Source organism: Talpa europaea, assembly GCF_964194135.1.
Source record: "Talpa europaea genome assembly, chromosome: 9".
In the NCBI taxonomy this organism is placed as follows: Eukaryota; Metazoa; Chordata; class Mammalia; order Eulipotyphla; family Talpidae; genus Talpa; species Talpa europaea.
The window spans coordinates 28,499,456-28,619,273 of NC_140076.1; the positions used below are offsets into that span (position 1 = coordinate 28,499,456).

At 42.6% G+C, this 119,818-nt stretch overlaps 3 protein-coding genes across 8 annotated transcripts; 1 reads left to right on the forward strand and 2 right to left on the reverse strand.

Moving 5' to 3' along the window:
* Positions 1-1,093: 1,093 nt before the first annotated feature.
* LOC311176955 (phosphatidylinositol 3-kinase regulatory subunit gamma) lies at positions 1,094-96,255 on the reverse strand (the record flags this gene model as incomplete). Of its 4 annotated transcripts, none has more annotated exons than XM_084242615.1 (10): positions 1,094-1,292; positions 6,562-6,732; positions 7,151-7,225; positions 11,749-11,925; positions 14,732-14,874; positions 18,318-18,443; positions 18,857-19,037; positions 30,485-30,583; positions 32,866-32,974; positions 96,018-96,255. In XM_084242615.1, 10 exons carry the CDS (start codon positions 96,253-96,255, stop codon positions 1,094-1,096), a joined length of 1,518 nt encoding a protein of 505 aa, XP_084098741.1. The 4 variants fall into 4 exon arrangements, with proteins under 4 accessions (XP_084098741.1, XP_084098742.1, XP_084098744.1 ...); XM_084242616.1 differs by lacking the exon at positions 96,018-96,255 and adding an exon at positions 63,506-63,611; XM_084242618.1 differs by lacking the exons at positions 11,749-11,925; positions 96,018-96,255 and adding an exon at positions 63,506-63,611.
* A 4,625-nt stretch (positions 96,256-100,880) lies between these two features.
* TSPAN1 (tetraspanin 1) lies at positions 100,881-105,011 on the forward strand (the record flags this gene model as incomplete). Its single annotated transcript, XM_084242303.1, has 7 exons — positions 100,881-100,937; positions 103,675-103,878; positions 104,100-104,174; positions 104,291-104,389; positions 104,465-104,617; positions 104,706-104,789; positions 104,964-105,011. 7 exons carry the CDS (start codon positions 100,881-100,883, stop codon positions 105,009-105,011), a joined length of 720 nt encoding a protein of 239 aa, XP_084098429.1.
* A 3,522-nt stretch (positions 105,012-108,533) lies between these two features.
* POMGNT1 (protein O-linked mannose N-acetylglucosaminyltransferase 1 (beta 1,2-)) lies at positions 108,534-117,353 on the reverse strand (the record flags this gene model as incomplete). 3 transcript variants are annotated; one of them, XM_084242043.1, is made up of 22 exons in its annotated part: positions 108,534-108,621; positions 108,720-108,829; positions 109,075-109,210; positions 110,008-110,052; positions 110,240-110,304; positions 111,352-111,477; positions 111,561-111,689; positions 111,773-111,845; positions 112,173-112,231; positions 112,443-112,484; positions 112,575-112,658; positions 112,834-112,909; positions 113,128-113,198; positions 113,554-113,681; positions 113,834-113,932; positions 114,123-114,240; positions 115,053-115,166; positions 115,255-115,320; positions 116,264-116,382; positions 116,520-116,634; positions 116,860-116,922; positions 117,234-117,353. In XM_084242043.1, the coding sequence occupies 22 exons, from the start codon at positions 117,351-117,353 to the stop codon at positions 108,534-108,536; spliced, it is 2,046 nt and encodes a 681-aa protein (XP_084098169.1). The 3 variants fall into 3 exon arrangements, with proteins under 3 accessions (XP_084098169.1, XP_084098170.1, XP_084098171.1); XM_084242044.1 differs by lacking the exon at positions 116,860-116,922; XM_084242045.1 differs by lacking the exons at positions 113,834-113,932; positions 116,860-116,922.
* Positions 117,354-119,818: the final 2,465 nt, after the last annotated feature.

A 119,818-nucleotide genomic window follows, 5' to 3' on the forward strand; every position in this document is an offset into this window, starting at 1 on the left:
CCCTGAGCCCTACCCAGCAAAGGATGGGAGATGAAGGGAAATTAAACCATGTTTACTGCTTCTGCAAGGTCTTTAAATTTGAGGAAGCACATATAAGAATGTTGTTCTATATCAATATTTGGTATATCAAGCCATCTAAAAGCACGGAATTGCACCTTTTCTTTACTCATACAAACAAGTTACAAAAGTTTCAAACAACAGCTCCTCCTGTAGGCTAAGGAAACACCACACAAGCACCAACTTCATTTTATGATTCAAAGCTCACCATGCCCACAAAACAAAACAAAACAACACAACACTATTTCTCATCTCTGAGAAACAAGGGAAGGGCCAGAGTTACAGTGACCAATTTTTGTGTTTGTTAAAACTAACAAATTCTAGGTTTCCTTTCAGTTTCAAGTTTTGGTACAGAAGTGTGCATTCAGATACTAGTGCCGCCTTCTTAGTTCAGCAACAAATGCTGTTTTGCTGGGGTCAATTTGGTTTCTAAACATGATGCTTTTTTTTAAGAGGGAGGAGCTACTGAGATGCTGACACTCAACTGAAGGTGTTTTACCCTTGACTAAGATTCTTTAAATGAAATTCCAAACCTCCCGATTTTCCTTTGGTTGTCTTTTTCACCAAATGCTTTCTACCACAGAACCAAAACAGTCATCTTTGGGGGAGGAAGAGAGATGGCCAGATCACAAGAGAACTGGCAGAGTCATCCTCCTGCCACATGCTCAAGAATCTAAGACCAAAAAAAGACACTGACTCTATAGAGGCTTCCAGATACAATCTACCACCCCCGTCAAGCCTAATGTGATCTGTTGAGGATGCTTGGTTAAACAAAACAAGCTCCCAGTGAAACTTTCCAAAAAAACAACATCTGCTTCCAGCTTCGTATGTCAGTGCAGCGGCACAGCTGAGTCCCAGAGAACCTCAGGCCCTTTATGCCCCCATCCTGGCCAGCTGCTGCTCGGCCTCTTCACTTCACATTCACAGAATCACTTCTTGTGCAAAACAAGCAGTCTACGTAGAAAGAATGCCCTCATTGTCTAATAAAAACTGTAGAAAAAAATGCTAGAGAGCCACCTCTCTTCCCATTCCCCCTTTATCTGCAGAGCGAGGGCATCTGTGCATGGACAGGGTAGGCAAGCCTGACGTTGAGGGAGTCATTGTGCTGAACGAGAGAGGTCTGCTGGTAGTGGAGCACCAGCTCCTTCAGTGAGCTGTACAGGTTGTAGGGCTCTGCAAAGCCGTATCCCCGAGCAGTGCTGTAGATCACACAGTGCTTCACTTCCCCATCAGCCCTGCAACGACACAACCACCACAAGGAATTAAGACAGATAATGATAAAGGGAACCCAAATGGCCAGAAGTCTGGGAGCAACTGTCACACAAAGGAGAAGTGTTTTGTCAAGCAAAGTCTGCAAAATGTGACATTCATGTGTGTCCCTTTACCCCATTTTAGACAGCGATATCCTTCACCTCCCACCAAGACCTGGTGGAGCTGAAATGGATTAAATCATGAACTCTGGATATTCATTAGCAAGAATACACTAGAGAGGGACAGAACAAATCAACTTTTCTTAAGTGTATAAATCAATGGTTTTTGGAATATTCACAAGATTGTATAATGATCATCATCTAATTCCAGAATATTTTCATGAGATAAACCATGTATCCATAAGCAAACACTGGTAACGCTACCCCCAGACACTGGTAACCACTAAACTACTTTCGGTCTTCTGTTCTGGACATTTTCTATAAATGGAATCATACAGTATGTAGACTTTTGTATCAACTTCTTTCACTTAATACACCATACTCAAAGTTCTTCCATGTTGTAGCATGTATTAGAGCTTCATTTCTTTTTATGGCTGAATAATATTCCATTGTAAGGATATCCCACATTTTGTTTACTCATCAGTGGATAGACACTTAAGTTGTTTCCACTCCTTGTCTATTAGGAATAATGCTGCTCTGAACATTCATGTACAAGTTTTTATATGGGCATGTGTTTGTTTTTTCAAAGATTTTATTTATGCATACAAGATCTGGGGTGTAGGCCAGAGGTGTGGGGGTGAGAGGATTCACCAGAGACAGAGTGGGGAGACAGGCAGACCTACTGAAATACACTTTAACCGCTGTGCCACCAGGGAGGCCCCTTGGCATGTGTTTTCACGTGAATAAATACCTAGGAGAGGAACTGTTGATAACGGTAATTCTGTTTAACTTTTTGAGGAAATATCAAGTTGTTTTCCAAAGTGGTTGCATTAATTTATATTTTCACCAGCAGTGTATGAGGATTCCAACTTTTCCACATCCTTGCCAACATTATTTACTGTTTTTTTTAATCATAGACATCTTAGTGGTACCTCATTGTGGTTCTGATTTGTAGTTCCCTAATGACTAAAGATGCTTATTGACCATATATCTCTCTTCATTTTAGAAATGTCTATTCAAATCCTTTCCTTATTTTTATTATTTATTTATTTATTTATATAAGCACTGGGTACAGTCAGAAGTGCGGGAGGGTGAGAGAATTCACCAGAGCCAGAGCAGGGAGCAGAGCAGGCAGAAGGACCGAAGTACACTGCTGAGGGGAGCAGCGGGTGGCAGGAGAGGTCTGCGCGCCATGTGGGACCCTCCTCCGGTGGCCATGTGGGACCCTCCTCCGGTGGCCGGGGAGCAGCCGGGGATCAAACCAGCGCTGCAGAGGCTGTGGGCAGCTTCGCAACCCAGCGCTCAACCGCTGCGCCACCGGGGAGGCCCCCTTTCCTTATTTTTAAAATAGGGTAATTGTCTTTATTGTCCACAGTTCTTTATATATTAAACATCAGTTGCTTGACAGATATATGACTTGCAAATATTGTCAGATACTTTTTACGTACTAATAATCATGCTTTTTCTCTCCTTTAATATGGTGTATTATTTTTTAATTTTTTTTATGATGAACCACCCCTGCATTCCTAGAAAGAATCCTCTTTCTTAGTCTTGGAATATAAATCCTTCTTGATGTCACTGGAGTTGCTTTACTAGCATTTTGTTGCCTATATTCACGAGGGATATTGGGCCACAGTTTTCTTGTGATATCTCTGTCTTGTTTTGGTATGTCTTTTTAGGACAAATTGGAAAGTGTTCTCTCCTATTTTTTGGAAGAGTTTGTGAAGGACCTATATTAATTCTTTTAAAATATTTGATAGAATTCACTGGTGAAGCCACCTGGGCCTGGGCTTTTCTTTATGGGCTTTTTTTTTTTAAATTAGTGATTCAGTTTCTTATAGTTCTATTCAGATTTTGATTTTTTAATCCATTGGTTATTTAGGAGTATGTTGTTTTTTGATTTTCCTAAATTTCCTTCTGTTTTTGACTCCTAATTTCTTTCCATTGTGGTCAGAGAGCATATCATGATTTCAACACTTTTAAATTCATTGAGACTTGTTTTATGGCCTCATTTGTAGTCTATCCTAGGTAATGTTTTATGTGTGATTGAGAAGAATATGTATTATTCTATCCAAGTGATAACAAGGCCTGCTTAGCTAGCCCTCCTTAGCTTCTGAGATCAGATGTTTGATCAAGGTCATATGGCCATTGACAAGAATGTGTATTCTGCTCTTGTTAAGGGGAATGTTCTAGAGGTGTTTGTTAAGAGGTCTAGTTATTTATAGTGTTGGTCAAGTCTTCTATTTCTTGTTCTATCTGGTTTTCTATCCCTAATCAAATTTTTTATCCAAATGACAACAATAAAGATCACAAGTATGCACTCCCTAACCTAACAGAATTTTTTTTTAAAGATTTATTTATTTATATAAACACTGGGTACAGTCAGAGGCGCGAGAGGGTGATCTCGAGAATTCGCCAGAGCGGAGAGCAGAACAGGCAGACTGATGAAGTACACTGCTGAGGGGAGCAGCGGGCGGCAGGAGAGGTCTGCACGCCATGTGGGACCCTCGTCCGGTGGCCGGGGATTGAACCGGCGTTGCAGAGGCTGCAGGCAGCTTCGCAACCCAGCGCTCAACCACTGCGCCACTGGGGAGGCCCCCTAACAGAATATTATACACTCCTGTTTTGCAGGACTCTTGGCCTAAGAATGCTGTGGAGTTAAGCATTCTTTAACAGAAATTAAAATAGAAAAAATAGGAATCAAAAACAGAAGTTGATACTCTACTACTTGAACATTTTAATTTTGCTATTAGCATCTCCTGAAAAACTGAACTTATTCATGCTCCTCCTTCAGCAAATGTTCTAAGTATATTGAGAGATCACTGGACATAGGAGTTTTATGACTAGAGTAGCTGACAAACAAGTTGAAGTCTGTAATGTCAGACTCTTTGCTTCCAGCCATTCCTCAATGTAAACTTACTATATGATTACAGAAGGTTTTCACAGGCAAGGGAAATCTACACCACTGTGAACTTGAGTCTGGTCAAGTCAATGGTTAATGGAAGGAAAACAAGAACACAGTTCCTCCAAGATATTTAAGCTGCAACTTGGTTTCTCAAGGATTAGCCAATCTGCTGGGCAGTTCTTTCTACCAGTGAAGCCCTTAACCCACAGACTGCCACCCAATAACCTGGGTAAGGGAGAAGGATGAATGAACTGAGCTTATTCCTTCCTCCTTTTTATTCTTAAAAGATCCCAAATCCGGGCTTCCCCGGTGGCACAGCAGGTTGAGGCTGCGCTGTGAAGCTGCCCGCAGCCTCTGCAGTGCTGCAGTGCCCAGCTGGCCAGGGAGATTCCCACATGGTGCCGCAGACCTCTCCTGTCTCGCCCACTGCTCCCCTCAGCAGTGTATTTTGGTCCTTCTGCCTGTTCTGCTCCCTGCTCTGGCTCTGGTGAATCCTCTCATCCTCCCATGCCTCTGGCCTGTACCCAAGTGCTTGTATAAATAAGTAAATCTTTAAAAAAAAAAAAAAAAAAATCCCAAATCCTACAAGAAACATCCTTTCCTGCCATTTCCACTCAGATAATTTAAGCAGCATAGGTCTGAGAGAAATTAAATGTTTCAAGTATTTCTATCATTGGTTAACAATAATGCAATGCACTTTTCAAATCTTGCCCTATTTTCTTCTAGTAGTTACCCCATTATTCATCCTTTGATAGCCTAACTCAAAAGCCACTTCATTCACAAAACCCCCAACCCTCTCTTTCCCCGCCAGAATTTACAATTCTTCATGTGCAAAGCCTAGTAATGACACCTATTTTACAGTGATTCTATTTACTTGGGTACTGTGAAACAAAGAAAGCATCATGCAACAGGAAAATGTGAACTCTGAAACCAGGTAAATTCCAACTCAAACTCTGCCTCCATGACTGAAGTAGGCCATTAAGGATAAGTAATCACATAAAGCCCTGAGCACTTGTTAATATGAATGTCTTCCATCTATTCTTACCACCTTGCCCTCTGAGGACAAAATCATTTTGTCATCTTTACTTGCATTCTGTCATATTCATCATTAGCACCAGTATCATAATAAAATTAGAAAATGTTTACTCATTATGTGTCAGTACTGATCAAAACACATTACAGTATATATTAACTCAATACTTAAAAACCCTCAAGTAAATATTATTATCCTTATTTTATAGATAAGGAAACTGGGCAGAGAAAGGTAAAATAAAATATATCTGGCACCAAAGCTTGCTCTCATAATCATTGTACTATACCTCCACTCTAAGTGGGGTGTTTGTTAATGGAGGCGTTTGCCTTCTTAAAAGGAATATATACAACACAGGTAAAGTATGACTGGGCATGATTAGTTGTCCCCAGAACTTCATTTTCTATTAAGAGAAAAATAAGCTTTTCCAAACTAAGTCTTAAAATCAACTTACAGAAAATACATTTTCTATCATCCAAACAGAATATTATTTAAGTACAAATTTTAGAAAAGTTTTTCTTCTGAAGTAAAAAAATTGCTATTTAATCAAGCCTTCCTTGATCAGACCGTGAAGACTAAGATATGCAAGAGACTATTAAAGAATTAAGGGATCTTTTCAATTGAAGATCTCACATTACTTTTCACAAATACCTGAAAGCCAACAGCAATGTTGCAGGGTCTAAACTGCTTACCCATTTAAATTTAAATCCCCCAAATAACTTCAGATAGCACTTCACTTCTCCAAAGGTAACTCTTTTCTTTATAAAAATGTATAGCCATGGGGGCCTCCCCGGTGGCGCAGCGGTTGAGCGCTGGGTTGCGAAGCTGCCCACGGCCTCTGCAGCACTGGTTCCATCCCAGGCTGCTCCCCAGCCACCAGAGGAGGGTCCCACATGGCATGCAGACCTCTCCTGCCTCCCGCTGCTCCCCTCAGCAGTGTACTTCGGTCCTTCTGCCTGCTCTGCTCCCGGCTCTGGCTCTGGTGAATTCTCTCACCCTCCAGCGCATCTGACTGTGCCCAGTGCTTGTATAAATAAATAAATAAATCTTAAAAAAAAAAAAAAACTGTAAAAAAAAAAATGTATAGCCATGGGTCATTATTATATTTTAACTAATTTGATCTGAATTTTATGAGGGGTTGATTTTCTATCAGTGAGTGGAGAAGTTTTCAAAAGGCCATGTCCCCAGAGAAGACTTACACAACAGAGCAAGCATAGCATCCTTTCTTGCTACTTTCCCGAATTAAAAATGCACCGTCAGGTTTCCCATAAAGCAAGTCCTCTGCTTGTACTCGATTGATATCCTCAACAAACCAAGTTTTCTCATCATAATGGGGCAAGTTTTCATCTTCCTCATTGATGAAATAGGTCCTTAAAAAAATTAAAATATTTAATAATCAGGTAACATCTCTAAAAGCAAATTCACAAAACTATCTTCTAATCTTTAAGCACAAAATGACAAAGTAAAATGTAAGTAGTTGCATGATTTTTTAACAACTTCGTTACTATGGTGCTGAAAGCACACAATTCACATGTCTCATTTGATAAGTTGACACATGAATGTCTGAAGGAACAGTGCTTATGCATTCAGGTTTCATGTTGGGCAGGTCTCTGAATTCAAGCACCTAGAGAGTATTCTTCAGGCAATTCAATTCAAAAGAGATGCAAAGTTCTTGAATCAATGTCCTCAAGTGATATAAGAACCAGCACTTAACATATTATATAAAGAAAGTCCATGTCTTATATTAGGAACAAAGCCCTCTGATAGAAAGGTACACAGAGAACTTACTCATCAGCATCCTCATTCTTGATTCCAAGCCAGGCATTCAGGCGCTTCTGTCTTACTCCTTTGTGATTGAGCCATCTGCCGGAAGGAAGACAGTACTGTAAGTATCTGCAAACACTGCCTGGGCAAATTAGACATGTTCAAGTCAGCCAAACTCCCAGAGTCCAAGAACCTCTTATTTTTCCCAGCCCCACTAAGAGTGGCCTGAGATTTACCCATGTTAGTCTATATTACTTTTCCTTCAACTTTCTGCAAAAAGCAGAAGTACAAAGAGCTAATTGAAATTAGGTACTTCTCTCACTTCATTTTCCTTTTCCAGGTTACACTACCACAAGTATATAACTTGTGCTCAAACATGTGGGACATTTGTTTATGAAATCATTGGCTAGGTGAGCATGGCATCATATTTACAATCTCTGCTAAGCCAGAGGACCCATTTCCTGTATGGCCTATTGCATTGAGTTTAAAATTCTAAAACAGAATTTCAAAGTCTGTTTTTGTACCTAAGTCAGTCACAAGAAATTCAGAATGGTAATCTGAGTAATTTCATCACTAGGTAAAGCACAGTATCTTAAAATGTATCAACATTTTACATATAAAATGATATAAACCATTACATTTAGTTCCACTGAGATGAATGACAGTCTAAAATTTGAGTAACGCATACAAACTTTCATTCATCACCATCCCCCAAGCAAGGCTTCTGATCATTCAGGTCTCAAATAGACATTTCCTCAAGGAGGACAACCCTAATTGTCCCAACTAAGGCAGGTCCCCATTTACTCTCTAGACTTTAGCTTATTCTATCACCTTCACAGCAGTTGCCTGATATTCATTATATTTCCACTTGTTTGTCTTTCTCACTAAAATGTAAGCTACTTTAAAGAAAGGAGCGTGTCCTGTTCACAGCTCTATTGTGAATAAGGTAAACAGTGCCAGCACACAGTCAATATTCAATAAACAGTCAATAAATATTTGCAGATGGGCCGCTTTTAACAAAATCTCCACGATCCTCTTGTATCTATCTGACTTTGAGGACACTAGACAACTTGGCATCACACCTAATTTTGAAGTTCTTTTAGAAAGATTTCATTGCCTTTTCAGTAATGCTTGCCCTTCAGTTAACCAGATTTTCATTTTTTTATGCTTAGTGATAGTGAAGCTGGAAAGCAACACGTGATCTTGATAAAATTTATTTAGTACAAACTGCCTTCTACACCATCACGTCTCTTAGCAAAATATTATCTTCTAAATTTCTTATCATCCAAAAATTTCCATCCTTTTTATTGTTGTCACTGTTACATATCTTTGTTGAAGAGATTACAAATTTAAAAACTTACAGTGACTACAGTAGTAAAAAGTTCAGGATAATGACTCTAACTGAAACAAAATACGTAGCACACTATGTAATCTATGGGAGTAGTATTTTTCTTGTTTATTTTTTTTATAATGAGATCACTAAGGTATAAACATGCTGGTCCAAAACCACACAACTAGTAACAAAACGAGAGAGTGTATGTTGGGTCCTTGAATGCTTTGCCTTAGATTTCTTCTTTAATGTCCTGCTTTTACATGTGATTTAAGCATTACTCAACCCCTTCTGGTTGTATAATTCTTCTAATGTAATTCTCTATATTTTGGAAGATTATTATGTACAAAAATTGCACTGATTTTGTGACTACAGGCATGCCACTTGATTGATTAAACTGTAAGAATAAAATTTTTATTTTACTGTGCAATGGACTTGTTCATCCAACACCAGGAAATGCCCTCTTATTTAAAATGTTCATTTGTTTCAATAGATCATTTCCTTAAGATTTTGCTCCTGTGAAAATGTAGTTTATCCCTGATAATCTTTCTGAACTGATGCTGACTTATTGAACTGTTACATATACATTCTCTGTGCTTTCTATTAACAGAAAGGAGCAAAGCTTCCTATTCTGATGGGTATTCTTAGATATAATCTTATTCTATACTTTTCTGAGGTGAAAGAATGAACACTTCTATCCTGTGGCAGATCTGGAAACACTCCCAATATTAAAACCCCTAATACAGGTAGAAATTCCAAAGTCAAGTGTCAATTGACAATGAGTAGGCATAGTAGACTTTTTTAGATACCTGGAAATGGGATGCTGCTATAACAAATACCTAAAAAATGCAGAAGCAGATTTGGAATTAGGCAATGGGTAGAAGTCGGAAAAAAGTTTTCTTAAAGAAAGGATCTTTCCTTTATTAGAAAGATAAGCATTCTGAGTAAATGGCTTGAAATGAACAAACTGTGCCACATTTTCAACTAATTTCTTTTAATCACAGACCTCTTTAAGTTGAACCTCCCTTTTTGCTACAAGAAATCTTAGTATATCCAGGAAAGACCAGAAGAAAAAGAATTTTGGGGGCCACTCTCCATGGTATCTGCCCTTCTGACACAGCCAACTTTTACAATCTCCCAAAAATCCATTTCAAATACTATTGTATAATTTCTGAGTCCTTCAACATCTATTAACAATGCCAGAAACTGACATTTAAAAATGATTTGGGGCCTCCCTGGTGGCGCAAAGGGTTAACACGCAACCTATGAAGCTATCTGCAGCCCCTGCAGCATGATTTCGATCCCCAGCCAGGGAGCTACCCACATGACACAGCAGGCTCTCCTGACTTGCCCGCTGCTCCCCTTAGCAGTGTAGTTTAATCTGCCTGTTCTGTTCCCCACTTGGTCTCTGGTGAATCCTCTCACCCCCCACACTTCTGGCCTGTACCCCAGTTCTTGTATGCATAAAATAAATCTTAAAAAAAAATAAAAATGATTTTGAAAAAGAACAATTCCAATAAATATGTTAATTCATATTTAACTTATTGTAGTTGAATAATGCTTAGATCACATGTAAAAGCAGTACATTGTAGAAGAAAAATCTGAGGCAAAGCATTCAAGGACCTAACATCCAATCTCTTGTTCTGTTACTAGTTGTGTGGTTTTGGACCAGCCTCTCTTTGTACCTTAGTGTTCTCATCTTTAAAAAAATAAATAAAAATAAACAAGAAAAATACTACTCCCATACATTACACTGAAGATCTCTTAAGAACAAAAGAAAAGGGCCTCCCCGGTGGTGCAGCGGTTGAGCGCTGGGTTGCAAAGCTGCCCGCAGCCTCTGCAGCACTAGTTCGATCCCCAGCACCGGTTCGATCCCCGCCTGCTCCCCGGCCAACGGAGGAGGGTCCCACGTGGCGCGCAGACCTCTCCTGCAGCCCGCTGCTCCCCTCGATAGTGTACTTCGGTCCTTCTGCCTGCTCTGCTCCCCGTTCTGGCTCTGGTGAATTCTCTCACCCTCCCATGCGTCTGACTATACCCAGTGCTTGTATAAATAAATAAATCTTTAAAAAAAAAAAGCTTTAAAAAAAAGAATGAAAGAAAAAATATAGTTGGTATTAGCATATCTTTACCTATTCCACTAGCAAGTAGGAAAAAATATGCAAATATACAATTTGCATATTTACATTTATGTAAATTGATGTAAATGAGCCGTGTTTCTAATGGTCTAACTATAATTACCCTTATAACCCAACTACTATCCTTTAAGAGGGAAGAGTTTGTTTTTCAATCCAAGAAAGGATTAAGCTAAGCAGTCTCTGAAGAGGGGGATTGGAAAAGGTACTTTGAAACTGGAGCAGTAGTCCTAGAGAATTTATGCCTCTCTAGTTGAGATTATTTCCCCTTCAAAAAAAATTACCCTAAATTTCCCTCTACTGAAACTCACCTGTTCTAATCTATAGCTCACATCATGTCTCTTCTCCCTTACTCACACAAAGAAATCCTAAAGTCTATGGAAAACTCAGGTCTTTGCTCTGTCTTCTCCTGCTAGGAGTTTGAACTGATTTGTGTTACAAGCACAAAAGCATAAACACATTTCCTAACAGTCTATTCATTACCCAGAACTAAAATCTAAAATATCTTCCTTTCTTATGGATTTGCTCCTTCTATGAAACAATCATTTATTCGTGTAAAAATCTAATCCAAACAACTTATTCTGATAACATAGCCTTCAATTTGTATTTGAATAATACCTCTATATTTAGTCAAATCAAATACTTTTCCCTAATAGTTAAGAGTTGGGTTTTACTCCTCAGGTCAAATTATCTTTCATGCCTGCTATAACACATTTCTATTATTTAAATACAGGATTTCTTTTCTTAAATATAAAAACCCTTAATAGATTGTTCTGTATATGTATTTGTAATCCCCCATTATTAGTTTCCTTCTCTCCGTCCCAAAGGGTAATTTCTATTTCTATGGTTCTACCATATAACCAACGATTCTGGTTTTTGTGTTTCAGGCAAACATTAAACTGTACTTTTTAAGCTATATCACTTTGCTCATACCACAGCCACTTTCTGAGATTTCCAAAGCATCTGAATAGATTTGAGTCCCTCATCTGGTTAGCCATACCCACTGACTTTTGGTAAACTCTGGTACTCTCTACTACTAACAAACAGGATTGCCTTTTTAAGTTCTTAAATTGAAATCTCTTCCTCTACCTCTAATGTCTTCAATACTGTTAGTGATCTGGAACTGGTATTTCCCTCCCACACAGACCCAGACTACTTACACAAGATGCTGATCTCGGATTTTGCGCAGCTGGATCAGGTCAGGTTTGATACTATTCATTTTTTTATCTATTTCCCGGTTATCCAAAGCTTGTTTCTTCAAATCCTGCTCTAGGCGCATTTTGCTATCATGAATCTCACCCAGACGTGACTTCAATTTGTCATAATTCATCATAATTCTGTGAAAATATTTGACATATTTAAGCTAAAATAGGAACTAAGCAGAAGCATTCTATAGTGTGAGTATATTCTAAGTATCTTAAGTGTGGTGAACATCTGTTGGTTTTGCCTGGCCCTGTATCCATTCCCATTCTCTGGTAATAGCACCCCTGATGTTTGCTGTTGGTAAGGGTTCCCTGCCCCCATCTCAGATTCTTGGGTTGACATCCACACAATCACAATGAAAATATTCTATTCCATCCCATCCCTATCCTCAGGTCACAGTGACTGGATCAGAAATGAAACAATAATAATAATACCTGAACTGATCTAGTGAGAGTAAATTCTAGGACTTTTTCTAGAACTCTTGTAAACAAATTCTCTCCACTGTGATTGCTAAATTATGAATATGTCATTCCAGGGCCATGAATGAACAAATAAAGCTGTTTGTATAATATTTAACAGGTAGTACAATATAGCAGTTAAAAGCTATAGATTTGTAGTCAACCTGTCTCAAGTCTAAATCTCTGTCCTGCCACTTACTGTGTGGGTAGTTAAGTTTTAACTTAACTATGGGTAAAGTTTTAAGTTCTCTGTGCCTTCATTTCCTAATCTGCTAAAATAGGTACCTACAGTAGTACCTCACTTAGTTATTATAATTAAATATGGTAACACAGGTAAAAGACTAGAACAGTGCCTGGCATCCTCATAAACATTTGGTAGGTGATAGCTACAAGCCTTTCAGTTTTACCCTAAAACCTTTTAGGTAACAACTATCCACATTATTCATTTGTCACTCAATAACAATGATTTTATGTTACTATTATCATATGCTACTTTATCTACCTTTGCAACTAAACTATAAGTTTTTTCCTATTCATTAATAATAATTGCCATCTGGGCCTCCCCGGTGGCGCAGCAGTTGAGCGCTGGGTTGCGAAGCTGCCTGCAGCCTCTGCAGCGCCGGTTCGATCCCCGGCTGTTCCCCGGCCACCAGAGGAGGGTCCCACATGGCGTGCAGACCTCTCCTGCCACCCGCTGCTCCCCTTAGCAGTGTGCTTCGGTCCTTCTGCCTGCTTTGCTCCCCGCTCTGGCTCTGGTGAATTCTCTCACCCTCCCACACTTCTGACTGTACCCAGTGCTTGTATAAATAAATAAATAATTCTTTAAAAAATAAAAATAAAATAATAATTGCTATCTGGACCTCCCTGGTGGCACAAGGGGTTAAGATGCAACCTGTGAAACTGTCTGCAACCGCTGCAACACGAGTTCGATCCCCAGCCCCAGAGCTACCCACATGGAACAGCAGACCTCTCCTGACTCGCCCGCTGCTCCCCTCAGCAGTATTATTTCAGTCAGTCTGCCTGTTCTGTTCCCCACTCTGTCTCTGGTGAATCCTCTCACCCCCCCCCACACTTCTGGCCTGTACCCCAGTTCTTGTATGCATAAATAAATAAATATTTAAATAATAATAATAATTGCCATCTATTGAGACATCTGAAGACTAACTGCCATTTGTTGATACCATGTACCAAGTGTATGAGTGTACACACATATGAATAGGTAAATCCCTTAATTGTCTCAGCACTTCAACAAGATATTACCCATAATTTAAGAAACTCCAAAATCACACAGCTACTAAGTGGTAAATATGGAATTCAAGCCTAAGGTTTTAACCACTAGACTACATTGTCTCACAGCACTTAACCCTATACTTATGCACATAACTTAGAGCTAATATGAGAAATAATTTTGCTTTTCCCTGGCATAATTAATTTTTCTTTATTATCCACTTTTTCACTCCTCAAAACAGTTACCTGACTCAGTCTTCTAAAACTCCCTAAATTTGCTTTGATCCAGGCTTCCAATTCCTTTGAGTTGCCAGATTCAAGACTTTTCGTACTGATCACTTTCTCTGAGTAAACTTATTCTTAGCATCTACCCTCAACTATACACTTAATCTTCCCAAATCCTTTCTGTACCTTGAATTCCAAATCCAAATAACCAGCTGCCTGTCTCCTGGACAACTCCTTTTGGGTTTTCACAGGAACCTCAAACTCATTGGCTCCAATGTTGAACTCTCATCATGTACTTCCTATTTTGGTAAATAATTCATCTTTTAATCACTCATATCAGAAATCTAGGAGTAAATGCTGACTTCTCCCATGACTATCATGTGGTTAGGCATTAAGTCCTCAGTTTCCTATAAACTCCTTTTCCTGTCCTGTCATTGCTCTGGTTCAGGGCCTCATCATCTTTTTGCCTGATAACCACAAAGACTGCAGTGACCTGCAACAGTCAGGGTGATTCTTCCTGTCCATGGTCTTGTTCTACTCAATTTATTCTATCAAGTTGATTTTCAGTTCAACAAATATTCAGTGAGCATCCATTATGTGTTGTCAGGCACCATAATAGGTGCTGGAACTAGCAGGGAAAATAAGCCACAGTCTTTACTCTCAACAAACTCATAGTTTTAGTGGGTATGACATTCAGTAAATGTTACAGTAGGGATCAAGACAAGATGCTGTAGAGGTATAGACCAAAAAACCCCAAACCACTTTAGAGAATCAGGAGTGATTTTCTTGGAAAAGTCATATCTAAGCTGAGTCCTAAGTGATGAGTAGGAGTTAACAATTTAGGAGGATGGGGTGGGGGGAATGCAGAAGAGAGGAGGTTCAGTTTGGTGCCGTTTGCAGAAACAGTTAAGTGGTTCCATGCGGCATGACTATGAAGTTTGAGGAGATAAAAGCAGACAAAACAGAGATCATAAGGGAAGGAAAGAAATCTTGTCTCACTGGTGCACCTGGAGTTATTAGGTAGATTTACCGTTCAATTTCTTTTTCATTCCCCTCTCTGCGAAATCGCTCAATATATTCTTTGCTATGTTGTTCCTGTGTGTGACACTGCTCTTCAAATATTTTAATTGTTTCATTAAAAGCTTCAATTGCAGTTCTCTTCATCTGTATTTCCTATAGGAGAGGAAAAAGAAAGACAAATCTTATTATCTATTTTTGTAACCTTGATCTTAAAACAAACCATAATTGTAGTTACAATTCCATTTCAGACTGAATTAAAAGGCTAAAACCTTTACTGAATTCCTACCTCTATTACTTAATACAGAATACATTTGAACCCAAAAGAAAAGAAAAATACCTATTATCTGAAATATAGCTGAGAACCACTGGAAGACCACTTAGTTTGCTAAGAAATTTACCCTGAAAGCCTTGAAAACAAAGATAAACTCTGCCTTTATACCTACTGAAGTGCTGATCCCAAAAAGTGCTGAGGGAGCAGATGTAGCAGAAGAGTCCATGCACCAATGTGCAAAACTTATTTCTAGAACAATCCTGTAAAGTCTATTTATTCTTACTTTCATTTCTAAAGGATGCAGTTTTCCAAACAGATTCATCAGTAGATTAATCTGATCAGAAGCAGACAGCAGAAGAGGAAGAGTACCTGCTAAAATCAGATACACAAAGACCGCTAAGATGAAAAACCAAAAACTCCAGCAGGGTAAATCCAGCAGGGTAAGCCATTCAGCACCAGGATAAACAGTCCCATATATTTTGATGAGATATGAGACTATTAGTAAGAGAGTAGTATTTGAATCACAGTTTCCCTAAAATCTTCAGAGGTTAAATGTTATTCATTTTACTTTAGAAAGCCAAGATATACATATAAAGTTCTAGAAAGATTACTATCCTGAATGTTTACCACTTAAAAAGTTTTAGTCCTGATAGTATATAATTCTTCAACTACCCAGTACCGATTAATTTCAACAAATGATTATTGAGAATCCACTATCTGAAAAGTACCATGTGGTGATAAAGAGACTCATAAAATAGGGAGACTGCCCTTCAGGATTCAATATACACATGTGAAATAGATTCTAAACTATGATAAGGTTTGTTTTCATATCATGGTGAGGCAATCAAGGGGACCAAATTACTTACTGCTTTACAGAGGAGGCAACGTATGAACTAGGTCATAAAGACTGGGGCAGGGGAAGAAAATGGGAGATGTTCAGCAATCATTAATTGCTCAAAAGGGTGAGAACATAAAAGGATTAGCAGATAAGGGAGGCTAGAACTTTGTGATATTCCATATAGTTGAGGTTACATCATGTATATCAGATAGGATTATAAATTTATTGGAATGCCAATATCTAAATATTTAGCTATGGTTAGAGGACACAGTCAAGATGGCAACAATGTCTGGACTGGGTGCAGAGAAAGTACTTCCACTGGACAGCATCAATGGTGCTGCAGATGACAGTTCATGATGTTATAAATCGAGGTAAGAATGAGGACCTGGAAAGAGATGAGAAGGTGTTTCTGCGTGGGGAAGAAGTTGCTCAGTACGGTGGCATATATAAGGTTAGTCGAGAACCATGGAAGAAATATTCTCCATATCTGACGATCTCCCATATCTGAGATGGGCTTTGCTAGAATTGTTAAGTGCGGTTATGGCTGGGTTGTGAGGTCAGCAATGCTGGTGCTGAATGAGCAAAAGAGGGAGTAGTAGGAAGCAAACTAAGAAATACAAAAGGAGCTTAGATCATATAACATCCTATAGGCTACTGTTAGGGCTTTAGTTTTTACTGCATAAGATGGTGAGACACAAGAGGGTTTTGAGTAGAATTATATCTATCTTGTGTTTTAAAAAGTTCATTATAGCTGTTGGACTGAGATGAGACCATTCAAAGTGGGAGGGGTAAAAGTAGAAAGAACAGTTGGAAGACTATATTTATTTTTATTTTTATATAGCACTATATCAACAACTCTACCAGCCTTTGCCAGTGCACATGGAAAGTTTACCAAGATAAGGCAAGTGCTATGTCATCAGTCAATAAATTTCAAAAGAGTATATAATCTTAAAGAATATGTTAACCTACTACAACAAAAGTAAACCACAAATAAATAATATATCTGTGAAAGTCCCAAATATTTAGAAATTAAACAATGCATGTGCCAAAGAATAAATCACAAGGGAAACAAGATGATAATTTAAGCCAAATAATAAAAATACAGTATAACAAGACTTGTAAGATGTATTTTTAGTGTTACTTAGAAGGAAATTTGGGCCTCCCTGGTGGCGCTGGCAGTTAAGCGCCACACTGTGAAGCTGTCTGCAGCCTCTGCAGCGCGGGTTCAATCCCAGCCAGCCGGCGAGAATCCCACATGGCGAAGCAGACCTCTCCTGTCTTGCCCACTGCCCCCCTCAGCAGTGCATTTCGTCAGTCTGCCTGCTCTGTTCCCCACTCTGTCTCTGGTGAATCCTCTCACGCTCCCACGCATCTGGCCTATACCCTGGTTCTTGTATAAAAATAAAAATAAATCTTTAAAAAAATTTTAAAAATTTAAAATAAGAGGGAAATTTATGTTTTTCAATGGTTATATTAGAAATGTTTTAAAACTAATGAACAAAATTTCCATCTTAAGAAGCTATAAGATGAATAATTTGAAAGAAAGCAAGAGAAAGATTATAAAAACCCATGAAATACAAAAAAAACACTAGACAAAATTATTATCTACTAGAAAGGACTCAGGTTACTTTTACACTGAGAATTCACTTTAAATTTAATAGAATGAACTAATGTTACTGTAGTGTGGATTAATCAACATACACTAACGCAACTAATAAGGTGTTTAATGTATAATCTATGTTTCAAAAGAAGTACAGGAGATATCCAGTTACATATATTTTCCTTTTTTTTGAATATTTATTTTTCATGTAGAGGAACTGGGGTGTAAGCCAGAGGCTGGGGGGCAGGATTCACCAGAGACAGAGTGGGAAGCAGCACAGGTGGATTTACTGAAACACACTGCTAAGGGGTGCAGCAGGCGAGACAGCAAAGGTCCATTGCACCCCCCGGCGGGATCAATGGTGATAGCACTGAGATTTAACCCCTAGGCCATTAGGGAGGCCCCAACATGTATTTTCTTGGTCACTAATTCAAATACTTAAGTATATCCGTAACCAGTAAAAATGATTTATGAATGAGAAAGAGATTTATATGACCCAAGTCTCAAAAAGGCTGTTTAAAACATTAAGATAGGGCCTCCCTGGTGGCGTAGGGGGTTAAGTCTCAGTGCTATCACTGCTATAGTCTGAGTTCGATCCCCAGCCAGGGAACTAACCTACATATGGCACAGCAGACCTTTCCTGGCTTGCCAGCTGCTCTCCTCAGCAGTGTATTAAAGTGGATCTGTCTGTTCTCTCCCTACTCTGTCTCTGCTGAACCCTCTTACCCCCACACTTCTGGCCTGCACCCCAGTTCTTCTATGCAAAATAAATTAATAAAAATCTTTGAAACATTAAGATAGCTAAAGATTGATAGACAAATTATATAAAATCCAGTATAACTATAAAATTGCATACTTACTGGCCTACCCAACAAAAATATACTAACCTGGGATGTTCTGGTATATTCTTCATATAGCCTATCATACTCTTTGCTCTTTTCCTGATATTGACAGTGGTACTCTTGCAATTTTTTGCCTACTGCATCAATGTTATCTTCTTTTACCAACTGATCCTTTAATAAAAAACAGAAAAAATAAAGAAAATTAACAATTTGACTCATGAATTTTTCCACATGTATTTATTTTGAAATTATCTTTCTACTGTAGCTTTGAGCCACCGTATTAAGCATACAAAAGTACTAAATCTTTTTTATTAACACTAAGATCAATCTTTAGATAACATCAAAATAGTTACTTTATAAATTAAGAAATGAAGTATAAATAGGAAATATAAACAGAAATATTTTCATATAAGCTTAATAAATACATGCAATGAGCTGTTAAGGAACAGTTAGCCCAAAGTCCAAAAACATGTTAAACCTTAAGAACTTTTAAAATAGAAACATTTATTTTTTAACTGATAAGCTTGGTAAATTAGAATCAAATGATGTCGTTAAACAATGACTTGCTAAAGAGCTAATCATACCTGTTGGTATCTGGATACAGGGTACATCAACTTCACATCAAGTTTGGGATTGTACTGAGCAAGTGATTCATGATGATAGTGGTTAATGAGCTCCACCACAGAATTAAATGTCAGAGGATCAGAAAAGCCATATTTACCATCTCGATGATAGATCTTTATTAACTTATTATTGCCTCCTTTCCTGTGAACAACAAGACAACAACTGTAGATTTCCCCCCAAACTCTACTGAAGTATTGCTTTCATACTGAGATCTGAAAGCCTGGTATCATATTAATAAGCAAGTTTTACCAAGTTAATGAGGATAGAAGGGGTGAGAAGGCCTATATAGTTGTGCGTGTAAACATATATATATATATATATAATTTAAAACTATTTCTTTTGTCTATAAAATAAATATCTTGGTTTCTGAAGGTCTTGCCAGCTGACCTGCAGTACCAACAAATTTAGCAAAAGTAATCACTTAAGAAAAATAACTTATAGAAGTAAACTGTGTCTTTTGTTTTCTGAATAGATTTTCTAATTTGAATTTTACCAATTTTTTTCAGGAAGAATAAAGGCAACCTCTCTGGGAACATAGTGTAGGTAAGTCATCACGTGTGTTCGAAAGGAAGCAAAAGCCATCTCTCTACGAAGGGGGATGAGAAACATTTGTCTCTAAACAAATCACCTAGACACTCAAGGTTTTATTGTTAATATATAATTAATTCCTTGAATGATTTATAACTGAGTAATGTAGCACCTGACAATATTTTGTCTTTTATATTTGCTTGTAATTCTTGGAAGCAACTTTCTTTATGCCATCACAATATGTAAGTGAGTCAACTGTTTTATAAAGTATAGCCATTTATATTAGATGGATATAATCTTATGTTTGAATAGTTTAGAATATTTTTGATTATTGAGTCATATAGAGAGGTTCCTTTAAAAATAATTTATAACCAAAGCTTAAAATGGCAACATTTTTTTTAAATAATAAATTTTATTTTTATATTCCCCCATACAATTGCAAACGCCCCATTCTGACCCCAATCCTTCCCCTCCCGCCCAAAATGGCAACATTTTTTAAGTCCCTTAAAGTATAATCTAAAACCAGCAGATTGATTCATATCATAACAAAATATTGCATCATTCCCACTCAACTCTTTTTACAGCAGCATGAAGACTTAGCATGAAAAATACACCTTGCTACCTCTTTATACCATGCTGTCACTCATGAAAAAGGTGTGGAAGGTTAAACACAATAGGTCTGAATCTATGGATGGATTTAAATAACGCTTAGAAGGTCAGTATGTAGATGGATGAAGAACTTAAGTATATGGAATGGACTTAAGCAGAGTCCTAAACTAAGTGAGAGAGCTGACATAGCAATTATGTGGGGGAAAGTTTTTCAAGCAGAGAAAACAGCAAATGCAGAGTCCCTGAGGCAGAAGCACATTTAATATGTTCGAGGAACAGCAAGGACATCAGCGATGCTAGGGCTGAAAGAGCAAAAGGGAGTAGTAAAAAGCAAACTAAGAAATACAAAAGGAACTTAGCTCATATAACATCCTGTTGGCCACTGGTAAGGGCTTTGGTTTTTACTGCATAAGGTGGGGAAACAAGAGGGTTTTGAGCAGAATGATATCTATCTTGTGGTTTAAAAGTTCATTATAGCTTCTGGACTGAGAAGAGACCATGCAAAGTGGAGTAAAAGTAGAAAGATCGGATGGAAGATTAATTAAATAATCCAGGCAAGAGGTTACGGGCATCTTGGAAAAGAGGCATAGCAGTGGAGATAATAAGAGATCAGGGGATTCTGAATATGTTTTGAAGAGCTGGCAGGATGTGCTGATGGCTCGCATATGGGTATGAGAGAAAAAGACAAGATAAAGATGATTTAAGGTTTTTATCTTAAGCAATTAAAAGAACAGAATTCTTGGGCCTCCCTGGTGGCGCAGCGGTTGAGTGCTGGGTTAAGAAGCTGCCCGCGGCCTCTGTGGCGCTGGTTCGATCCCCGGCTGCTCCCCGGCCACCTGAGGAGGGTCCCACATGGCGCGCAGACCTCTCCTGCCGCCCGCTGCTCCCCTCAGCAGTGTACTTCGGTCCTTCTGCCTGCCCTGCTCCCCGCTCTGGCTCTGGTGAATTCTCTCACCCTCCCGCGCTTCTGACTGTACCCAGTGCATGTGTAAACAGAACAAACAAACAAAACAAATAAAGAAAGAAATAAACATGCCTCTATAAAAAAAAAAAAAAGAACAGAATTCTCACTTATTCACTTGATGAAATGAAGAAGGGTCTATAAAAGAATAAATTTAAAGGGGAAAATCATTTTGATTTTAGACATGTTGAGATGCTTAGCAAATATCCAAGTGAAGATGATGACCTACCAACCTACTTGAAGAGTCTAAAGTTCAGGAGAAAGGTTTGGGCAAGAAATCTAAAATCAGGAGTTGTCAGTCTACAGATGTTATTTAAAGATAAGTATAGCTGAATAAGAGGTGAGAACCAAGGTCTAAATTCTGGGACATACCAATGTTTACTGGTCAGGGGATAAGAATCAGCAAAGGAAATCAAGAAAGAACAATTAATGAAGTAAGAGAACTAAGAGCATGGTACCCTAAAAAACTATTTTTACACAAGCATTTCAACAAAAATGGAAGTAATCAATGGGTTCAAGATCTTGGGAACTGACAAAGAAGAGATCACTATGGGATCCTGACTAAATGGTTTCAGTGGAATGGTAAGGATGGGAGGCTAACTGGAATGGATTAAAGAGAATTAAAAAAAAAAAAAGAGGAAGAAGAAATGCCTATAGACAACTGTCTAGGGAAATAATGCTGCAAATGGGAGCAGAGAAATAGAGAAGTAACTGGAAAGAGATATAGGCCTGGATCTCAGTAGAGAAACAAAAACTGTTAAAAGAAAGGACAATCCCTGACCAGGGAGCTAACCCAAATATGGGGCAGTGGATCTCTCCTATATTGCCCGCTGTTCCCCTCACCAGTATATTTCCATAGATCCACCTGTTCTGCTCCCCACTCTGTTTCTGGCAGATCTTCTCATCCCCTGCACCTCAAGACTACATGCCAGTTCTTCTATGCAAAAATAAAGAAAGAAAAGAAAGGATAGATAGTGCCTAGATGATATCCCTGAGTGGATTAGAAGGATGGGTTGGGATACAGGACACAAGCAGAGAGGTAGAACCTGGACAAGAAAATGAATAATCATTCACTGGAATAGGAAAGAGGCAGAGTATTTACATTCAGATAAATATGTGGATAACCATGACATTTGGAACAAAAGGGAGTTAGATATCATCTCACTGTTTGCATGCGCTCAGGAAGCAACTTTTTAAAGTTGCTTTAAGGGCCTCCCCGGTGGCACAGCGGTTGAGCGCTGGGTTGCGAAGCTGCCCGCGGCCTCTGCAGTGCCGGTTCGATCCCTGGCTGCTCCCCGGCCACTGGACGAGGGTCCCGCATGGCGCGCAGACCTCTCCTGCCGCCCGCTGCTCCCCTCAGCAGTGTACTTCGGTCCTTCTGCCTGCTCTGCTCCCCTCTCTGGCGCTGGTGAATTCTTTCACCCTCCCACGCTTCTGACTGTGCCCAGTGCTTGAATAAATAAATAAATAAATAAATAAATCTTAAAGTTGCTTTAAGTTAAAGGGGGGAAGAAGAGTTGTTGATGTAAGAGGAAAAAAAAAAAAACATGAAATTGTCATCTAAGAAAGTGGAAGGGCAATGGTTTGTGGAAATGCAGTTAAGCTGGGCAGTACTAAAAGGCCCACTTATGATTAATAGTCAGAAATTTAAAGTATGACTGGTATGTGTGGTATATTTTTCTTCACATTTAACAGCGCAAGTATAGACAATAGATGAAAAGTTCAATTTAACAAGTGTTGGGATATACTTAGGTGGCTACTCAAGAGAAAGGAGCAAGTTTGTTGAGTATATATTCACAGGGGTAATTTAATAATGGATCAAGGACTCTAAAGCAGAGAAAAAGGAAAATGAAGACATGATGGAACTGACGAACAGTTAATTTTTAATTATAGTCTCTCTCTCTCTTACTATAATCTTTCTGAACAGAAGAATCATGCTATTCCTTTTGCTATCCTAGCACCTGTCCCAATGCCTAGCATACAGCATATTCCTAAAGATTTGTTAACTATCCAGATTTTCTTCAATGAATACTATTTACTGATTTTTTAAAGAATTATTTATTTATGCATACAAGAACTGGGGTACAGGCCAGAGGTGCAGGGGTGAGAGGATTCACCAGAGACAGAGTGGGGAACAGAACAGACAAACTGATTGAGATACACTGCTGAAGGGAGCAGCAGGTGAGACAGGAGACGTCTACTACGCCATGTGGGTCAGCTCATGCTGCTGTGGCTGCAGACAGCTTCAAAGTGCTGCGACTTGGGCCTCCCTGGTGATACAAGGGGTTAAGATGCAACCTATGGGGACCTCCCCGGTGGCGCAGAGGTTGAGTGCTGGGTTGTGAAGCTGCCCGCAGCCTCTGCAGCGCCAGTTCAATCCCCGGCTGCTCCCCGGCCACTGGAGGAGGGTCCCACATGGCGCGCAGACCTCTCCTGCCGCCCGCTGCTCCCCTCAGCAGTGTACTTCGGTCCTTCTGCCTGCTCTGCTCCCTGCTCTGGCTCTGGTGAATTCTCTCACCCTCCCGCGCTTCTGACTGTACCCAGTGCTTGTATAAATAAATAATTAAAAAAAAAAAAAAAAGATGCAACCTATGAAGCTATCCGCAGCCACTGCAGCATGAATTCGATCCCCGACCAGGGAGCAACCCACATGGCGCAGCAGACCTCTCCTGACTTGCCCGCTGCTCCTCTCTGCAATATATTTCAGTCAGTCTCCTGTTCTGCTCCCCATTCTGTCTCTGGTGAATCCTCTCATCCCCCACACCTCTGGCCTGTACCCCAGTTCTTGTATACATAAATAAATAAATCTTAAAAAAAAAAAAAGTGCTGCAACTTAACCCCTTGAGCCACCAGGGAGGCCCTATTTACTGATTTTTTTTTTAAAGATTTATTTATTTATGCATACAAGTACTGGGGTACAGGCCAGAGGTGTGTGTGTGGGGGAAGTGAGAGGATTCACCAGGGACAGAGTGGGGAACAGAACAGGCAGACTGAAATACACTGTTAAGGGGAGCAGTGTGCGAGTCAGGAGAGGTCTGCTGCGCCATGTGGGTTGCTCCCAGCCAGGGATCAAACTCGTGCTGCAGTGGCTGGTGATAGCTTCATAGGTTGTGTTTTAACCCCTTGCACCATTAGAGGGGCCCCCTAATTACTGATTTTTTAAATCATTATTGAATTGACTTACTTCTTCACCCACATACTCTCTAAAGTCTGATTTTATAATCATTCCTTTCATTTGAGGGTTGCCAATGACTTAGCAAATTCAATCCCTTCCCCCTCTGTCTACCTCAGGCTCCAAAATCAGTGTCCTTGCATCTTCTGTTCCCTCTCCCTGGAACACTTTTCTGGTTAGCTCTTTTTAATCTTTCTGTTTTCAGACATCACATCCTCAAGGAGACCCTCCTCAACTACCTTACATTTTCTTTCTTCACATTCCCTATCATAAAACCTTATGTATTCCCTAGACAGTACTTCATAACACTGATCTCATTTCTTTTTCAGATGTTTATTTTGTCTCCCTGCCTTCACTCATGACATGTTATCATTTCCTTTTCCTAGTACAGTTCTGAAAATATTGTAGGAACTCAAGAAATATTAAATGATAATTAAATCCTATCTAGATTATCATTAACTCTCAATTCATATAGCCTTCTAATGCTTTACTAGTGTCTATCCATATTTATTCTTTGTGTTCAAATAATCTAATCATATAACTTCCCTGCTGAAAAAAATGCAATGGTTTCCCCTAACAACCTATACTATTAAATACAAACTCCAAATTTCAGAATTCAAGGTCCTTTTCAACATGACCCTCTTTCAACCTTCTATCCCCTACCTTTTTCTTTTTTGCAGACTTTACCTTTAACCAAATGGGGCTGCATTTCAGAATGTTTCTACAGTTTTTGGCCTCCATATCTTTGTTCCTCTTGTTACCAAATCCTGCACCCTCCTCTCCCACTTTTTATATATCCAAACCTATTCCCTTCTTCAACATAAATTGCAATGCTATTTCTTCCTTGATATAGACAGCTTTCTATATCATCTCAATAAGCTATCCATTTTCCTCCTTTGAGCCCCCAAAGCACAGTTTGAACTTCTTGTGTCATTTCAGTTTAAGTCAAAGCACTTTTCTTATATACCCCTTGCCCTTACTAGACTATGTGTTCCTTAAGACAAAAGTTTTAACTCATACTTAGGTTCTTTGCAGTCACTAGTACTGAGCACTGTGAATTTCTTAAATTGAATTAAGGCTATCACTTTTCTGCATGGCAAAATCTATGAAGGTGCAGCTTGATTGTCATTTCCTCTGAGAAACTTTCTCATTATTTTTCACCTATTTATTCCTTCCTTCTTTCAGATACTTACTGAATATCTCTGTCATGTCAGACCTTGTACTAGATACATGAAAACTTTAAAACATTCTCATCAATGCCCAGGAAGTGTTACATAACAAATGTAGTACATACTTACAATAGAATATTAATCAGCTTTAAAAAGAAATTCTGACGTATGCTATAGTATAGATGAACCCCAGAAACAATATTCCACATGAAATCAGCCAGACACAAAAAGATAAATATTGTATGATTCTACTTACATGAGGCACCCAGAATAGTCAAATAGTCTTTCACAGAGACAGAAAGTAGAACAGTGATTACCAGGGATTGGAAGAAAGGAAGAAAAGGAAGAACTCTAATATAACACTTAGCATACTGCATGAGGTATAATACATATGTGTCTCAACTATCCATCATTACACATTTGAATTGTGAACTCTTAAGGGTAAAACCAAGTCTTTTTTTTTTTTTAAAAGATTTATTTATTTATTTATACAAGCACTGGGTACAGTCAGAAGTGCGGGAGGGTGAGAGAATTCACCAGAGCCAGAGCGGGGAGCATAGCAGGCAGAAGGACCGAAGAGTACACTGCCGAGGGGAGCAGTGGGCGGCAGGAGAGGTCTGCATGCCATGTGGGACCCTCCTCCGGAGGCTGGGGAGCAGCCGGGGATCGAACCAGCGCTGCAGAGGCTGCAGGCAGCTTCGCAACCCAGCGCTCAACCGCTGCGCCACCGGGGAGGCCCTAAAACCAAGTCTTATTCACGTACATGCCCCTGGTACTAGTACAAATTCCAGGACAAAGATAATCCTCTGAACTCTATAGTTGCACAATAATACTATAGGAAGGTATAGTATAGCATCAAAAGGAAGATACTAGCTTCCTACAACTGAAAGATCAAATGGAAAACCATCTGAAAAATGCTATCAGGAAATTCTCACATCTGGAGAAATCCAGCTGAACCATGGACTATTAAAGATCCCTGCCAGCTACAGATCACAGTGATCCTAGAGTAGGAGTCAGTGAGTAGAACCCCTGCTGGCCTTTGTTCCTAAAAAACATGGCAACTTCAAGTAAATTAACTAAGGATTTGGACTATTACATAACTTTGTTGATAAAGTAGCCTTGCGGTTTAAGGATTGACTCCCATTTTAAAAGGAGTTCTAGTGAGGGTAGAATGCTATCAAACAGCATCACATCCTACAGAGAAACCTTTTGTGAAAAGACAAGTCAATCTATGTGGCAAACTTCATTGTTGCCTTACTTTAAAAAATTGCAGGCACCTCCCCAACCTTCAACAACTACCAACCTCATTAGTCAACAGCCATCAACATCAAGACAATATCCTCCACCAGTAAAGACTACAACTTACTGAAGGCTCAGGTAATGATTAACATTTTTTAACAATAAAGTATTTCTTTAATTAAGGTATGTACATTTTTTAGCCATAATGCTATTGCACATTTAATAGACTGCCATATAGTTTAACTATAAACTTTATGTGCACTGGGAAACCAAAAAAATTTGTGTGACTCATTTTATTTCAATATTCACTTAATTGCTGTAGTCTGTAACCAAATCAGCAATATCTCCAAAGTGTGCATCTAGTCTAGACACTGCGATATAGCAATGATTGTTTACAAGTCTCTAATCTCAGAGAATTTATTCTAATGGTTTGAGATAGACAAGGTGGTAGAGGAGAAAATACTAAATAGTTAGTTTCCATGTAGAGAAGTAAATTGAGGCAACACTGAACGGCTACTGTTGATTGAGTGGTTAAAGAACACCTGAAGAGGTAAGCATACATGCAGCGATCTGAATGACAAAAAAGGAACCAATTATGCAAAGATCAGAAAGAATAAACAGCTATTGCGGAACAGCTGATGAAACAGCTATTACAATGGCTGTAAGGCAGGAATAACTTGTCTGAGATAAAGAATTGAGGGATTGAATGTAATGGGGAGAGTGGAAACAGATGAGGGAATAAGTAGACTGAGACCTACATCTTGAGGTCAAATAGAGTAAGTGAAATAAAATCCAAATTCTTTACCTTATGTGCAGTAGGGAAGATCTGAAGAGTTCTAAATAAAGGAGCAAGCAGACTCAGATCTTAAAATGATCTGGGTGCTGTGCAGAAAATGGTCAAGAGAGGTAGGGAAAATTAGAAGTTAGAAGACACTGCGAGGTCTGATAGAAGGTGACAACAAAGGAGCAAGCGAAACAGGGGAGGGAAGAGCACAGGGACTATGGTGATGGTTCAAGGTGATATGGTAGTATGGGGACTACACCTGAAGGGAGAAATCAAAAACTGTACAAAAGGGCCTCCCTGGTGGTGCAGTGGTTGAGCGCTGGGTTGCGAAGCTGCCCACGGTCTCTGCAGCGCCGGTTCCATCCCCAGCCACCGGGCGAGGGTCCCACATGGAGCGCAGACCTCTCCTACCGCCCGCTGCTCCCCTCAGCAGTGTACTTCGTCACTCTGCCTGTTCTCTCCACTCTGGTCTAGTGAATTCTCTCACCCTCCTGCGCCTCTGACTGTACCCAATGCTTGTATAAATAAATAAATAAATCTTAAAAAAAAAAAAAAGGAAAAAAAACTGTACGAAAAATAAACAATGTAAGAAAATAAAGTTTAATCAATTTTTTTTTAAAAAAAAGAGCAATCAAATGGTAGTGAATTAGATCTGGATGGTAGAGATGAGTGAAGAGATTTCAAATATAGATTTGGAGTAGAGTTAGTAGGACTTGTTTAGTGATGGATGGGATGTGGGGGTGAGAGAAATAGAGGAAAAGGATGTGTGGCTTGAGTAACTGTAGAGATGGTGATTCCATTTCAAAAAAAAAAAAGTAAAGACTAGAAGATAAACAGTTTGGATAGGGGTAGTTGGATGAGGATTCAAGAATTCCTCTTTGGCCTTGTTAAAATTAGCATGCCCCTAGTTATCCAAGTGACAAAGTCAAGCAGGCAACTGGCTGTATGCACCTGGAGTTCTAGAGGTCAGAGCTGGAGATGAGATTTATGAATCATTATCACTTAGATATTAAAGTCGCAGAATAGGGGCCTCCCCTCGTGGTGCAGGCAGTTGAGCGCAGCACTGTGAAGCTGTCCTCAGCGCCGGTTCGATCCTGGCTGGCTGGCGGGGGTCCCACATGGCGCCGCAGACCTCTCCTGTCTCGCCCACTGCTCCCCTCATTTTTTTGTCAGTCTGCCTGTTCTGTTCCCCACTCTGTCTCTGGTGAATCCTCTCACCCTCCTGCGCATCTGGCCTGTATCCCGATTCTTGTATGAAAAAATAAATAAATCTTTAAAAAAATAAATAAAGTCGCAGGATAGGACAAACTCATCTTGGAAGAATGAATACAGAAAAGAGAAGGAGGCCCAATCTGAACCCTGGACAAATTAACATTTAGATATTGAACAAAGAAACGTCCTAGAATTAAGAAGAGTGTGTTTTTTTTTAAAGATTTATTTATTTATGCATACAAGAACTGGGGTACAGTCCAGAGATGTGGGGGGAGGGATGAGAGGATTTATCAGAGACAGAGTGGGGAACAGAACAGGCAGATTGATTGAAGTACACTGCTGAGGGGAGCAGCAGGCAATACAGGAGAGGTCTGCGGCACCATGTGGGTTTCTTCCTGGCCCGCCGGGGATCAAACTTGTGCTGCAGAGGCTGCGGATTGCTTCATAGTGCGGTGCTTAACCCCTTGCACCACCAGGGAGGCCCCCAAGAAGAGTGTGGTTTTATAGAAATCAAAAAAATAAGTTGTTTCTAGGAAAAAGTGTCTATGACCAATGATGTTAATAGGTCGGGTAAGGTAAGAGAGAAGTGGTCATTAGTTTTAACAGTCTCTGTTGAGTGGCAGAGACAGAAGGCTGAATGACTAGAAACAGACAAAAAACTGTATTGAACGAATCAATGTAGAATGTATAAGTCCAAAGATATTAATTTTTAATATTTTTTAAAGATTTATTTTATTTATGTATACAAGAGCTGGGGTATACACCAGATGTGCAGGGGGTTGAGAGAATTCACCAGAGACAGAGTGGGGAGCAGAACAGGCGGATTATCTGAAATACACTGCTGAGGAGAGCTGCAGGCGAGACAGGAAAGGTCTGCTGCTCCCTGTAGGTAGCTCTGTAGTTGGGGATCAAACTCATGCTGCAGTGGCTGCTGATAACTTCACAGTACTGAGACTTAACTCCTTGTGCCACCAGGAGGCCCTTAATTTTTAATATCTTTAACAGAAACTGATATAATGACTCCAAATTTCTAGCATAAATGTGGAAAGACAGCAAAAAGCCAGATAAATCTGGATTGGAAAATATCCTCTGAAACTTACTAGCTATGTGTCTCTAGGCAAGTTTCTTAATTGGGTTAAGTTTCAGTTGCTTTCACTTAGAAAATGGAAATAATAAAAACTGTACCTCATAAGTTTATTGTGAGAAATAAATAAGATACTGCACAATGAGTTGTCATTGTTCATTATTATTATTTTCTTTAGATAATACCACTTTAAAATCACAAGATTTTATTATATTAGACTATTTAAATTGTTGAAATTAAATGTGGAAATCTCAAACAGCTTCCCTAATCTTTCTACATGTATGCCTCATCTCTGAAAATGTAAAAAGTAATCTACCACTTACGAGAATCTAATATGCCCATATAAACAGCATAACAGAATTGCTTTATCTTCTACAATCCTCATCAACCTAAGTTATGTTGAGTTTTACTTTCTGAAGTCTGCATTGAGAAAAACAATATATTAGATGGATATATATAATTATAGATACATATGGATATAATATATATAATGTAGAGTTATTATAGATTCCCACATATTAATAACCATAGGTTATATCCATAACCTCTCTGTTACTCATAAGGTCAACAGTATAACTTTAACTTCCTAACACACTTGGGGATTTTAGCCTTCTCATCTTATTGCTACATAAAAATAAAAATTGTTGTCAATTTTATACAAGACATTTAAATATTTAATACACAAAAAATAATTAACCAAACAACTCAAAACTATGTATCTAAATTAAGTAGATATGAAAAGATATCTTTAAAGATTTAAATAAAACACAAATATTTGTATACTGAAATATTATGCTAATAGAACACTAGCCATGATGAAAAATACTCACCGTAGTGTCAAAGTATAATCTCCTTGCATTTTTGTTGAGGCATCTCTGACCAAAAAGGTACCATCTGGCATGTCCCGTAATTTGTCATTTACCTCCTCCCTAAAGAACAGAATTATAGAAAAATGGAAATAAAGAAGTGTCCATTGTTCTTTTCACACATTGTGAGTAAAGCTACTTAGGAGATGAGTAATATCTAAGATTATAGAATCATGGGAGCCTGCAGAAGTCATATAGTTTCTACCCTAGGTATGTTTTTTTCTGTTTTGATAATGCATTCTAAGGAAGAAGTAATTGCTTTTCAAACTTCTAGATTTCAACTATATGCATTTTAAGGAATATAATGCATTCTAAGGAAGTATAATGCATTCTAAGGAAGAACTATTTGCTTTTCAAACTTCTAGATTTCAACTATCTATATGGGATAGTGCTCCTATTAAACTTTAGGGCATCCATAGGCAAATGTGAGTTTATAGTTTCAGGAAAAACTAGCAATTGTTTAGAAAGAAGGTTAAATTTAAGAAACAGTGGCAACTATGCCTGAGTAGAGAGGTAAAAATTTACTAAGTTTATAACCTTTCAATACAATGTTCTCTTTTTTTTTTTTTTTAAAGATTTATTTATTTTATTTATACAAGCACCGGGTACAGTCAGAAGTGCGGGAGGGTGAGAGAATTCACCAGAGCTAGAGTGGGGAGCAGAGCAGGCAGAAGGGGCCGAAGTACACTGCTGAGGGGAGCAGCGGGCAGCAGGAGAGGTCTGCGCACCATGTGGGACCCTCCTCCGGTGGCCGGGGAGCAGCTGGGGATCAAACCGGCGTCGCAGAGGGTGCGGGCAGCTTCTCAACCCAGCGCTCAACCGCTGAGCCACTGGGGAGGCCCTCAATACAATGTTCTCTTAATTTGAATTTATACTGCTGACAAATTCCTTCTGCAGAGTTGGCTTAGGACTTTAAGTAAAAACAACACAACACTCAAAGGAAATGTCAGGACATAAAAGATGTTGGAATTAAAGATATCTTAAACTATAAATTAGATGGTATTTAAATATAATAATCTTATCACACAATGCTAAAATATATTTTTCTGATCAATTTTAATATATTATCATCTTAAAAAATTAAACACAGAATTATCATAAATTAATAATGCTACTTCTGGGTACATACCCAAAAAAAGTGGAAGCAGGGACTCAGACAAATATTTATATAGCAATGTTCATAACAGCATTATTCACAATAGGCAAATTCTGAAAACAATCCAATGTTCATCAAAGTCAAATGTCCAGATGAATAAATAAATTAAAATTTTGTGTGTGTATATATATGTATATATACTCCATTATATATATTATACATATAATATATATAATGGAGTATTATTTAGCCTTAAATAGGAAAGACATTTTGACACATGCTGCAACATGGATAAACCCTGAAGACATTATGCTAAGTGAAATAAGCCATCACAAAAGGGAAAATACTGTTATGATTTTACTTATATGAGAGTTGTCCAATGCATAGAAATATAAAGTAGAATGGAGGTTGCCAGAAACTGGGAGAATATGAGGAAAGGGGAATTAGTGGATTAATGAATATTTAATGAGTACAGCTTCACTTTGGGAAGATGAAATAGTTCAGAGATGGCTAGCAGTATTATCTAAGTAACAAGGGGGAATATACTTTCTGCAATTGAACTGTATATACATTTAAAGATGGTTAAAATGATAAGAAAAAAAGGAAGTGCCAATTTGGTAATGGAGGAGAACAGACAAGAAAAAAGGAAGAACAAACATATTGAATATATCATCAACCTGGAACCTGAGCTGGCAGAAATAGATAGTCTTATAGGAACAAGAAAGCACAATATTAAAATTAAATATGTGTGTGTATCTCCTTCCCTAGATTCAAATTTTTCCAAAACCACATTTTACCCAAAAAAGCTATATGGCATAGAGTCCAGTTTCTCAAAATGATGCATGGGAAGGGTGCATCAAAATTGCCAAGGGATGTTGTTTAATAGATTCCTAGGTCCTACTCCAATTGATTATTGTGCATGCAAAAATTGTGGAACCATTATCTTAGAGAAGGGTAAGGAAAATTAAGTACCTATAATCTATCCTAAAACACATGTAACTATACTAAATGTTTACATTTCATTTATTCAGAAATTTATCCTCAGTATAGTATTAAAAGTCATAGCCACTCCCATTAATTTGAAGATTTCCTTTGTGGGAAGAAAAGCATTTAGAAACTTTTAGAATGTTCTCATATATTTTTATAATGGTAATCCTTAATGACAATTAGTGGGGCATTAAAATATTTTAACTACTAATTCTCAAAATATTTTAAAATATATATTCAATTATAGTAACATTCTAGTTACCTTGAAATATCCCCCCAATACCATTCTGCATCCTGAAGAGAAACAGAACTGTCCTTCATCCCATTTGTAATGGCTGGAGTCATTGGCTTAGGTGGCTTTGGTGGAAGAGCTAGAAAAGAAATTAGTATTATTTTATAGATGTAAATTATGTTTTCTAATTTGTAAATTGTAAATGTTTTCTAATATGTAAATTGTTTTCTAATTTCCTCAGTGAGGAACAGCTCATTAATCAATGTATATTAAGATTCAAATAATTATAAGTCAAATTGTTATTTTATGATAAATGTTAAACATCACACAAATGACCCCTTTTTGGAACTCTACCAACAACTGCCTGAAAAGTAAAAATTTCAAGTCATTTAAGCTTTTTTCCTTCTTATAAAATACTGATTTTTAATTCTGAAAAAATGTCTAAGAAAACTTCATTGTCTCTCAAAAGACAAGGTTAAGGCCACTCACAAACATTTTAGTCCAAAATTATTAAGAGGTCAGTATAGGTATGATAGCCAAGAGTTGGTGTCAGAACCCAAAGCAGATAAGGAAACACTATGACCATAGAGGAGGCAGCAGCTTGAGCAGGGTGAGGAGGGGATTCTCATGGGGACAGCCAGGCATGGGGTGCTGAAGCTAAGTAATAAGGGCTGTATAAGTAATATCACAGAGTAATGGATTCCAAGCCAATAAGGACACAGTCCTCAATGTGAGCACCCCAATGCAGTGGGCAAAACTAGTAAGGGTGAAAAGTGTTTCAACTTGGGCAGGAGATGGAAGGTGACAGGGGAAATGCAGTAATTAGCTGTAAGAAAGTACAGACATGAGTCAAACAAGTAATAACTATTAAAAATATTGAGGGCTAGTTTCTCATAGTCTAAAATGGAAGTTACAAACATGGAAAAGTTTCTTTTTGCTGATGCTATTCTGCTGCCATCAGGCTCTGTCCTGTCATCTCTTTGAGACCGAAATTGTAGAATGGTGATTCGGGAGTGATATTTGAGGTTGATATGGAGATTCCTAAGCAATCTATGACTATTAAGACCATACTAGAAGATTTGGAAATGTATGATGACAGAGATGATGACCCAAGACCATACTGGAAGACGTAGAAATGTATGATGAAGGAGATCATGATCCAGATGTTAATGCAGTTTTTTTACTAAGTTCACTCAATGGGAGGACACCCACTACAAGGATGACCCTCATCCTGAGGATGAGTACAAAGAAAAGTAAATAGATGACCACCTGCTTTACCAAGGAACACTTTTAAACTAATTCTGGCTACAAAATACTCAGACACCAAAGACTTGCTTGATGTTTCATACAAGATTATTGCCACTATCATCAAGGGGAAAACTGAGGAAATTTCTAAGACCTTCAATATAAAAATCACTTCACTGAGTAAGAGGTAGCCCAGGTACACAAAGAGAATCAGTAGTGTAAAGAGAAGTGAAATTCTGTGTCTGACTGTAAAACTATAAAGATTGTTCTAAATACCAGTTGCACTGCTCTATAATTATTAATGTTAACACAAATACAGCAGCAAATCAATTATATCAGCAGTTCATTCCATGTGTTTGAAATTAGATTCCAGACCTATGACTTGAGTTTCTTCTAGTACGATCAAAAGTTTGTTTTTTCTTTGTTTTCAATAAAAATGAACTACGGGTTCTCTAAAGAAAGTGACATTTTAGTTTTTTCCTGGTTTTGTAAAGCAGTTCTGCCTCGTTTATTGTTCAGTTAACTTTAATGGCCTTTTAAAAGTTATCATTGTAAATAAAAGCAACTTTCAAAAAGTTTTCTAAAATAAAAAATATATATGGAAAATAAGTGAAAAGAATGAACCATCTGGTTTGGACTGAATTGCAGCTATTGATGTGAACTAATACATTTCAATAAGTAGACAGATGTAAATGTACATATAAGAAATACAATTATTCCCTATCTCTGTGCCCTGAAAGGTCCTGGCATCTGCAGTACCACAATATGCACACCTAGGACCAAAGTCTTGGTTCTAATGTGATTCTCTATTAAAAGAAATGAAGGCTCTTTGGAGAAATGGTTGATTCCAGAGAAGTACCAAATTGACCTGGAACTGATGTTGTGCCAAATAGTTAGCGCTCCAAGAATGAGGGGCTATGACAAACGAACAATGAAGCTAAAGGGGCGCCCGCTACCAAATCAGGAACAATCAGAGCATTAATATAATAATAGTATGGAAATATAAGTCATTAAACAAAATAGGAATCTCTGTGTTTGTGCAGATAAAAATAACTTAATGAAAAACTGAAAGATTAATGAGAAAGAGGACTTATATAATCTCACAGGGCCTTCCCACAAAGTGCTTATTAATCACAAAAGCAAAAAGACTAATATAAGCCTAGCAAATGCCATCTTAATCAAGTAATCAAGGTTAATACTACTAATAATGGTGAAATCATGGGCCCCCAATAGGATGCATGAAGAAGGGCATAACAACACTTCTGATACTCATAACAAATACTCCCAAATAGAATCCAATCATTAGGAAATACCAGACAAAGTAAGACTGAGAGACAGCCTACAAATAACTTGTGCGATCTTCAATAATGTCAAGTGAAAGACTAAGGAACTCTTGCAGACTGAAGACTAAAGAATCATGACAATTAAGTGCAATGTGTGTTTCTGGATTGGATTCTTTTGTTTTACAGGACATCACTGAGACAATAAACAAAACTTGAATGGGATCTGAGGATGAGATAGTAGTAATACATCAATGTTAATTTTCTGATCTTGATGACTATATTGTGGCTATATTGGAGAATGTTCTTGTTTGTGAGAAATAAACGCACATGTTTTAACATAGGCATCATGCTGACAACTTACTCTCAATGGTTCAAAAAAATCTATACTTGCAACTTTTCTGTAAGTACTGTATTTGTACTGTACTTATAACTTTTCTGTAAGTTTGACATTGTTTCCATTTAATAAAAATTAACAACAACAAAAATCAGAGAAAACCCTGACAGAAAAGGGAACCAATGTATGTTTCTTAAAACAGAAAGTATTTCCAGTCAAATAATGTTCAACAGGGCATCAAGATAATAAGTGGAGAAAGAACAGTCTTTTTAATAAATGATGCTGGACCAACTGGCTATCTACATGTAAAAGAATGTATCTGGTTAGAACCAGATACATTCTGAAAGAGTTAGAAAGGGTTCTAACACCAAATGCAAAAATTAACTCAAAATGGATCAAAGACTTAAAAGAGCTAAAATTATAAAACTTCTAGAAGAAAACACAATTATACCTTCATGACCCTGGATTAGGCAATGGTTTCTTAAGATATGACACCAAAAGCATAAACTATGAAAGAAAATAAATTGAACTTCAGGGCCTCCCTGGTGGCGCAAGGGGTTAAGTCTCAGCACTAGGAAGCTACAGGCAGCCACTGCAGCATGAGGAGCTAACCCACATGGCACAGCAGACCTCTCCTGTCTCGCCCGCTGCTTTCCTCAGCAGTGTATTTCAGACAATTCTCCAGTTCTGCTCCCCACTCTGTCTCTGATGAATCCTCTCTCTCACACACACCCCCGCACCTCTGGTATACACCCTAGCTCTCGTATGCAAAAATAAATTGAACTTCATCAATTTTTTTTAAAAAATTGTGCTTTCCACTGTTTACAATAGCTAAGCTTTGGAAACAACCCAAATGCCCAAAAATAGATGACTGGATCAAGAAGATGTGGTACATATATACCATGGAATATTACTCAGCATTCAAAAAAGATAAACACATGCAATTTGCAGCAACATGGATGGCGCTGGAAGGGATCATGCTCAGCGAAATAAGCCAAAAAGAAAAAGAAAAATACCGGATGGTCTCACTCATAGCAGGAATCTATAAAACTTAAATAAGGGACCAGGAAAATGAATATAAGAAAGTGAAAATCAAAATCAACAAAAAATTATGAACCAGAGACACTTTTAGGGGGGCGGGAGGGGAGGGATTGGGGTCAGAATGGGGCGTTTGCAATTGTATGGGGGAATATAAAAATAAAATTTATTATTTAAAAAAAATTTAAAAAAAATTGTGCTTCTAAGGATACCATCAAGAATGTGAAAAGACAACTCACAGCATGGTAGAAAGTCTTTGTAAATCACATATCTGATTTTTTTTTAAATCTATAATACAGGGCCTCCCTGGTGGCTCAAGCGGTTAAGCAACGTGTGCGCTATGAAGCGATCCGCAGCCTCTGCAGCAGGAGTTCACTCCCCAGCCGGCCAGGGAGCAACCCATGTGGTGCAGCAGACCTCTCCTGTCTCACCCGCTGCTCCCCTCAGCAGTGTATTTCAGTCAGTCTGCCTGTTCTGTTCTCCACTCTGTCTCCACCCGCATCTCTGGCCTGGACCCCAACTCTTGTATACATAAATAAATAAATCTTTTTTTAACAAAATCTAAAATACACAAAAACCTCTTAAATTTAAAAAGATAAATGACCAAACTGAAAATGGGCAGAAGATCTGAATAGACATTAGACATTTCTCCAAAGATTATACAAATGGCAAATAAAGACATGAAAGATAGATACTCAATGTCATCAGTCATCAGGGAAATGAAAATCAAAACCACAATGAAATGCCATTTTATGCATTAGGTTGACTATAATCAGAAAATAACAAGTGTTGGTGAGGATGTGGAGAAACTGAAACTCATATATTGCTAGTAGTACTGTAAAATGATGTAACTGCTTGGAAAGCAGTCTGACAGTTCTTCAAAAGGTTAAACAGAGTCACAACCCAGCAATTCAATCCTAGCTATCTACTCAAAGGAATGAAACATACATCCACATAAAAACTTATAAATGAATGTCCATAGCAGTATCATTTATAATATCCAAAAAATGGGGAAAAAACAAATGTTCATCAAAAGAGGAATGAATAAATAAAATGTGGGATATGTCCATCTAATGGAGTATTCATCAGTAAAATTAAATATTCTATAACATGGGTGAACCAAGATACACTAAGCTAAGTGAAAGAAACCAATCACAAAATACATTATTATATGATTCCATTGTCCAGAATAGGCAAATCTATAGGGACAGAGAGTAGATTAATGGACGTCCAGGGCTGAGGCTTATAGGGAAAAAGGGAGTGGCAATTAATGTGTGCAAGGTTTATTTTTTGGATAATGAAATGTTCCAAAGTTGCTTGTAGTGACAGTTGCACAATGCTATGAATACACTAAAAACTACCAAATCTCATATTTTAAGTGGGTGAGTTGTGTGATATGTGAATTATACCATAATAAAACTATTGTTTACAAAAAATATACTGAACTTCTGAAATTATTACATAAGGGGAGAGTTTTTGTTTTTTTTTATAGAGGCATTTTTTTTTTTTATTTGTTTGTTTATACATGCACTGGGTACAGTCAGAAGCGCGGGAGGGTGAGAGAATTCACCAGAGCCAGAGTGGGGAGCAGAGCAGGCAGAAGGAATGAAGTACACTGCTGAGGGGAGCAGCGGGCAGCAGGAGAGGTCTGCGCGCCATGTGGGACCCTCCTCCGGTGGCCGGGGAGCAGCCGGGGATCGAACCGGCGCCGCTTAGGCCACGGGAAGATTCGCAACCCAGCGCTCAACCGCTGCGCCACCGGGGAGGCCAAGGGGAGAGTTTTTTATAATTCATACCCTTTTTCTAAATGGTTATTTATTTATACCTATCTTGTTTGAAAAGGATTTGAGGTGGCTTATGAAAGTAGCTACAGTTGGAAGTGTAATTTTGCAAAATTTAAAATGGTCCTACTTATCCACATACACGGATTAACAGTTTAAACTTGTGCTACACAAAGCACTGTGCTATAGCTATAAAAGATACGATATTCCCACCACTCAAAAGAACAAATCTACAGGGAATGACTCATTGAAACACCTAACCATAATATTCAACAAAATGAGGTAAATACTATAATAAAGATAAAAGCAAAGTGTAATGGAAACTCAGCAAAGCAACAATTGATCCTCTCCTGGGGAAACTTCAAGTTCAAACATGAAGCATCTCAAACCCAGTCCTCACGGATTGAAGTGCTATGATGAACAAGGCCTCCAAAGAACCTCCTTGGATAAGCAGGTGAGTTACACCCTAATCACCAAAGGGAGTCACAGTCTTGCTATTGTCTGCATCCCTTCCCTGGAGGAGCCCTATACTGAACTGAGTTGACCAGGCCACATGTAAAAGCTACTATTTATGGATAATGATAGTTCACTGATTACTCTACCACCAACAAACATATAATGACCATTTCACATCTATTACAGAGGGTTGCCCACAGCCTCCATGTATCCTGCCTTTCTTATCTGCAGAAATATAAGAATAAAGTGATTACAAAGAAGTTCCTACATAAAGTTGCTAAAGAATAAAATGAACTATACAATCTGAAATTAATGTAATATACCTGTTTCTATATTTTTTTCTATCATTTAATGCATATATTAAATATTTACTCCTGTGTCCTAGAAACTAGAAATATAGCAGTGAACTAGATCAATATAATCCCTATACTTAAGAACTTCATAGTCCAAAAGGATAAATTTAAAGATAATTCATTATTCCTAAAATCATGGGAATATTCAAATTTAGGTCTACCAAACCAACACTGTCTTCAAACTAAATGTTTTGCTTTCTTTGGTAACTGCTCTCCACCCCCATGTAAATCACAGAACTTAGTGAGCAAAGGTAAATAAAAATTTATCTTAACCTTCTAGTTACATGGAGAGAAGCAGATTTCTATCTATGTCATTTTCAAATTATATCATAAATAAAGGTAAAAAAATTCCTAATCACATGAATTTTAAATAAGTTAAGTAGAACACATTGAAAGAGAAAAGCTAATTAAGATATGTTAGTCAGGGCTTCCCCGGTGGCTGGCGCAGTGGTTGAGGGCTGGGCTGCGGGTCCCACATGGCATGCAGACATCTCCTGCTGCGCCTGCTGCTCCCCTCAGCAGTGTACTTCATCAGTCTGCCTGTTCTGCTCCCCACTCTGGCTCTGGTGAATTCTCTCACCCTCCTGCACTTCTGACTGTACCCAGTGCTGTATAAATAAATAAATCTTTAAAAAAAAAAAAAGATGTTAGTCATCTCATAACTCCTTGATAAAGAAATTATTAAAGTAATTAAAGCTTTTAAAATCAGTTTTAAAATGTAGATATATGAACATACATATATATATATGTGTGTGACTGTGCACATGTGAGTATATATATATTAGGTATATGTATATATGCATAAAGACACATGGAAGAATATCAAACTGTTAACAGGGTATATAACAGTGATGGGGGCAGCAGCACAGAAGCGTACTTTCTTTACCTATGTTTGTTATGTTTTATTTCACTTTTTATTTTTTATTTTTGGAGAACAGTGTATTTGTTGAAATACACCACTGAGAGGAGCAGTAGGTGCCATGGGAGAGGTCGTCTGCTATGTTTGTATGTTTTAATAACAACAGAAACAAAAACAATGGAATATGAGTAATTTTTCACTTGAATTTAGTTTCCTTTTTCAAGAATCTTTTCAAAATTCACTTTTATATTCTTTAAAGAAGTATTCAGAGGGGCTACAGCATTGTAAACATTATTTCTTTGGTCATAATCTACATATCTACATAATCTAGAGAGTACTGTAACAAAGTTAAATGTACTGAAGTTGATAACTGTAGTGCACTGTGGTATGTAAAGGAATATTCCTATTCTAAAGAAATACATATTAAGGTATTTAGTAATTAAGGGTCAGAATGACTGTAACTTACCCTTCATTCAGAAACAAGCATTATTTTTTATATTAAGAGCATGAGTAAGTATGAATGGAGTAAAATGTTAACAGGTGAACCTGAGTAAAGGATATATACATGTTCTTTGTATTCTTACTTTTACAACTTTTTTGCAAGTTTAACATTTTTCCCAAATGTTTGACAATTTTTATAATTAAGAATAAAGAGTTAAGTACTTTAAAAAGCCAGGGATCAGTGGCAGATCTCAGTCCTCATAGTCTATGCCGGGATTTGACTTTATGAAGGATGACTTTACATTACAAATGGAAGGGAAAAAAAAAGCTAAAATAATATTTGTATGTCTCCAGTCTGTGCTGGCGGAAAAGAGGCACCTCTAGTTATATAAGCAAAGTCAGAGGCCTTCAAGCCTTTAGATTCCAAGTACCAAAAGACTAAGAGTCTCTTTCTCTTATTCTGTCTGAAACCCTGACCAAAAGACTTTCCTAACTCAAACATAGTATACAGTCCTGGTATAGAGTATAGATTAAATAAATATGTTCATTCAGCAGATACTAAATGAGAACCTACTTATTGTAGGCCTTTGTTTCTTCTACCCATAAAATTAGGCTAAAGTAGTATCTACATCATATGAAAATTAAATGAGTTAATGTGTAAACTTAAAATAGCAACTAACACACAGCAATCAACAAATATTAGCTGTTAGCTATAGATGGAAGGGTAGATGCCAAAGATAGTAATAAAGCAAACAGTGAGCAATTCAAATAAGTAAAACATACAGTTATTATACTGGGATTAAAAATAGTAAAAGAGAAAGTATTTTTAAAGTAAAATATACATTTTCTGTGTGTAGAACTAGAGTGTAGGCCAGAGGTGCAATGGGTGAAAAGATTGGCCAGAGACAGAGTGGGGAGCAGAACAGGCAGATTTACTGATATACACTGCTGAGGGGAGCAGCAGGCAAGGCAGAAGAGGTCTGCTGCGCCATGTGGGTTGTTCCCTGGCTGGCTGGGACTGAACTAGTGGCTGCGGATAGCTTCACAGTGCTGTGCTTAACCCCTTGCGCCACCAGGGAGGCCCTGTCTTTTGTCAGTTTAATTTCCAGGGTCCAGTCATTGAAACTATGAGAATAGAAATTTTTTTTTCCTTTTCCTCACTCAGAAAAGATGACTAGCAGGCACCAAAAATATTTATTAGTCATTCACAATATATTTCAGTTACTACTAAACTATACCTAAGTTAACACATGCAGAGCCAAAATAACAAAGATAAAGACAATCATCTCTTCATTAGGAAAAAGTTCCTAGCACTCTGGTGTAGTTTAGTATGAACTAGAAATGGTGAAATAGTAGATCATAAATTGCCTGTGGTTTCATAAAGAAAAGAAATAAACTAAATTGTGTTTTCTTTTTACAGTTAATTCAAACTTGTTATGATCAATTAACTGAAAAGAAATAAAGGAATCCACAATGGCCCTTTAACATTTCCCTTTCTTTCTCAAACTCATACATTTGTTTTTCTTTCTTAATTCTTAATATTTACCCTTCAATATTTACCTATCTTCTAAAAGTATCCTTGATATAATATAAAAATTTTGAGTTTAGGGGCCTCCCTGGTGGCCTAGGGGTTAAGAATCAGCACTACCACAGCTACTGCCTAAATTCCATCCCCGGCCAGGTAGCTAAACCACATATGGCACAGGCAGATCTCTCCTGTCTCCCCTGCTGCTCTCCTCAGCAATGTATTTCAGTCAATCCACCTATTCTGCTTTCCACTCTGTCTCTGGTGAATCCTCTCACCACCCCCACCCCCAATCCCCATCCATCTCTGACCTACACTCCAGTTCTTCTATGGATAAATAAATCTTTTAAAAAATAATAAGTAAAATAAAAATTTTGAGTTTAATAAAAAAGTTCATTCATATAAACCTTTGCTAATAAAAAAGGTATTGAAGTTTAAATATTAAGTACATAAACAGATTATTCAAAGCAAATGGAATTATCAAAGACATATAACAATGTTGTTGTCAAAGCAAATGGAATTATCAAAGACATATAACAAACCTGGAACATTTCACCATCAGATGATAAATTCTGACTACAAGAATATAAAGTTTGGGTTAAAAAAAAGAATAGAAAGTTCTAACCGTACTACTCTGACTACATTAGTAAAATATTCTGAATTTCTAAAAAGACTAACCCAGCTTTTTATTTTATTTATTCATGTGAAATTTATTGATATTTGCTTTATGGTCCACTAATGGTCAGTTTTCCTAAAGATACAATGTGCACTTGAAAAGATTATGTATTATGAATTTGTTGAATACAGTCTTTTTTTTTTTTTAAGATTTATTTATTTATACAAGCACTGGGTACAGTCAGAAGCACGGGATGGTGAGAGAATTCACCAGAGCCAGAGCAGGGAACAGAACAGGCAGACTGACGAAATACACTGCTGAGGGGAGCAGCGGGCATGGCAAGAGAGGTCTGCGTGCCATGTGGGACCCTTGCTGGCAGCCAGGGATCGAACCAGCGCTGCAGAGGCTGCAGGCAGCTTCACAGCCCAACACTCAACCATTGCGCCACCAGGTGAGGCCCTGAATACAGTCTTTTTAAAATATCAATTATGTCAAGAGATTAGGTAAAGTTTAATAATCAATTATTTAGCTTTTATTTTCAAACTAAATTTTGTCTGCTTATTCTTTTTTTTTCCATTTTACCCCATTTGTTTATTTTTTAATATAACATAAACAAATTTATTATTTTATTTTATATAATAAAATATTATATTATATTATATTTTATATAATTCTTACATTTTTTCATTTTATATAATTTTTATATATTTCTCACATCATTTTTCTTTTTTGCATAATGTATGCATTTTCATTTTGGTTATATTCCCCATACAATTCCCACCCCCCTTATTCTGACCCTAATCCCTCTTCTCCTCCCCTCACCCCCCCACTGTAGTGTGTCTCTGGTCAATAGTTGCTTGTTGATTTTGATTTTTACTTTATTGCAACTAGTCTTTTTCCTAGTCCCTTATTTAGGTTTTCTAAATTCCTGCTATGAGTGAGACCATCCGGTATTTTTCTTTTTCTTTCTGGCTTATTTCACTGAGCATGATCCCTTCCAGCTCCATCCGTGTTGCTGCAAATGGCATGTTATCTTTTTTGATTGCTGAGTAATATTCCACTGTGTGTATATACCACATCTTCTTGATCCAGTCATCTATTTTTGGGCATTTGGGTTGCTTCCATAGCTTAGCTATTGTAAATAGTGCTGCTATAAACATAGGGGTGCAGGTGCCCTTTTGAATTAATGTTTCTGTGTCTTTTGGGTAAATACTTAGGAGTGGAGTTGCTGGATCATATGCAAGCTCTATGTTTAGTAGGTTCAGAAATCTCCACACAGCTCTCCATAGTGGTTGGACCAGTTTGCACTCCCACCAACAGTGCAGAAGAGTTCCTTTTTCTCCACATCCTCGCCAACATTTGTTGTTGCTAGTTTTTTTAATATGTGCCATTCTCACTGGTATAAGATGGTATCTCATTGTAGTTTTGATTTGCATTTCCCTGATTACAAGTGATGATGAACATTTTTTCATATGCCTGTTGGCCATTTGCATTTCCTCTTTGGAGAAGTTTCTTTTTAGCTCTTCTGCCCATTTTTTGAGTGGGTTATTTTCTTTCTTTTTGGTGAGTCTCATCAGCTCTTTGTAGATTTTTGTGATCAGTCCTTTATCATTAGTGGTGTGTGCAAAAATTTTCTCCCAGTCGGTGGGCTAACCTAGCTTTTATTAACTATTGCTAAAAAACCAAGTATCAAGGAAAAAATTCCCAGAACATATATTTGTAAATAACCAGAAATCATACACGGCTTTAAAGTACAAAAATAAAAGTAAATTTTATTTATTTATTTTGTTTTAATAGAGGCATGTTTTATTTATTTATTTATTTGTTTGTTTGTTTGTTTTTTGTTTATACATGCACTGGGTACAGTCAGAAGTGCGGGAGGGTGAGAGAATTCACCAGAGCCAGAGCGGGGAGCAGAGCAGACAGCAGGACCGAAGTACACTGCTGAGGGGAGCAGCGGGCGGCAGGAGAGGTCTGCGCACCATGTGGGACCCTCCTCTGGTGGCCGGGGAGCAGCCGGGGATCGAACCGGCGTCGCAGAGGCTTCGGCAGCTTCACAACCCAGCGCTCAACCGCTGCGCCACCGGGGAGGCCCAAAAAGTAAATTTTATTAAAATACATTTCCTAAATTCAAAAATCTATTTTGTTTTAGAGGAATAAAAATATCGAGAATTAGAACTAGCCTAGATATTATGCTATAATGTTAGATGTAGAAAAATATTTAGAAATAAATGACTGGTTGATTAGGCTATCCAGAGGGGGAAAAAAAGTGGAAAGCAGAACAGGCAGATCTACTGAAATGCACTGCTGAGGGGAGCAGCAGGCCAGACAGGAGAGGTCTGCTGCCTGGGTTGGCTCCCTGTCTGGGGAACGAACAAAGGCAGCAGTGATAGCTGACAGGGGTAAAGGGGTGATAGCACTGAGACATAGCTCCTACACCATCAGAGAGGCCCCCAACTTTGTTTTAAAAGGCAACTAATAAACAAAATTTTCCCCATCATCAGTGAGCTGTTACATTCAAATCCAGTCTTCACTATTTGGCATGCAGCATTGAATTACAGAACAATTTTGCTCATGCATGGACAAATGCTGTTTTTCCCTACTGAAATGTTTTCTCTGTAGTGCAGTCATTAGTAATACTAACCCTTTCCTATGTCCCAACAACCAACCTGCTATGTGAACTAAATCCCAATTCCAAATCAGATGTTGATGGCAAAACTAATCTCTGAATGAAAACAGTCAAAAACCAATCACAACGCAGAATTTGGATCGTACATTACTGGTTACTGACATTAAGACGGAAAACAGCAGTCTCCAAAAGGTAGTTTTAGCTGAGTTTCTTGGCTCAGCAAAATTGAAATATGATCTTATCTTTGGAGACATATTTTCTTAAAATTACTGGCTTTTCCTTTGAAAATACGTTTTTCTAAAATACTCTGGCAACTGAAACAATGATTCCAATAATTAGAAGAAATAACATTAATTAAAAGTTAAAACATTTAGGTTAAGGGGACTCCCTGGTTGGGCAAGGGGTTAAGTCTCAGCACTAGAAAGTTATCACCAGCCACTGCAGCATGAGTTCAATCCCTGGTCATGGAGCTGACCCACATGGTGCAGCAGACCTCTCCTGGAGCAGTGGATGAGACAAGAGAGGTTGGCTGTGTCAGGTGGGCCAGGCCATGTGGGTCAGCTCCCTGGCAGGGGATGGAACTCATGTTGCAGTGGCTGGTGATAACTTTATAGTGCTGCACTGGGTCTTTAACCCCTGCATAACCAGAGAGGCCCTTATGTGTTTTTTTGTTTGTTTTAAATATCATGACAACAAAACAAGGAAAATGGGCCTGGAATTGTTTTTTTTAGCTAGATTTTTTTTATTATTGATTCAAATTCTTTTATTGTTAAAAGACTATGAAGAGGGGCCTCCCCGGTGGCGCAGCGGTTGAGCGCTGGATTGCGAAGCTGCCCGCAGCCTCTGCAGCGCCAGTTCGATCCCCGGCTGCTCCCTGGCCACCGGAGGAAGGTCCCACATGGCCGCAGACCTCTCCTGCCGCCCCGCTGCTCCCCTCAGCAGTGTACTTCGGTCCTGCTGTCTGCTCTGCTCCCCGCTCTGGCTCTGGTGAGTTCTCTCACCCTCCCGCGCTTCTGACTGTACCCAGTGCTTGTATAAATAAATAAATAAAACTTTAAAAAAAAAAAAAACTAACCAAAAAAAACCACTGAGCATTAAAAAAAAAAAAAAAGACTATGAAGAGTTTCAATTTCTTTTCAAGTCAGCCTTAGTGAGTTAGTTGTTCTTTAAGTGTGCTTTCCATGGAAGCTACCTTTTACATAGCTCATTAAATAGTCTATCTTATCTTTACTTCTTTGGAATTGCCAGATGAGAACTATTAAAAAGTGTCAAGTACTCATTTGAAGCCATAATCTATAACACAGGAACTTAATCTACAAATGAGACAGGTTATAATGTTGTCTGCTTAAAGAAATTCATAGATGCCAAATATTAAAAATGAATAAATAAATTCACACAGGGCATTATCTATGAGTAAAATGAAATCATTCTTTCTGATATATATTTTAAAGATCTTAATGTAAAATATCTTATATTCAAATGTTTCTTCCACTGAAACCATATAATAAAAATGTCAAGACAAGGAAAAGATAAGTGAAAATTTGAACTACTAACCTTTAAAAAGTACTTATTTTTGTCCATTTCAGCTCAGTACAAAGAAGCTAAATCTTTGGCTTCAATCTCCTTCTAACATTAGATTCAAATGAAGAGTGTTTGCCCATTAATCACATAAAAGTAACACTCAAATATAAATCACTGTGTAATGGGGGAAAGAACTGTAGATAGAGGGATCAATAGATTTATATTTATATTTGAAACTATACCAAAGAGTTCATAATTCAACTTGTAAAGTTAGTGGGAAGCTGTTTTCTTTCTTTCCAAAGCAGTCTCAAAGGTGATGCATTAAAAATCTGGAAATGATGTGGCATTCTTCTATGATATCCACAGATAGCCTTGGCCTTTCATCAAAAATAAGCAAGAATAATTTTTTCGATATGAGCAAAAAGCTCCCGAAACATAACATACAAGATTATTGTGTGGAAAAAGTAAACCAAAGACACAGAACTAAAGACTCCTACATATCCTTCAAAGACCAAGTTCGAATATCATCTCCAAAGTCCTTCTTCCACCCTACTCTATAACACCCCCTTCTTTTGAACTTCTAAAGCATTTGTGGGTATCACATTTTTTATAGTTATCTATTGCTTATATTATTATTCTCCTGAGTCTGATATCTTAACTATAAATAAAAATTTGAGCAATATATAAGGAAATATTAAGACTGCATATATAAAACAATGCTTTACAAAGTAACTACACGTGCTATAATAGTTTTCTCTGTGATTTACCAAATTTATGACTCTAAACAAATCATTTGCAAAATCTCATTTTCTTCCTTTATAAAGTGGAAATAACAATTCCTGTCAAGTGATTGTCTCAAATACGCAAATAAGGGGGACCAATATTCTGGTTTTGAGAGTATTTTTTCATCATAATGCCTAAGACAATCCCTAGAATATTATGTTTGATCATTACTAAACCTTTATACACCAAAGCACTTACCTTAACACTATAAAATAAGTACTTTATAAACATAAATTTGCTTAACTATTCCTTCAATGCTGGGCATCAACCACTCTCTGGACTCAGCTGCATGTTGTTCTTTTGCCACACCAGCTCAGTAAATTTCTCAATCATGGGGAATTAATCCAACCACCTGCTTTTTTCTGTTCCCATACCACAACTACTGAGTTCCAAAGAAAATCACAACCTGGGAGTTTGTGCCATTACAAATTTATAAGTCTCTAATCTTAACTGAGATTAATTATCCTGTTAGTAATTCATTTATATGCCTCTGATCAGTGACCTTTCCCATCCCACATAGTGATCAGAGACTACAAATCTCAAGCTCAACACTTTATACATCACTTCTCTCACAGTGCCCTCTAACAGAAAAGAGAAATCTAACCCCAATCAATTTTCCAACCTACTTCTTATTTATTTATTTGTTTGTTTGTACAAGCAATGGGTACACCAGGGAGGTCCCCCACCTTCTTCTTTCTAAGTGTTGGACAAAGGTATCTCTCCTTCTTCCCTTTTCACTTCAAATCTACTACTTTCCTGTTCATTAAATCACACACTACCATATATTCAACCATGGGGAGGAAGTGAAGATACAAAAGCAATTATGCTAAAAATAACAGAATTTTATTGACAGAAAAAGGAAAGTCAGCTTAGAGATAGAAAACATTTTAATTTCCCATAGAAAAAAGGCAAAATGAGTCACAGAAGAGGAGTGATCAGTCACACTTGTTACAAATATGAACCCATTGCTTCTCATGTCTCCAAATTTTACCATTTTGATCTTAGAGTTAAACAGACACTAGAATCAGGTAGCTTCTAGTAAGTGAGATGTGCAGCTGACTAGTAAAACCTCTAGCACAAGCGTCTCATCTTAGTAACTCTAACATTTCCTAATCACACTATCAAAAAAACAAAGCTTCAAAAAAAGTACCTGCTATATATCAAATGCTAAGCTAAGTATTATTTCATTATATGTATATTTGTGTGTATATATATGCCTGTGCATATATTTAATTCTTAAAAAAATCTTCGTGAATTATTACTACTCCCATTTTATAGATGAGAACTATTCCATGTTACAGAGTTGTTAAGCAGATTAAATTCAATCAGAAAAATGTGCAAAAAGACAGGAAAAGGTACTTCATAAAAGAAGGTAACCAAAAGCCAACAAATAAAAAGATGATCAATCTCATTAAGAATAAAGAAAACAGGGCCTCCCCGGTGGCGCAGCGGTTGAGCGCTGGGTTGCGAAACTGCGCGCGTCCTCTGCGGCGCCGGTTCGATCCCCGGCTGCTCCCCGGCCACCGGAGGAGGGTCCCACATGGCGCGCAGACCTCTCCTGCCGCCCGCTGCTCCCCTCAGCAGTGTACTTCGGTCCTTCTGCCTGCTCTGCTCCCCACTCTGGCTCTGGTGAATTCTCTCACCCTCCCTCCCGCACTTCTGACTGTACCCAGTGCATGTATAAACAAAAAACAAACAAACAAAACCAGCAAACAAATAAATAAAGCATGCCTCTATTAAAAAAAAAAAAAAGAATAAAGAAAACACAAGAAAAAAAATAAGGAAATACCTGTACATCTTATCTGTGAGTCACAAAATTAAGACAACATAGGGTTTTCACATACTTTTACAGAGAAACAGTTTGTCATTCTCTATGAACTAAATTTCTGAATCCTAGATGTATCCTACAGAACTGCATTTATAGCAGCATTTTTCATAAAAGTCAAAACAGAAGTCACCCAAAAATATAAATAGTAGAAATAAACTGTGATATATAATGAAATACCATATAGTAACAAACAAAAGAACTACAGCTATGTGGAAACAGTTTGGTGACTCAACATAATACTGAACTAAAACTATATAGAAGAGAATACATATGGTATAACTCCATCATTTATCAAATTAAGAAACAGGCAAAACTAAAACATATCATTTAGAAATACAAATGTAAAGAAAAACAAGAGAGTAAATACCATAAAAGGCCAAGTGAATACCAGAAAAAGCCAATAGACAATACAATTGGAAAGGGATGTTTTGGCTTCTGAGACGCTAGCTATCCTCACCATCTTTATTGAGGTGGTAGTTACAGGGTTGTTCCCATTATATGAAGTCAGCAAGCTGTCATTTATGTTTTATACACTTATTTGTATGCATTTTATTTCACAATAAAAAGGTTAAATCAGGGCCTCCCCGGTGGCGCAGCGGTTGAGCGCGGGGCTGCAAAGCTGCCCGCAGCCTCTGCAGCGCCGGTTCAATCCCCGGCCACAGACGGGGGTCCCACAAGGCGCGCAGACCTCTCCTGCCGCGCCCGCTGCTCCCCTCAGCAGTGTACTTCGGTCTTTCTGCCTGCTCTTCTCTCCCCTCTGGCTCTGGTGAATTCTCTCACCCTCCCGCGCTTCTGACTGTACCCAGTGCTTGTATAAATAAATAAATAAATAAATAAATAAATAAATCTTTAAAAAAAAAAAAAAAAGGTTAAATCAGCATATCAGTAAGGACTTCTCTGACTATCCAAAATTAACTAGTAATTCCTTCTCTGCCCTCTATTCCCCTTACCCAGTAAGTTTTCTTATCCCTCAAATTTATCTTCACCTAACATATTACTTCATAAGTTCTTAATTTGTTATTACCATATGTCCTCCCACATAAAGCAAGGGCTTTGTTTCATTCACTGCTACATCCCCAGTAATTAGAAGAATACCTACAATGAAATACACCTTTACACCTTCTCCATGTTTATATAATACTAAATAAAGATATGAAATGCGTAGTTTTTATTTATTTTACTAAAATGGTATGTTATTATACACATTTATTTATAAGTTGTTAGTCTTAATATATATCTATCACAGATATTCCTCTAAGTCAAGACATACAGATTTAATTTAGTCTCATGAGGGCCTCCCCAGTGGCGCAGCAGTTGAATGCTGGGTTGCGAAGCTGCCCACAGCCTCTGTGGCCCCGGTTCGATCCCCGGCTGCTCCCCGGCCACCAGAGGAGGGTCCCGCATGGCGCACAGACCTCTCCTGTGGCCCACTGCTCCCCTCAGCAGTGTACTTCGGTCCTTCTGCCTGCTCTGCTCCCTGCTCTGGCTCTGGTGAATTCTCTCACCCTCCAGCGCTTCTGACTGTACCCAGTGCTTGTATAAATAAATAAATTAATTTAAAAAATTTAGTCTCATGAGTTGTATAATATTCTACAATATAAATGCATCACAATTTATATATCCATACCCATTACTGATGAACATTCAAGCTGTTTCCAATTTTTTCCATTCAATGCAATATTACAAAAATATTGCATACATGTACTTTCACATGCTGATACTTTTATTTCTTCAGAATATATTTCCAGAAACGGAATTTCACTAAATATTGCCAAACTTTCCAAAATGGCTGTTGCAATTCACATTTTCACCAACACTGAATCTAACTCATGAATCTTAAGTTAACATCCTTATAATTCATGCCCACTTACTTTCAAAAAGGATGCAACAGCTTAAACATCTGGAAATTTTAAATGACCCTGGCAACTAATACCCTCGCAACTGTCAAGGTCCTACTGCACTCTCTCCCACACCTTTAAGAACTCAGTAGGAACTCATATGATTTACTGCCATCTGCTCTAGGTTCCAAACCTAGAAGCAGTGGGAGTCCCTCTTTTTTCATGCCCCAGTAAAGCCTAAAAGAAAAAGAATCTCCCCAAAAGGAAGAACCGAGTCCATTTCACCTCTGCCTCATTTTGATTTAAGAGGCTATATGATCCAAATCTGTCCTTCCTCCTTAAATTCTGTGTCTTGGCTTATAGTACCACCATCTCTCAAGGCAGAAAACTAAAAGCTAAGTCATTCTAGATTCCTTCATTTTTCCCTGAATAGTTCCATAAATTCTACCTTTTAAATGACTCTCCTATTCATTCTCACTGCTACTACCTTAAGTTAGGCTTTCTCAGGGGAGGGTGGCGGATGGGTGTATATTACCATTTTTAAAAAATTATTTCAAGATGAAAAGAAAATATAATCTCTGGCTACAATATTAAGTGGGTATGTATGAAAAACCATGGATTAGTAAATGAGATTGGCTAATATCTGTTCCTAAAACAAAATTAAATTAAATTTATAATGGCTCTATGAGTCACATGAATTCTGCGCTCAGGTTCTCCCCACTCTCATCCATATTTTTCTTTTTTTACCTTAACCTTTTATGACATCTTTCATCTGTACTGAAATAGCCTCCTAACCAGTTTCACTTCGTTAATCTTGCACTCCTCCAATCTATTTTTCACTTTGCAGCCAACATATTCTTTTCCCTGCTCAATATCAATCAGTCAGTGGCTCCCAAACTGCCCCAAGATAAAATCCAACCTCTAAGTGTTAGCACTCAGGGCCTCTCATGATTTGGCCCTCACTTCCCTACCCTAAAACATTTACCACCACTTCTCATCATACACATTACATTTCAACAGAACAGAATAACTTACAGTTCCCAAAATACACCAAGGTGCTTTAACAACTCTGCTGCTTACCCAGGCTATTATCTCTCCACAACTCCACAAGTAAACCAATCATTCCCTGTTCTGTTTATACATTTTTCTATTACTATACGTAAAACAATTCATTCAACAAGTATTTACTGAGTACCTCTATGTGTCAGAAACAGTGCTAGGCACTCGTGATCCAGTAGTTAATTATGCACTTATTCCTTATCCTGATGGAATTTATAATCTAATGAGGACTAAAGATTTTAAACAACTACTAATAAAATAGTTAAGCATTATAAAGGTGGGAATACAGCATATAATAGAAATGTGTACTATATGAGAACCGGAAGTTACAAAGAAAAGTACTTGCATGCATGAGTCTCCCTTAATTACAGTTGGAGTTCCTTAAGGATAGTGATTACACCATCTTTATATCACAGGCCAGGACAGTAAGTAATGTATAGTAATGTGCATTGATTGACTATGTTACAAAAATCACTGTCCTATTAACTCCCAGGCTACTCTCAGTGCCCAGACAAAAGCAGTGATCTTACTGGCAAAGCCTGGGTCATGTCCCAATCCTTAAAGCTAATAACTTAGATCAACTCTACCTAACTCAACATTTATTGCAAATGAGGGAGGAATGGTTCCAAGAGAAAAATCAGGAAGTTGTTACCAATAAGAAGGAAGGGGAGCTAGACAGACAAAAAACAAGCATTCTCTTGAATGACAATGCACTTATTTCCCCCAAACACAAGTTGTTTATTCCCCCACACTGGTAAGGAGTTTTTGTAGGACTGGCCTCTTCCCCAGCTCCTGATCTGATACAGTAGTGATTCTAAAAGTGTGATCTGCAGACACCCAAATCAGTAACATCTAGAAACTTGTTAAAATACAAATTCTTACATCCCAACCCCAAACCTAGTGAATCAGAAACTGGAGGTCGGTACTAGCAATTTGTACTTTAACAAGTCCTACAGGTGGTTCTGATGCTTGCTCCAGTTTAAGAGCCAATGGTCTCAGACAAAGCTTCAATTAATAGTGCAAGAAAACTGAAATTTTAAGTCAGTGATCCCTTTGAATACAGGAGCAGTTTAATTAATGCCAAGTTCAGTATTTCTGTTACACTTGTGGGAAGCATCCTTTTTCTCCCTCAGAATTTAGGAAACATGTAGTCCTAGAAGCCGAAGGAAGTCATCTTGTATTACCAGGGAAGCCAGTCCAAAAGAAAAACTGACATAGAGGAAAGCCAAAAGAAATGCAGAAAAACAGGGCCAAGGTCTGGTAACTTTGATCAAAACATGCCAGGAGCCTTTCCATTCCGGTTGGACTTTTAATTACACGAACTTATAAAGTACTATTGGGTTAAGCCAATTTGAGGTGGACTTTTTTTGTTATTGCTATTCAAAGTATCCTCATATCCACTACATCAAGTCACACATCTATCTCTAAAGGCAATACAGAGAATGTACTTGGAAATATGCTCTAGTCAGCTGTAAGAGGCAGGAATGGACACGGTGCAGGTTTTCTAGGATCCAGCAGACCGGGTAAAGGAGGAGTCAGAGTCCTCCGTGGTTTTTTGCAGGTCTTTTATTAGGATTTAGTGGGTACATGGCAGGCAGGGGGGCTGGGGGGCTGGCAGCCCCCAGCAAATCTTCACTCTATCTGGGCTCTCTGGCGTTCTCTCTACTTTTCTTCTTTTGGCTTCTGTTCGTTCTTGGCGTCTGCTGGCGTCCCCATAACGCCGCCCTTAAAAGCACAGTCTCAGCCCAGGTGAATCCCATCTACCTATGCCCACACCCTACTCCAGGTACCCGCCATCAGGCATATATTCAGGACCTCAAGGATCCATCATCTCTCCTGATGGTGGGAGGGCAGAAAAGCCTGATATTTTTCCTTACCCTACACAGCTGTCTATCCTCCCTCTAAATTAGGGTTGCCAAATTTAGTGACAAAAATGCAGGATACTCAATTACATTTGAATATCAGATAAACAATATTTTTTCAGTATAAGTATGTCCCAAACAGTGCATGGGACATACTGCATATATTATATCTGGCAACTCTACTTTAAATGTTCACAGTTAATGTCTTTTGTGGGGTAAATGAAATCGGTCAGGCTTTTACACTACTGACCTCTGTGGCTATCACCTGAGGCCTCAATTGTGCTAATGCAGGCATGCCTGCCTGATGGTGGACACCTGGAGTATGGTGTGAGCATGCGTAGCGGCTGAGGCTTTAATGGCAGCATCACTCAGGCAGGAAAATAGCTACGAGAGGATTGGTGACTACAGAAAGGCAATACCACGAGAGAATGCCAGAGAGAACCCAGAGAAAGAAAAAGTAAAGATTCACTGGGGAGCTTGGCTGACCAGATGTCCTACAACAGGTATGAACCAACTGATTGTCCTTTTAAAACCAAACATCTTTGAAAAAGCTAAAACATGTTTTAGTCGATGATAGATAGCTATGTTGACAAAATTTTTAAATGTTGCTATATAAGTATTCATAGTTTCTTTTTCTTGACTCTCTTGGTTCCTGGTCCTTATGATACAGAGCAAAGTAATAAAATAGGAAAAGGAAAAATATTTAAGAAGAGACAGGCAAGAGCTCCATCCCCTGCTGGGGAGCTAACCCACATGGCACAGTTGACCTCTCCTGCCTCGCCCACTGCTCCCCTCAGCAGTGTATTTCAGTAGATCTACCTGTTCTGCTCCCCACTCTGTCTCTGGTGAATTCTCTCACACACAACCCTAGTTTCTTGTATGCATAAATCTTCAAAAAAAAATAAATAAACCAGCAGTTCCCCTACTGGCAATCTGTTCTCTGCTCTTTTTTTTTCTTTTGGTATCATCTATCACTTCATACTTTACTTATAAATATGTTTATTTTCTGGTGTCTCCTTAAAAGTGCATACTCTGGGGGGGGGGGCCAAAAAAAAAAAAAGTGTATACTCTGAATATAGGGAGTTCTGCTGTTTTGCTCACTGCCGTACCTAGAACGGTGCCTAGAAGTAAAATATTTGTTGAAAAATAAGAATGAATACATGAATAAAGCATTTGAGTGCTTAACATGTACAATACACAATGCTTTGTGCTTTACAATTATTAATTTACTAAATCCTCATAACCCTATTGAAGAGGACCATTTTGATCCCCATTTTTTTAGGTGTGGAAACAAAAATTCTGTAAATTGCTCAGAAACACAAGCTCAAAGACACAATCTAAGAAGTAACAGACTTGTTATACCAAGTCAAGCCTTCCACATTCTGAATTTAATTCGTATACCACCACATTGGGTAACTTAAATCTATATTTTGCCAAATGCTGTGCAAAACTGGCCTAAGAAATTTTCAAAAAAAAAAACAGGAGCCGGGCCTCCCTGGTGGCACAAGGGGTTAAGACACAACTATGAAGCTGTCTGGAGCCACTGCAGCACGAGTTTGATCCCTGGCCAGCCAGGGAGCAACCCACATGGCACAGCAGACCTCTCCTTACTTGCCCACTGCTCCCCTCAGCAGTGTACTTCACTTAATCTTCCTGTTCTGTTCCCCACTCTGTCTCTGTCTCTGCTGAATCCTCTCACCCCCCCCCCCACCTCTGGTCTGTACCCCAGTTCTTATATGCATAAATAAATAAACCTTTTTTAAAAAAGATTAAAAAATAGGATAGCTTAAACTCAAGAAGCTTATGTTATTGGAGAGATAAGTTATAGTCATGAAATAATTAAATGCCATAATGAAACACATGATTTTTAATCAAAATAACAGGCTACAGCCCTAGATAACTAAGGGAGTCAGTGCTAGAATTTTAGGAAAAAGAAAAGAAAGAAGGGGGACTTGCAAAGGACCCTGACTTGAAGATGAGAGCAGGATGAGTATAATCTAACAAAGGAAGCAGCACAAGCAGAAAGCTAGAGATAGGAATAAACAAGGTATATTCAAGGACTAGCAAAGAATTGGTTTAGAATAAAAATAAAAATGGAAGATTAGCATCTAAGGCAGAAATGTAAATTGGTGCCATATCAATAAAGAACACGTATCCCAAAAATATGGACTCTGCTTAAAATAAATGGAGCTGCTGATTATTTCTAAGTTGCACAATAAGACAATGAAAATAACATTTTCATTGGATTAACCTGGCTAAAGAATTCAGCTGAAGGATAAACTTTGGGGGGGGGATAATTAGAAATAGCAACCAGTTAGGAGGTACTGATGAAGAACCTGAGTGTTAAGAGTCAGGCAGAAACACCTGCTCGGCTACTTACTAGCTGTGAGGCTAGCATGAATAAGTTACTAAAAACATCTAACTCTCAGTGTCCTGCCTATAAAGTGGAATAATACAATAGTGCCTATTTTTATAAGGTTGTTTGACTAAAAGAAATAGCACACATAAAAGCATTTAACAAACCAATTATTCAACAAATGTCAGCAACTATTAGATTCATTAGAAATCATTTCAAATGTGATATGATGAGGAACTGGACAAGGGCAATAGAAACTGAAAAAAAAAAAAAGGATGACTGCATGACATTTCCATAGATTCATAAGATGTTATAACTAGAAAAGACCCTAGACAACTCTTTCAAAAATAAAATCCTGCTTAAACATCAGAGATCAAGATAATGGAGGGGGATAATATAACTCAAAATGTTTTGACTGCACCCAAAGAGACAGACTTAGGATAATTATGTAATCAATATCCTTTAAGATATTTGCTATGGGCCTCCCCGGTGGCGCAGCGGTTGAGCGCTGGGTTGCGAAGCTGCCCCGCAGACTCTGCAGCGCCGGTTCGATCCCCGGCTGCTCCCCGGCCACTGGAGGAGGGTCCCACATGGCACGCAGACCTCTCCTGCCACCCACTGCTCCCCTCAGCAGCGTACTTCGGTCCTTCTGCCTGCTCTGCTCCCCGCTCTGGCTCTGGTGAATTCTCTCGCCCTCCCGCGCTTCTGACTGTACCCAGTGCTTGTATAAATAAATGTTTAAAAAAAAAAAAAGATATTTGCTATAATGAACTAGCTACATACCACATGCCAAATACTGTTCTAGATATTGATATAGTATATTTATTCCCAAGAACAAGTCTGAAAGGTAGGATTAGTTTAATTTTACAAAAGAGAAAAAGTATGCTCAGAAAAGTTAAACCAGTCATATAACCTTGAGCAGGGTTAGAAGCAAAGCTTCATTTGGAACCATATCATCTGTTTCCAAAGTTTGTGTTCTTTCTACTAAGTTTGGGCTGCATTCCCCTTTAACATCAATAAAATTATATCACACAGACATATGTAATTATTTTTCTACATATCTTGTTAAATATGGTGACCATAAACATGTTCAATCTTTTCTACATTCTAAGAAAAATATAAAGATATTCAACATGAAAATAAATTTTAAAAGAATTATAAAATGGAGAGCCACCATACTTCTAATGAAACAAGGTTGGATAAACTATACTATATTAAATGAAAGCAATGACTAATCTTTTTTGATAAGATTTGAAAAAAAACTGAAATATCTTTTACACCCTTTGATTATATTAACATTTGTCCCATACGACAATATCATTAAAAAAGTAACACCTAGCTCATAACAGATCTCTTATCACACACAGAAGTGTTTATATAAGATGAACCCAGGAAACTGAATTCAGAGTATATGAAGAAAAATTCACATGACTAGGATACCCAACCCTAAGGATCATACGGTGGCAGGTGACCTATTTCTTCAGTGTGTTTCTCAGCAGATATTTTTCCCAACCATGGGTCAGTGTGCCAGTTCTCCACTAGAATGTTACTTACTTAATCTATATTTTACCAGTGAAAATACCAAGTATGCCAGAATAAGCAAACAACTTTCCTGAAACAATCTTTTCATTTGGCTTCAAGGAAGTCAAGATATTTTACTTGGTTGGTGAGCAAACTAGGAAGTCAGGTAACTTCTAGACAAGTAGTTCTCTAAGTGTAGTCCAGATCTTGTGGGTCCCTAAGATCTTTTCAGAAGGCCCAAGAGGACAAAAATATTTTCAAAATATTTCAAGATGCTGTCTGCCTTATGCACACTCATTCTCTCACAACTGTACAGTGGTGTTTTCCAGAGGTTATAATTTATGATATCTCAAAAGATTGAATGCAGGAGTAGACATGGAAATTAAGGTGACTTTTATTAAGTCAAACATTAGATTTGAAAGCCAACGTTATTAGCAAAAATTTAAAACAATGCCACTCTCATTTTTTTGTTTTCTAATAGTTATTTTTTCGTTAAAAATTTATGCTAACATGTGATGCTGTTTTTAAATGAAATTTTTTTATCAACTTAATGCTAACAAAGTAAACACCAACAGATATAACCCACTTAAACAGAAGCTCTGTGAGATCCTCAATAATTTTTAAGACTCTAAAAGGAGTACTGAGAACCACTTTTCTAGATCTTCCTCTATTTATGTTTTGTCAAACAATCACAACTTCTAATTTTCTAACTACTAAAGAGATATGCTGCCCTAAGGATAATTTCAGAAATTTGTCTTGATAAAACCAAAAAAAACTTATAATCTTTAAAAAGAATTGTACCCATTAATTAAAATAATCATTTACTTTATCTTCCCAAAATAAAATCAATTAACAGTGTCAAAACTAAAGTACAGGCTAATAGATCACCTAAGTGTTGGCAAGACTTTGTGATCCTTTGAGTATCGGTAGTACTCTAATTTAAACTCCTACAGCAAAGCCAGGACTCTTTGAAAGGCCTATCCACCAACTATTCTGCTATGGACTACAATCCCAATTCCTGAATCCATAGGAAGACTGATTAGTCTTGCTTATAAGCAATTCTTGAACCACAATCTTAACATTTCCAAAATAAAAGTTTTGTATCATCCGAACAATTCAGTATTTCTGTTGCTGCTGGGAAGTACAGAAAAATTAAAACATCAAACTCCCACTTGGATCCAATCTTTATATGTTAGTAAACTATAGTAGCTGTCACAATCCACACAATTATTAGACCCCTTCAGGATGCCCAGTAATGATAGTTTTTGAAAATATATGCTGAAGGAAAACACCTTTGAAAAAAATTTTTGAGACCAGTAGAAACAACAAATAATACATAATTTTGCATTTATGTTCAAATTAAAATTAAGATAAAAAATGCTTTTAAAATAATACTCATATTACAGTTAAGACCCCTAAATCAGTAACTGTCTAATTCAAAAGTTATTTAACCCTAGGTTATTGCAATAGCCAAGAAGGAGGTAACCAAGGACTCTAAGTAGAAAAGCACTCAACAGCTACAAAGAAACAGTGCTCCTCAGGTATTTATAAATTCAACACATGTTTATTAAATTGTCTACTATTTATAAAACCCTGAGCAAGCTATGAGCTTCATAATCTGGTGAGAAGACAATTCCATAGGGCAACCTATACATAAGTAAATGGATAAATTACTCTCAAGAGAATGGGCTCAACAGGCCCTCACAGAATGGAAATAAGTTCTGAGAAGTGCTAGAAGAGAAAGGAAAAGGAAGGAGAGCTGTCTTCTAACAGAAGGGGCCAGGGAACATCCATCCCGGCAAAGAAAGCATCTAATCTGGGTCCTAAACATAGGATAAAAATTTTTTATAATATTTTTATATTAATATTTTATATAATTCTTAAATCATTTTGCATTTTTGCACAATGTTTGCATTATCATTTTGGTTATATTCCCCATACAATTGCACCCCCCCCCTTATTTTGACCCTAGTCCTTCCTCTCCCCTCCCCGCCATGTGTCTCTGGTTTATAGTTGCTTGTTGATTTTGACTTTTACTTTGTATTAATTAGTCTTTTGCCTGGACCCTTATTTAGGTTTTCTAAATTCCTGCTATGAGTGAGACCATCCGGTATTCTTCTTTTTCTTTCTGACTTACTTCGCTAAGCATGATCCCTTCTAGCTCCATCCAACATAGGATAAAATTTTAACAATAACCACTGAGAGTGAAAGATAGTCCAGGAAGAGGAAAAAGCATACATTAAAGGAACAGAAAGTACAAAACAGTTTCCAAAGAACTTGAGATATATTCCAGGAGAAGAAAAAACTTGAAAATTAGGTTGAAAGCAAAAATAGAGGAACTTATAGGACAGAGTAGGGAATCTGAGATGGGTGGGGTTTTTTTGTTTTGTTTTTTCCCAATAGGCAAAAGGAAGCCATTGGAAGGTCTTTATGTCACTGGAAGACTTACCATTGGAAGGTAAGTCATCAGAAGATACTTTTTTTTTTAAAAGATTTATTTATTTATGCATACAAGAACCAGGGTACAGGCCAGATGTGCAGGAGGGTAAAAGGATTCACCAGAGACAGAGGAGAACAGAACGGACAGACTGACCAAAATACACTGCTGAGGAGAGCAGCAGGCGAGACAGGAGAGGTCTGCTGCACCATGTGGGACCCTTGCCGGCCAGCCAGGATAGAACCGGCACTGCAGAGGCTGCAGACAGCTTCAAAGTGCTGTGCTCAATCGCCTGCACCACCAGGGAAGGCCCAGAAGATACTTAAATAACACTGCGAACTGGACAGAGCAGAACCTGAGGAGAACAGTTACTATGCTTATTACACCAGTCCAGGCAAGAAATAGGAGCTTGATCTGGGATAAGAACTTGGAAAAAGACAGATACAAACATGCTGCAACTTCACTAATAATGCACCTAATTTTTTAATCACACAAAACAAGGTTGGTGCTCATTTTCATTAAAAGCCATTCACTTAGGCAATATTTCAGCATATTCAAATGTACTTCTTTTTAAAAAGTTGTTAGGAATAGGGCCTCCCTGGTGGCACAAGGGGTTAAGTCTCAGCAATATGAAGCTATCAGCAGCCACTAAGGCACAAGTTCGATCCCTGGCCAGGATGCTAATCCATATGGTGCAGCAGTTCTCTCCTGCCTCACCCACTGCTCCCCCCTCAGCAGTGTATTTCAGTCAATACGCCTGTTGTGCTTCCCTCTCTGTCTCTGGTGAATCCTTTTACACACACACACACCACCTCTGCCCTACACCCCAGCTCTTGCATGCATGCATAAATAAGTCTTTAAAAAAAAAAAGTTGTTAGGTATAACTAACCATGTTCTACATTAAGGCTACAAAATGGGTGACAAGGAACAACACATGTGTATTTTCAATAATTCTGAATAGAATCTCAGTATGCAAAATCTCATCAAGGATGACCATTTTGAACAAAAAAGTTTATATCCAATGGAATACACAAAGTTTGGATCAGAATTTTCCATATAACCTCATAAGACTCACACCACTACATAATTACAATAGTCAACCTTTCTTAAAATCATGTTGGATAACTCAACTCGACTTGGCCAATATTCTACTACTAGGCCTATATTTTTCAATTTTCCAACATTAATGCCTTCTTCATTTTCTCCCCTCCTCCCCACTCATCTCTCCGCCCAACAAATTCCCTTTGTATGTCTGCAAAGCAAGATGCTATATGATATAGTGTGATTCTAAGCAGTTTGAATATATAATTCATATAATAACAAAAATATAGAATTATTAACTTTTTACAGAAAAAGAATCAACGATGCAGTAAATTTCCATTTACATGAGTGACAAATGCATCTAATAGAAATGATGCTTTACCATTAGGAGGAAACAAAGGGGGAAAACACAATAGATGGGTGGTAAATTTTACAAACTTTGCAAAACACTGAAAAGATGCATCTGGATTGCAGTCACAATTATAAAAGCATGGAGAGAAGGCTCCAAAATGACAGGAAAAGAAAAAATTCTAAGTGATCATTAAGAGCAGCAAAAAGGTTGATTCAATATTAGCATTAGTTTTAAACACAGCATCATTTAATACTCTACAACTAATTTTAAAAAAACAAAGGAAAATTCACTGTTCACAAGGACTCAGGAAATAATTCTATATGCATTCTATAAGACAGTTATACTTCATTACACTTCCACGGGCTCAAATCCTTTCAAACGTTTCCAAAATTACAGTCTTATAATAATGAGGTTCCCCAATGACACGCAATTTATTAACTAAAACACATTTTTAAAACACATAAGGAGTTCATCCTCAACAAAATAAGGAGTCACAAAGGCCTTCTACATATTCAAAATCATTACATAAAGCAATGTTTATAATTGTAGCCAGGGTTTGAAAATCTGACAGCTAATAATCATAAAATGGGGTAGACTTTAAAGAAAAAAAAAAATCATCCAACTTTTCCATTTTCCCCTTCCTCTTTCTTTCCTACCAGATACACAAAATGTCTGTAAGGGTCTCACACAAAGCTCTAAATTAAAAATACAGTATATGTATACATTATATGTATTCCAGCCTATCATCTACATGTACACATCACATACACAAAAAGGCAGGTTTCTCCTTTTTTACTCTTAAGAACTGAAGTTATATTAAACCTATCCCACACATTAAGTTAAATCACCATAAATTAAAGAGTAATAAAACACGGCACATAGATCTCTGAGCGACTATATTTCTGAGAAGAAAAACCTCTGAATGAGGCCATGACTGACTAAGCAAGCCCAATCCCTGAAAATCACTAACCGGCATTTGGTTTCTGTAAGAAAAAAAGGTGGGAGGGGGGGTCTTAAATGAATAATCACATAAGCAACCCAGTTTCAGAAGTTAACGAAGGTTAAAAAAAAAAAAAAAAAACCACGAAGCAAAGGGGACAGATGTTTGAAATGATAAAATTTAAAGAATTCTTCCAAAGGGGAAGACTGACTGGGACATAAAGCATCCTTTGCAGGTAGAATAATCTTTAATTGAAAAAAAGAAAAAGGGGATGGGGGGAGCTCGACAAAAACCTGAACGACACGCAAAGGCAAAGAAGTAAAAGAAACGGGTCTCTCCTCCCACCCCCACTCCAGCCCCCACCCCCACCCTCGCAGGACAATAGGATCAGGGTCCTAACTGCAAACTTTGAACGCGTAAAACAGCAGCAGTTTTACTGCAGCTCTAACTGCAAATCTGCCTCTCATCCTGAGCCTAACGCACCCAGCATAGTTCTGCCCTGAAAACACCACCAACGTCTTGTTAAGCACAAACCAGACCCATCACAAGATTTTTTTTTTTCTCCCAAGTACCTGGAGGATCCATTTCAATATAAAATATCAGTTCTGTCGAATAGGGCATCATCACCTCCCTCCAGTCTGCGTCATCGCGGTCCATACTCCACACCGTATTGTACATCGCGCTGTCAGGGGCAGGTCGTCAGGAGATATATAGAAAGCATATATATATATTTTTTTTTATCTGACACTTAAAAATCTAAAAATGTATATCTGCAAAAGTCCCACACGGAAATGTACTTCGGATCTCCAAAGGCCGGTACCAGTCCAGCCAACTACCAGGACGAGGACCGGGTCCTTTCTACAGCACCCAGCAAAATGCCCCCCCGAACTTTCAATTTATGGGTTTTCCTCCTCAGAGAGGTACAGGGAGGCTTGAGGGGAGGAGGGCTGAGGTGTTAAAAACGAGGCTTCCCAAAAATCCCTTCTACACAGTCGTTGTCCAAAGAGAAAAGCTCCCACCGCCTCCAGATCTTTCCGCGGAAGCCACTTCTGTGTCCTTCGCGTGAGGGAGAATGGAGAAAAAGAAAAGAAAAAAAAAAGGGGGGGGCCGTTGGGAGAAAGGTGGAGAAGTGACAAAGGCGGGCATAAAAAGGGGGTTGGGTATTGCGTTCAAGTTTCGGGGTCCCACTGGTCTGCAGAGAGCGATCCCCTCAGGGGTCAGGACTTGGGCTCGGCTCCAGTCGGGCTCGGAACCGAGGGCGCTGCAGCCTCCGGAGGGGGGCCCGTCGGGGAGTCCAGCAGCTCCGCTCCGCGGGGCGCTCTCGCCGGGCAGCGGCAAGCCCGCCAGAGCCCGCGCCCCTCACGCTCTGCCCGGACTCCAGCCACTAGAGTTTCATTTTAACGGCGCGGAGGGGGGACACTGTCCCCCTCCCCCACGCTCCCCCGCTGAGGTGCCACCCAGCCGTGCCGGGCAGGGGGGGACAGCCAGCGTCCCCACAGCCCCTTCCACGCCATTCCGCCTCGGCGCACTGGGGATTCGGTTAGATGCCGAAGAAAGCGTTCCGAAAACTGCCCTCCATCTCGGCCTTCCACTCTCTCCACCTCTCTCTAGCCCTCGGCTCCGCGCTGACCCCTCAGGTCTCTCCCCCAGCCTCGGGGAGAATGGTACGGCCCGGGCGCTGGCCGCTCGCCAGGAGTCGAAGCCGGGAGCACGCGCGCCAGGCGGGGAGGGAGCGGAGCGCGCGAGGAGGGGGACGCGAGGAAAAGCTGGGCTGTGATTGGCCGATCCCGGTTGCCGGACCCCGGAGCCTGCGTCTTTTGTCTGCCTCGCTCCGGCGAGGGAGCGGGAGACGGCTGCGCGCCCCGGGCGGGCCAATCAGGAGCCACCCGGCGCCGGCCGGTGAGGCGGCGATTGGTCAGAGCCCAGTTACCAAGCGGGACAAAGGCAGAAGGGGGGAAGAAAAGAAAAGGGGGGAAAAAAAATAGAAAGAAAGCGAGCGCAAACGGCGGTTACTGACAGGCTGGGCGAGCGCTCGGGGGCTCAAGCTGCCCGGAGACAGGCGGGGCTCCCGCTGAGGCTCGGCTCGCCCGGACGAGTGAGGAGAGGGGAGGACCGCGGGCGCGAGGCACCTCTGCCCGGAGACGGCCCGGGAGAGGGGCGCCCGAGCGGGGCGCGCGCCGTCACTTGGCGGGACGCGCGTTCTTCTGGTCCTGAGGCGGCCCGGGACGGCCCTCCCCACAGACCGCTTCCCCGTGCCGGGACGGCCCTCCCCACAGACCGCTTCCCCGTGCCGGGACGGCCCTCCCCACAGACCGCTTCCCCGTGCCGGGACGGCCCTTCCCTCAAACCGCTTCCCCGTGCCGGGACGGCCCTCCCCACAGACCCACAGACCGCGCTAAGTTGTCAAATAAAGCAGAGGTCCCGGACCCCGCTTGCAGGACCATTGCAGCTCAGGGAGATGTGCCGTGGCCCTGGCACCCTTTCCGGCCCGTCCGGGAGCGCAGTCTCCACTTTTCTCCTGGAATGGTCATTTCTCGAGGTATTTCGCAGTTCCTTTGCGTTTACCGCCCAAGGACTTTCGAACCCAGTGTAACTCCCCACACTTGAAATACTGAGGTGTCGCTGCAGGTCCCTTGGCTTGAGAACTCAAGGCGGGTGGGGGGGGGGGCGGGGAGCAGCAGCAGCAACGACTTGCAATTAGCGTGCGTGTGTGATTTCTATAATAAATCACAGGTGCTGGGATCCCTTGCCAAAAGGGCTCTATTCTAACCAACTCGATCCCTTTCTACATGCCCAGTCCTTCGCATGTGGAAAGCTGAAAACTATGATAGGCTTCAGGGTGAAAATGCTGAATATTGCCATGCATTTCAAAAACAGCCAATTAACTTGCTGGAGAACTCTGAATAGGGAAAAGCAGATTTGGTGAATGTAGCGTCTGAAATTGCCATCCTGCGATACAGTCTGGGGAGGCCAAAAACTGCTCCATTTCCTTTTTACACTAGAGTAACAAAGCCCATTGTGTTTGGGTTGACAACCAGATTTAAGCCCTAGCAAAACCTCCTATACTTAGTGGTTCTGCAATATTGATTGGTGCCTGCAAAGAGTTGCCACGTTTCCTCTCCTAAAGTGCTTCTGCTTTCTTTAAAGGTGCTCTGAGTTGAGACAGGTTAGTTGCAGATAGGTAAAACGTGTATGAACTGTGTATAGAGTCATGGGTTAAAAAAACAACAGTAAGAAAGGGTGGACAAGGTTTGGCCGAGAAAATTCGTGAGGAATATTACATATTTGCTCCCTGACATTTCTGAAACCCAAATGTGATTCGAATGTCCCCAACCGTTCCTCCATGTAGAATAGAAGATGCCGGAAGAGCAGCTCTAATTATGGCTTGCTTCCCAGCATTCTCTTTACTTCATCATATCTGGGAGCCAGAAGTACTCACATTTGATAACTCAAAAGGCAGGACAATAAGTCAAGGGCAAGTTGGCTTATTTTTGTTCTTGGGTGTCCCCATACATTCCCAAACAAAATGAGGGTGAAGAGAGGAAGTGTGGAAAAGATAATGGCTTTCAGATTTCCACAGCAGCTTTAGCTTGGATCGCTTTTCATTATTTACTGATGGGGTTTCAATCTCTAATACACAGAGCAATCACCCAGACCTTTCCCACAGCTAAGGCTTCGGGAGATGCAGTGAAGAAGCATCACAGTATATAATCTGCTCAACACTGGCACTCAGCTGTCATTCAACTTTGCTACCTAAAATTGTATGACCCAACATTCCAACTAAAATAAACCTTTGAATAGGACACCTCCAAAGAATAGCACTAATGCAAAAGCAATGATGAATCAAAGAGAAGCACATGTCCTTCTCATGGGCTTGAACCAGGGCCCTGCAAAGATGGGCAGTACCTATCACATGATGTCGGCCTTACTTTCTTTCACTTGAGAAATAGAAGTGAGGTTCTATCTGCTTGTCACCGAACTGCCTCAGGCTCTTTGGCAAAGGCAGAGAATGTTAGCTCTGGTGTCCTGGACCGCTTCCATCCTGGAGGATTATATTTGGCCTCGGTATGGATTAAATTCAGCTCTAAAAGCTCAAACTCCTGGGTTACAACCTGCTACTTCGGGAGCTGCTTTTTCTCCCTTTGCCTCTTCCCTGCCTTTCTTTAAAGTAGTCTTAGGTAAATCACAAAATCCATCTGCCTCCATTTATATATCTGTGAAATAGGAGCTTGCCTTCAGATTTATGCAAGCTGCTTAATTTATGGTGAAATACTCTGAGAATGAAAAAAAAATGCCATTTAAATACTTAGAATTAATAGTACCTTTCCTAGGTCCAAATGGATGGGGCGTCCTTCACTTTTCACCCCGTATAGTCTTGGTATAAAACTGTTCAAATATGCTCCATTTCCCCCTTTTCATTTCAGAGATGGATGAAATATTTCTTCTGTGCACTGAATATAGGGTATGATCTCAGAGCTCTCTGTACCAGCAGAATTGGCCTGGAACTCAGCCAAATTCTTTGTGATTAAAGGTGCCATCTGAGCACACAATATAGTTTTTTAAGCCTTGCAAAATGGAAACACACTTTTATTATTTTTTTTTAAGGTCACTCACTTAAACACCAGAGCTGATTTTGGCCTTTGGGGAAGGATTATTGGCCTCAATTCCCCTCCCCCCCACGCCCAGTTTTTTCTTATCATTTTCCCTTGACCACTGTCTTGGGAAAAAGCCAATGCTGTGCGCTAACTAAGCTCACTTAAGTGGAATTCTAAGAAAACTTTACAAATTATCACTTGGAGATTTCAGAAACTCCCTAATCATATGCCTTATAAATTGGGGATGTATCACATTTTGAGGAAAAAGTAGCTTTACAATGTAAATAGAGCAAGGCTGGTAAATATTCTGGAAAGACATCCTACCTGGGAATTCAGTCATCTATTGAGATAGCGATTTCTAAAATCATGATTTTCTATCTTTTTCAGAATGGTATTCCTTTATTAAAAAAAAAAAGATTTATTTATGCATACAAGAACTGGGGTACAGGCCAGAGGTGTGGGGGGTGAGAGGACTCACTGGAGACAGAGTAGGGAAACAGAACAGGCAGACTCACTGAAGTACACTGCTGAGGGGAGCAGCTGGCGAGTCAGGAGAGGTCAGCTGCACCATGAGGGTTGCTCCCTGGCCAGCCGGGGATCCAACTCGAGCTGCAGTGGCTGGGGACAGCTTCATAGGTTGCGGCTTAACCCCTTGTGCCACCAGGCAGACCCAGAATGGTATTCCTTTTACTTGGCATTTGCATTTTTTTTAACCTCTCTTGTACAGCTTTCTTAACATGCTCCCCTCTTTTTCATGTCCAACTTTCTAGCAACACAGGGACCACTTGGATGGACAGAAGTCACTGCTGCAAACTTTCCCTCATCAAGGCTACAGCTTTCAGCTTCACTCACCAGGAGATAGAGAGCAAATGAGATCCAAATGGTAGGAACAATAGTCCTGGGTGTTTCCCAAGGGCAGGGCACAAACAGGCTAGGCAGCTGATAAGCTCTGTAACCTGATTTAGTGTCCATAACCCTGAAAATTGTATTTTTATCCTTATTTAACAGATGAAGAAATTGAAACCCAGAGAAGTGAGAGGACTTATTCAAAGTCATGCAGTAACCTAGGAGCAGAGCCAGAATTAGAGCCCCAACTCCTGACAGCCAGGTCAGTACCTTATCCACCATGCAACACAGTTCCTTCTCCCTCTCATTCACTTAGTGAATGTTTATTGATGTTTTCAAACCCTGGGGATACAAAAATGAATAATACATAATGCCTAACATTGAGCCCAACACCACTGAGGAGGACCTCAAAAAGAAATATTTACAGGAGTGTGATTAATTCTATATAATAGAGAGATTGACAAAATGCTGGGTGAGCCCCCAAAACAGTGATGATCTATGGCCATATGTAGGTGAAAAAGTCTCCCTAGATCAGGTGTCATTTGGGCTACCCCAAACTTATATGCAGGTATTTTAAACTTCTTGCTTTCTTCCTTTTACTTCTCGATTTCCCCAGTCCATAAGATTAGCTCCAAGACTGAAAAAATTTAATTGAAAGCTGACCCAAAAATCACATGACCAAAGAGTTTGTCATCATCTTTACTTAGCTGCAACAACCTCTTCATAATATCCCTGCCTTGCCTCCTCTAGTTCATATTCTACACAGTTAGAGGAATGATCTAAGTGAAAAATCTGAACTCCTTTGCATAAACCCACAATAATTCCATTTACCTTCAGGATAGCTTGGCATTCAAGGTTTCAAGATCTTGTCCCTGCCTACTGCTCCAATCTCTCCTCACATAGTTCTTCCTGTCATTCCTAAGAACTAGCTATACTGAAGGACTGCCATTCTTAGAACAGTAGAAATATTTCTTCCACACCAAGTCTCCACCACAAAGTGGCAAACTCCCACCTATGTTCTTCTGATCTGGCAAACTGCACTCATTGAGCACCCTGTCCTGGCATCTGCACAGTTCTTTGCACACCATTTTTAAAGTGTGTTTCTGGGTCTATCTCTCCCCTGCCTCCACTCTAGGAGTTTCCTCTTAGGAAACTCTTAGTGGGTGGAAAATGTGTCCTGGAATCATCAGTGCCCAGCATCATTCCTGATGCACAGAGGGCTTGTCAGTGAACGTTCTTTTATGAGTAAGCAAAAGTCACAAAAACAAACTAAACTCCCCAAGAAGGTTCTCAAGCAGAAAAGTTCCAGTGACCCTGATAATCCTTTTTGTAGGCCCTCAGCTGATTCCCATTTGTTTAAAAGAACAACACGAAATCCAACAATTATATAATTCTTTGGTTACAGGACTCTGAGGGGCAAATGATAACCCTTCTCTCTGCTGGCTGTCTCTTGGGTCCTCACTACAGATACTCAGTTCTGCTGCCTTTTTATTTTATCAGCTGTGAATTATTTGCAAAATTCCAAGCAGCTTGTAGGAAATTCAGGAAAACTCAGCAGCGGAAAGAGAAGCTGGTTTCATTTTCCATCCCAGCTCATTTCTGAAATGTAACACCATATAGGGCTTAGAAGTATTTTCACTTCCTGTGGTCATTATTTCAATAGTTTGGAACAATTTGTAGTTCATGCTTCTTTACTGGAATCTGTAATAATCACCCTTTAATACCACAGGACTCAAATGTAAAAGCTAACTTATTTATTTCATTGTTAAAGAACTAAACCAGTTTGGTTCCTATACTAGACAATTTTGGTTTGAAAAATCTTTTTTTTTTTAAAGATTTATTTATTTATACAAGAACTGGGGTACAGGACAGAGGTGCAGGAGGCTGAGGATTCACCAGAGACAGAACAGGGAGCAGAATAGGCAGACGGACCAAAAACACTGCTGAGGGGAGCAGTGGGCGAGACAGGAGAGGTATCCCGCACCATGTGGGTATCTCCCTGGCCAGCCGGGAATCAAACTGGTGCTACAGAGGCTGGAGACAGCTTCACAGCGCTGCGCTCAACCCACTCCGCCACCAGGGAGGCCCCTAAAAATCTTTTTAAACTAATAGCATTTTATTTGCTTCTATGAACAATAAATCAAAAGCCTCCTTTAGAAATATTTTATAAAGGGCCTCCCCGGTGGCGCAGCGGTTAAGCGCTGGGTTGCAAAGCTTCCGGCAGCCTCTGTAGCGCCGGTTCGATCCCTGGCTGCTCCCCGGCCACTGGAGGAGGGTCCCAGATGGCGCGCAGACCTTTCCTGCTGCCCGCTGCTCCCCTCAGCAGTGTACTTCGGTCCTTCTGCCTGCTCTGCTCCCTGCTCTGGCTCTGGTGAATTCTCTCACCCTCCCGTGCTTCTGACTGTACCCAGTGCATGCATAAACAAACAAACAAATAAATAAATAATGCCTCTATTAAAAAAAAAATTTATAAAATCTATGTATTATACAAAAATGCCTCACCAGACACCAAGAGCATCATTCTTGAAATCTGGGGCAATTATGCAACCTCTAGGGACTAAAGGTCACCGTTTGAGAAAGAAAAGTACAGTGGAATGTAAAAGGTCTGGTCATTTAGCTCTGAGAATATGAAAAACCACACTGACTTTGTTTTAATTCAAGGGTAGAGAGTACCTTATATTCCGTTCATCTTTTCTTTTTCTTTTTTTTGTGGAACCCTCGCCTGGTGGCTGGGGATCGAACTAGCGCTGCAGAGGCTATGGGCAGCCTCACAACACAGGGCTCAACTGCTGCACCACCAGGGGAGGCCCTATTCTGTTCATCTTACGCTTCTTGCAAAAGAGACACTCAGTGAAGACCACTATTACTTGCTAAACCTCATTCGGGATCCTATTTCTCCCCTCTCAGTACCAATGTACCAAATTCTAAATTATGTAATATTAAGACTAAGGAAAGACGCCTAAAATACTGAAAACATATATTTAAAAGCAATATACTTTCATATTATAAACAAAAAATGTAAGTGGTTATCATATATATCAAATGTGTAACATGATAATCACACTTATAAGTAGATTTATTAAATGTTTAAGGGAAGAAGAGTTAAGGGAAGAACAGTACAAAATGACAAGCACTTGGGCCTCCCCTGGTGGCGCAGTGGTTGAGCGCTGGGCTGCGAGGCTGCCCGCAGCCTCTGCAGCGCCGGTTCATTCCCCGGCTGCTGGCGAGGGTCCCACAAAAAAAAATAATAATAATAAAATAACAAGCACTTTCTGTTCAATTCAACTATGTCCCTTCCATGGGTGAGATCTTGCACTGAGTACTCAGTAAGATACTATTTCTATCCTTGATAAGCCCACCATCCAGTAAAGGAGACTTATGTGAACAAGCAATAACAGTTTCATTGACCATGTTTTTATTTTTTTTTTAATTTATCATTTATGTATACAAGAGCTGGGGTACAGGCCAGAGGTGGGAGGGGAGAGGATTCACCAGAGACAGAGTGGGGAACAGAGCAGGGGGATCTGCTGTAATACACTGCTAAGGGGAGCAGGAGGCGAGACAGGGGAGGTCTGCTGCACCATGTGGGTTAGCTCCCTGGCTGCAAATCAGATCAAACTCATGCTGCAGTGCTGTGACTTAACCCTTTGCGCTACCAGGGAGAGGCCTCCCCCCCAACCCCGCACCCGTGTGTTTTTAAACTGAGTTTTAAATTGGTTTCCCTGAGACCATAAGAGCGAGGCAAGATAGCCCCCTTCGTTACCCTCTTCGTCTTTTCTCTCCAGCTGTTTTACTCTGTTTCTTAGCACCTTCCTGGTCTCCTTGACTGCTGATTCTTAACCTCACACTCCTGTGCTTACAGCATTGACTTCTGGCTGTGTCTTCTAGCTACAACTCAAATTTGCCCCTTTTCTTCCTTGTCAGGAGACTAGAGTATATTAGGGTTGGTATTTCTCCTAAAGTCAGTATTCTTGGGTTGGTGTTTCTCCTAAATTCTCCCTGCAAACAATACTGTATGAACAAACTGCTCCCTCTCTGAAATCTCAACTCTCATAGGCAGCTGTCTCTGATCCTTCTCCCAACCTCTTTTTTTTTTGCAATGAGTTAAATGATGCCCCCCCCCCCAAAAAAAAAGTTATGTCCAAATCCTAACCCCTTAAAGCTCTGGATGTGATCTTATTTGGAAAAAGAGATCTTTGTAGATATAAATTAAAGATCTTGAGATGAAATCATCCTGGGCTTAGGATAGGCCCTAGATCCAATGACCAATGTCCTTATAAAGAAAGGCAAAGGTAAATTTGAAGCACAGAGCAGAAGAAAGCAACAAGAAAACAGAGGTAGATAGTTGGAAAATGTATCTACAGCTAAAGAATATCAAAAATTGACTAAAACCACCAAAAACTAGGAGAGAAACATAGACTAGATTCTCCCTCAGAACCTCTAGAAAGAACCAATCCTTCCAACACTTTGATTTTGGACTTCTAAAACTGTCAGAGAATAAATCCTAACCACAAGAATAAATTTTTGTTACACATAGTAATTCATTATGATAGCCCTAGGAAATGAATTTATCCACATTAGTTTTTTAAAAAAGACATTTCTATGTCAAGCCATAGAATATAATTGCAAAATAAAAGACCTTCCTTTCCAAGAAATGACTGTAAATCAATTTAACTATGGTGTTCACTAATGAAATTTTGTTAGAGACTAAATTCAATACTAGGAATCATAGGTCTAACCCAAGGTGGACCTTTTTAACCATTTCTTCCCAATACTTTCAATTGCCTCTCCCTCCTGTCCTTCCAAAAAAGTCATCCTGCCAAAGCCAAATCCCACAGTCCTCCTTCTGGTACACTCATGCAGTGGTCTTAAGAAAGGAAAAACCAAGCTTACCAACTTCTTGTAGGCTCGTCTCTGGGATTCCTTTTGTTTCCTGAATGTGCTTCTGCTATCATCTCACACCTTCACCACTCACCTCAAATGATTACCCTCCAACCTCAGATCAGTACATATGACCTCATGTTTTACTTCAGAGACCAACAGACATAACACTTCCACCCCTCTAGAGCCTATAAACTTGTATACAACCTTGATTCCTTGCCTTCCTCTCTGAGAAAGCCTGTCTTTTCCTCCCTTTAAAAGTTAATCACCCTGGGCCTCCCCTGGTGATGCAGCGGTTGAGTGCTGGGATGCGAAGCAGACCACAGCCTCTGCAGCGCCAGTTCGATCCCTGGCCTCCAGCGAGGGTCCCACATGGCGCACAGACCTCTCCTGCCGCCTACTGCTCCCCTTAGCAGTGTATTTCGTCACTCTGCCTGTTCTGTTTCTGGCTCTGGTGAATTCTCTCACCCTCCCCGCTTCTGACTATAACTTAGTGCTTGTATAAATAAATAAATAAATCTTAAAAAAAAAAATTTCGGGGGTATCATGCCTCTGAAAAAAAAAAAGTTAATCACCCATTCTGACCTCTGGATGGCACCCTCTTCAGCTTCCTAAAGCACCAACCCTAGCCTATCTCTTGTCTATCCAAATGCCTACTGGATACCTCCCCCCCAAAACATAGCAAAATCATCGCCATGAGAGCTGAGTTGCAAATGTGGCCAATATTCAGAAAGTCAAAGAGAGATAAAATAAATATCTGAAAGGAGTAGAGATGAGGAATGGAAAGGACACAAGCAGCAGTCAATTTCTTGAGTCTATAGCTTCTAAGACCCTACTTTGCCTCAGTTCTAAGGTGGGGCCCACCCCTAATGTTGGTAGGAACCAGATCAAAATCCCCGGGTAGCAAAGGGGTTGAAGTCTCAGCACTGTCAAGCTATCACCAGCTACTGCAGCATGAGTTTGATCCCCAGCCAGGGAGCTGACCCACATGGCATAGCATACCTCTCCTATCACGTCTTCTGCTCCCTTCAGCAGTGTATTTCAGTGGATCTGTTCTGCTCCCACTCTATCTCTGGTAAATCCTCTCATCCACCTTCATACCTCTGGCCTATATCCCAGCTCTTTTATGCATAATTAAACAAACAAAATAAGAATATAAATGAAGACTCATTTTCCATCTATCAAAATGCTTAAAAATTATAAATCGAAGGAGAAATCTAAAAATACTTGGAGCAAAATGAAAATAAAAGCAGTACTAAGAGAACTTAGAGGAAAGTATATAGTTATACAGACCCAGATCAAGAAACAAGAAAGGTCTGGAAATAAATACTATAACCTTACACTTTTAAAAAACACTAAATTGAAGATATATATATTAATATTCATTGCAGCACTATTTATAACAGGTAAGTTATAGAAATAACCAAAATGCCCAGTAACAGATGTGTGGATTAAGATTTGATAAATAAACCCAATGGCTAAAAAAAAGATGCAAGTTTACCATTTGCAGCAACATGGATGGAACTAGAAGGGATCATGGGAGGTTTTTTTAGTTTTATTTTTTAAGATTTTATTTTATTTATACAAGAACCGGGGCACAGGCCAGAGGTGCGGGAGTTAAGAGAATTCACCAGAGACAGAGTGGGGAACAGAACAGGCAGAATGACCGAAATACACTGCTGAAGGGAGCAGTAGGCGAAACAGGAGAGGTCTGCTGCGCCAAGTGGGTTGTTCTGCGGCCAGCCGGGATCAAACCGGCACTGCAGAGGCTGCGGACAGCTTCATAGCGCTGTGCTCCACTGCCTGCGCCACTAGGGAGACCCCCCTAGAAGGGATAATGTTAAGTGAAGTAAGGAGAAAGGCAAATACTAGATGACTTCATTCATATGTGGACTATAAAAACAAAACAAAAGCAAAACTAAACTCCCCCAAAAAATCTAGAAATCTGACTGTAGAGTTGAGGCTACCAATTCTACAGGTGGGCACAAAAGGAGAAGAGGGCACAAAGGACTATGGTAGCAGAGAGGTACATCTGAATCATATAAAGTGCTGTAAACTATTGTAGCCTGAAAAAAAATACAATGAAAATGAAATTAAAATTAAAAAATATTCTGAGTTTAAAAAGTTATAAATCAAACTAATAAACCATAATTTTTTAATTAACTAATTAAATTTTTTTTACAATGTTTGCTTTCTGTTCTCAGGTGTAGTCCCATAGAATTTCCACACCAGTTCACCTGTGCACCATCACCATAGTCCCTTGTGTTCTTTCCACCCTCGCCCTGGTCTCTTTCTCTCCCCCTCCCCTGCAGAATGTCTCTGATTTGTAGTTGTCTTTTTATTGTTTAGTTTTGTTGTGTTTTTTATTGTTATTATTATTGTTCCCCTTGGCCCTCATTTGGTTCCCTTATATTCCTCCTATAAGTGAAACCATCCAATATTTTCCTTTTTCCTTCTGACTTATTTTACTGAGCATGATCCCTTCTAGCTCCATCCATATTGCTGCAAATGGCATTATTTTATCTTTTTTGATTTCTGCATAGTATTCCATTGTGTATATATACCATATCTTCTTGATCCAGTCATCTATTTTTGGGCATTTGGTTATTTCCATGTTTTGCCTACTATAAATAATGCTGCAATAAACATCAGGGTGCAAGTATCCTTGAATTAATGTTTTTTTAGAGATTTATTTATTTATGCATACAAGAGCTGGGGTACAGGCCAGAGGTGTGGAGGGTGAGAGGATTCACCAGAAACAGAGTGGGGAACAGAATAGGCAGATTGATGAAATACATACATTGCTGAGGGGAGCAGCGGGAGAGTCAGGAGAAGTCTGCTGTCCCATGAGGGTTGCTCCCTGGCCAGGGATCGAACTTGTGCTGCAATGGCTGCGGATAGCTTTATAGGTTACGTCTTAACCCCTTGCGCCACCAGGGAGGTCCTCTTCTTCATTTTTTAAACATTGTACCTAGCCTCATGCCCTCAAAATTTAACCTCCCAAACATGGGCCAGCAACTGCTAGGACAAGCCTGAATTAAGTAGTTCAACACATTATAAAGACCTTTAACTCTCAAAAGGGGCCAAGGGAATAAGGGAATTGATTTCCTTGTAAATTTTAAGCTTATTTCTAAATTGATACTCTGGGTCTGTAGAGCACAAAAGGCTTTTGCAATACTGGAAGAGATTTGATTAGCATAAGCATTATGAATGCTTCTAGCTTTCCATAATTGAATTTGTTAATAATGAAGATCTTATCTTTTCATGGCTTGTGCTTACCCCATGTGTGACGTTACCTGTCCTCACCTTTTATTGTAATCAGGCAAAATTATTCAGGTTGTGAAGTCCCCCATATTGTCTAGTATCACTATTGTATTAGGGTGACGTTTTCAGTGCAAGTGGCAGAAAATTCTCTGAAGTCACTTAAGCAGTCTCACTTGATGCACAACCATAAATAGAGGTATTCAAACAATGTTAGCAGGAACCACATTCATTCTCAGTTTTCCCCTCTGATGTTTCCTCAGGTGGCTCCAGGTCTACATTCCACCCACTTAGCAACTCCATCTCTGTCTATCAGAGTGTAAATTTCTCCACATAACTGCAGAAAAATTCTGAGAGTTCAACCTCATTGACCTAGCTTGGGTCACATACTCACCTCTGAACTAACCATTGAATCCAGCTAGATGGAATGCTCTAACTGGATAGGAGTAAGTCACATGACACCCCTGGAAGCAAGCAAATAAGTAAGTAGTCAGTTGGCCTGATGCTACTGAGAACTGGAGAGGGGCAGTTTCTCAGAGAAAATCTGATAGGCAATGTATTCACTACTACTCCTCTTTTTTTTTTTTTTTTTTTTTTTTATTTTTTTTTTATTTTTTTTTTATTTTTTTTTTTATTTTTTTTTTTAAAGATTTATTTATTTATTTATACAAGCCTGGGTACAGTCAGAAGCGCGGGAGGGTGAGAGAATTCACCAGAGCCAGAGCAGGTAGCAGAACAGGCAGAGAGACAAAATACACTGCTGAGGGGAGCAGCGGGCAGCAGGAGAGGTCTGCGTGTCATGTGGGACCCTCGCCGGAGGCCGGGGATCAAACCAGTGCTGCAGAGGCTACGGGCAGCTTCACAGCCCAGCGCTTAACCGCTGTGCCACCGGGGAGGCCCTCCTCTTTTTTTTTTTTTAAAGATTGATTTATTTATACAAGAACTGGGGTACAGGCCAGAAGCGTGGGAGGGTGAGAGGATTCACCAGAGACAGAGCAAGTTGCAGAACAGGCAGACGGACTGAAAACACTGCTGAATGGAGCAGCAGGCAAGACAGGAGAGATCTGCCTCACCTTGTGGGCCTCTCCCTGGCCAGCAGGAATTGAACCAGCACTGCAGAGGCTGCGGACAGCTTCATAGCGCTGTACTCAACCCACTGGGCCACTGGAGAGACCCCTCACTACTACTCTTAAAGAGATATATACTCTTAGTAGTGTTTCTCCAAGGTTTTAGAGAATTTATATGTGTGTATATATGTATATATAATGAATATATAAATGTTAAAAATAAACACACTTGCAGATGCATTCAAATTATCAATCAGTCTCTTAACTTCCAAATAATAATAGGGGTGCCTGAAACTCATATCCCTTCATATTGGTGGACCTACACAAGACGGAATAAACATACCCTGTTTATGTCCTCTGTAGTTGTAGGGATTTTATAATACCTGCTCTGGTGTTCAATGCTGGAAACAACTAACTCCATAGGAAGTGGCTAAGCCATCCTGTATATGGAACACACTGTGCTGAACTATTTTGGACTGTCTAGTCAGAGCCAGGAAATCCACACAAATCCAGATATTACCTGATTTTTTCTTTGCTATCACAAAAGGGAATCTGTGGGATATAGAAGCCGGAGAAAATGCGTTAATCAGTAGGTCTTTAAGCTAATCTAAAAATCATCTCATACAATACAGACTTCCTGCACTGTTTCTAAAAGGTCTAGGTTTCCAATTTCAGGTTTGTGCTCTTTACCCTAAACCTAGTCATGTCCTAGTCTTCAAGAAAGAAATCAATTCCTGGCTTCGTCCTTCCCTGATACCTTCTCTTTCCACCTTTAAAATTTTTTGAAGGGCCTTCATAGTGGCGTGGGGGTTAAGTCTTAGAGCTGTCACCACTATGGCCTGAGTTCAATATCTGGCCAGGGTGCTAACCCATATGGTGCAGCAGACTTCTTCTGCCTCACCCACTACTCCCTCAGCAGTATATTTCAGTAAATCTGCCTGTTCCTCTCCCCACTTTGTCTGTGGTAAATTCTCTCACTCCCCCACCCCGTACCTCTGACCTGTACCACAGTTCTTCTATGAGTAAATAAATGAATCTCTAAAAAAAAATTTTTGAGGGCCTCCCTGGTGGCGCAGCGGGTTGAGCGCCGTGCTGTGAAGCTGTCTGTAGCCTCTGCAGTGTGGGTTCAATCCCCACCGGCTGGCAAGAATCCCACATGGTGTGGCAGACCTCTCCTGTTGTGCCTGCTACTTCCCTCAGCAGTATATTTCTGTCATCTACCTGTTCTGCTCCCTGCTCTGTCTCTGGTGAATCCTCTCACCCTCCCATGCCTCTGGCCTATACCCCAGCTCTCATATAAAAATAAATAAATCTTTAAAAAAATTTTTTTTGAAATTTCACAAATTCAAACTTTAAGTTAAAAATAAAATAAATAAAACTTTAAGTTAGAGGGCCTCCCCAGTGGCACAGCAGTTGAGCGCTGGGTTGCGAAGCTGCCCGCAGCCTCTGCAGTGCCGGTTCGATCCCCGGCTGCTCCCCGACCACCAGAGGAGGGTCCCACATGGCGCGCAGACCTCTCCTGCCACCCGCTGCTCCCCTCAGCAGTGTACTTCAGTCCTTCTGCCTGCTCTGCCCCCCGCTCTGGCTCTGGTGAATTCTCTCACCCTCCCGCGCTTCTGACTGTACCCAGTGCTTGTATAAATAAATAAATAAATCTTTAAAAAAAAAAAAAAAACAACTTTAAGTTAGAGGACCCAAAATAGAAGGAGAGAGGAGAGAAATTTGGGGCTCTCTCTTGCCTTGGTTTTCCTTGTGGCATCCATACCTGGATGAAACTAGAAGCACTTAGAAGTCTATCCCTGTATGCTTCAGGTGAACACTTTAAAGAGCTTGGACTTGATGCCTACCAACACACCTTCCTCTCCTGAACACTGCTAGGGTCCAACATATAACCACAGATTTTTCACTTTTTCCATCATTTTCCACTTTCCTTTGTTTCCTATAAAAATTTAAGCTTATCAGTACTAAAGCTGCCTCTGATCCATTCTGTTTTTGTGATGGGAGGTGAGTTGGGTGCTTGCTACTTGTGAATTCACCATCAAGCTGCACTTAAGACTTGATCCTTTCCGGGCCTCCCCGGTGGTGCAGCTGTAGAGCGCTGGGTTGCGAAGCTGCCCGCGGCCTCTGCGGCGCCGGTTCAATCCCCGGCTGCTCACGGCCCGCGGCTACCCTCAGCAGTGTACTTCAGTCCTTCTGCCTGCTCTACTCCCTGCTCTGGCTCTGGTGAATTCTCTCACCCTCAACAAAACAAACAAACATAAATAAATAAATAAAACATGCCTCTATTAAAAAAAAAAAAAAAAAAGACTTGATCCTTTCCTTGGCTGCCCCTTTTCTAGGATACTCTCTCCACAAGGCAAAGATGGGATATTTGCCTGAGTGGGACCTCCCCTTGGATACTCTCTCCACAAGGCAAAGATGGGATATTTGCCTGAGTGGGACCTCCCCTTGTGAGGGTGAATGACAGTTCAAACTCCAGGCCCATGTCCACTCCCTCTCTTCCTAATGCTCTTCCATCTCATAGATGCTATAGATGGGATTTCTTCTTGGCCCAGAACCTCCTCACCCCTAACTTCCTCCAGTGTTCTGTCTCTTAGGGCCTAAGAAGTGTTCACCCTCAAACCTCTTTCTCCAAACCAATGGGACCATCATTAGGGCATCAATGGTATCAGGAAGTCCTCATGTTTTATACTGCTTAATGTCCATAGGTATCTACAATCCATCTACAATGCTGGTTATATAATCAATATACAATATATAATCCTGGGTATATCATTTCAATTGATTTGAAGTTTCTTTCCACTCCATTACTTGAATTGTCTGCCCTCCTTCTTTTCCCATGTTAGTTTCAACAATGGGAAGAATCTAAAAGAAGACTCCGGGTTTGGGAGTTGTGATTTTCCTGTAAACCTTTCCCTAAGAAAGTTGTAGTTTTTGTTTGTTACATGAGGAACCTAATTCCTACTATTTGGATTTTTGGCTTCTTTTTCCTCTGCCTTCTATTAGTGTGTCTCCAATCACACTCATACTGATAGAGCAGAGAAAAAAATCTGAACAGCCCTTTGGTTATAAACTGTCCCGACTGCTAACTTAGAGTACTCAACACTCAATCAAATGACATGGGGCCTTGTTAGCCTTGAAAACTTTCCTTGCCAGTTTATAGCAGAACCTTTGAGTTCTCCTGGTATCCAGGATATCAATAGAGTACCAGCCAAGAGCACCTTTTCTTCATGTCATGGGTGGCCTTCTCCCTAAATGCTCTCAACTTCTGGATCCTCACAAATCTCTAGATTAATGGAATGGTCTTTCCTTTCAACTATCTCTAGTAACTAGGCCAATGATTCTGGTGGTAGTTGAGGTTGTTTTCATATAGGAGAACTTCTTACCATATCCAGCACTGAGCTCTGTTCCCTGGTATTTCCCTGGAACTGCAGACTAGTTAACATCTTTGGCAAACTTGAGTACAGCTGTGTTCTCTTCCCTCTTGAAGACCTTGCTGGGTCATCCTTATCTGCTAGTAGAAGTTTGCACAGCCTTTTGAATTTCAGGTTTTTTACAGTTCTTTTGAATCCCAAAATTGCAGATCTATATAATATGAATGAATACAACTATTCTGTACCCTGATTATGGTGGTGATTGAATAATTGTACACAGTAGTATAAACCAGTGGTTCTCAAGTGGGGAACATCTGTTCCAAAAGGGACATTTGGCAATGTTCAGAGACATTTTTGGATGTCATAACTCAAAGGTAGAGGCAGTGCTTTTTGGCATCAATTGGATAAAGGCCAGAGATGCTACTAAACATTCTATAATGTGCCAGAACAGCTCCCCACAGCAAAGAACTACCTGGCCCAAAATGCCAATAGTGCCAAGGGTGAGGAACCCTGGTATAAACCAGAGATCAGAAAACTGTTGCACAGGGCCTGCCCGGTGGCACAGTGGGTTGAGCGCCACTGTGAAGCTGTCCACAGCCTCTGCAGTGCAGGTTCGATCTCAGCAAGCCAGCGAGAATCCCACATGGCACGGCAGACCTCTCCTGTCGCACCCGCTGCTCCCCTCAGTAGTGTATTTCTGTCGTCTGCCTGTTCTGCTCCCTGCTCTGTCTCTGGTGAATCCTCTTACCCTCTCATGCCTCTGGCCTGTACCCTAGCTCTTGTATAAAAATAAATAAATCTTTAAAAAGAAAAAGAAAAAACTATTGCCCAAAAGGCCAAATTCATCTCACCACCCATCTTTGTATGGCTCGCAGTTATGAATGCTTTTTTAGATTGTTTTAACAAATGTGGGAAAAATCAAAAGAAAACAAATATTTTGTGAAAATTATATAAATTTTAATTTTGATGTCCATAAATAAATTCAGGCTTATTTGTTTATGTATTGTCTGTGCATGTTCTGGTGCTCCAAATGCAGAACTGAGTATTTATGACAGCAACTGTATGCCTTCAAAACCTAAAATATTTACCAATTCTTTGCAATTAAATTTGTTGGTCCAAACCCTAGAAACATACACACAGGGACCTCCCCGGTGGCGCAGAGGTTGAGTGCTGGGTTGCGAAGCTGCCGTCAGCCTCTGCAGCACTGGTTTATTCCCCGGCCACCTGAGGAGGGTCCCACATGGCGCGCAGACCTCTCCTGCCGCCCGCTGCTCCTCTCAGCAGTGTACTTCGGTCCTTCTGCCTGTTCTGCTCCCCGCTCTGGCTCTGGTGAATTCTCTCACCCTCCCACACTTCTGACTGTACCCAGTGCTTGTATAAATAAATAAATAAATCTTTTAAAAAAAAAAGAAAAGAAACATACACACAAAATAGTAATTTTTACTTATGTAAAATTTATTTATTTATTTATAAAGATTTATTTATGCATACAAGAGCTCGGGTACAGGACAGAGGTGTGGGAGGTGAGAAGATTTACCAGAGACAGAATGGGGAGCAGAACAGTCAGACTGACTGAAACACTGCTCAGCGGAGCAGCGGGAGAGTCAGGAGAGATCTGCTGCACTATGTGGGTTGCTCCCTGGCCAGCCAGGGGATCGAACTCATGCTGCAGTGGCTGTGAACAGCTTCACAGGCTGTGTCTTAACCCTTGTGCCATCAGGGAGGTCCCATACTTATGTAAAATTTAAAAGTGAATTTTAAAATGTGGAATTATAGATGCCTACACTGATTTACTATGAGTTGTGCTAACACACCCATTTCTGTAAATTTACATGTCTTTTCTGTTTTTTGTTTTTTTACAAATGATAGATAGTGGATAATAAGGGTTTATCACTGGCTAGGTTCAGATGTGAGAATTTCCTGCTTATAAAAATATCATATGTGACATTTCTGACCATGAAGAAATTCATTCAGTCTCCTGAGACAGAGACAGTTCTCCAGAGAAGACATCTGTGGCAAAGCAGCTAATATCCCATACACTTGTCATCAGATCAGTAATGGGGTCTGACTGGGTCTCTCTGACCATGACTGCCCCTAGACTGAATAGGGCATTTATCACACTGTCTCAGATAAACCAGCTGACCATCACGCACTCAGTCCCAGGATCCTGTCAATTAGCTCCTGTCCACTAGGTACATCCAAAGCTAGTATTCGCAGTCACGTTATCAGTCGCCTGCAGACTCTGGAAGCGTGTTCAACAGCGAGCTAGCTTCCTGTCTTCTGCCATCCCTCATCTCCACTTGGACAAGCCATCAGTTACTTAGCTAACGTGGGTAAAAACGCTTGAAGCTGAAAAATGCTCAATTGGGTTAGGGTAATCATCTGCTGGGCCCCCTCTCCCTGATTTCCTCTACCCAAATTCAGTCTACAAGACTCCTTGATGGGAAAGTTCCATGGCAGGTGACTGAGTGGTCACTGATGTTCAAGGCCAAAACCCTCCCCATACCCCTCCTCTAGTGTCCTAATGTCACTGTACTGAAACCCAGGGTCTGGATTGGCTTTCGTCTTTTAAAAGAACTGGAAACATGCAGATCTGGGTTCCCCCAAATTATCAGATTTTGGATGATCTTTATTTCTTACTTCAGCCGGATAGACCATTTAGAAAGTCAAAAACAACCTTTTGAAAAGATTATGAGGCAATCATAGCATTATTTGGTTCAAGTTTACAGAGCTTTAAACCTGGCATTCCAAGGACCAAAATTCAGTTCTCCATCTCTCAATTCAAGCTGTTCTGGGAGCTAGAAAAAATCCCTGTCCAGAAAGTTGATCCCTGAAGGGTAGAGTGATGGCTAGAGTGCCCCAGGCTGCTGATGTTTCAGTTATCAAATGCCAAAGCAGCAAGGTGCCCAGGCCAGACACATGTTATTCCTATCAGTCCCCCATACCAAAAGGTATATCTGTGAATAGGACTGAAAATAGCTGACCTCAATCACCCAAAGCCCAATTTCAAAAGTGTTAACACCTAATTTCACTGTACCTCTATGTGGGCAATTCCTATAGGTTCCCTGGCAATCCTTAGAGAGCAGCGAGAGCATCCTGCTCCTCCCTGCATTTCTATCATTCTTCCTTTCCATATCCATTTCTTTTTTTTTTTTTTTTAGATTTATTTATTTATTTATACAAGCACTGGGTACAGTCAGAACCGTGGGAGGGTAAGAGAAATCACCGGAGCCAAAGCAGGGAACAGAACAGGCAGAAGGACCGAAGTACACTGCTGAGGGGAGCAGCAGGCCGCAGGAGAGGTCTGCGTGCCACTTGGGACCCTCCTCCGGTGGCCAGGGAGCAGCCGGGGATTGAACTGGTGCTTCAGAGGCTGTGGGCAGCTTCACAACCCAGCACTCAACTGCTGCGCTGCCGGGGAGGCCCGATTCTTGGGATTTAGCATGCTAAGAGGGAACTTAGCATAACTACAGAAAACCTCCCAAATTTAGTATTAAGACATTGTTGTTCTTATAAGTCTTACTGCCATTATACTATATTAATTTGACATTCCTTTCTCTTTTCCTTCTTTCTCTCCAGCCCTCTCACCCTGACCCCCAAATTCTCATAAATAAAAACATACATCAATCTTATTCAAAGCATTTTGCTCTACCCTACCCCTAAACTCAGCTTTCTTTGACCTCTCTGCTTATATAGCCAAGAATTTGGACAAAATTCTTGGGTCATCAGATTAGATTCTTCTTTCCTTTGTCTTAGTTTCAGGCATGGGGGTAGTTGGTTCTTACAGTTCATGAGAAAAAAAAATTTCCTTTAGCATTGACTTTCCAATTATGGGCTCGATTACCTTCCTCTGAAGGTAGTGAGAATGCAAGCAGAGACTGGATTGATATATGCTTATCATATCAGATATCAGGACATTGTATATAAAGGATGAATGAAGAAGATAATGATCCTTCAATCTTTAGAACCAATTATTCTGTAACAATTTAGCATATTTGCCTTTTCTGAACACCATGCAATGTCATAGAACTTTTTTAACTGTTTTTTTATAATAGAAAACCTACTTCAAACTGATTTAAAAAAAAAAAAAGGAGAATTTGTTGCCTCATATAAATGAATCAGGAGCTCAGTCTCCAAGCATATGTCTTCTTTATTCTCACTACCACTTATCTAGTGTTTTCTTCTGTCTTAGATAGACTCTCACCTTTGAGGCAGACAGTTACCAGCTGGGTCCAGGCATAATATATTATAGCTTCACACTCCCACCTACCAATTCCCTAACAGAAGGGAGGGCCTCTGTCCCAGTTATTCAGTAAAAGTCTCTCATTGTCCCATTTGGGTGAAATGCCCCATCATTAAAACAATCACTGCAAAAACTGGCCAGTGGATCCAAGAGTATCAGTGCCTACTCCTGGAATTCAGGAGTGGGGGCAGCTCCACTTGAACCACATGGAGGTGGTTTGTTCCCCAAAGGAAAATTGGGAAGCTGTAACTGAAAGGAAAAGAGAATTCCAGGCAGGTAAAAACTATGGATATCCACAACAGTGGGCAAATGCCACCAATTTAGTGAAGAAGACAATCTGATCAATAGAGGAATTCATCAGTCTGAATGGATCAAATCACTGATAGAACCACTGTAGAACCATGCAGCTCTGGTCTCCAAGTATAGCACCAAGAAAAGAGATTCTGTTTTACACTTTTCAGACTTTTAAAATGTTAATACTTAGTCTTATGCTATAAAATAGGTACAGATATGTCGGAGTGATAGAGTGTAATTGGCACAACCTTTCTGGAAAGCATTTTGGCAATACATATCAAGAGCTTTAAAAATATTCTGCTCCTCTGTCCCAGTAATTCAACTTCCAGAAAAATTTGTAAGAAAATAATCCAATATATGAATAGAGATTTATGAATGAAGATTTCCATCACAGCATTTTTAGAATAGAAGGAGGAAGAGAAGATGGAGGAGAAATAATCTTTATGTCTACAGATAAAAAGTTTGATAACATAAAATATAGTAACTCCCTATTGAGGAAGACTACACAGTTATTAAGTAGCTTTAAAGAATTTCAAATGAGGGCCTCCGTGGTGGCGCAAGGGGTTGGGATGCAACCTGTGAGGCTGTCTGCAGCCACTGTAGCACGGAGTTTGATCCCCCCGCCAGCTGGTGGGGGAGCAACATGGTGCAGCATGGTACAGCAGACCTCTACTGGCTCACCTGCTGCTCCCCTCAGCAGTGTGCTTAGGTTGGTCTGCCTATTCTGTTCCCCACTCTGTCTTTGGTGGATCCTCTCACCCCCCCACCCCCCGCACCTCTGGCTTGTGCCCCAGCTCTTGTGTGCATGAATAAATAAATCTTTTTTAAAAAAAAAAGGGTCTCTCTGATGGCACAAGGGGTTAAGCATCACACTATAAAGCAATCCATAGCCTCTGCAGCACGAGTTCCATCCCTGGCCAGCCAGGGAGAAACCCACATGGCAAGGCAGACCTCTCCTGTCTCGCTCGCTGCTCCCCTCAGCAGTGTATTTTGTCAGTCTGCCTGTTCTGTTCCCCACTCTGTCTCTGGTGAATCCTCTCACCCTCCTGCGCATCTGGCCTGTACCCCTGCTCTTGTATAAATAAAAATAAATCTTCAAAAAAAATTGTCTATGCAGGGCCTCCGCAGTGGCGCAGTGGTTGAGCACTGGGTTGCGAAGCTGCCCGCAGCCTCTGCAGTGCTGGTTCGATCCCCGGCTGCTCCCCGGCCATGGGAGGAGGGTCCCACATGGCGCGCAGACCTCTCCTGCCGCCCGCTGCTCCCCTCAGCAGTGTACTTCGGTCCTTCTGCCTGCTCTGCTCCCCGCTCTGGCTCTGGTGAATTCTCTCACCCTCCCGCGCTTCTGACTGTACCCAGTGCTTGTATGTATAAACAAACAAACAAATAAATAAATCTTAAAAAAAAAAATTGTCTATGCAGTATATTAACTACCTAAAAGAAAGTTACATATGACCAGAAATGAAAATATAGATATATAAAAATATTAGCAGCATTTATCTGTTAGTGGGTACTTTAAGTATTTTGCCTTTCACATGCTTATATTGTCCACAATGAGCAAATATTACTTAAGCTTTTTTAAAAGATTTATTTATTTATGCATATAAGAACTGGGGTATAAACCAGAGGTGTGGGGGTCAGGGGGATTGTGAGCAGATTCACCAGAGAGATTGGGAAGCAGAAGAGGCATATCTACTGAAATACACTGCTGAGGAGGGCAGCAGGGCAAGATAGGAGAGGTCTGCTGTGCCATGTGGGTTAGCTCCCTGGTGGCCAGGGATCAAACTGGTGCTGCAGTGGCTGACAATAGCTTGATAGTGCTGTCTTTAATCCCTGAGCCACCAGGGAGGCCCTTAAACTTTTTTTGAAAGTCACCCCTTTTCAGTTTCTATGAATTTGCCCCAGTCCCAAACTCAGCCATTTGGACACCTGGAGAAAAAAAACTTGGTAGGTGACAGATAAGAACTAGCAACACTTTTCTGTGTCTTACAACTCTCCCCCACTCATCCATGGAAAGAAATTTTTCTTATAATTGCTAGTCCTCCCCTTAGAGTCTATCACTTCATCACATGATGCTTTTTTTTTTTTCCAGGTAAAACAAATCCAGGGGCAGAACATAAACTTATGCTGAACCCTGATATGAAAATTAATAGGCACTGAACTGCCAGCTGCCAGTGAAGTGCCAATGCAAAAGAGATGCTGGGCTGATGGATGCCAGAGACAGAGGTAGAAATGTCCCCATTTCAAGCCTGACATGTCTGCAGGAATTCCGGCCTGCCACTTTTTGGGTCTTTGGACACATTCTACCCAGAGGCCTCTCAGCTGACGAGTTTTCCCTCACAGCAGGCAACAGCAGACTGCCAGTGATTGCTGGCTGGAGAGACAGAAAGCAAGTATTATGCTTCTATGACAACCCAAATAGCACCATCTCCAGGAAGATTTCCCTGCAACCTTCCCTGATCTCCACTGCCCCTCAATATTGCATTTCTCCCTCAAGGAGCCATGACTCTGGTGATGTCCCTGCTCCTCTTGGAACAAATGTCACTATCAATGGTGTGACAGCTGGTGCTGTGAGAAGACTTCACACAGATCTTCATTCACTGGTTCTGCCACTCACTTCCTGAGCCTTAGTTTCCTCAACTGCAAAATGAAGACAGTAATCTCAGGAGCACAGAGTACTAATCCCCTCCTGGGACTCTCTTTGGGAATAATTTGACAGTCCCAATCTTCAAACTCACCTAATGTGATTGTGCCCAAAGAGATATCCTGGTGGCCCAGAACCACAAATGAACATTCACCAGGCCCAGCCTACTGGTGGCAGGCATGCATGCACGTGTGCCCATCCCCACCCCACGCACACATGCGCCTCCTCACCCAGACCTCCAGCCAACCGCAGCCAAGGAACAGACAGTAGCTAATGATACCTCTCCCATCTTCTGGACAGAGTAATTGCCAGGTAAGACAACAGAATCCCAATAATTGAAGATCTGTCCTGGAATGTGGTCACAAGCATGTCCAAAACTTAAGTCACTTTCTCCTCAAATGTATTACTTTTCTTGCTCTACCTGGGGACCCAAGTTGGAAATCAGGGTATGGTCCTCATACCTCCTGCTCTCTTATGTCTCCTATTCAAGCCATCACAAGTCCTGTCACTTCTGTCTCGCAAATCCATTCATTTCTTTCCATTCCAGTGCTGCCTCCTCCCCACAAGTCCTTGCCTCTGTACTGCCACCACAGGGAGCCTGTCTGCTCTTACTCCGCTAAAACCCCCACAACAGCTCTCAGTCTTAATAACTTTAAGTCCCCCAGTCTGGCCCTAGCTTACCTTTCTTTTTTTTTTTTAAAGATTTATTTATTTATTATTTATACAAGCACTGGGTACAGTCAGAAGCGCGGGAGGGTGAGAGAATTCACCAGAGCCAGAGCGGGGAGCAGAGCAGGCAGAAGGACCGAAGTACACTGCTGAGGGGAGCAGCGGGTGGCAGGAGAGGTCTGCGCGCCATGTGGGACCCTCCTCTGGTGACCGGGGAGCAGCCGGGGATCGAACCGGCACCGCAGAGGCCGTGGGCAGCTTCGCAACCCAGCGCTCAACCGCTGCGCCACCGGGGAGGCCCCCTAGCTTACTTTTCTAACCTCATTACTCTCCACACTGTCTCACACCTGTAGTTTCCCCAAACTCACTATCTTGTTTTTCACCTGCCTGCTTTTTGTTCATGCTATTATTCTCCTTGTTACTAATATCTTTCTGTTCCTACCCTCTTATTCCACTGATAGCTCTTACTCAATACTTTAAGATTTAGCTCAAATTTCCACTTTTCCAAAAGACTTTCTGCTCTCCCACTTCCCACACACCAAACTAGGGTCACTGCTGCCGCTGAGTGTTCTTTTTTTTTTAATCTATTTATTTATGCATGCAAGACTGGGGTACAGGCCAGAGATGGGGGGTGAGAGGATTCACCAGAGACAGAGTGGGGAACTGAACAGGCTGACTGACTGAGATACACTGCTGAGGGGAGCAGCATGCGAGACAGGAGAGGTCTGCTTTGCCATGTGGGTTTCTCTCTGGCCAGCTGGGGATCAAACTCATGCTACAGAGGCTGTGGATTGCTTCATAGTGTGGTACGTAACCCCTTGCACCACCAGGGAGGCCCCCGCTGAGTGTTCTTGCAGGCAGTTTTGTTGTCTCAACTCATTTAATCCTCACAACAAACCCTGTGCCTGCATTCTCCTATTATTCTTATTTTACAACTAAGAAAATAGAGGTTTATAAAAGTTAAAGCAACATTTCTGAGGCCAAACAGTAAGTGGCTAATCAGCACTGAAACTCATGTCTGTCCAGATAGACAGACCGATATAGAAATATACAAATCATTTTACTGTTATAAAAATATCAAGGAAAAAGTGGGGAGCATCCTTCTTTTTATATCAATTTGGTGAATATCAGTGGTCTAGCATACAGTAGGGTACTCAATAAACACCATCTCTCTCTATGCCTAGACACACATGCTGATATGGATAGCATTTTACCTAAACTGCTTGCACCATTCCTGCCATTCTATTTCCTGAAGTTGGAGTCTTTGAGAGTGCTCCCCAAGCCCTCTCCCGTTCCATCCCACCCCCAGCAGTGTTGGGGTTTGGCTTCCCTAGGAGACAAGGCTAGAACTGGCTCTTAGTGCCCAAACCATGCCTATATAGAGACCAAGGGAGACACTGAGTTCAGGCCCAGGGCTGCGTGTGTGCATGCGTGCATGCGTGTGTGTGTGTGTGTGTGTGTGTGTGTGTGTGGTGGGGGCGGGGGCGTGGCATAAGCCCAAATATTCTCTCTTATCCTCCATCCCGGAGCCCACTTACCAGGCCCACAACTTTCTAATCTTTTAACCAAGTCTCCATACCAGACCTCAAGGTGTTTCCCCACCCACACATTCCTACTCAGAGTTACCCACAGTTTGGATAAAGAGGGTCTCCCAGGTTCTCAGCTTCCTGCTCACCACTCCCCTCACCCTGAGCAGTCAGTTACAGCCCCACCCCTAAGCCTGTGGCCAAGGCAGTCCAACAGTCAGGCAACCCCATTTTATATCAGGGTTTGCCCTGTAACACAGCCACAGGACTCCCAACGTCACCCCCATTTGGAGGCTGGGTCAGCCTCCTTGGATCCGCTAGTTGGGAAGGCACCCTGCGTTCTTGGCCCTGGTGCCTTTGGGTCAGGACTGGGGGGCACTTCCAGTCACATTCTCTGGAAGTTGAGAATGGAGATATCTGGTTAGCACTTATTTGAACAAAGGCAGGACTATAAAATACTAAAAACTGTACTTAGGACCCAATTATAGACTTCAAAAGAGAACAAAGGAGGTTTGAGGCCTATAAAGGGGAGAGCATTTGCCAAAGTTCACACAGCAGGTGCAAGTAGGTGGAACAGCAGATAAATAGGCAGAGGGAGGCAAATAGGAGTGTGGATAGAGGTCTGGCAAAAGTATTGAGCTGAATTCAAGGACAGGCAGTTGAGCAAGAGAATCTTTAGCTGACATTGCTCCATTTTCCATACCTAGCAGGACTTGGTATTTGCCTCTCTATGGAGCTACTCCCTCTGGGTTCCTGAGTTTACAGCAGTTCTACATAAATATCCCTGTTGTTTGCTGAGTAACCAACTCCATAGATCAGATAAGGATTCCCATGCAAAGTGCTGCCTGAAGGTTGGCTCCTTCTATAGAGTTGTCCTCCCCGGCATCATCCCAGACAGATGCCCTCCACAAGGTCCCCTACCAGGGCTTTGCCTGGAACTGAATCCCACCCCAGAGGGTGACTTTGGTATATACCATGTTGCTCAACATTCAGCATCCTCTTTAGAGAGTCTGTTCCTCCTAACAGACCCTCCCCCCCAAGAAAAGTGTGACCTATGTAGTATTTTCTTTGCTAACCTTCTCAAAAAAGTCAGATGTGACTTTGCATTCCAATGTGATAACTCTTACTAGCCTTGGAGAATGTCCTTGGCTGATGATAACCCCAATTGTGGGGAAGCTGGAGACATTGGGACCAGCATACTATGCAACTTGATGACTTTTCTTTAAGTTATGTGTTCTTAGTTTATGTAGTTCCTCTTTCTCTATCCCCTTTACTATCCATTCCCCTCATCCTCAGGAACCCAGGAATGTGTCCTCATGGAAGTGTCTTATGTCTTGCTTATTGTGGGTTACCTCATCCTAAGCTGTGACCCAGGCTCTCTGCCTCCTCTTGAGAGTTCATGTATGAACACCTTTGCCCATTGCCAATGGGGAATCCCCAGGAGTTCTCATCACCTGAAGGGGCTTCACTAATTGACTTCTCTTGAGATCTTGTGATCTGGGACTCAGTGATACCACAATTCTGATTTCTAATATTCTGTAACTCAGGTTTTACTAACATAGAATTCTGTGATTGTAAGAATCCATGACTTCGGCTCTAAGTTTACTGAAAGCAGGGAAGGAGATAGCTAGATAGGTGAAGGGTAATGTTCCTGTTTCCTCTAAGGCTACACAGTTTGATATACTTAGGGCAGTTCAGTCCCAGGCCCCAGAACTCAGTCTATCCACCTCCCCCCTGACTTGGGCTCCAGTATCTGAAGTTAGCAGGAAAAGCAGACTCATTTAAAGCCCTTCCACTCAGCTTCCTCACCTTCCTGGGCTGCCCCAGAGTCCAGGGGAAAAAAAGTTTACTGGGATACTGGCCTGGCCAAATGGGCAGAGGCATGGGGAGTGATTAAGCACAGGGCAGGGAGCCAGTGGAGAAGAGATGAGAGATTACCTAGGGAGCCCTGCAGCTTTCCCTGAAGATGAGGAAGGAACAGACGCTGGAAGTGGGGCTGCGGGTAAGGGCACTGGTAAGGGTGGAGTGACCTAATGTAGCATTGTGGGGTTGGAGCTGGTCTTCCGGTCAGTGGTGACAAGGGACCTCTAGTCTGGCGCCCTTGAGGCGTCTGGTCTGGCCCCTTCTCATTCATTTTCTGTTACTGTGCCTGAGTCAGGCTCCCAGGAAAACCCCATAGGGTTGAGGGCAGGAAACTCAATCCTCTAGGGCTCCCTCCTGGGAGGACCCACTAAGATCAAGAAAGGGGGCAGGAGTTTCCAAATATCACACTGGGATTTCAGGCAGAACTGTAATTGCAGCCTCCTGCCTCCAGCCCGGAGCCATTCTCCCAAAGTTCCTAAGGGTCTGAGTACTGTAAAAATCCTCCAACACTGTGATTTGGCTAGAGGACAGGCCCACCCCCAGGCTGCTGCCCGGGAGTTCTCAAAGCCCCTCCTTCAGCCCTCAGGCAAATGACTGAAGCTGCCAAACCCGATTTTCTGGTTGTCCATAGCTGGTGGGAGCAGGAAGCCCTTCTCCAGGCCTGCACCCCTCAGGCCACCAATTTCCCTCCACTTCTGACCCCACCCTCACCCTTGTCCCTCCCTCACCTGTGCCACCACCACTTCCTCCTCCACCTGTCTGCCACCTCCCCTGGGCTGCTCCTGGGGCACCAGGAGGTGTGGTTCAGCTACACCCTCTCTGGCCTCAGTTTCCTCATCTATACAGGGGGAACAATGGACTGCCTCCCAGGGATAGACAGTGAGGAGTTTCCAAAGAAAAGGGGAATGTGCATAGCAGCCGGTCAACTCTTGGATGGCAGGTTGTTGCATTGTTAGGAGCATAGCCTGGGGTGTGAGAAGGAAGAGCTGCTCTGTGGAATTCTGGAAGTGTGGTTTTAGGGTGAAAGGTGTGAGGGAAGGGATAGTGACTCTCTGGCTTCCTCAGTTTATCTCTAAGGGAGACAGACACAGAGACAGTGAACTGATAATCATCCAAGACTAAGTCCCCTTGTTACTAGCGCCCTTGCCACAATTTAATGCAATGTCCGTGTGATCTGTTTAGTGTCTGTCTCCCACCAGGCTGGAGCTCCCACCAGTAAGAACTCCCACTGTCTTGCTCACTCTCTATCTCCAGAACATGGTCCCCTCCCTGACACACAGCAGGCACTACAAATGAGACAGTTTCAGATTGAAAGCAGAAGCAGGGCACCCTAAGGGCCAGGTCAGCTCACCTAACCCAGGCTTCTGCTCCAGGCTGCCAATGGCCCAAGCTTCCTCACTTCCCGGAGAGCGCAGGGTGCTCAGCCTCTTGGGACTCTAGTGGGGTGGGAGGGTGAGAGCTGCACCCAGTCATCCAGAGGGTCACTTAGACTGGGGTGGTGGGGCCCTCAGGCTGAGGCTATCTCTGGGAGCTGTAGGGGAAGGAGAGTAGGGAACCTGGAGGGGGAGGGGCGGTACAGGAACCGTCATTGCAGAGGGAGCTAAAAATAGATGGGAGAGATGATGTCATTGAGTTCCCACAGCTCTGCAAGCCCCCCCCTTTTCACTCTCTCTCTCTCTCTCTGTCTCTCTCTCACTCACACACACACACACACACAGATACACAGAGATACAAGTGTGGGCATGCGTGCATTCACACACACACACTCATATAGGGGAGGGAGGCTTCTGGGTCCCAGGGCCGAAGGGGCAGGGAAGTCTGGTGAGTGTGTCTGCATGTGTGTGTGTCTGTGTGCCTAGTTTGCATGAGTGTGATTGCTCGTGCCTATCTGGCTGCTTGTGTGTCTATGTCTATGTGCATGCATGTTTGTGTCTGTGTTCATTTGGAGGCATGTGTGTATGTTGTTAAATTAGTCATGTGGGGAGGCCTGTGGACATTAGTGTAAGGGAAGATCTGTTTATAGGCAGGTATTTACAGGCATATGTGTTTGTTGCATTGTATCTGTGAGTCCACTTACATTTACATACCTGCATGTATGTAAATGACATAGCCCTGCATGGGCTGTGTCATGTGTCTTTATATGTGGGGGTCCCATTGTGGGTCTTGGGTACTATTAGTCCAGCCACCTTCTGGTAGTGACGGAGGTTTCAGCATCCTCCCTATATCCAGAGGCACATCATCACCCACTGTCTGGGCACAATATGTCAGTGAGGACTATGCCCTTCCCTCCTCTCATAGTCTCAGTCTCTGGCCAGCCTTGGAGTGGCTGGACACAGACACAATTCATATCCTCCTCATAGGCAGCAGAGAACATTACCCAGACTTCTTGAGAGGCCAAAGGTCACAGGATTCACTTCTACCCCCAACCCTCAAGGAAGGGAGCCCTGGAACTGGAGCCAGAACTTGAGACTTAGGGATACCACTAACCCAGGCATAGAGTAACATGTTACAGAGTCCCTCACATTGAGGTACAGCACCGTGGAGACACACCCATAAAAACCCAGTTACACCCAGTGACACATGGGCACATGATCAGAAATCCAAATGGAAAATCCCCAGGCCAGAGTGCTTAGCACCCTCCCCTCTCTCTGGACTCAAACTCTTGCCCTATCTCTAAGCGCCCCAATTCAGCTGTCAGTCGTAGAAAACACTGACCTCAGATAATGACTGGGGGGCTAAAGATGGTGTACTCTCCTCAGAAGCTAATCCTTTCTTCCTTCAGGCGGCCCCCACCCCACCCCCACCCCCGACCTTCATTCCTCTTAGCCAAGCTGATGACCTTTCTGGCAACCTATATATTCATAAACACACCTTGACGCACAGCCAGCCACAGAGGCACATTTGATTGCAAAGGTATACTCAGCCACATGTTGGCTTAGACTCCCATTCTCTGGATCTCATATACATTCTCTGTCATGAATACTGGCACTACACCTACACACTGACCATCACAGGAACACACAGCCTCATATACCCCACACAAGCGCTGTGGAGTTATGCTCAAGCAGTACAATTGTCTCTCACCCTATCTCTGATCTGTGCCTCTACTTCCCACATCAAGAAACTGACTCCCTAGACCTTCCAAGATACCTACAGAGATCCCTTTCCCTGTGCATTTAGGAGTGCGAGACAGGAAGACCCCCTATCTCATAGGGCAGATCAAAATATGGGGGTCAAAGATGGGGAGATGGTACATGTTGCTGACCTTGTGTTGTCCTTCCACTATCTGTGATCCCAGCTGCTGTCATTGAAGCCTATCCCCGGGAACATTCAGCCCCCTCCGTGCCCTCACACCCTGCATAGTTGTCTGGAAACACCTTGGAGTGGAATAAGGTGATTGAAGCAGAAATGTCTGTATTTATCTGTTGTTCACCATCCAAGGCCACTAGAAGATGCAGACCTGGAGCCAGTCAAGCATGTGGACAAGTTTCAGGACATTTCTAGATGATGAGAAAGCTCCCAGGTTGACAGAGGTATCTGAGAACTGAGGACAGGAAAGAGAGGGAAGAGTATGAGGAAGTCAGCAGTTAATTCTAGAAGCTCCAGTGTTCTTACATTCACCCACTTTCCCAAGTTCTCCACTTCTACATGGTCCATTTAGGCTCTCAGCCTTTGGGACTCCTGCCCTCAAGAGCCCCCATTCCTTTTGGGTGATATTTTTACAGAGGGTTTGTTCCTCAGAGTGTATACACAGCGATAACATGGAAAAACTTGAGTGTTCCTGTTTTTCCAGCTCCCACCGTGGGATGGGACCCTCAGCTAACCTTGTGGTGGAAGGATCCACATGCTGGTGGTGGTACGGGTGTTGATATCTGTGGTCATAGTGGTGAGATTGGTGGCTGTAATGGTGGCAGCTTGTCCTAGGGGTCTCTGCTGGTACCTTCTGCGGCTACACTTGTACATCCTGGGAAACCTCGGCCGAGGCCAATGCATACCTGGTCTGCGGTACGGGGAGCTTATGCCTCGATGCCGAGGGGGACGGACAAGCTGGGAAGGCCCCATGGGCACAAGGAGTTTCTGCCGTGTGCCTGAAGGTGCTGCTGGCCAGGGCAGTGGAGGCCTCTATGACATGCAAAGGGTGTATACAGGTGATGCTTTTTATTATGCCCTGGGATCCTAACCCCTCCCCATGGGTCAGGCTTCCTCACAATCCTGTCAATGTAGACTGTTGGCTAAGACATTAGGTTGACTGAGGGTGAATTCTGGCTCTGCCACTTACACATTTTGCAATCATGGCAAAAAGTTAACCTTTCTATGCCTCTGTATCCCCATATTTATAAAGGGGATTAAAAGAGGTTCTATCTCAGGATTATTATGGAGGGGAATGCATTACTATGTATGTAATGCATTTAAAACATGATCTGTACAATTGCCAGAAAACTTCAGCTTGGCCCCTTGGGAAAAGGACATCATTCCCTCACCTTCTCATTCATCCACATTAACAATATTAACAATGTTTACTGAGCATTTACCTTGTGCCAGACACTGCAGAGTACTTTACAAAGGTCCCATTTTACTCCACAATTCCCTATATTCTACTATTCCTGTTTCATATCAGACAATTCTTGCTAGTCACACTAGTTGTGTTCTAATAAAGTCACCATGAACACTGAATTAGCAAATATGGAGCCAGTGCTCCTAGGAGAAAGGTTAGATTCCTACTAGCCTCTGGTCACAATATTTTTGTCAACTGATCAATCAGTACAAGACTTAGTTGCATGTTTGTTTCTATTTAAAGACAGCTAATTTAGGGCCTCTCCGGTGGCGCAGCGGTTGAGCGCTGGGTTGCAAAGCTGTCCGCGGCCTCTGCAGCACCGGTTCAATCCCCGCCTGCTCCCCGGCCACCAGAGGTGGGTCCCACATGGTGCGCAGACCTCTCCTGCCGCCCGCTGCTCCCCTCAGCAGTGTACTTCGGTCCTTCTGCCTGCTCTGCTCCCCGCTCTGGCTCTGGTGAATTCTCTCACCCTCCCGTGCTTCTGACTGTACCCAGAGCTTGTATAACCAAACAAACAAACAAACAAACAAATAAATAAAAAGCATGCCTCTACAAAAAAAAAAAAGACAGCTAATTTAATATATGCTGTTGTCATTAGCATTGAACTGTTGGGCAGTAGTACTATAACTTGTGTCTGAGTAACATTTAAATGTATTTCTTCCACAAGGCACACCACTGCCTCTTAGGCACACCAGACAGCACTTAAGCATTACACTTGGGGGATCATTTTAAACAGCAAATAACCTTAATTCAACCTTAACTGAGAATGTGAGTATTAGACAACTCAAATTTTGTGTGGCTCTTCACATACCATGAATGACTGCAAAGGTGCCATAAGTATTGGCTTGGCATTATAAATCAATTTTAGTAGGGTAGGTAGTTAAATTCACAGATCTGGAAACCATGAATAATGAGAATCCACATTTAACTCTTGCTACTCTGTACTCAATCATTCATTCATTCATTCAAAGATTCAGCAAATGTTCACTAATAACTTTGTATGTGCTGGGCACTGGGGACACAGAAGAATACAGGCTCGCCCTGCTTCTTGCTACCATGAAAGACAAAGTCATGTAGACAACCAAGCAGGTGGAGGAACAACTAGGTCCCCTTGGGCTGAGAGAGGTATGAACCCTGAATTTATCTCCTTTCATATAGGAGACAGGAACATCAATAGCTCGGCCAGGCCTTACACCAGGTTGTTTGGATTTGCCTCTTCCTCCATAGCTCAGCCTACTCTCCCATGTCCTCTTGCTCTACCTATAGGTTCTCTTCCTAGCTTCTACCTTTTCTCTGTTCCTATGGTAGCCTGCTAGGAAACTGGGACTGACAAAGACCTCCCCCTCCAACCTCTCTACTCTTGCTATCTTCAACCTTAGAAAATTGACCTTGGGCCTCCCTGGTGGTGCAAGGGGTTAAGCACCATACTATGAAGCAATCTGCAGCCTGTACAGCACGAGTTCAATCCCTGGCCGGCCAGGGAGAAACCCACACGATGAGGCAGACCTCTCCTGTCTAACCTACTGCTCCCCTCAGCAGTGTATTTCAGTCAATCTGCCTGTTCTGTTCCCCACTCTGTCTCTGGCCTGTGCCCCAACTCTTGTATGCATAAATAATTAAACCTTTAAAAAAGAAAAAAAAAGAAAAGAAAATTGACCTTGCCCCTCAATTTCTAGCTACTATGCTCATAAACCCACCTGCCCCTAGTTATATTCTTTCTTGAGTCTCATTCCAAGGCCTCCTCTCATATTCTTTTTGGAAACCAGTCCCTCCTGCCTTCTTAGAGACTCCATCAATGCAGACAGTGGGCTAAGACTGGCTTGGACTGACTGGGAGTGAATCCTGGCTCTACCACTTTACATATTTTGTGATCATGGCAAGTACTTAATCTTTTTGCTCCTGTTCCCCCATATTTAAAAAGAGAATAAAAAGGGAATCTGAGGGGCCTCCCTGAGTTCGATCCCCAGCTGGGGAGCTGACCCACATGGCACAGCAGACCTCTCCTGACTCGCCGGCTGCTCCCCTCAGCAGTGTATTTCAGTAGATCCGCCTGTTCTGCTCCCCACTCTGTCTCTGGTGAGTCTTCTCACACACACACACCCACCTCTGGCCTACACCCTAGTTCTTGTATGCATGAATAAAAATAAATCTTAAAAAATTTTTTTTTAAATCAGGCCTCCTTGGTATTGCAAGGGGTTAAGATGCAACCTGTGGGGTTGTCCGCAGCCCCTGCAGCACGAGTCAATCCCAGGCCAGCCAGGGTGCTGTCCACATGGTGCAGCAGACCTCTCCTGACTGGTCTGCTGTTCCCCTCAGTAGTGTATTTCGGTCTCTCTGCCTGTTCTGTTCCCCATTCTGTCTCTGGTGAGTCCTCTCCCCTCTCCCCCATGCCTCTGGCCTGTACCCCAGTTATTGTATGCATAAATAAATAAATCTTTAAAACAAAAATTTAAAAATCCACTTCTTGCACCCATACTGCCTCCGCTGTGACTGTCCTCACTCTGATCTTCTAACTCTATGGTCACTTCCACATATTCCAGAGTGGGGGGAGGGTGATCTCATTTTTAAAACCTATATATTCTGTTATCCAGATCAGGAAACAGGCTTAAAACCAAGTCTAAGAAATGCTCCCCCTGCTTCCCTCCCGCACCCCAGCTCACATAACTAATAAATATCAGAACCAAGATTGGAGCTCCTGGTCTGAGCCACTTGAAAGCCAGAAGTTTCCTGCCCCTCCACATCAAGAGAGTTGGGGTGGGATGTGAGACTCTGGTGAGTCCTCTCACCCTCCACACCTCTGGCCTACACCCCAGTTCTTGTATGCAAAATAAATAAATCTTTAAAAACAAAATAAAACAAAACAAAAACACTAGAGTGCTTTTTTGGGGCCATAGTGCCACCTGCTGGCATAAAGAACAGGGGTGTACGTACACAGATGTCTAAGAGTAGACAAGAAGAGGGAAAAGAGACCATGTGGGGAGGAAGAAGAGAGGAAGAAAGACGAGAAAGGGAAAAGGTCTAGGAGCTGTTTATTACCCAGAGAAGGAGCAAAAGTTGCGAAACCTCCAGCAACTGGAGGGACGAAGGGGAGGGGAGGGGGGGTAAGGAAGAGAGAGAACGAAAATGAATGTACCGCTTATTTACTCTAAGTATTTACCTTATACTTAGCATCTTTAAGTTTGTTGCTCAGGTGTTGCTCTGTTGTTAGTTGCTGGGAGTGAGTCCACACAGAGTTCAGTGAGTGTGTGTGTGTGTGTGTGTGTGTATGTGTTTACGCACGCGCGCACGAGTGTGTAAGGAAGATTATGTGCACTGTATAATGGAAAGCACACAAGAAGCGGGGCACTTTCCTCACCCCCAAGCTTCTCTTCCTTCTTTAGATCTTGAGGGGCTTTGCTTCTGGTTAACTTAGCTGGGCGGAGGTCCTCTGCCACTGTAGCTGTAGGGGCACATCTCCAGGCAGCAGAGGGCAGTAGGGGCAAAAGAGGTAGACTGGAGGGTGGGGCAGGCGGGTGGGGCTGGTGGGCAGGCAGAAGGAAGCCTTTAAAGCACCTGCCTCTCCTGCAGGTAAGCAGTGGTGTGTGAGAGCCAGCCCTGTCTTCCTGCCTTCCCACTCAGTGGCAGTTCCCTGGAGCTATCTACCCCCTCTGGAGCCTCAGCAGATCCCTCTCAGAACAGGCTACCAAGAGCCCTCAGCAGGTAAACGCATTGCCTAGAGATTAACCTATGAAATCAACCTGGGAACAGATTTGGGAGCTGAAAGAGTCTTGAAGAAGGATCCTGGAAGAGTCTACCATTGGTTTGGGGAGGGGTTCAGGTATACAGGTGTCAGGGAAAGGGCATGGAGTGAGCTCTAGTTTGGCTGTCAAGCTTGGTGCCAGTGGAAAACACTGGGGTATTAGTAGCGCAGAGTGTCAGGTACCTGCATCAGTTCTGGGAATTACAGAAGAAAGGGGTACCAAACGGGAATCTTAGGAAAAGTCCTGAAGAGTCAGAGTACAGATGCAGGGGAGGATTGGTGATCTATGGTTCCAGGATGCTGGAGTCTGGTATGTTATGGTCCAGTGCCAAGGTTGGCCCAGGTAAGGGGGTGAGGTCCTAATTCACTCATGTCTGCCTTCTAGGAGCCACCATGCAGTGTTTCAGTTTCATTAAGACCTTGATGATCATCTTCAATTTGATCATCTTTGTAAGTATGGGGGTTTGGGGCTTTGGGGTGTCCCTATAGGAGTGGGGAAAGCACAAGGGGAGAGAGGAGATTGTTGTGCCCACATGCTGTTGTAAAAGTTTCCCCTTATGATGAGGTACAGAAGCCTTCACAAATATGGGATCTTGGTGTCAATAGCAGCTTACCTGGCGTATGAATTGGGATAAAGATTAGAGGCATCGGGGGCCTCCCTGGTGGCGCAGGCGGTTGAGCGCAGCCCTGTGAAGCTGTCCACAGCCTCTACAGTGTCAGTTCGATCCCTGCCGGCCTCGGAGCAACCCACATGGCTAGCAGACCTCTCCTGTCTCGCCTGCTGCTCCCCTCAGCAGTGTATTTTAGTCCTTCTGCCTGTTCTGTTCCCTGCTTTCTATCTGGTGAATCCTCTCACCCTCCCACGCATCTGGCCTGTACCCCAGTTCTTGTATAAATTAAAAAAAAAACCTTAAAAAAAAAGATTAGAGGCATCCCCTTCCTCCCAGGAAGCTTTGGGCCAGCCTTATGGCAGGGCAGGGCAGGGTAGGTAAACAGGAAATATTCTCCCCTTTGTATAGGCGTTGGGGCCCATTGAAGGCAAGGGGTTTGCCTTCCACCTAGTGTGGAAGGAAATTCAGTGGCCTCTGTATAAAAGGAAGCTGAAAGGAGAGAAGGCCCTACATCATTAAATCAGAATTATGCCCCCAAGCAACACTTATTCATTTGAAAAACATTTATTACCTAGCAACTTATTACCTAAGACTGTGAGTGCTGGTATGACAGGTGGGTAAGGCCTTTCTCTGCCCTTGAGTATTGAAGGTATGTATGGCAGACCAGTTAGGCAGACAGTTGCAACATAATATATATGACCTTAGCACAGGGACTAGGGGAGGCTTTGGATGGCTCTGGAGGAACTTAAGTCCAGCCTGGTCAAAAAAGACTTAAAGGAAATTGCTGAGGCTGGGGATTTGTGCTGGGTGAGAGGGTTGTAAGGCATGCAGAAAGACCCAGAGGCCATGAAATTAGATATTGTTCAGAAAACCAGGAACAGATTGTATAAGGTATGTTTGAGGAAGCTGAGCAATGAGGCGTGCACCTTGGCGATGGTGGTGGAGATACTGAGAGATGAACAATGGGTAAAGCCCTCATATGGTGGCTGAAGATTGGAAAGACAAGGGAGATCTTGAGATGATGCCCATATAGCTGGCATGAACTCCTTGGGGGAAGTCCCACAGACAGTTCTGTACCAAGTGGGGTTGTAGTTCAAATTCAAGCTAGCCACTTGAAAGGTATGTGCCCACAGGTGATCACTGAAGTTAGCAAGTGGATGGGAGCACTCAGGGACAGTGAATTCGGGAAATCCAGCTACAAGGGATCAGGGGAGAAATAGCCCTCAAGAAGCTAATGAAGAAAGGGCAACAGAAGAAGGAAACAAGGAAAGTGAGATGCCAGAGGAGAGCATGGCCCATGAAATGTCACTGGATGTAACATAGGATGTCACCAGAGACGTCGGGGCCATACTAGAATAGATTAGAGTGAGTAAAAGAAAGACATTAAGTGTAGATGAATTTGGACAAATTGGGCTGGGAGTGAGTCAACTCTAATTCAAGTGTGATCCATGTCTTGGGCTTCATTTGGTTTCAGAGAACTAACCTTTATTCACATATTTGGAGAGAAGGAAAAGATTCCAGGGATTTGGAGAGCAAGGGTTCTGGCCCGAGGGGGTTAAAGGTAAATCCGGTTTGGCTTTGGCCTCTGTTGCCCAGGCCTTGTCAGACTGGGCAGGGCAGGACAGGCCTGAGACTCCTTGAAATTTGACCCTGCAGGCTGAGAGCCCAGTTTTCTGTCCTTGAGCAAACATGCCTGTGATCCAGCCACAATCTCCCACCTCTCCTCTAGTTCCTGCCTCAGTTTCTATAACTGGAAAGTGTAGGCTGGGACCAAAATGTTATCAGGCTGATTTATCCAGAGAAACTCTTGATTAACAAAGCCTTGCTCTAAGAATTGTGAGAACCGGTCAGCGCCCTCCCCAGTGTAAGCCTCAGGATTCCCTCTAAGGTTTGGGGTTTAAGTCAGAGAGCTTTTGAGAAAAATGCTAGTTGTAATCACCTTCTGGTACCTCAATTTCCACTTACGAGGCAAGGAGAGGTCTAGGCTAGATGAAGGAAAGGCATGGAGTCTGATTGGAGGGGAGCCAATGGATCCTTAGGGTGGGAGTCCCTTACTACCACCCTTACCATGGTTGGGAGCAGGTGTAAATCTCGGTGCCGGTGCCGCCTATGTTGCTATGGTGACTGTTGAGCTGGTTCAATGCTACCACCCTCATTTCCTCCTATCAGAGGACAGAGGTGTTCTGGGCACTCAAAGCCCAGAGAGAAAGTGGGAGGGGTGGGACAGCAGGGGTGTGGGGGGGGGCTTGGGGGGGTTGAGCTCAACTGCTTGTTTTCTCTCCTAGTTATGTGGCAGGGCCCTGGCAGCAGTGAGGGAAAACCTTGCCCCTACCCCCACTCTGTGGCTATTTCTGAAACCTCCCCCCACCACCCTTCCAGTCCTATTTAATCTACCAAGGTGTGCAGCCTGTGCCAGCTATAAGCATCTCAGTTTCTACCTTTCTAACTCTAAGGAATATTTTCTCTCCCTACAGGATGAGTTTTCCAAATAAAGGGGGAAGTGTCTCATCTCCTATCTCACTGTGGTAGGGAGCTGCTTGCCAGTAATGTTTCAAGGCCTGCCTCTTTGTCCCTAGCTCTGTGGTGTGGCCCTGTTGGCAGTGGGCATCTGGGTGTCAGTTGACGGGTCATCCTTCCTGAAGATCTTCGGATCGTCGTCCACCATCATGCAGTTTGTCAACGTGGGCTACTTCCTCATCGCGGCTGGCGCTGTGCTCTTTGTTCTTGGCTTCCTGGGCTGCTACGGGGCTCAGTATGAGAGCAAGTGTGCCCTCATGATGGTGTGTTACACCTGGTTCCACTGGCCCATGACCAAGTCCCAGGGCCCCCTCACCCTAGATACCAGACCCTGGGGGTCCCCAAACCCTGCTTTGGCCTTCAAGGGCCTCAGCAAAGGGGGTTGCTGCCTCATTACTATGGGGGGGAGGAGTTGGAGGGGCTAGGGCAAGGAAGGCAGATGGGCTGTTTTTCCCTAAAACTCAGACCCCTGTTCTCCACTCAGTTCTTCGTCATCCTCCTCCTCATCTTCATTGCTGAGGTTGCAGCTGGTGTGGTTGTCTTGGTATACTCCAAAAAGGTGAGAAACAGAGATAGGGCAAGGGGGGAGGATTGGGCAAAGCCCTGGAAGTGGGTTGTGGCCTATGCATGGCCACCTTCCCTACCAGACCCTAAACATTGGCCTGCCCTATCCAGAGCGAGGAATTGCTGAAGCCAGTGATCGTGTCCACTATCAAGAAAGACTACGGTTCCCAGAAGGATATCACCCAACTGTGGAACTCCACCATGGAAAATGTAAGCTGGGCTGGGGAGGTTTTTGGGTGGGGAGAAAGAATGCCCCACTGACTTCTTTCTCATCCATTTCTTCAGTTAAAGTGCTGTGGCTTCAACAACTACACCGATTTTGAAGATTCTCCCTATTTCAAAGAGCAGCATGCCTTTCCCCCATACTGTTGCCTTGACAAGAATAACACAGCCATGGGAAACTGTACGCAGGAGAAGGCTCAGGAGATGCATGTACAGGTGTGGACTGGCATGAAAGGTTGGGGGCTGCTTTAATGGCATCAGAGGGGGCAGCTGCTGACTATAGATGTTCTTTCCCCTCCCCAAGGGTTGCATGAAACAGATTGTGCATTCCATTGAAGCCAACTCAGTCATTGTTGGTGGTGTGGCAGCTGGAATTGGGGCCTTAGAGGTAAGGGGTTGAGGGAGTTGGGCAGGGTCAGGTCTGGGTCAGGACTGTTTGGCCCATCTCTAAAGCCTCAGGAAAAGACGGACTTCTAACAGAGCAGGGTATCTGGAGGGCAGGGGACTTGCTTAATGATCCCTGATCATACCTTCTCACCTCTCTCTGTTCCTCCCCCACCAGCTGGCTGCCATGATTGTATCCATGTATGTGTACTGCAATCTGGAATGAGTCCGCTTCTGCCTCCACCAGTGCTGCTGCCTGCTACATGGGAGCTGGGAGGAGGTACCCTAGCACTGCTAAGCAGCATGATCAGGGTGGGGATAGGATCTAACAGTGGCACTTGGACTGGAGTAGGCCTGGCCTTGGTGTCTTGGACTTGGCACCAAATAGGGATCACCCCCTTCAGGCTGTGCCTGACTTTTCCTTCTGTCGTTGGGAATGAAACCTCAATGTAAGCCAGCTCTCCTGTCCATTCCTCTAGTCTGTCCCTTAAGCCCTTGACACCCCTTCAGGCAAGGGGGTCTCTCAGTGACCCCAGTCCTCCCCTGGGAGATGAGAGAAAGGTACCCTACAGCCTGGGAATATGCAAAATCAGAAGTAACCAGGTGGATATGTAGAAAACACTACAGAAATCATGGACCAATTAAAATGTTTTCATTTGGACTCTTTCCTGTGTATCTTTGGGGCCCTTCTTACCTAAACTGGCTGCAGATTCCAGAAGGACCCCTAGAAAGGTAGCAGAAGAGATGTGAGGTGGAGGTGGGTGGCTATTTCTTCCCTTCATTTGGATTCCAGATGTGGGAAGTAGCCTAACAAGAGTGGCCCTGAGGAGGTGAGGGTTGGGTTAGTCTGCCTTCTCATAATATGGGAAGACTTTGGCCTGAAACTACTCCCTCCTGGGTAGGGGCACTGGACCAGAAAACTATGAAAATAACAAGCTATGCTGGAATGGGGGCGGGAGACCGGAAACATTCCAGGCAATGGGAGAGAATCACTTTTTAGGTTTTGAAAAGCCTATCAGGGGATCCAAGCTGCCTACCCTTCCAGGCAGGTAAAACCCACCTGTTCCTTTGTGGACTTCAGAAAGAACATGTATTTTTGGTCTTGGTCTGCTAGGTTCTCTGTAGACCTGATTTCTTACTTAATCTTTTTTTTAAAAATAGATTTATTTATGTATCCAAGAACTAGGGTATAGGCCAGAGGTGGGTGTGTGGGGGTGAGGGGGGTGGTGTGTGTGTGAGAGGATTCACCAGAGACAAAGTGGGGAGCCGAACAGATGGATCTACTGAAATATACTGCTGAAGGGGGCAAGGCAAGACAGGAGAGGTCTGCTGCGCCATGTGGGTTAGCTCCCTGGCTGGGGATTGAACTCTTGCTGCAGTGGCTGCAGATAGCTTCATTATGCTGACTTAACCCCTTGTGCCACCAAGGAGGCCCTCATACTTAATCTTAACTACTCTCATACTCCAGAAACTGGGGCCTTCCAGGCAGCTTGTTCCAGGCCCAAGCTTTCAGTGAAGAGCTGAGAAGGATTTAGGACCAGGCTGTCTGACTCTAGAACCTGGTGGGGTCCTGGCTGACACGACCCCAGAATTACTTGAAGGCCAGAATGTCCGAGAGGTAGATTTGATGCCTACCGAACCCGGACAGCGGGGAGCTACTGCAGGAGCATATGGTGTCTGCTACCAAGGAAAGTCAAACCTGGCAAACTAGTCTTCCTCCTAGCTTCCCTTAGGCCCCTGAATCCTTCTTCCTGGGCTTTTCTAGGATAGCTCAGAACCGCCACCTTTTGCTGAGCCCAAAAAGGAACAGAAACCTGGCCAGAGCCACACAGTACCTAAGAGCTATTCTGTAAGTGCCACAAGAGGCTGCTGGGAGGCTGGGGAGAGGAACTGGCTTTCCTTCCCTCTTTAGTACCTCACTGTGCCTCACACACTACTCCTCCCCCAGGGGTAGTGTGTATGGAGGCTAAAGGCTTTTTTGTTTGCCCAGGGCGGGCCTCTACCTCATCATACACTTAACTGCTTCTCAGCCTGGTGTTGTGGCACCCCAAGCGCTATCTCTAGCTCCAGCAAACACTGAAGGCGCCAGGGTGGAGAGAAATGTCCAGCCCACACACCACCCGGGCCATTGCCAATCTGGGCTCTAGGCCCCAGTGGAGGAAGCAGGGGCAGAAAACTGGGGGAAGGACAGGAGTTCCAGTCAGTTCCTTTCTCCCTGGCCAAGGCTCTATATAAGGAACTTAACGGGGTCACTGGGAAAGCTCTGGAGGCAACCCCTTCTCAAGAGGTGTTCTATACTCATCTCCTGGTTCTAAGTGCTTCACAGATCCTTCAAATGTCATGCTCCCTGCCTTGGGCAATCTCTTTCACTCTCTAGACAACCCCATCCACTTCCTGGAGTGTCTTAACTTCTCAGATCTTTTTAATCTCTGGGTCACTGGGGTTGAGGAAATGCCCAGATATGGAATTCTGTAAAGTGTCCTAAGGCCCACAGACATCCTTGCTCCTCTGCTTCATCTGCAGCTAGCCCTAGCTTCCAGAATAATGCCCACTTAGGCCTATCTCATCCACTTCCTTCCCATTCCTGCTATATTCATTAGCTCCCCTACCCCCAAGTATCCCTTTTTTTTTTTTTTTTTTTTTAATTTATACAAGCACTGGGTATAGTCAGAAGCGTGGGAGGGTGAGAGAATTCACCAGAGCCAGAGGGGAGAGCAGAGCAGGCAGAATGATGAAGTACACTGCTGAGGGGAGCAGCGGGCACAGCAGGAGAGGTCTGTGCGCCACGTGGGACCCTTGCCTGGCGGCTGGGGATCGACTGGTGCTGCAGAGGCCGCAGGTAGCTTCACAACCCAGCGCTCAACCGCTGTGCCACCAGGGAGGCCCCAAGTATCCCTTTTTTTGCTTTCTTTTGCTCTATTTTTATGGACAGGTGTCTGGCTCATATTAGCTAGGCAGGAGACCTGATAGTTCAGCAGCAAGGAAGGGTCCTAGAGAAAGCCTTGAAATTTGAGACTTGGACATCCGATGGTCACCAAACAGTCCCAAATGGAAGATAAACTCTATGAAGGACAGTAAGGAAAACTTATCATCAATTATGACCCACCCATCTTTCTCTCCTCACAAACACACACATACACACAATCATAAGACACATCCCCAGAGGTTTTCTCCTTTTTTAATCAATGACCACCTTATCCAGCTTTGGAGACATGGACAAAGAAGAGGCTAAGAAGAGGCCTGGTTCAGTGTCTGAAGGTCTCTGAGTGAGTCTGCATCAGCAGGTGGGCCCCAGCTGGGCCTGTCCATGGGTTGGGCACACCAGTTTCCTGAGTAAGAACCAGCCCTACCCTCAGGGCAGCACCCCAGTCCAGTAAGAGAACAAGGCCCTCCAGGCTTCAGCCTGTTTCCAAGGCCCTCAGGACAGTCAATAAATAGGTGAGATTCTGAGCCAGGCCTGGGGTAAGGGTGTGTACAAAGGGCAAAATCAGCTGCCTGGGGATTCCAATGATTCCCAGGTAATATCCTGTCCTTTCCCAATGGGAAAGTAAATAAATAGACCTCCAACTCAGGAACAGGGACATTGGAGCAGGAGAACCTTCCCCTTGGAGTTAGTAATTAAGACTCATGTTAAAAACAAACCAGCCCCAGCCCCTGCAGTGTCTACAAAATCCTACAGGATGGGGTGAAGGGCTAGCCTGCCTGGGGGGTACACAGTACCCAGCCCTGCAGGGTCCTGGAGGAGGTCTCATGTCTGTTCTGCAGCTCCTGGGGCTCCTTCCTCCTTTGGGGGTGGCTCCAGGAAAATTGGGGTGATTGATAGTGGCTTCTTCACTCTGGAGAGGTAATATGAAAACATTTTGTAAAAGGCCATTAGCTATGTCCCCTAACCCCACTAGTTTCCCACTTCCTAAGGCAGGAATGAATCACTCACGAGTAGGGGGAGGCTGGGACCCCCACCACCAGGAAGTGGTTCTTCTTCCGAAACAACCTCCACAGGCCCCGGTGGTTGCCACGCACATCCAGGTCCCAGATATGGAGGCACTGGTAGGGTGGGATAGGAGGAGAGGCATGGGTCAGAGCTGTGGGGAGGAGTCACTGAGACCATTAGCCTAGCTCTTCTGTCTCTTTAAAAGCAGCTTCCTCGAGAAAGCAACCTCCCGAATATGGATTTGGAAAAGGGGTTGTGAGAGCATGAAGAGAAAGTTCTAAGGTAGAAGATTCCAAAACAAAGATCCCTATATTTTGTGGGGAGGGGTATTCCTAAAATGGATGTGGTTTGGGGGCACCTTGGCAAGCTGAGTCCAGGTGGTGAAGTCATCCTCTTTCTTCATTCGAATAAAGGCCACGTAGGTGTGGCCCTCTGTGTCTGGCAGGAAAGAGTCTTCACAAGGGTTCTTGCTGTGGTCCAGAACCTCGGCTTCACTGTGGCAGGGTTGGGGAAGAAAGGCCAAGACAGGGCCCCCCTCATGTGTGTGTCACACAAGGCCATGTCCTCAGTTTAATGCTCTGATATTGCTATCCTGAAATTCTTATAATTTTTTTTAAAGATTTATTTATTTTTATGCATACAAGAGCTGTGGTACAGGCCAGAGGTGTGGGGGGTGAGAGGATTCATCAGAGACAGAGTGGGGAACAAAACAAGCAGATTAACTGAAGTACACTGCTGAGTGGAGCAGTAGGCAAGACAGGAGAGGTCTGCTTCGCCATGTGGGTTGCTCCCTGGCAGGCTGCGGACAGGTTCATCGGCTGCGTCCCAACCCCTTGCGCCACCAGGGAGGCCCAATTCTTATAATTTTTATTTTCATTTATTTATTTGTTTGTTTGTTTATTTATTTAAAGACTTATTTATTTATACAAGAACCGGGGTATAGGCCAGATTCGCAGGAGGGTGAGAAGATTCACCAGAGACAGAGCGGGGAAGAGAACAGACAGACTGATGAAATGCACTGCTGAGGGGAGCAGCAGGCGCGACAGAAGAGGTCTGCCGCACCATGTGGAACCCTCGCCAGCAGGCTGGGATCAAACCGGCGCTGTGGAGGATGCAGACAGCTTCACAGCACAGAGCTCAACTGCCTGCACCACCAGGGGAGGCCCTTATAATTTTTAAACAAGGGGCTCTGTTTGCATTTTGCAGTGGGCCCCACAAATTACTGGACCAAGACCCTCAATTTTGACTTCCCTCAGCCCATGCCACATATCCCAATTGCCCTAGGCCATACCTGAGCAGCCGGTGAACTTCTACTTCATAAGCTTCCTTCTTCAGACTGAAGGGGAGGGAGAAATTGGTCAAGGGTGAGGTAGCCTCTCAAGGCCTCCCAAGGGCAGGGCAAGAGGTCATAGGGGAAGCAGGGCTGGGGTAGACACACACACCCCAGGGTTGAAAGGGACTGTCAGGGATTAGTCATTAAGACTTTGCTAATATCCTCCCTTTGCCCTGTTCCCGGCCCCCACCTGTCCACGTTCCTGAGCTGGACACCTGGAACCGTGTTGAACTTGTGCTTCTTGAAGTAGGCCTCCTGGAGTTGGTGTGAGGGTAAAAGTCAGGGCCTTACATTGTCTGGTCCACACCATCCATTTGACCCACCACATATCTACAAGGCCTACAAATGATATCCCAGACCTATAAAAGTCCCTCTAGTTTTCTCCTGACTTCCCTGTCCTCTTCACAGCATCCTTGGCAGGCTATTACTAGCTTTAATTTGGGCTCAACCATTTCCAGAGAGCTCATATCCACACCAGCAGCTCAAGTTACTGACCTCTAAGCTAGTCCCTGCACCTAATGTGCTTAACCATTATGCCACATGCTTCCTTTGAGCCTGATGTTAAGTCAGGATTGGGTCTGTAAAGCAAGGGTGAGGTGTGGGGGGAGAAAGGAAGGAATCGGCTGGGCTTCAAGGGCTAAGGCAACTGTTATGACTAAGATACTAAGAGCAGTCTGAGGTAAATATCTGCCCCTCTCTGGAAAACGAGTGGGGTGGTCTTGTATTAACCAACCTCTGAGGGCCCTTTTTGTTCCTAGGAGGTTCCAAACTGATAGCTCTCCCCATTCCTTAGGGCTGGGCAGTCTCAAGGCTTCCCTTGCTGTATGAAACTGGGGAGTGACCCTTTGGACAGTCAGGTATGAGGTGTGGGGCTGAGGGCCTCCCTATTCACTTTAGGCTAAAGTATGGGCCCCGGCACTCTCAAGGACAGGAGGGGACAGAGGAAAACTAGGGCTGGATAAGCGCTTGGCAGCAGAAATACCCTCCCCACACCCACAGTCTAGTGCTAAGAATAGTAATAATAAAAATAATACCAGCTAGCCCTTATATAACATTTCTAGTTCAAAGCATTTTACATATATTAACTTATTTAAACCTCATAACTCATAACTCTAGGAGAAAGATAGTATTTGTATACTCACTTTACAAATAAAGAAACAGGTAATGAGGATACGTATTTTTCCCCATGTTGGTTACATGGCTAGTTAAATGGCAAGAGCTGTGATTGCTCCCAAGTCCATGTTCTTGACCTACATTCACCATACTGTGCCCCCCTCCTCAATGTCCCTGCCTCCCACTCACATGGAAGTAGCCATTCATGTTGAGGCCAACGATGCCAAAGTGGTAGGATCGGGAAACATCAGGGATGATGCACTCTCGGCCTCGGCGCTGTTCAGGCATTCGCATCCACATGTCCCAGTCCCAGAGCTGGGGGGATGGAGGATTAGGAAGTCTAGGAGGTTCCCAACTAGTAGGGGATTCCAGGCCATTCACCCCACCTGCCAGGGTACCTTTTCTGGTGTGGGCCACTTGGGCTCTAATTCCTCCTTGTACAAGGACTTCCTGAGCACCCAGCCTAGCCCAGGCATGGTCTCCACACGGTACAGCAGTGCTGGGTCCTCAGCTGTGTGTTCGTAGCCCTGGGGAGAGGGAACCATGACAAGAGGGATTTTAATTTAGGATCTTACAAACTCCCCAGCTGACCCCTGGTCACTCAGCCTACCTGGTCATTCCATGCAGAGATACAATACAGGCTGTCATCCTCCTCTAGCAGGTGGATGGACTGGCTCAGGAAACTGAGAAAAGCAGGATCCAAGGGTTCAGGGAGGGGCAAGGAAAACCCAATCACACAGTGATGCTGGAAGAGCTGCACAGGCAACTCTGGAGTCATACCTCCTTCCCCTTCCCTCAAATTTCCACTGTCTCCATTCACCCTTTCTACTTCCTACTGTAGCCCCAACACCTGCCATCCCATCTTTGCTCAAGCTTTCCCCCTACTTTTGAGCTCACTTCCACCAGAAAGCTCTCTAAGACACCTCATTGCTTTCTTCCCTGGAGTCCCAGCCAGGCCAAGAGGCCCCATGCGGCTTATTATCAGCTATATGAAGGGGCTCTCCCCTTACCTGAAAAAATCCACAGCAATGTCCAGGTCCTCTTCCAGAACTACAGCAAACTTGGCTTCCTGTAAGGGCAGGGGACAACATGATCCCAAGGTGGCCTTTCTCATTCTGCAAGTCCTCCACCCATAACCCAATTCTCAGGCAGCATTACCCCCATTTTCTAGATCAGGAGGATGAGGTCCAGGGAGGGCAAGAGCTTATTATATAATAAGACCAGATTTTATACCCATGTCTCCCCTTCCTAGGCCCAAGAGTTTCATCCTTACTACTCACCGGAAACAGGTTGAAAGTGGCAGTGAGGCTGGCCTTGTAGTGCTGGGTGGGGATTGGGAACAGGACATGTAAGCTCTGGGGTGGGTACCAGGGCTGGGTGTCTGCCCCTTCCCATCCCTGGCTGGGCAGTACCTGAGACACTCGGGCATTCTTGATGCTGATGGGAGTGTGCTGGATGCCCCTCAGACCAAAAAGCGCCACCACATCCATCGGCTCCTGGGGGGCATGGCCATGGTCACCATGTGAGCCACCTTCCCCCTGCCCTCCGCTACAGGTCCTGACATGGCAAGCCCTTCGTATTTCACAGCCCTTGGTGGTCCCTGGCAATCACTGCTACTCAGGCCCTCAGTCCTGTTCTCTGTTCCACGCGAAGCTCCCGAGCCTCACTCACCTCATAGTAGCCATCGATGAAAACTGTTATCATCTGGGGAGACACCCCCTGGGCTGACAGCAGAGAGCGCAGCATCCTGGAGAGCCCAGGAATAGGTTAGGCCTCTTTGGCCTCCCAACTCAGGACTCCCCTGTGCTCATGGTTGGACCCAGATACCCCAAGTTTACCCATAGGGTGAACCTAGAATGCCTTTCTACCCACCTCAAGAGTTCATCCTGCAGAGATGAGCCTGGGGTGCCCACCCACTAAGCACTCTCCTGTTCAGAGCTGGGTATAGCCCATTCCCTGGCTCACCTGTACAAGTAATTGGGCCGGTTGCCTGCAATGACAGCCACAGGTACATTGAGGACCTTGTTGTCTGGGAGCTGAGGGAGAAACAGCTTTTAGATTTTGCCTCATTCATTTTCCAAACTGGGATCCCCACCGAGGGAAAAATTCTGGGGGAGAAGGGACGCCAGAGTAGAGAGGGAAAAGGCAGAGGGTCTTCCCTGCCTGACCCCTCCACCTACCCAGCCCAAGTCCAACTATGGGCCTTTGCCCACACAGCCTGCCCCATCCTCTGCAATCAGGACATCCCCTGTCTCTCAGAGCTCAGTATAGATCCACAGCTCCTGTTTCGCTCCCAGGCTGGGGTAGGGAAAAGTCCAACCTGGATCTTTCTTAGGGTCACTTGCCACCCTGGGAAGGAGTCCAAGCCTCATTGCCTAAGGCCCTACTCACTGGGTCAGGGCTGAACTCGATGGGTGTGGGGTCCTTGCAGCTGCACACACTCCCATAGCCCTCAACTTTGCTGCAGAAGCGCCGTCGGCGACGGTTCAGCTCTGTGTCTGCCCAGTGGCACTCTGCCTCTGAGGAAGGGATGGGATCGACGGGATAGGAACATGAGGCCATAAGGTTTGGAGAGCCCCAGGAATCCAGTCGAGAATAAATCCCCCTAGAGGACCCAAATGCCATACCCAGACCAGACACTGTCCCAGAGCTTAGGCCCCACTAACCCCACCTTCAGCTGAGCTCAGTGGCACATCTGTCTTCAGCAGAACTGGGTCTCCCCAGGAGGAGAGGGCAGGTGACTTAGAATGCTTCTCCCCGAGGACAGGACCTGGCAAGGAGCAGGAATAAGGGACAATGGAGGCTCAGGCTGTTTGGCAGCTTCTTCCCATCTCCCTGCCCTCTTTCATCGAACCCACCACCACTGACTCCTATATAACCCCCACCCCACATCATATCTGGGGGGTTCTGCTCCTCCCAGACTAAAGGTACTAAGGGTGGATGGCCTACAGTGCCAGTACCTCCTTTTCGTCCCACGAAGGCCCAGGTATCCCTCCAACCCAGGGCAGGGCCAGCCTGGCTGCCCAGGCTCCTCAGCAGAGCCTTGGCCGTGTCCTTGAGGTGGAAGGAGCCCTCATCCTGGGAGACCAGAGAAGGTAGATGGTCTGACCGGCATGGTTCCAGGAGCTCAAAACATTGAGCACCATGTAAAATCTTTTACTTAAATTAGCTTATCAAATTATCACAACATCCCTCTTACCATTTCACAGATAAGAAAACAGAAGAAGGCTTAGAGAGAGTCTAATAATCACCCCAAATCTCCAGGCTACTAAATCCTTACAATTCCACACAATCTGTGCCTCTCTCCTAGCTATCTCTCCACCTCCTTTTCTCACCACTCTCCTGCTTTCTCTCCAGCTCAATTCGTACCTGGCTATTCCTCAAGCATACCAAGCACCTTCCCCCTTCAGAGGCTTTGTACTTGCCAGTCTTTCCATGTAGAATGCTCTCCCTCCAGATATACCTGTTTCACTCCTCACTTCCTCTAGCTTTCTACTCACACATCATTGCCTCACAGAGGCCTTCCCTTTCTAAAACACATTCCCCATCACTGTCTCCCTTGCTTTATTTTCTTCTTCATTATCATTTTCTGACATTATACATATATTTGGCTGCTTTATGTTGGACAGGACCCTGCTGGGATGTAAGCTTCCCAAGTGCAGGGACTCTCTCATTTTCCATTGTATCCCTAGCACCCAGAGCAGTGTCTGGCACACTCAAGGTACTCGGTAACTATCTGTTGAATTAAAAAACAACAGGTTAGGATTAGAACTGGAGTTACCTTCCTCCAGAGGTTTTCCTACTATGCCACACTGGGGCAGAGAACCCTGGGCCATGAGCAGGGTTGAAGCTGGGAAAATAGGAGGCAGGACCAGGGCAGAGTCACTGACCTTGACAGTACAGATCAGCACTCGGCCGGGCGCTACCATGTTGAGGAACAGCACCATGGCCTCATCCTCATGAGGTGAGTATGTGTCGAACACACGCTTTGCCATCACATGGCCCTGGCAGGAGACACAGCTCTTGTGAGTTAATGTCACCTGCAAAGGGCCCAGCTTTAGTCCTCCAGGTCCCCCACCCCTTAGACCTCACCGTGGCCTGGTTGAGGACGATGACATGGATGCCCCGGCCCTGTTCTCGAGCCTCGTCCTCCAGCACCTACAGGATGGCAACGACAAAGTTGAACTCTTCACTCTCACATTCAAGGTCTGTCTTAGAGACACTTAAAAAAAAGTTTCATGAAACCTCTCCTCCTGCCTATGCCTTTTCACACAGTTCTCTTCCAACGCAGCTTGAAGGCGACCTCTTCCAGAAGCGTCCATAGCCCCTTCATCAAAGGAAATCTCATATTTCTACAACCCTCCCCTCCATGGCTCCTTGAGTTTTTTTTTTTTTAATTTATTTTTTTTTTAAAGATTTATTTATTTATTTGTTTGTACAAGCACTGGGTACAGTCAGAAGCACGGGAAGGTGAGAGAATTCACCAGAGCCAGAGCGGGGAGCAGAGCAGGCAGAAGGACCGAAGTACACTGCTGAGGGGAGCAGCGGGCGGCAGGAGAGGTCTGCGCGCCATGTGGGACCCTCCTCCGGTGGCCGGGGAGCAGCCGGGGATTGAACCAGCGCTGCAGAGGATGCGGGCAGCTTCGCAACCCAAAGCTCAACCGCTGCGCCACCAGGGAGGCCCCGCTCCTTGAGTTCTTGACAACTTTTCCCTCATGCTGGAGAGATTACAGTCCATCAGACTGAGCCCCTCAAAACAGGACCAGGTCTGATACCTCCAGGTTCCCAGGGTCCAGGACAAGACTGAAGCCAAAGAAGGGATCAGGAAGTAGCGATGAAATAAATCAATAAACTGCCTAGTAATACTAATTATCACTCTGGATAATATTTCACTATATATAAGACATTTCACATGCTTTTCATTTAATCCTCCAAAGTAGAGGTCATTAGTCTCAGTCTACAGATGAGGAACTGAGGGTCCCATAGTCACACTATAGTCAGAAGCTGGCAGAGGTGCAGGTTCTACTCAGGCAGTGGATCCCAATGCCCATGGAATCACGCCCTGAATAGAACGAAGTACCCCAGACACTGGCCCACTCACCGTAGTGCCATCCACTGCCACATATACTTTGCTGCGACTTGAGTAGACCTCCACATCCAGGACCCGCCGGGGACCGCTGCCTCTGCGCCGTGGGGGCTCCAATCGGCCCAGGGCCTCATCTGTGGGGATGCAACAGGTCATGGAGATCATCTCTCCAGCAGAGTGTCATTCCTTAGGACCTGCTATTTCAGCCTTGAGATCCCAGGGGACGCCTCTCCCAGGCTCTCCACCAATACTATCCTCAGTTTGGCCTCACCATAGTCTTGCTCTGGTTCCTGGTCTTCATTGGCTTCATTGATTGCTCGCCGTGTGTCCAGGATCAACTTGATGTTGACAATGACGGTCACCAATAGGAAAAGTACAGCCCCTGTCTGAGGGGGGGATGAGGACAACTAAAGAGAAGCACCCTCTCTAGACCACTGAGGGTCTTCCCAAGAGGAGGGCCCTGGGTGCAGTGAGGGCACAGGGAGTACCTGGGGCCTGTCTCTCTTCCCACTGTATGCCCAGCTTTACTTCCCCAACCAGGGTCCAGTTTAACCAATACCTCCTCCAGGGCACCTCCCCTGACGCTTCCCCTTCATCAGGGCCCTCCCTACCCAGAGCTCCTGTATTCTTCCATTTGAAGTCTTGATTTCCTTGGTCCCCTCCACAATTAGTTCCTAGAGATGCAGCCGGTCCCAGAGAACCAAGCTGGGGATCAGAAAACCTGGGTCCTAGCCCTGAATGCCTGACAGGTGTGTGACCCTGAGGACTCTTCCTGGGCAGACTTCAGGTTTCTGTTGGAAGACTCAGAGGGTGTACTTGAGTTCTGATTCCAGAACTCTGGGCCTAAAGCACTGCCTTATAGGGACATGACACAAAGAGGTTCCTTCTAGGTACCTGCTGCCCGTCCCCAGGGTGCCAGTGCCCATAATCTAGGCTGGGATAGAGCTGGGAGGGAATTCCTGTGAGACCTGGGACATTTCTATACCTGACAGAATCTTCTCAGGGCCCGCTGGTTGGTCAGTTTATACTTCCAGGTAAGATACCAGCTCCGCTTCTTCCGAGCCCCAAAGGGCTTGATGAGGGGGTTGGGCTTCCAGTCGTCCATGCCGAATTCCGGGGTCACCACTGTCCTGGCCAACCCATGCCTTCAGGAATCTGAGGGGACCAAAGGGTCACATGGGGTAAAGTGTCCCTCTAAATTCGGATGCCTTCTGCGGGGATAAGGAAGACCGCTCAGTAACTCTTCCCTGCAGGCACCCCTGCGTCGTGATCTGGGGAAAGTGGCTCAACTTCTCTGGAAAGGAAACCCGGAGAGCAGTCAGTCAGACCCCTGGTAACCGTCAGGGCTGCCCAGGGCCCCGGAGGTGGAGGCCGAATAATCCAGGCTCCTCGGTCCCTACAAAGACCAAGTCCCAGGCCTTCTCCGTCCCGGGGCGGGCAAAGGGCCGCGATCCCCACCCTCCACCCCTCTCCACCCGCACCCCTCTCCTCAGGCCCCGCTCTCCTTCCGGGGCTCGGGTCCGCCCGAGGACTCGGGACATCGGCCCGGCCGCGCCGCCCCCGCCGGCCGCCCGCCCGGGGGCACTCACGGCTCAGGGGGCCCGGGCCGCGCTCGGGCCCCTCTCGGGCCAGCGCTGCTCGGCCCGGCGCGCCGCGGCCTCCGCCTCCTCCATGCCGCCGCGGCCCCGCCCCGGCCCGCCCGGCCCGCCTCCCCGCTTCCGCCGCCGCGGCCGCCGCGGGGTGAGAGGGCGGCGGGCGGCGCTTCGGGCGGCGAGTCTGCGGCCCTCGAGCGCCCGGCTGCGGGGCCGGCGGGTGGCCGGGGTGGGGGCTCCTGGAGGAGAACGGCTCCCCCGCTCCCCGGCCGGCGTCTCGGCTCAAGTGGAGCCCGAGCGCCGCGCACCGGACGCCCACGGCAGCCGGCGTTAGAGCCGCCACAGGCGTCGGGCGCAGCCGGCGCGCCCCCGCTGGCTTTGGCGAGGCGGGGGCTGCCCGGCCTGGGGAGGCCAAAGGGAAGGAGAACCCTGATGGTAGCGTTCACCTCGAGCTCGAGCTCGGGCCAGCCACTTCGCCTCTGTGCAGTGGGTGATTATGTGATGGACTTAGGTGATGTTTATGCACCGTGCCAGTCTCTGGTCTAGGTACTTACATGACCTCATTCAGTTTCACAACAACTCCATGAGGTAGGTGCTCTTACTGTCCAATCTTAGAAAAGAAACTGAGATCCATTGTCACAATGCTGGCTTCCAACTTAAGCGACCTGTCCCCAGGTTCTACTCTTAACTCCTGCACTGTGCTGACAGGGGTAATTCTTACAAAGTGGTCAAGTTAAATGAGCTGATACATATAAAGCGCTTAGCTCAACACAGTGGTTCTCAAACTTCAGCTTGCACTGAAATCACCGCGAGGGCGTATTAGATAAAACACAGAACACTGGGCCCCATTCTTGGAGTTTTTGATTCAGCGTCCTGGGACAGAGCCGAATGCTGCATTTCTAACCAGTTTCTATGGGATGGTGATGCTTATTGGAATTGAGTGGGGCATTTTTGGCAGGGAAGCATTATAATCTGATTTCAGAGAACATTTACTGTTTTGTGGAGAGTGGATTAAAAGGAGAAAAAGGAAGCCTGAAGATCAGTTAGATATTTTTCATTTAACTATTCCATCTGCTTCATAAATTGTGGGATGATATCCCCCAGAATGTTCACACTGCTTATCTTAAGAGTTGAGGCAATAGGTGATTTTTTTCTAAGTAAGTATGTATTAGAACAGAAGAAATCCAAACCATCTTTATTAGCATTTTAAAAAGATGCCCCCCAGGGTTGATTCCCCCCACCCCCCAAATTCATTCTCTCTGGAAGATTCAACCACTCTCTCAAGACCTCTGTTACTATCTACATTTCTAAACTTTCTCCTGGGATCAGGCTGATCTGTGAGGACATCTTCACAGGTCCTTCCAATTCAGCACTACTGCTGTAATCATCTCTTGCCACGGTGGCTTCTTGGGTACCCTTCTTTAGTGAATGGCCTATCAGGCCAAACAGCTGAGAGTTTCTTGATTTCTCACCTCTCTCCTGCAACAAGTCTAGGTCTGTTTACTTATCACACTAGTTCTGCACCACACACAATGGTGAGCACATAGTAAGCGTCCCATAATATTGATTGAAATCATTCAGTTTTTTAAATAAATATTTATTAAAGACTGCTATAAATAAAAGTCCTGTTCATCTTACCTCCTAAAGAGTCCTCAGTTCCGTTCTAATTCTCCAACCTCACAACCCACCTGTGGTTCAGGCCATTTCAGATTTCTGCCTTCCACATAGTCTTGCTTCCAGATTTTTACCCCTCCAGACCTTTCTCCTTGTAAAACGCAGAGTAACTTTTCAAAAGGCAAATTTTTTTTTGGTCAGTCTTTTATTTAAAATCCTTCCATGAGTCAAGGAAAAATATGTTACATAAAATTATACTGGTAACCATTAGATGAATTTAAAATAATGATAGAAATATCTAGGACCAATTGAAGAAGGGAATACAGAGTGTAATATTTATTATAATAGGAAGTCTGTAGAAATT